Raw genomic sequence first — 135,199 nt, forward strand, 5'->3', positions numbered from 1 at the left:
TTTAATAAGAACTCATTCTTTATATATTGTTTTTAAAAATTTACTAATTACACATAACGTTACTAATATAAATCGATTTCTACAAAATGATACTCATTAATTAAATATATAGTAATAAAATATACTAAACATTTAAAACAAAGTATAAGTATATTATTAAATGGATGTATGATTTATGTTGAGAAATTACAAAATAACATTCTTAGTTTATTGTTAAACATATTTAAATTTATAGTATGAAGTTTAACTTTAAATTTCTTAAAAGAATATTATCAAATCGAGTTAAAATCTTAGTCACCGGATAAATTAAGTTATCAAAAAATTTAATGAAATCGCTCAACTTCTATTGTATTTATATTTTTAATTTAATTTGATTAAGCGCTCGAATCACGGATGGATCGGACCTAATTTCATTATATAATACAATATACAAATTAAAAAGCATTTTGATTGTTTTGTTATTTTTGAAGTTTATAGAAATTTTATTTCTTTTACAACCCATCACTACAAGCACATAACTACTCATACTATGCAAATAAGTTTTTATGTCGAGTAATAAAATATGAAATAAAATTTCTTTTTATACTTGTAAAATAAGATATTCACGGAAAAAATTAAAAAAAAATCAGGGATTACAGTGAGTAAGTAAGGCTAAATTTAGGGAGTGGAGGAGAAATTTAGTTGAAGGAGTTGTTATGTAGCTGCTGCCGACAAGAATGGGGTTGGTTGCGGGGTTACTTAGGCTCGAATGTAATGTAATTGTAACGTTCCTGCTACTTGTTTGGTGGTGGGGTGGAGAGGAAGAGATGACGCTGGGCCGTCACTGTCTTTCTTTCTTTCCTTCCTCTTTCTCTCACGTTTTCTTTTTCTTTTCCTTTTCCTTTTCCAACTGTTGCTTGCTTTTGTTTATTGGGTTTATATTCTAACTAATTTACGAAACGACGGTAGATCGATTTTACCATTTTTTAAAAGAATTTATATTTTAAAAATAATAATATTATTAGAGTAGATACACCAATCACTTTAAATACAAGAAATCCAACAGCAGTGAAAGAAAAAATTATTTAAAAAATATTCATTTAAAAATAAATAAATAAAATATCCGAATGCAATTATTAAATAATATAATAGTGGATTGGACATGGATTCATTATTATTAGGTTAATTCCCCATATGATTGGATGTATGATGATTGTTTTATTTGGAAATTAGTTGGCTGAATTAAATATTTTGCTTATCTGTCTTGTTTGTGCATTATTTTTATTATAAAAAATAAGTAAGTTAGATTGGGTTTGCCTTTGGCCATGTGTGTTTTCTTTAGTTTTCAGTATGCCTACATCAGACGCAACCTAAGGTGTTAGTGGTTCATTTTTGTACTCTTTCTGATGGTAGTATATAAAGAAGATCTATTTCTCATTCATATACTTATTTAATTGGCAAAGAATCAATTACTCCCTCAAACTTGTACCTCTAAGTTATATGAGTCCGATTTTAATTATTTTAGTAAATAAATTCAAATTTTTCTAAAATTTCATTAAATTTGATGAAAATAATGGCAACAGTATTGGTGGTGGTTTGGCAAAATTGATGATGGTAGTGAAATAATAGCAACAGTTTTTAATTTTAATTTTTTCAATAAAACATAAAATGATTCTAATAAATAAATATTAAAAAATTTAATTTTTAATTATGAAAGTCAATATTTGTTCAAATTTTATTTATTTAACTAATTTAAGTAAGAAATATGATATATACGCTTATAATTTGTTTAAAATATAGATTTATTAAAATAATTGAACTTAGACTCATTTTTTATATTTGGCATGATCCATAAGTTAATGGGGCTATTTGACCATTTATCCCTTATTTAATTACCATACTACATAGATCTAAATCCATATTGTCATTTAACATCTACATTTTATGCTTTTCACAAAAATAAATTTGCTTTTTTAATTTAAGTACTGATTGTTTTCTAAAGTTCTCATCAATTAAATAAAAAATAATTATCGATTTATTTCAAAAGGATTGGATTATTCAAGAACCAATCAGATGATCGTATAATATCAAATTTGCACAAGAGAAATTTAACACCTGAGCTTGATGGCTCTCTCAAGCTGTATTCATTCAATGGGAGAAAAAAACAGTAAGACTACACTTAATATATAATATCCAATTATATCCTTACAAAATTATATTTATCCTCCTTATATTTACTTTTTATACTGTATAACAAACATATTTTGCTATTTATGTCCTTAATACTATGTTTGATTGAAATCCATATTTGAAAAGATATATAAGAAAAAAATAAAATAAAAAAATTAAATTAAAAGAGATATTTTAGTATTATAAAATATATTAATAAACTAACGTGAAATTCATTTATAAATTCTATTAGTAAAATTTAGTTTGATTATAATTAATTTCATACAAATTTAAATATATAAAATTGTATATTAACTTTTAATTTATTCAAAACATATAAATTTAAATTTATAAATAAATTTTATAAATTTCAATCAAACTTGGTCTAATTATAAATTTTAATTTCACCCTCGTTATTCCCCAAAAGATAGTAAATATTATGGATTCCTTACCAATATTTCTAACTGTTAACTTTTTTAATAGAATGACAATGGATTCCTCGAGTTGTCTTTGGATCTAAATTCCTCCCTCTCAAATTTAAAAAAAAAAAAAATGGCTATTCTACCACTGTCAGGTCCTCTTTCTCTATTTTCTGGTTTTAAGAAAAAATGATAATAATGGTTATCAATCCCAGAACACTTAATATTATTAATCCATCTTTTTTTCTTCTTAATTTAATGCTAGAGACATTATGGGAAATGTCAGTCTCATTATATACATAGAATTGATTTTTAATAATTCCTGTTAAAATTGGCCATACTCATAATATTATGACATTCTATATAAGATTGTCTCAAATAAAAAAATAAAATTCTATCTATATTTTTCCTTTTTTATGATTTTTTTTTTATGAATTGCCCCTCTGACATGTTCTAATTATTTCAAAAACTCTAAATAATAAAAAGATAAATATAAATAATATTATAATTTTTTTATTAGAAAAGAATTCTTTAAAATATTTAATAAAAATATTACAATTCTTTCACCCATTTGAATGATTCTTATTAAATTAAAATAGTCTCATTTTAATCAGTAAATATTTTATGAATATGTTTTTAAAAAAAATTAATAATGACTATAACAAATAATTTTATAATTAATTAGTTAAAAATTAATAGAAATCAAACATCAATTGAAAAGAAGTATAAGAGAGACTTGAACAATTTTAAAATGCATCGAAGAAGAAAAAAAAATTAAATTACTAATGATAGGTAGTGTTTGGCAAAGAAAAAATTGAGAGAATATTTATGTTTATAGACTATGCATGAAATTTATTTAAGTAAAAGATACGGTGAAATGAGTTATTTTCTAAATCAAAATGAAGAATGATTTTTTATTTTTGAAAAAGAAACAGAAGTATGATTGAAAAAAAATAAAAGAAAACAAATTGAAGAAGAAATTAAAAAAATAGAAAATGGTTGAAGACAAAAAAGTGAGAAAGAATCTTTACTTTTACAGGCATTGCCATGTCTGGCATTTTTAAAGGTTTTTAATATGATACCTTACATGCATGGCATATGTCCTGTTATTATATCATTTGCATTAAATAGTAGAATAATTTAATGTGGCATGCAATATTGCATGTCATATTCATTTTATATTTAATTTTTATTATTTATTTATATTTGATTTATTTTTGCTGCAAATCAACATTTTTATTTTAAAATATATATATTTTAATTTATTTTTTATTATACTATAATTTATCTTTAACTATGTTATTTTTAGTTTATTTATGCAATAAATTAGCATTTTTATTTTATTTTTTTGTCATGCTATGATTTATCTTACTATATATTATTATCTGATTTATGTTTAATTTTTTAGTTTATTTTTAGTTATATGTTATAATCTACGTTCAATTACGTTGGTTTTTTAATTTATTTTTGACAAAATGAAATAACAACTATTAATTAAACAATTTACTCTTATTAGTTCTCCCGGTGTTTCCATCTCCCCCACGGTTCCGCCCCCTCGCCTGCTTATGAAGTGGCTATGGAGATTTCCAAAGGAAAAAAAAAAGAAAAGAAAAAAAGCCATGGTGCTTATATTTTGCTGCTGAGTACCTCTCGATGGGAAAAATATTATTTGGTACGGACAGACTTTCAGGCAGAACTTGGATTAGACTTTTGTTGGACAATGGTAAGCTGATTCGCTTAAATTAATATTTTTATTTATTTTCTGTAATGTTAGATATGTTTTTTTAGTAATGTTAATTTTTAGTTTATTTTTAATTTTTCTCTTATATAATATATTAATATTATTTTTGAATTTACTTTTACTTTTTTCTTTTTTCAAATTTGATAATTTAAAATTAACTTGGATTGATTAATCATCTATGTCAATTTCATCAATAATAATTAAAAATCGATCAAAATAAATAAAAATTATTAAAAAATAATTTTCTAAGAGTTATAATTTTATTTTAAAAATTCAAAAACTGATATTTCCTTTTAATTTTTGATATACAATTATCAATTTTGACTTTAAAATCGATTCTAAAAATAAAATCTTATCAATCTATTTCTTTTTTATTTGAACTAGTAGTTTGTGTTGATTTATTTTTAAGTTTTATGTTTTATTTTAAAAATTCAGCTACTTTTATAATAAGTTTTGAAACAGTAACGTTTGCACCATTTATCGTATCCGTCAATTTTTTCTCAGAAAGTAAGCAACAACTTGCCCCCAAAAAGAAGCATTAATGGACCTAGCCCAAGTCCACCATAAAGTTCTCATACGGAAATGTCGTACGGCCCACCATAGCTGTGCACTTCATCCTTCACGGCCCACCAAGAATCTACTCTGCAATTGCATGTCAGTCACTTCATTCTTTTGCTTTTTGCTGTGGCTGTTGCATTGCATGTACAAAAAACAAACTGAAATTGTAAGTAACAAAATTCTGGTTATTTGACCCCATTTTCTTTTTCACATAATGCTTCAAATAAAAAATTATCCTCAAATTAACTCTAAGATTACCCTTTTACTTAAAAAATAATTTTTAAAGAATTCATGAGAATAACCAAAGGTAAAAAGAAATAGTTTTACCAAGATAATTCAGTAATTTCAGACATTTTAGATCACATTGAGCTATTTGTTTGTTGTAGTAGAATAAGTTTCTTTTGTATGCATCTTTTCTTGAATAATTTTTATTTACATTTACTTAAGTAATAACCACAATATCAATTCAATTAAAAAAAATATTAGTTTTTCATTTTGCAATTTTATTACCGAATAAAAATAAGATATTTAAGAAAAAAGAATTACTGGTTAAATGAAAATAATAAAATTAAAACCGCATAAAAACCGTTATAGAGAGAGAAAGAGAATTTGTAAAGTAAAAAAAATTCAAAAATCTTGAAAGCAGCCCGCCATTTCCAAAAAAAGAAACGCAAGAACAGAGTGAGAATGTTGTCTCCGTCTCGAGAAGAACGAACTGTAGCTTCAGCTCTACTCCTTCTCTCTAAAACCATTCCTCATCAGTCTCCAATGTAAATCACTTATTTCATACCTCATTCAATTCCTTAATTTACTTCAAAAATTTTTTGAATTATTTTGTTTGTTTTGGTTTTGTTTTTGTATGGTCTCGATCAGGTCAATCAAACAGAGAATAAGCAGCAGCTGCAGCAAAAGCGAAGAGGAGAGCTTCAGCTCAAAGTCTCACTCCGTTTCCTCTTCCACGCTTACTAGCCTTCACGGATCCTCGAGTCGAGGGAATCGTCCATCGCACAAGCTCAGGATTGTCGCTGTTGTTTCTCGTTCCCATGATACCAAGTTTAAGGTCAACTTCCTGTTTGCTTCTTTGAACTATTAATCTGTTTGGCTGTTTTCTTATGAGTATCAGTGACTGATTGATGATCTGCTTTCTTGCTTCTAAATCCATAATGTGTGTGTGTGTCTGTGTTTCTTTTTCTTAATTTCGTCTTCTGATTCTGTTTGGCTGAGTTTTGCCTAACAGTTCGATTTGATTCAAATAGAAACTCTGGTGACAGTTTGTTCTCGTCTTTTGCATTTTGATTAGCACTCTGATTTTGTTTAGCTTTCTGTTTGAAATGATGATTATTCTTTCTTATTTTAAACTTTTATTGCTGTTGAACAATTACTAGCTTTTCAAAAGTAGCGATTCTCTTCTCTTATTCGGATTTCCACGCTCTGTTTAGAAAATGAAATCAAATCTCCACTTCTTTATGTGTTTTCTGTTCTGTTTGGCTGAGTCGCTTATAGAGATTCATTATTATTTTCCTTTTTCGCTTTAGATTGGCATTCTTTTAAGCAATCTAATTGCATATATCTTTTTGGAATAACTCTTTCCTATTGATCACTGTCGCATTCGTTGATACTTCTGTTAAGTGTGAATTTGAATCTTGAGTTACAATATAACTTGAATTCCGAAGGTCCTGCTGCCATTGCAGTTTCGACTGTGTTTTTTCTTTTGAGTTATTATCTATTCAAATCACGGCACTATCTGTTTGGCTTACTTACTTACTGTTAATCTTTACAGGTGGTGAGGAAGAAGCGCTCAAAGGTAAGCTGGACCTCCTACGATGATCCTCGTAAAATTGTACTTGCTCTGCCTGCAGCAGCATCGTTTAAATCAGATTCGTCAACAGAGGAGGTTTCTTGCATAACATCAACCATATCCAGCGCGGCTTCAAGCGAGCGAAGCCGGTTTTTATTGAAAACTCGGAATAATAAGCCAAAGAGGAGGAGCTCTGGAATGAGCCGCAAAGCCGAAGCAATTTTGAAAATGCTGTCTTCTCGCGGTAGTTCTTCTGAAATCAAAATTCGTCAAGCTCTTGGTGATAGTCCTGACACCAGCAAAGCTCTCAGAATGTAAAATTCTCCATCATCTCTCTCTCTCTCTCTCTCTCTCTCTGTAACGTGGCATTTCATTTTCTTTATTCATTTTGTGGCTTTTTCACTAGCAGGTTGTTAAAGCAGGAAGAGGTTACAAGATCAGGGACTGGAGGACGCGTTGATCCTTATATTTACAAGGTATGTACTATTTTAATGATTATTTTGTTGCAATTTCTTAATTTCTCTTCAAACATAATTAGGTAGACAAATTGTCATTTCAGTACTATGAAGTTATTTTGTGGAATTGAAATGATTTATTTTTGATTGTGCAGATAGCATGAGAAATTAGGGAGATTGACCCAACTAGCAATAGGAAAATAATGGGTTTAAAGACTTCTAATCATCCCACTTGTTACAAGGAAATTTGGGTATGCTGATATTATATATATATGTAAATGTTGTAGATAGTATTATGTCAAGTAAATAGATATGGAATTATCCGGGCACCATAACATAAACCTGCAAAAGTCCTGTTGCCACTAGTTATGTTTCTTACATGGTATTACTTACAAGTCACAAGATGTAATTAAAGAGAAGGAACTGATATGTGCGCTGTAGGATCATATATACTCTTGCAGATGGGCATGGTAAATGCTATGTCTATCTGAAGTTTATACTGAAATTTTACTAGTAATATACTTCTGTCTAAGGATGAAGCCTTAATGATTTTACTGTGCTTAGAATGGCAGATTGAAGACATATTTTCATTATTATATGTTGAATGCAAATCTCAATTGTCAAGGACTATTGGTGGAAGTCATACACAAGTATTCACTGTCTCTATGCATTGGGGCATTGAAGTCCTTTCTTATCTATTGATCTACATTACTGATGATGCAATTTAAGAAGTGCAAGTCTTGAATTCATTTTAACAATCGTATAGGTGAATTTCCAGGTAGCAATGACATCATGATGTCATTTGCTTTGTACTAGATTGTATATGGTTAAATGCATATTTAGACACCTGAATTTGAATCATATGATAATTTTAACACATTAACTTTCGATATAACTCGATAAATGCCTCAACTTATGTTTATGATATTTAAATATTTTTAACACATGATTTCATTCAACATGTCCACATGTATTATATATAGATATTTTAGAGTTATTATAAAATATTTAAAAATAAAAAATCCATCTGAATGCATTAAGTCAATAAATAAATAATTTAATTTTATAAATATTAAATAATTGAGATATGTATTAATCATTTAATGTTTAAGTATAAAGCATTTAAATTATGTTTAATTCATTTAATTATTGCTTTCTACATATTTGAATGTGGTAAAGTTTACATTAAAAAGAAAATTGTTTTACTTCATAATTTTGAAAGTAAATTTAGGAGTAAAATTTGAGTGTTTATAGCTACAAATTTGTCTCTCTCACTCCATTTTAAAGAAAACATCTAATATAGTTGATGACTGTATTGCTAAATTCACGGGGGGTTAATATTGTAAAATTTCTTACATAATTAATCGTCTCCCAATTTGCCTTTTTTATTTTATTTATTGTTTATTTTACCTACGATGCTGCATCATCGCTTCTGTTGACTAACTTGGACAAATTGGTCCTTTGCCAAATTATAGCCTGTCAGACACTAGTTAGTGAGGGGCATCTGAATTTTATGCAATGGAGATGCAACTATTTGTATCAAAGCATCCAAGTTTCTTTTATGGTTTTTCATTATTTTTGAGACCCATTCTTTCTTTCTTTATTTATTTATTATTATTATTATTATTTTTGCTTGCGTACGACTTTTAACAGCCCAATCAAGTGGTTTTACTTCACGGACGGTGGATAGCTTGTCTACACCATAGTTATCATACACATTGAATAAGTTCCTAATTATTTTTATATGATTTTTTTTTTTGGTAGTTGTGTTTTTCAGCTGCTTCTAGTATGTTTTTGTTCCTGAATTCTTTGAATGGGGCTTCCAGAGGTATTATTTAATTCTTCCAACAAGTTGCTTTGTAGCCAAATGCAAGCAATTGGAGAGGCAGTCTTTGAGATGTATTAGCTGGCCATTTATTAATTTGAAATGCCAGCTAATAAAAATTTTATATCATAATATTATTAGGCTATAAAAAATTTTATGTTAAGAGCCACAAAACCGATAATTGAAGCAACCTTTTGAACGACCTTATTGCTACAAAGAAAGGCCTAAAGTTGTTTTTTTTTTTCTTTTCCTTTTTGCCATATATCTTCATTTACTTTATTCATTTTTCTGACATTTTATGTTGTAGTAGTAAGTTCAGGACTTCAGATAATGGTGATATTAATGACCAAGACAAATTTTTTAGTTGGGTAGAACGGTAGGTTGACTATCATTAGCGTAAGAAGGAGATCATGCATCCAAAAGTCCTTTCTCAACAAAAATTGGAGAATTTGTCCAAGCATAGATAAATCAACACAAAAGGTCATGGAGATAAGAGTCAACTGATAGAGCTTCTTGGGTTTGCCACTAGGACGAGTAAGTTGGCCATGCCAATTGGCATGGTCAAGTTCCTAATTAATTCATTTATTTCTAGAGTTTTGGAGAATTTTTATTACTTTTTCAGCCAATTTTTTTTATCCAGCTTAAAAATATAAATCATTTTAATTGTTAGCTTAATGATTAAATATCTAAATTACTTTTCATTAGTTATTAACATTTATAATTAATTCTCAATTTTTAACTTTATTAGCTTTAATATAAATATCAACAACAATTTATTAAGATTAGATGAAAAAGTAATATTTTATACCAATGATTTTTAGTTATTGATAACTAATAGCAACTAAATGTTAATTAACATAATTATATATTATTTAATAAAAGTTGATAACACTTGTAGTTTTTCTTAGGGTTTGTTAGAAGTCATAGCACAAAGAAGCATGGACAGTCACCCCTAAACAGCGCCGTCAAAGTCATGCGGCGAATAATCAACGCGTGAAGCCAAAACAGGACGCGGTCCAAAGTGGACCTTGAAACGGTTTTTTATATAGGAAAAGGAAAGAGCGGGGAGAGAGAGAGAGAGAGAGAGAGAGACACAAAAGAAACCTGCGCACTTACGTGGAATAATCTTAACTTATTTGCCATTTTAAACTTCTAGTTTTTACAAATTAGACATTTTTACGTTTTCTTTCAAAATTTCCCAAACTAATAATTAACGTAACCAAATCAGCAATTTCTTCCGTCACCCATCACATCTCTTCTCCCTTCTACGCAGAGGTTGGGTCACAAATTGAAGGAGCCAATTAAGCTAACCCAAGTGATCCACCTTTTATAATAATCCCTGCCATCTATTTCTTAAACAACAGAAATGCATATCTATATATAGCTTATATGATGAAATTATGAAATATATAAATTAAATAAAAAATATTAAAATAAAAATCTTATCTCGTTCCAATGCAAATGCCGTTTATATTCAACTAAATACTATAATAATAAAATTATATTAATTATTAAATTACGAGTTATAAAATATTTTCCTTTTTAAGTGACCCTATCTCCACAATAAAAAAAAATTATGTAAATAAATTTGTAACCCGAATAATTTATAGTTTAGAAATAATATTTACCTTCTTGTGTTTTATTTCATTGCAATACCAAAAATTAAAACTATATTAATATTTTAATATATATTTATTTAAAATTATAAAATATTTATTTTATTTAAAAGAGATATGAAAAAATAAAATAAAAATAATAAAATTAAAAGAGATATGTTAATATTATAAAATGTGTTAACTCATTAATTTAGAATATTTAAAAAATTTATATATTTTATTAGATTTAGTTTATTTATAATTAATTCTATATAAATTTAATTATATAAAATATTAAATTATTTTTTACTATATTTAAATTATATAAATTTTAAATTTATAAATAAATTTTATAGATTTTAAGATGATTTACGTAATATTGACAAGTATAGGGGGCTCAATGCAAATGAAATCCACACAAAAGAAAGAAAGTGACACCTAACAGGAATCAGAGAGGAAAGTCAAGAAAAAGGGGCAACCTTCCAAAACAAATTCCGACTGTATATAAAACCCAATCCTTTCCACCGCTTTCTTGCATCATTTCTTCATTCATTCATACCATTTGATATCAATTCCTTTCTTGTTCGGCCGTTTCTTTCTCTCTCTCTCTCTCTCTTTGGTATCTCTTTCTCTCTAAAAACAAAGGAGGAGAGATATTTGATTTGCATAGAGAAAGAGAGATGGGGAAATATGTGGAATTGTTGGATGCATTGAGAATAGCAGGAAGATTTTACTCTCACTGTCCGCAGACTGCTCGTATGTACTACCACCCTCCTGCTGCTAGCTCCGACGACCACCACCAGCATGACTACGCCCATAACGCTGGCGGCGTGTCTCACGCTTCCCTGCAAGACCCCACCCGGATTTCCAGTTGTGGTCTCAAGGCGGCTAAGGGTTTCGATGTCACTGATTTGATTTTTCATTCAGTCATGTGAAAACCCATACAATTATACAATTTTTTTTCAGCATGGTTTATACCATTCTTTCTAGATTGATCTAATATTATTGTTATTGATTTCATTGGGAAAACAAAATTAATGCCAACATTTTCTCAATGTTTACTCCTTTTCTTGTTTATTTATTTTTATTAATTGTTTGTTCTAATTCTTTGGATGTTTGATTTCCTTGCGAAATTAAAGCACTAAATTTTGTACTTTACCACAGATTGATCATTAAATCTCAATTTGGCATCTTAATTATTATTTGTTTTTGGAAAAAGAGCCCTTAGAATTATTTTCTTAATCTCCTCTCTTTCCTAACAGGTCGGGAGAAAAAGAGTATTTTTCTAATGTCCTCTATTGTCTTCTCAGTATGTCAGTGAAAATTTAAGTCTAGTTATCGATTAAATTTTATGTTTTTAATAACTTTATTAATTATTTTAATTTTGAAATATAAGTAATTATATTTTAATTTGTTTTAAAAAGTATATTTAACTATAAACCTACAATAAAAAAATAATGTGGTGAAAAGATTTGAAAGTTAGCAAAGAAAAGCTTAATTTTAGATTTAAAATAATCATTAAGAACTTGTTCATTTATAAAACTGTATTACCTTTCTTAAAAAAATTCTATCTAAAAATCAAATTTTATATATATTTATAATATTTCTCTATATGAAAATAAAAAATTATTTTTAATATTTTGAATATTACAACTAAACTTTTAGTAAATTTTGAAAAACAAGTTAGCATGTTTTTAATGATTTTTTTTTTATATTATATAAATCCATTTATCCTCATTGAGAACAAGGAGTTTTCTGTTTATCTCAAATTTATTATCTAAATTGAAAATATTATTAGATATAAAAATAGCAAGTAAATATATTTTTATAGATTTTATAACATAAAAGAATCACTTTTTCAAAAATTAAAAAATAGAAACAAAACAAATTCTCTACAAATTAAATATGTGTACATCTCGCACTTAAATTTAAATTTTATAAACTTCTTGATATTATATCATTTTTATTAATATAAAATTATAAGTATTTTTTATAATAAATTAAAAATATAACTAAATTTTAAAATTTTAAAATAATTAAATAAAATTATTAAATAGTAAAATTTAACTATAATTAAATCTGATATCTATATTATTATTTAAATATCTATTTGATTCTAGATCGAGAATAAAAATTAAGAGAAATAAAAATGAGAAGTTATATTTTATCTGTTTTTGTTCGGTATGAAATTCGATAATAATAATGATATTTAATTATAATTAAAAATAATATTTAATTTATATTATCATTATATAAAGAATATATAAAAAGTATTTATATAAATAATAAATTATTATTTGATTTGTTTGACGATTTTATAGTTGATTTTATTTTATTTTTAAAGAATTGAAATTTATATTTTCGTTTTTAAAAAAGAAAGAATGACAAAGTAATTTTATTCAACTTTGTTAGAAAGTTCTGTTCTATTATTAGTTATCGTAGTTAGACTGCTAAGAAAATAATCTCCTATTTCTTAGGGAGTTAGTGTTTGAAGTAGTCTAAAATTGGTTAACTTTTCATTGCGTATTTTCTGATGTTTCTGTTTTGTATGGCTATTAAAAGGCCAGTTTTTCACATTCAATAATTGAGACTATTCTCTCTTTCTTATGTTATTAGCTTATCCTTCTCATTTGGTATCAGAGCCTCACACGAGGCCTGATTGAATTAGAAACAACAGTTTTCTACGAGAGTGTTAATTGAAAAATGGCTACAGAAAGTTCATTTGTGCAACCAGCTATACCAAAGTTTGATGGGTATTATGATCATTGGGCAATGCTCATGGAGAACTTCTTGCGATCAAAAGAATACTGGAGTGTGGTGGAAACAGGAATCCCTGCAGCAGTAGAAGGAGGTGCATTGATAGAAGCGCAAAAGAAGAATATCGAAAAGCAGAAGCTGAAAGACTTAAAGGCAAAGAATTACTTGTTTCAGGCTCTAGATTGCTTTGAACAAGAGACAATTCTCAACAAAGAAACATCTAAGAGCATATGGGATTCGATGAGGCAAAAACATCAAGGCGCATCAAGGGTAAAGCAGTCACATTTGCAAGCTCTACGAAAAGAGTTTGAAGTTCTTGAAATGAAGGAAGGAGAATCTGTCAGCGATTATTTTGCTAGAACTCTTACCATCGTCAACAAGATGAAGGCAAATGGGGAGAGCAAGGGAGATGGTGAAGTGGTAGCAAAAATTCTGAGATCAATGACTCCAGATTTTAACTATGTGGTGTGTGCTATTGAGGAGGCTAAGGATACAAGTCTCCTGTCAATTGATGAACTGCAAAGTAGCTTGCTTGTGCATGAGAAGCGTATGAAAAAGAAGTCTTCGCTAGAAGAAATTCAGGCTTTAAAGATTTCTTCTGGATAACAATTTGGAGGCAGAGGTCGTGGTAGAGGAAGCTCTAGAGGAAGAGGAAGGGGAAGGGGAAGAGGCAACCAAACATTTGACAGATCTACCATTGAATGCTTCAAGTGTCACAAGTTGGGGCATTTTCAGTGGGAATGTTCTGCCAAGGAGGTGAATTATGTAGAGTCGCAAGAAGAGATGTTGTTGATGGCTTATGTGGATGTTGATGCACCTAACAAAACAGACACATGGTTTCGATTCGTATGCGGGAAGAAAGACTATTTCAACGATATTGATGAAAATTTCAAAGGCGATAATACTAGTATGGTGGTTGCGGAAAGGGTAATGTGAGATTGAAAGTGAACAATGTGGTGCGAGATCATTATAGGAGTTTTATATGCAGCAGGAGGAATAACTTTGTTGAGAGTGTATGGGGCGCACATGGGGAGGAGAGGGCTTTCCTGTTTGTTATGATGAGGTGCAAAGTGTATCATCCAGGAAAGAGGCCCTGATTTTAGAAATAAAAGTTTGCAAATAGAATGTCACTTTTTACCATCTACTTATTTTAGTGCAATCACGAAGATCTTGTCTCTCGCTCGAGATGCATTTGAACTTTAAAGGCTTGAGGAGACTCTTTATGAAAATGGTGCATGCATGGCTTGACTCATGTCTCTATTAAAGTTGTGCAAGGGCAGGGTGCGATAGGAGGAACAGATCCGCTTTCGAGAAAAGCAACACTTAGAGAGCATCCGCAGAAGTCTCTGGATGATACATCGACATCATCTGACGATAACACACTCTCACAGCAGAAAGAGAAATTTAAAGTTCACGTTGAAAAGGAATCAGGTTTTTTTATTAAAAACTTACGTGCGGATAGAGGTGGAGAATTTACATCACATGAATTCAACAATTTTTGTGATGAAAATGGCATATATAAACGCATGTTGAAATTGAAATGCCTAACTGAAAGCGAGGAGCGCGAGAATAGAACCATTATGAATATGGTTCGTAGCATGTTTTCAGAGAAGAAAATTCCTAAAACTTTATGGCTTGAAGCAGTAAATTGGGCAGTGCATGTCTTAAACCGGAGTCCAACAATGGTGGTAAAGAATCAAGTTCCAGAGGAAGCATGGAGTGGAAATAAGCCTTCAGTTGCACATTTTCGAGTTTTTGGTTGTGTTTCTCATGTGCATGTGCCTGATAGTACGAGAAGCAAGTTAGATGATAAGAGCATCAGTTGTGTTTTGCTTGGAGTTAGTGACGAGTCTAAGGCATACAGACTTTATAATCCAATTTTACAAAGGATTATAATAAGTAGAGATGTGGTGTTTGAAGAAGACAAGTGTTGGGACTGGGATAAAAAGTATGATGATGAAATTGCATGTGATTTAGAATGGAAAAATCGCTTAGATGGAGAGACAACACTAGAGCAGAATGAAGCTGGAATGAATTATGATATTGATGATGAAGAAAATCACGATTCCAATTCATCGGTCAAGAAGTAAGGGTCTACAGGGTCTCTAGTCTAAGTAAAGTGAGAGAGAGTACCACCAATATGGATGCGGGACTATGTTGGGAAGGACTTTACGAAGGTGAGGAAGGAAGCTTTTTCTTACATTGCCATTTTGTGGATCAATTCACTTTGAGATCTTGAAGGCGAGCAATAATAGCATGGTACAATTGGAGCAATTGGGGACAGTACATGGAATTGAAATTGTGGAAGGGTGAGGTCAGGGATTATAAGACTAAATATGATGAAAATGGAGAAGTGAACAAATACAAGGCTAGACTTGTAGTGAAGGGTATGCTCAAGAGCATGGAGTCGGTCTGATGAAGTTTTGCACTAGTGGCGCGCATGGAGACAATCCGTTTGGTCCTTGCACTTGCAGCTCAAAAACATTGGACAGTTTATCAACTAGACGTGAAGTCTGCATTTTTACATGGTGAGCTGAAAGAAAATGTATACGTAGAGCAGCCTTATGGATATGTGAAACGGGGGAAGGAGCAGAAAGTCTACAAGTTAAAAAAGGCACTTTACGGGTTGAAGCAAGCACCGCGTGCATGGTATAGTCGCATATAAGCTTATTTTTTGAAGGAAGGCTTTGAGAAGTGTGATTACGAGCACACCTTATTCATAAAATCTGAGGGAGAAGGCATGATGTTGATTGTAAGTTTGTATGTTGATGATCTCATTTTTACTAGAAATAATGAGTTGATGATTGCAGATTTTAAGAACTCCATGAAGCGTGAATTTGATATGACTGATCTCGAAAAAATGAAGTATTTTCTTGGTCTTGAAGTGTTGCAAAAGCCTAATGGAATTTTTATAAGTCAAAAGAAGTATGCTGCAGAAATATTACGAAGGTTTGGGATGGAGAATAGCAATTTTGTGCATAATCCAATTGTTCCTAGTGTTAAGCTTACAAAGGATGAAGGTGGAGTTAAGGTGGACAAAACCTATTACAAGCAAGTTGTGGGTAGTTTGATGTATCTCACCGCAACACGTCCTGACATGATGTTCGTGATGAATTTAATCAGTAGATATATGGAATACCCCCACAGAAATGCACTTGCAGGTTGCAAAACGAGTGCTAAGATACTTGAAAGGAACGATCGAGTTTGGAATCTTCTACAAGAAGGGAGGAAATGGTGAACTTCATGTTTATTCAGATAGTGAGTATGCTGGTGACTTGGAAGATAGGAAGAGCACCTCAGGTTACGTTTTTCTGCTGAGCTCAGGAGCTATATCGTGGTCATCCAAAAAACAACATGTAGTGAGTTTATCCACTACAGAAGCAGAATTCATTGCGGCAGCTTCATGTGCTTGTCAAGCTGTGTGGTTAAAAAGGGTGTTGGAAAAATTGGGCCAGAATCAAAATAAGTCGACACTCATTCACTGTGACAACAGCTCAGCCATCAAGCTTTCAAAGAATCCAGTGATGCATGGTCGAAGCAAGCACATTGATGTTCGTTTTCATTTTCTAATCTCACTAAGGATGGTACGGTAGACTTGGTGCATTGCAGGACACAAGAATAATTGGCAGATATTATGACTAAACCTCTCAAATTGGATGTTTGCTTGAAGTTATGTGGACTGCTGGGAGTATGTGCAGATAGTGATATAAACTAAATGATTAACATTTGGTTTAAGGGAGGATATGTTAGAAAGTTTTGTTCTATTATTAGTTATCTTAGTTAGACTGTTAAGAAAATAATCTCCTATTTCTTAGGGAGTTAGTGTTTGAAGTAGTCTAAAATTGGTTAGCTTTTCATTGCGTATTTTCTGATGTTTCTGTTTTGTATGGCTATTAAAAGGCCAGTTTTTCACATTCAATAATTGAGACTATTCTCTCTTTCTTATGTTATTAGCTTATCCTTCTCAAACTTTTATGAATAAAAGAACAATCATTTTTATTCTATTTTTAGGAACCAAAAGAACCCTAAATGAAAACAAATAGAGATTACGACCAACCCATTTCGTCCTCTGCACCACATCCACCGCCCAAGAAATTGGGTATGTTCATATTAGTCATGAAGTAGAATCCACGTATAAAAATAGGCTAAAGGGTAGATTTCACCCCTAAACTATGTTTTGAGGTCTAATTTGGTTTAAAATTAATTATTTAGTCAATTAATACTAAAACTTTTTCGCTTTAGCCTAATTTGTCTAATTCGATCACTGATGAATCACCTAGCAGGCTGATCCTCAAAGAAGTATACTTGTAAACAGGTAAATCAATAAAACACCAGAGATGGATCTCCTGAATCCACTCTGATATTTAAGTTAGATATTTGAAAAACAAGATGTAAGTGTAAATTATGGGATGAATGTAATGTACTCCTAATGTAGGTTAAATCTTCCTTATATAGACCAAAGTTGGTCCTCATTCGTATAAGAATAAGATTCTCACTTGTATTAAACTTTTATTCAAACTTCATCTCATATTATTTTAGTTCTATAACTTTGCAATGTCTGTTAGGAATTCATTTCTTAATGAGAAATCCTTATTTGTGTTGAACTAGAATGATGATCTGTCTACATGTCCGAGTTTCTCGAATGCTCGGCTTTCCTCATCCTTGCTGGATATACATATAGTTTGTACGTGGTTATTAATCACAAATGTTGTAAAATCGAATTGAAATTTTACTGAATGAAGTTCAAGAAATAAGGATATTATCATTTAAATCAATTAAGAAATTAAAAGAAATCAAATGCTTTTGAATATTATTTTTTTTAAATTATTATTACTAGTGACAATGAAAAAAGACATCGCTATTTTTTAAAAGTCTGAAATATGAGAAATTAGTAAGAACTAATGCCGATCATCGCCATCACTGAAGGAGAAAGGAACAACTTTTGAAGATCTCAGTTAAATGTTTTAGAGCTAATCTAAACTAAAAATAACTAGAAAATTATTTTGAAGCGAATTGGATCACAAAATAATGTGGGGGCCAAATTGATCCTTAAGTTATAAAAATTATCTCTTTCACATGTGAAAGAGATATAAAGAGAAGGCAAAAATGCATAAGCTCTTGAATTTCTCCGTTTCATTTTATCCAGTTTTTTATTGTTTTTATATTTAATTGAGTTTTTATATTTTTATTTTTACTTTAAATAATGACCTAATAATCCTTAATTAAAGCAAAAATAGAAATATAATGATTCAATAAAATCAATAAAAATCTTACAAAATATATGTAAAAAATTCTTAATCAAACAAAAAATAAAAATAGGAAAATTCAATTAAATAAAATAGAAATTCAAAGCTCAATATAATTTAATAATGAAGTTTGCCTAAAAACAAAAGAGAAAGACAACAAAGAATGAAAGAAGAAAAAAGGAGAAGAAATTCCATTGACAATTTTGTGCTTTTCTTTGAACATTTCCAAACTAATTAAGACAACCAAATCACATTTCTTGAACCTTCAAAAGGTAGAAGAGATGGGGTCATTTATTGAAGGGGCCAAAGTGTTATGTTTTTTTTAGTATCCTTTCGTTCATGTGTTACACGATTCATTTTTATATTTGTCACTTGATATTGTCGGTCTCTCTTGTCGGTGCTGGTATTGAAGATTGTGTTATTACTATAATATAACTATAGAGGAAGCCTAGACAACTTCTCTATATTATTTATTATTTTCTATTGCATTTTCTCTATCATTTTTAAATGAATGTATATTTATTGAATTAAATAAGCTTAAATAACATTATTATTATTATTCAGCTTTTTGGATATTTTAATTTTAATACTTTATCCTTATTTTTTTTGTTCTTATATTTAATTTTATATAATTTTTTAGTTAGCCATTTTTTTATAAATAATAATTTGTTTGGATAGTTAAATTTTGTTCATAATATTATTATCAAAGTAAATGCAACTAGTTCTTTATATATTTTTATTCTGTTAAAAAAATAAATGAGATTGAAAGCACTAAATGTAAGAACTAAAAAGACAATGTTAAAATAGAGTTGAAGTATTAAAATTAAAATATCCCAATTTTTTTTTAATTCAATAGTTCTATATTGATTTAAAAACAATTCCACATGCCTTAATAATAGAAAAAATGTAAAGAAAATATAATATAGAAATGGTTTCTAGCATTCCTAAATTATGTATCATATATTATACTCAAAATATTTTTTTAATTTCTTTAATTATTTATATTTTTGAAATTATAACTGATGTGTCTTTTTTAATACTTGCAAGTGCACAAACTGTTCCTATAATAAGGGTAAGTTCACCACGAGGTTGATCTCTCAAGGAACTATGAGGCCACTTATTATAAAGACTAATTATCAACACAAAACAATAGAAGTAAATCTAAATACTCTAAATCAATATGTTTGAGATGATAATATTCATAAAAGTAAAATAACTAAACAATAAATAAATATGCATTGCAAATGCAAATGCTTATGATTTAAAACTATATGCTAAAAACAGTATTTAGTCTAGTCATTTATTTAGTAATCTCATTGTTTAACTTTAAGCCTAGATCTAATGAATGAGATGGTGATGTGTCTTTTCCCTAAGTCACTCAAGCTAATGATGCAACCTAGGTTTCTTATACCAACATAGATTAAAGTAAAAATGATGTTTCTAATACTTTTAAACCTAGAGAATTTCATAACAATTATTATTGCTAAATTAATATGATGGTTAACTAACAATAGTAATTGAAACTAATAAAGATATGAAGGTAAATAAATCATTCATTAAATAAATAAATAACAAGGTTCATACAAAAGTAAAAGACTAAATTAAACACTTATAGTCTAACATATTTAACCCAATGATCATGGTATTAAATAAAAAGACATAAGAAAGTAAAAACTCCTTTTAGATCAAGAATTTCTTCAAGTAGGAAAAAGATTGTTTCTCACTCTCCACTTTTTGAAAAACTCCTTAAATCCTAAAAAGAGTAATGAAAACTAAAACTATATGTTTATGCAGAATTTTAGAGAATTATGGAGAGAATAATGATGACAGGTATAGAAAGCAGGTAGGAGAAAACTCTCCTCCCTTTTGAATTAAGTTTTGTAGAGATATATATATAGAGAAAAATCATCTTCTATATAAATCTCTCTAGAGATAAATATACTAATACAAGTCTATTTAATAGATAAGACTTAAATTATCTTAATCTCCATCAAATACTATACCATAAGTAACTGTTAATATAAATCCTAATAATGATACAAAATGACTAAAATATTCATTGGGCCTTGAATTAGCAGTCCATGCGTCTTCATCTCGGGTCTTGACACGAACATGTCCATTAAGCTTTTTTTAGCTTCATATTTTCTTTTTTTTTACTAATATTTCTGAAAATAGACAATTAAGCTTAAGTGAGGTAAAAATACGTATTTTCACCATTTTATATATAGAAATATATCAAAAATAAAATCATTAATAAAAAAACAATGTAAAATAATTGAAAAGCTATTCAGCTTCCATTCGCTGATAAAAGCCCCAATTTAATTATGATTTTTCTCTACCTTCAAACTATATGCTTTAGATTATCAAATTCTGCAGGAGCATTTTGGAGAGGCAAAGCCCCACATAGTTGACATAATAGCTTTCTTCAACCACATAATTAGATCAGCAAATAGAAGTTGTCCACTAAATCAACTGGAGTTTCTGTCCAGCCAGCAAACCAAACAGTAGACATAAGATGGACCTTTTAAAATAAACAAATTCATTTAAAAAAGTATAGGATTTTTTAGAATATCTTAGAAGTTAAATATGGATTGTTTTAGAAGTTATTATTCAAATTTGTTTAGAGAATCTTTATTTATGTAAATATAATTCTAATTACTACAAAATTCATAGTTGACATAGTTAATTTGATATTACATTCTCTTTACTATAGTATTCCTTATAATTTTAAATATAATTTAATTATAGTTAAATTAATAAAAATTATTTAATTTATAGTACTTAATTTATTTTTAAATTTTAAATTTTTTATTTTATATATACAGTAATTTAGAGCGCGTCGATGAATACAACTTTTGTAAATAATAAAATATTATTTTAAAAATTTTACTATAATTATATATTAAAATTTAAAATTAAAATTTTAATTAAACTAGAAGAAATATTTATTATCTAATTTATAAACTTTTAAATGATAGGATATAATTAAATAAAACTAGGTAAATTTAATTTTTAAGAAAGAGAGGAAATGAGAGAAAAAGAGAATTCCAAAGTGAAAATGGTTGTTAACGATGGCAGAGCAAGTCTCCCTCCCCTCACCTCTTCTTTCATCTCATTTTTGTTTTATTTTATTTCTTTTTTGGGTTCAACAAGATTTCAGGTGCTGCCCAAAGAAATTTCATGATTACCAGGCACAGCGCATCCCATACTAAGCTATGTATTGCATTAGAATTTAGAAATTAATTGTGAAATGATCAAACCCATGACGGAGGAGAAGAACTGCTGATTGAGTCGGCAGGAAAGGACGCAAAAAAGGGTATTGGAGACGGCAGAGTTGCCAAGAATAAGCTGCTCCTCAAGGACCAAATGGGTGTTATCGCAGGTTACACTTTCCAAGAGGGACACACCAATGGAAGCAAATGGAAATGAGTGCCTTTGTTGCTACCTTATTTTACCGCCCTGTCCGCCAGTCCTTTGGGGCGGTGGCCGACAGAGCTGTCCTACTAAAGGATAGGCGTACAGGGATGATTTTGCCCTATATTTAGATTATCCTTAGACTATCTTAAAAGTGGAATTTTTTTAAGAATTTACTCCAAAACGAAAATTTATTTTTTAAAACTTTAAATACAGAAAAAGTCTTAAACATGAAGAGTAACACTAGAAAAACACAACATGTAAATAGAAAATTTGAGATTAGGAATATAATGTTAGTATTATTATTAATGTCAACTTAATAATCACATAAAATAAATTATAATTTGTTGGGCATTAATGCATTAATCAAGCAACATATTTATGACAAATTAATAATGGATAAATACATAATAAATTTTTTAAAATTGTATGTATCTGATCGGTCCAAATTATGTATAGATATTTAACGGTATTTTAGAGTTTTAATGATATATTTTTATCTATAAAATGGTGAAAATATGAATTTTTACCCCACTTAAGCTTAACTGTCTATTTTCAGGAATATTAGCAAAAAAAGGAAAATATGAAGCTAAAAGAAGTTTAATGAGACATGTTCGTGTCAAGGCTCGAGATTAAGACACATGGACTGCTAATTACAAGGCTCAAGGGATATTTAAATCATTTTATATAATTATTAGGATTTATATTAAGAGTTATTTATGTGATAGTATTTGGTAGAGATTAAGACACTTTTAAGTCTTATCTATTAGATAGACTTATATAAGTATACTTAGCTCTAGGGAGATTTATATGGAGGAGGACTCCTCTCTATATAAATTTTTGTAAAACCTAATAAGAAAAAAAAAAAAGAGGAAGGTACCTGGTCTCTACACCTGTCCACCATTATTCTCCCCATAATTCTTTACAGCTTTCCATAAACATTTAGTTTTAGTTTTCATTACTCTTTTTAAGATCTAAGGAGTTTTTCAAGAAGTGGAGACTGAAGATCAATCTTCTTCCTACTTGAATAAATTCTCGATCTAGAGGGAGTTTTTACTTTTTTATGTCTTTCTATTTAATACCATGATCATTGTGTTAAATATGTTAGGCTACTTTTCATAAATGTTTAGTTTAGTCTTTTCACTTTTTTATGAACCTTGTTATTTATTTATTTAATGAATGATTTCTCTATCTTCATATATTTATTAGTTTCATATATTATTATTGGTTGACCATCATATAAATTTAGTACTAATATTTGTTATGGAAATCTTTAGGTTAAAAGTATTATAAATATCATCTTTACTTTAATCTATGTTGGTATAAGAAACCTATGTTGCATCATTAGCTTGAATGATTTAGGGAAAAAGACACATTATCATCTCATTCATTAGATCTAGGCTTAAATTAAAACAAGAAGATTACTAAGTAAATGGCTAAACTAAATATTATTTTTAGCATATAGTTTTAGATCATAAGCATTTGCATTTGCATTGCATATTTATTTATTTTTTAGTTACTTTATTTTATAAATATTATCCTCTCCAAATACTGATTTAGAGTGTTTAGATTTACTTTTACTGTTTTGTGTTGATAATTAGTCTTTATAATAAGTGGCCTCATAGTTCCTTGAGAGACGACTCGTCGTGGTGAGAATGATACCTTACCCTTATATATAGGAATGGTTCGTTGCAGTAGGTACTAAAAAAACATCATCAAGTTTTAGCCTGAGTCGTACGTCCAAATTTATTTTATTGATTGATTATCAAAAGTGTCTTGTGTTTGTTAGTTTGTTTTGTGTTTTATTTTGTTTATGTGCTTTTGTTTTGTTTGTTTGTTTTATGGTTTATGACTTGTTTTGTTTATGTGTTTTTGTTTTATTTGTAAATTTTTTTTTGAATTTTTTTTAATCTGAAATTTTCTTTTATTTTGTATGCTTAACAGGAAACAACTAGAAGAAGAATCAAAAGAAGAAATTGATATCATGGCTAACCCACCGAGAGAAATAGAAGCTGAAAGGCGAATGGCTATGAAAGATTATGCATTGCCTACAATTGGTAACATTACTTCATACATAGTTCTAGGTGATGCATCTAGAAATTATGAACTTAAGAGCATTCATTTTAATATGCTTCCTTCATTTTATGGTATGCCTAGTGAGGATGCATTAACATTTATTAGAGAGTTTTATGCTATAGTTCATACATTCCCATTATCTGGACTTAATGAGGATCAACTAAGAATGACGTGTTTTCCTTATTCATTGAAAAATAGAGCAAAGACTTGGTTAATAACCTTGCTTCCTAATTCTTTGAGAAATTGAGATGAAATGTATCAAAAGTCTATGAATAGATTTTACTCACAGCAAAAGACCAAAGAATTAAGAGCTGAAATTTTTAAGTTTTATCAAGAGAATGTTGAATCTTTTCATTAAGAATGGGATCGCTTCAAATCACTTTTATTTCAATGCCCACACCATGGATTCCCACTCCCAATAACTAACCAATCATTTTATGATAGGTTGACACACCAATATCAATGTATGATTGATAATGCAGCTGGGGATGCTATGTTAGAAAGGAGATCTGATGAGGTTTATGACATCTTTGAGATGTTAGTAGGTAATTCTCAACAAAAGAGTGTGAGGACAAAGAGAGTAGAAGTAAATGAAGTGGTAGCTAATAGTGAGATGGCCATGCAATTGGCTGAATTGACTAAGCAAGTTAAGATGCTTGCTTCAACAAAAAAACTCACTAAAAAATGAGGTATGTGGAATTTGTGGTATTTATGGTCATGGTACTAATATTTGTTCATCTTTCGATAATTAGAGAGGAAATATGTATGACCAAATAAATTTGATGGATTTTTACTAACTCATGCATCCTATGAATGACTCTTATTCCAACACATATAATACAGGCTGGAGAAACCACCCAGATTTTTTTTGGAAAGACCAAAACCCACCACAATTATTGAGAAATCAAAATCAACCTCATTACCAAGGCCAATATTCTCAATTCCAAAGGGATTCCAATCCTTTCTTTCAAGATCAAGAACAAACTCTTCGATCTAATGAACAAAGGAAGCCAAGTTTGGAAGAAACACTTCAATCATTTATGATGACTTCTCATGATAGGATGGAGAGGAATGAAAAAAGACATATTCAATTGAGGCTACACTGAAATATTTAGAAGCTCAAATGCGATAAATTGTTGAAGAGCTCAATAAAGAGAAACTATCAAGTCAACCTGAACAAGTCATTTCCATTACTACTATTAGAAAAGGTGAGGTTGTTGATGATAATATTGCTATGGAAACTGAAAAGAATTCTTCTTCTTATGCAGGTATACTTAAAAATGATGGATTAGTACAAATCAATAAGGAGAGCATGCAAAAGGAAGAAAAAGTAGAGCCTAATATTAGGCTTGAGAAAAAAGAAAAGGAAGCATTTTGTAGACCTAAATTTCATAAGGCATCTCAGCCTTATATACCCCCTATTCCTTTTCTAAACCAACCCAAAGAGGAAAAAAATGATGAATTTTTTTTTTTTGAAAGTATTGAGATGTTCTCTACAGTTACTACTAATTTACCTTTGTTGGATGTTATCAGGAATAAGTTAGCTTATACAAAATTCTTTGAAGAGTTGAACACCAACAAAAGGCGATATCGATCAAAGAAAAAGGACAAGTAGCAAGTGTAATGCTTCAACATCAATTACCCCTTAAGATGAATGATCCTAGTAGCTTCACCATTGATATTACAATAGGTGACAAAAAGGATAGAAAAACCATGTTAGATTTGGGAGCAAGCATCAACTTGATGCCGTATTCGATGTATGAACGACTTGGCTTAGGAGAGTTGAAGCCTACCACTATGTCTCTACAATTTGCTCGTAGATCAATAAAATATCCTAGAGGTATAGTGGAAGACTTGCTAGTACAAGTAGGTAAGTTAATAATTCATGTTGATTTTGTAGTGCTTGACATGAAAAATACACCAACAAGGGATAAAGAGCAAACCATACTCCTTGGTAGATCTCTCATGGCAACTACTAGAACTGTGATTGATGTGCATGTTGGAAAACTTACCATGACAATTTTAGGAGAAAATGTGGAATTTAAAGTGTTTGATTCTCTAACTTTCTCTCCTAAATCTACTATCGATAAGTGTTCATATAATTATTTAGATTCTCTTGTTTATGAACAATTATATCATGATATTTCATTCTTAATTGACAAGAGCTTTCGTGACACTTTATATGTTCGTATTAAAAGTATGAAGCCATACTTGAAAGGAATGACTTATGACCAAGAGGTGGAGTGCGCGGATGAACGCTCACCATGAGCATAATCAGGAATGTCTAGCTATAGACAATAAACTTAGCAATTGTATTTTTATTTTTATGCATTTAAGTTATTTTTTAAATTTTTTTATTTATTTTTAATTTATTATTTTTCTATTTTTTATTTATTTTTGTAGGCTTATGTTTGATCCCTAAAAGGCAATATGTCTCTATGAGAAGCAATTAAAGCTCCAATTTTTTTTTTTAGCGAGCCACGTTGCGGTAGCGAATTTTCACACGAGCATGTAACGACAATGATACAAGGTATGGCGAAGTGACATTGGGGTTATAATGTGAGTGGCGATGACGTAGTCTGCCGATTTTTTGAGCAAAAATTAAAATAATTAAATCCAAGAAATTTGAGATTGGTTATAATAAAAAATGATGAGTTATTGTTTAGTTAAAATACCCTCTTTTTAAATTAAATATATATCCATCTCCTCCATATAAATAGTCATATCATTGATTTAATCTTTCTAGTATATTTTGGATAGTTTATTATTTTTAATTTTTAATTTTTAATTTTTTTATTTCTTTTATAATTATCAATGATTTGTGTTCAAGTGTGCTTCTATGGTTTGGATGGTGGAGATTGGAATTCAAGTTCATGGCTTACTATGCATTGCAAAATTCCAGGGGAGTATTCTATCTTTTTCCTTTCTTTTTGTTCTTTATTTTTATATATGCAATGACATTGAGGACAATGCCAAATTTAAGTGTGGGGGAGGAAATAGAATATTTATTCGATTAAACTTTATACATCATATGCCATGAGAATTAGCAACTTTGATTAATCTTTTGTAAAATTTTAAAATTTTCCACTCAGCTTTTTTTTTATTATTCTATATAAGAGTCGATGAAAGAATGCTATTATGTTAAGATTCTCGAACCATTGAGTTAGTTTTTAATATGTATAATATGAACTCGTGAGTTATTTGCACTTAAATGATCAAGTGTTCATCTTTTGCATATGAACATGATGAGTAGTTTAGCAACATTTGACATGGGTATAATTAGAAGTGTATGATTTAAGTTATTATTTCATTGTTACTAAATTGGCTTACCTAAGTTTGTGAGATATGATATGGGCAAGTTGAAGCTCTAAGTGATATAATTCTACTCTGCTAATTTTAATTGCTTAGTAATCGGGGATCTTCATGACCAATGTCGATTTTCGCGTAAAAAGGCAATTTAGATTATGAGTATGCAAAGCATCTTGATATATGTTTTGTTGAGTAACCAGGTGCATTCATCACCCATGTTTGTATTTGCGTAAAAAGGCATAACATCTCAAGAAAGAAACAAATACCCCAAGTATCAAAAATTAAAATCGAAGGGGTATAGAGAAAAGAAAAAAAGTATAAGAGCTTCAAAAGCAAGTAATAAATGTCTATTGATCTCTTGTTTTTGAATGAAGGTTTTGCCTTTTTGAATAGGGTTATGATAATTTGGATTATACATCATAATTATATCCTTTGAAGATGCGTTAAGACTATTTATTGTGAAACAGGTGTGAAGGATTGGATGCTTGAGTCTTTTGATTAACAATGATTGAGTTTATATTATTTTTAAAAATTATTATGATTCAAGTGTTCTTGGGTTGACATGATCTTTGCATTAGTGAGATTCTTTTGAATAATATCTTTAAGCTGAGTATAGATGTTCTTCATGATTTTTGCAAAAGTTAATTCTCAATTGCTATTTACTTGAGGACAAGTAAAGGTTTAAGTGTGGGGGTATTTGATCGGTCCAAATTATGTATAGATATTTAAGGGTATTTTAGAATTTTAATGATATATTTCTATCTATAAAATGGTGAAAATATGTGTTTTTACCTTATTTAAGCTTAATTATCTATTTTCAGGATTATTAGCAAAAAGAGGAAAATATGAAGCTAAAAGAAGCTTAATGGGACATGTTCGTGTCAAGGCTCGAGATTAAGACGCATGGACTGCTAATTACAAGGCCCAATGGATATTTTAGTTATATAATTGTTAAGATTTATATTAACAGTTATTTATGAGATAGTATTTGGTGGAGATTAAGACACTTTAAGTCTTATCTATTAGATAGACTGATATAAATATACTTATCTTTAGGGAGATTTATATAGAGGATGACTCTTCTATATATAAATTTCTACAAAACCTAATAAAAAAAAAAAAGGAAGGAGGGGAGTTTTCTACTATATGCTCTCTACACCTGTCCACCATTATTCTCTCCATAATTCGTTACAGTTTTCTATAAACATTTAGTTTTAGTTTTCATTACTCTTTTTAGGATCTAAAGAGCTTTTCAAGAAGTGGAGACTGATGATCAATCTTCTTCCTACTTGAAGAAATTCTCGATCTAGAGGGAGTTTTTACTTTTTTATGTCTTTCTATTTAATACCATGATCATTGGGTTAAATATATTAGGCTAATTTTCATAAGTGTTTAGTTTAATCTTTTCACTTTTTTATGAATCTTGTTATTTATTTATTTAATGAATGATTTCTTTATCTTCATATATTTATTAGTTTCATCTATTATTATTGATTGATCATCATATAAATTTAGTAGTAATATTTGTTATGGAAACCTTTAAGTTAAAAGTATTAGAAATATCATCTTTACTTTAATCTATGTTGGTATAAGAAACCTAGATTGCATCATTAGCTTGAGTGATTTAGGAAAAAAAGTACATCATCATCTCATTTATTAGATCTAGGCTTAAAGTAAAATAAAGATATTACTAAGTAAATGGCTAGACTAAATACTGTTTGTAGCATATAGTTTTAGATCATAAGCATTTGCATTTGCATTGCATATTTATTTATTCTTTAGTTACTTTATTTTATAAATATTATTCTCCAAACACCGAATTTAATGATTTAGATTTAGTGAGTGTTTAGATTGTACTTTTATTGTTTTGTGTTGATAATTAGTCTTTATAATACTGAGAGAGATCGAGAGTGTGAACATATTCTTACTAAGATTCGAACGACTCTACGCAGTACTGAAAAAAGACACATCAGTATTGGACAATTCAATATTTTAATTTTTTAATTTAATCTAATAAATATTTAGATTTTATTTTTTAATAATATTTAAATACATGTGTCAATACGTAACAAAAACTAGTTGAGATGTGTTATTAAGTTATATTGAAAGTTGAGTTTTAAACTAAATACATAATCAATTTTTTTTATCATTCTTATTTTAATATAATTTTTGTCATTGTTTTCAATATATTGCAACATATACAAGATTTCATTTAAATTTATTTGTTATAATTTATTAGATAAAATTATAATAAATAAGTTATCATGCTGATTCATTTAAAAAATGAGTTTTATATATGAATTTAAATTTTTGGATTAATACATATTATGGTACGTCTACATTTCGACATAATATGTGATCTTACCACCAAAATATTTTACAAATTTTATTAATTAGGATTTGAAATGAAAATATTAGATTACCATTAGGAGTGACAATGGACAGAGAAATTCACAGAGAGGAATAAGTGACCTCACGTAACAGAAAGAGACAAGAAAGTCAGAAAACGCCAATTTTTGAAGACATATTCTCTCGCATAAACCAATACTTCCATTCTATCATTCTCTTTTTCTCAACCATCAAAGTTTTTCTTTTCTTTCTCCCTTTCGTTCTTTGTAAGACGAAGAAAAGAGGGGTCTTTGGCATTACGAATAAACAAGAAAAGGATTGCAGCGACAGAGAGAGAGAGATGGTGAGATACGTTGAGTTCTTGGATGCATTGAGAATAGCAGGAAGATTCTACTCTCACTGTCCACAGACTGCTCGTATCTACTACCATCCTCCTCTTCCTTCCTCTTCCTCCGACGACCACCACCACCACCATGAACACGCCCTCAGCGTTAGCAGTATGACTGATGCGCCGGTTCAAGGTTCCACCAGTTGCGGTGCCAAGGCGGCAAAGGGGTTTGATACAACTGACTTGATCTTCTATTCTGTTGTGTGAAGACCCACGCTGATGTTTTGAGTGTGATCGGTTTATTATACCGTTCTTTATTGATTGGTTCTAGATCGTTATTTAATTGGAGGAATCAAGATTCAAAACCAAAATACTTTGGTATATGCTTATTTTATTTAATTTCCTTGATTTTGGCCTGTATCTATATTTATTCTTTCTTTGGATAATGCTGATTCTAATTCTTTATTACTTATGGATACTTTATTTACCCAATGTGTTTGCTTCACGTAAAAACGGGTGTGAAATATGGTTGTTTTCTTTTTTCTTTCTTTAAAGAAGAATAAAAATTGGTCTTTTAGAACACTAAAAATTCTAGCAAACCGAGCTACACCCTCCATGTATATAAACCGCAATTAATCGAATTAATATTTTAGTATTAGATTGTTTACTTATAATTATTTAAAATTAATAAATATATATTAATTTTTTTTCAATTTGACGTATAAGAAACATACATGATAAAACATTTTCTCTAATTATGTGTGAGCATTTCATGTAATCCTTTACTACTCATTTTCTTTAGAAACACTATGTAGGAAAGTCAGGGAGAACTCTATGAGATTTACTTCCTATATATGAATTATGAGTCTAAACTAGCCAACTTTTTAGTCAATTAATTTAATTTTGTAATGCTGATGGTATCTATAAATTTTTTTTAAAAAAAACACTGTTGCAAATTTATTTTAACTAATATATTTAAATAAGCATGTTTATCCAAATTATTGTAAATTTAAATATTAGTTAGCGTACAAGCCTACATAGTCCCATTCACGGACCTAAGCTTTAGTTGTCTATTGAATGAGTCTTTAAGAATAAGCTCCAACTCCACTCATTAATCTTAACAAATAAACATAAGCTCGAACCTCGTTTTATTAACCTTCATGTTAACAAATAAATCTTAAATAAAGCCTCATAATAATAATTTTTCCCCCGCCATCAACTTTTTTATTGCAAGCTGTATCCTATTTTGTCAAATGATACAGAAGAATGTATATTCCGGTGGTTTCCCCAAGGTTCAATTGTGCATAAATGACGATAAAATAAAAATGATGCCACAAGACCATAAATTACAATATAAATGCTGAGGTTGAAAGTGAAAGAGATTTAGGAAACATGATTCATACTTGTGGTGCCATGCAGGGAATAATACTGCTATCCTTGACAATCACTCTTGACAATACTTCCCACCAGACGAAATGGCAAACATTCTGTTCTCATGGCAAAGCTTATCTCCAGGCCTCAAATTTTCTCCACTAAGTTTGTGCATATTGCCAAGGCAAAGCTTCCACCATATTCCAGAAATCTCAACAGCCTCTTTTACGGATTCAAATTCTATAACTTCATATGGCCAAAGCCCCCTCTGCAGGAACCATAAAGTGATTGTGTTCTTCTAAAACTGAAAATATCATCTATTTGGATTGAGTTTGGCAGAAGAGATTCACTCTTATCTGATGTGTACTCCGCTGAATGTGAAGCTCCATAAACTCTAATACTTAATGTCCTCCTCCCAGGTGCACCCACTTTAATATTCTCATTGAAGAAATCTACAAATTCTTGCTGTGTAAGCTGCCTTAGTGCAGCCACCTGTTTTAATGACATTCAAAAACGATAAATCTATATGTTGCTATGCTATGGCTTCAATTATGGGAGTAAAAAGTTTGTTCTAGATGGCTAATGCTACACAGAGATGGTATCAGGTTCTCAATCAAAGTTCAGAGGTTGTTTACAGAAGTTATACGAAGGATATGTTTCCTATCTCCCCTTTACCTCATTTGCATAATATTATGACATAATGACATTTCCCAACATTTGTAGAGGGCTACACTAAATTACTGCAGAAAAATCAGATAGATTTTTATACCTCAGAATCTCTCCTATCAAATTTTAGGGTGCCATCCGCAATCTCTCGCCAGTAAAATCCAGATTCTTCCCCCAAATTCTTGTGCTTCTCAAGTTTCATATCAATCAAAGAATTGACATTATTCTGCACAGCACCCAGTTTAACAGTTATGCTAGTCTAAATGATCAAGCCTTTTGAGATCCAAAACCACGTGAAAACAAATATACAAAATAATAATTTCATATATACTTGCAATCAAGCAATCATGAGATGAAGTGATCCAATAACTTAATCAAAGCAAAGATTATACTAAATTCATTTAAATTTAAATAGCGAATAAATGCCATATTCTGTCATATCCTCACTATGAGCAAAAATGGAGAGTAGAGGCTGATCTTGGCTCATTTTTGGGAAAATCTTTTGCAGTTAGCCTCATAAAACAGGAGAGCAGAGGCTGTCAGGTATCAAAGGTTTATTGTGGTAAGAGTTTTCATATCTGACACGGAGGAAACACCAAAAGGGTAATTTTCTGTTCTTCTGCTATTACACTGATTAAGAAAAAGATCAAATACTGGATTTTGGTGCACTAAGGATTTAGACATATAGTTTTGGTTTTCCTTTGTCTTTCTGGCGTTGGGGAACTAAATTAAATCAATAAGAATGAAGGGAGTAAAGGACTAACTAGCCAAATGAAAAGATTTGTATCACAAGCCGGCAAACCAACATCTAAATATGTAATATTTTGAAGGCAAATACTTAATCTAATTAGAATCAATTGTGAACTTAAGTGACCGACTTAAATTGCATTTCCCAAAAAGTCACAAAAGTTGCTAGCATCTTATTTTTACTTGATAACAAATTTTTTACTAAATTGTTTAAAATAATATTTTATAAGCAAATGAATAATTATAGAAGAATTTAATCATAGAAAACCAATAAGAAAGAAAAAAAAAAAGAAATTAAAAATATCTAGTACTACTGCAAATGAAAACAAAAGAAGAAAGATCTATAAAACCAATAAGTGTGTGCGAGTAAGAAAAGTTGGCTGCATGTAGAATTAGTAGACAACCTAAAAGGAAGAGAAAGGTCTTGTAACCTTATTCAAGTGGTTTCAACAGCCAGCTAAATTATAAAAAGAACTTAGCTTTAAGATACTGAGAATAATGTCAATGCAACTGATGAAAATATCTTTCTCACTCTCATAAGGTTCTCCTCTTGTTTTAGAGACATTATTTGGGGGTACTAATTTAATAAGCTGTGCAAGGTTTCCCATCTACCTTGAGAAAACTTTGTCAGTACATCATATGTACAATAGGGATGTCAAAGTGATAAAGTATTTTGTGGCAGTTTCAATAATACTTTCCAACCTACTATTCCCCCCATCAACCCACCCAAAAGAAGTAGGTTTCTTTTTATGTTGAGCGATGTTTCAACCATTTCAACGAAAATAGTTTATTCCTTACATTTAAAGAAATAACCATGTATGTGAACATATGAGTTTAATGTCAGGTGGATAAGAACAAAAAATGAGCAATATCCATAGTATATTTACTAATCTGTTGCATAACTATATGGGTTACCTTAAATTCATCATTTGTCATCTCATAAAGTTTGGTTTCGAATGACTTGAGGAATGCTTCAACTCTCAAATCAATATGTACAGGGCCCTGTCAAGATTATCAATTCAACAGAGAGCAATGGCAGTATATGGCAGATTAGTTATACAAAGAATTTCTATGTACCTTCACTGTAGATTGGATAATAAAATGTACTCCACGAATACCAGAATCATTCCTACATTCAAAGAACTTTTGTAAAGCCTCGACCTCTCAGTCAATATCCAAGCTTGATACAAAACTTAGAGACAACCAACAGTTAGATACCTTGGCATGAGGACAGTAATATATCCAAGTTGCTCAACCGATCTAAGCTGGTGGAAAGCCGGTTGCTTTGCAATTAAAGCAAAAAGCTGAAGTTTTACATTCAACAGAAAATCATCTTGATGAACCTAAAAATTTCAACTTTACTTTTGTTAGAAATGTGTGAAAAGCATTACAAATGAGTAATCAGCCCACAGAAATGATGAGAAATAGGTCTGCGAGAAATAGAAAATAAAAGGTATTCATTCTTGATCTGATGCTACAAAATAGTATATAACTCACAAATTTTCCTAACAAGTTTATCCTTCCTGATAAAATTTAGTATATTATCTTCTTATGTTCAAGTTCACAAACATAGCTCAAGCAAAGCGCCTGAAGTAAAATTACAAATAATATGGAAAAGAATAAAACGAGAAAGAAAATAAAAACACCTAGCAATCCTTCATCCTAAGCTCTGACCAGACAAGGAGTGCAGGGGCTCTGAATTTCCATCCCTCTCCCCTAAAAGGCAAAAGCTCCTCCAAGTAGCACATTTTAACTAAAATGATAGTCCTTTGATTTATAGGCAGGGGCCAGGTTCAAGGAAGAAAAAAAGACACAGGAATAACACATACCCTCAAATAAGTATAATTCCCAATAGATATCAAAATTTGGCATCTTCAAAAGAATACAAACAAATACAAGGAAAACATCCAGAAAGGATCTCAGACAGAGTTAGGATGCTATGGGACAGTAGTAATGGACATGTTATTATTGAAGAGAAGGACAAAAGAAAGTACCATAAGGAGAGGACTATACATTCAACTAAACAAATGAAAGGTGCCAATTTGGATTTGCAAAACCAAAAGGGAGTGGAAACCCACGACAGTAATCCCTTTCAGAAGAGAATCTTCGACATGTCAAAAGATGTCTGTGCAGACTTCCCTTCTTCTTTAAGAGTCAGCAACTCAGCATGCCTTCTCTAATCAATAGCTATTAGATAGTAGCATGCCTATAGAAAACTACCCAAGAATTTAACTAAACCATTCTCAACTACCTTGAAAATATATGAAATTAGGATAATCAATTTTTATAAGTATTTTTAGATCTCTCTCTCTTTTTCCCCATATGCATATGTGTCTATTCAGAACGAGTACAGAACAACTAATATTCAGTACAAAATTTTGAAACAAAAGGCACAGCAAGGAGGGGCAAAAGTCCTCCTTGCAGAAGGAAACATCAAAAGAGGACGCTTCCCAGTTGCAGTATATAATGGCTGAAGAAATTAAGCCCTCCAGAGAAACCATTGACTCTAACAGAGCGGAATAATGAATCATTTGCATTTTTGGAAGTCTGAATTGCTGAATTGCTTCCCGGCAATCCATTAACAAAATTCTATTTCATTTGGGTAGCTTTATAAATTTGAGAGTAAAATTAAAGCCTGTAATTTGATTGCAGTGATAGATATAAGGAAATATATTAATAACAGAGATTTTTGTAAGTTACAGGTGAAAGCCAAGGATGTCCAAGGACCTTCTTTCAAAGAAAAGTGTGGAAGTATTGTAAAATGTAAAGAAGAAATTTTAAAGAAAAAAAATTGAAGAGCTAAATTTCCTCATAAAATATGCAAGGAAAATGCATAGAGCAAAATTATAGACATGTTTCAATATGGACAATAAAAGTTGCAGAGAAACTATTTCTTCACATGCAGATCTAGTTACCTGAATATAATGCACTAAAGCAGAATTCTCATCGGAGGGATTCAAGCCTTCAATAGCATAAAAGTAACTCTTTCCCCTTCCAAGCTTCATAACTCTATTGGTCAAATGCTGAGATGGAAATAATGGTTGGCAAATTGGGTTTTGACCCTTGAAAAATACATTCTCAATATGCTCAATTATCGATTCTGCTTCAATGCTTTCAATGTTACCTAAATTGAGAAAAGCAATAAACTGAAACTCAAATATTTTATAAGAAACATCATATAACTGCTACAAAGGTAATTAAGAAAAACAACCTGCTATATAGCACTCTAAGAAGGATCTCGAGAGCATTATTGGAACAAACTTAGCAAGATCTTCAGCAACAAGATGAGGAAGAACTTCAAGTTCTTCCATCCAAGGCCATGCTTGATTCTGTAATATTAAAGAGGAATAGTATATAGCCTGCTGATAAGGCTGCTGAAACTTGAAATTTTTATATTTTTTTATCACCATCTCCTGATTGGATATGAGGAAGAGAGTATTAGGAATAATCATTTAAAAAAGCGCACTTACTAAGATGGTCAATTAAATTACATATTGTTGCTTTCATTGATCAAACTGTGAAGCCACCGCGATGGAGATGCATACCATAGAAATAGATTATACGGCAAACTAAATAATGAGCCAGTGGCCTCTAAAAGCATCAAGCTTGACCAAATTTTTGTCGTTCAAAACAGTTCCTATAATTAGGAAGTATCAGGTAAATGTCAAAAAGAAGAAAAATCCAGTGGGCTCTGAAAGTGCCCATTTTCTTGATAAAATTTGATAAGAAATTTTTCAGAAGTTTTTTTGTTAATGTTTATGATTTCATCTATAAGAGCAGAGTCCTAGTTAATTTCTATCCTCTCTGAACTATAGTCATCAATATGGAACTTGGCAATGCAAGTTCAAATTTCTTATGTAGAAAAAGACTGACTTTCTGGCTATATGTATAGAAGAGAAATAGTTCCCTAAAGTATGATGATGTCTCCAACACTATATTGATGATAAAAAACTGCTCCATAATAAGTGAGCTTTTTGCACATTGAACCAGCCAGCTATTATAGATTAGTCCACTGCATAACTACTAAGTAGCAGATAATAGAAAAAAAAATGCAAAGATTCTTGCACAATTTTGGTTCATTGATACAAGGGAAAGAGGGGAATATGTAACTTCCTTAAAATTAGTGGAATAAAAGAATAATTATGCAGTTCCAACATGCATGCAGGAATAGCAGGACAATTAAAAATCAACTGTGGAGATGGAAGAAATGAAAATATAATCTTAGAATCTTCTTACAACAAGAACAAATACATAAAAAAACAAAATTGCAAAATTCATATAGCCTTTGTACCAGTGCAAAGTAAACTTCAACTTGATAATTATTCAAAAGGATGTGGAAAAGTGTATCCATAAGAAAATAAAGCAGATCAACGAGGAGTAACTATCCATGATTAGTACCTTGATCACAGAAAACCTGTCAGGATTAACTTTAAATTTTGCAATCTTTTCAATGACAGTTTCCAACAATATCTTCAGTTTGTGATTGTAACCAACCAGAGTCACCTAAAAAAGGAAAAAGATAAACATAAATATATGCAAGAATCAACAGTGTCCCAGGACTGCCAACTCCAACACCTCTCAACGCCAAATATAGAACATAAAAGAACTGATACACAAAGATTTCATGGATAGATATCATTAAGACTTCATAATGACTAAAATAATATGGAGACCTTGCTAACCTGGCAGACACGTTTTGCCTACAGGTCTAGCATGTACAACATCAGCAAAATAATCAACAAAAGTTAGATGATTACCTGAAAACCACTGTCTGTTTTGGTAATGCCATAATAAAGACCAGCAACTTGAGCATAATAAGCTGGACATACAAATATATTAAGCACTTGAGCACATTATCTTAATTGAGAGATATATTCGAAAAGCATTTGGGAAGAGGGGAAGGAGGAATCATTTGTGTAATATGCATACTGCTTGTAACAAAAACTTGCAAATTAATAAAATGAACTAAAACAATTAAATGAGAGAGAAAACATATACATAGTGAACTCAATTTATTTAACTCACCATACTCATTCAAATAATCCATTAACAACCGTGCAAAAATATCAGTTAGAACATCAGCCTCTGGAGAGCTGCCAGCATGGGGGCAGCTAAAATCTATCTTAACATATGCTTTGGGTGTGTTGAACATTGTGTCAGGCTTGTACCATAAAGAAGAATAGGATGACTTCCTTAAAAGTACTGGAAGTATGACCTGCTCCAGAGGTCCATTGGATCAGAAACTGTTAAAAGAAATATGTTAAAAAGAAAAATAAAGAAAGAGTTGAACCTTCTCTTGAGCACTCTTTAGTGACAAGTCAGTAGGGATGAACACATTGGGTGCTGGTAGATGCAGATTTTCATCTGGAGCAGATAGCATCCACTCCTGAAAATACACAAAAGTTGCACTTTTTCCTACTTAGTGTCTAACGGGAATTTCAAAACAAGAAAAATACTATTCATATCCTAATAGCACTACTTTACACCTGTTTTCACTTATCACTATGTTTTAGCATCACATGTAACAAGCAACCACATACCTGAATCACAAGGCTGTCGATTTTCTCAACACTATATGCAGTTCCATACCATGGTTCTACCTTTTCAGTCTGTCCTTCAAAGTTCTTCGACTCCCAAAAGATTCTGCAGAATAGTGATATTGTCAGAGGATTAACTACGGAACCACAGCAGAGTCCAGAGCTACAAAGACTGGCAATAGCAGAAGGATAAACAATGTGCCAATCAGCAGAGATAGGTGTATGCAACATATCCGGGATAGAAAGATATTCATGATTTAACCTCCGCAAAAATTAGTTAACATGATTTCTCTCATTATGCTTCCAAATATACTAGTTCAAAAAAAATGAAACACAAGGAAATGCCAAATGAAGTTGGTTATACTGTACAAAAATGACACAATAATAGCCACAAACATAGTGACTAGTTTATGATCACAGTATTTCATAACCAAACTACAACTAAAATATATACCACATATATTTGATTTTAATTGCACTTTGAATGATAAGTGAGACAGGCAGATTAGACCATCTTCCTATAACACATTTGTTCAAGGGTTCAGCAAGCACCTTTTAAGAGTAAAAAGCACCAGAATGCTGTGTAGACCTGAATAATTGTCAACTCAGGTATCTTGCTATTGGGTTGTATCATTATATTATTAAAGTGAGATGTTAAGTGGCAGCCACATCAATTGGCAGGGAAGAAGATAACATGCAAGAAACTAATTGATCATTTAATTTTCTGTTTCTTTCTTAGGGAAAAGGAAAAATTAGACTACAGAAACTAAAGTCATTGCAATTGTGTCCCCATTAGGAGAACTGAAGTGTTGAATTCTTATTGTATGATTTATCAAGTACTGCTTTAATAATAATACGTATGTATCTCCAACAGTGTATACCCACATGGGGTGCCTTGGAGGTAAAAGTGGGAGCTTTCCTCCCCACCACCCATGTTCAGTTCCCAGCACCACACCACCCACTCAGTGGGCAGGGGCGGCAGACTTATTCGGCCAAGGTTTGCTCATCAAAGAACTTTAAAATTCCCTACTCTGAAAACTGAAAAGAAAATAAAGTAAAAATTTGGCATCAGAATGTTGATATCTCCAATAGATGCAAGTCAAAGTTACATTCTTCTAGTTTTTGGTTCAGGAATTTTCACATGTTATCTTTCTAAATAAAAAGCCAAACAAACAGAGCATATTAATTACTCATTTTTCACTGGCACAAATTTGTAGCCTCTTTCAGCAATAATACACTTACCGGACACTATTTGGAGAAAGCTGGTGTAGTACCATTTGAATTATGTCTGGACTGAAATTAGAAGGCAATGATGATCCAACTAGCCAATCTTTAGGAGGATAAATCTGGAAACAGAATTTGAAATTTTATTTTAAGATAATTATTCAGTACATGAACTAGCTCCAGTTCCCTGTTTTACAAGGCGAAACATAAAGATCCAGAATAATCCTGAACACACATAGATATAAACCCTCATGTTCTCATGCAGGCGTTTATAAAGGCAGAGAAGGAAAATTCAATTGGATTGAATCAGAAAAGGCTTCCAATATTATGGCTAATTTACTCCAATCTTATCAAATAAATCATAACAGGAAAATTTCCAAGAAAAAAAAAACTTCATCTACTTGTTACTGGTTATTTTCATAGCATTCCTCATTTCTAACCTTAAGATTGTTGGACAAACTCAAAAAGTGGTGGAAATGCCATTAGTATGAAGGGAAAGATACCAATTCAAACTTTAAATTTTTGATAAATCCAACTCTTCTAGGAAAGACCAAATAGGCCATTCTAGAATTCCAAACCCACCACACTATATGAAAACAAGAAAAAAACGAGACTCACACAGCACACCAATCAATAGATAAAGCCATGTAAACCCCTAAGCCTGCCCCACGAACCTCCATCACCAAAACCCAACAGCCTTATGCCTCCTTATTAGTCCTCACCCTGAATAGCATTTTGTTGTGCCAGTATTATTAATATTGGCTGAATGGAAAGTAATGTCAGAAGATGGGATGAATATAGTGGAAAATATAAAAAAAATGTAGAAAAAAAAACCTGAAGATCAAATAAATCTTACAAATATTTTGTATCAATGACAACATTACATCCAAAATTAGAAGCTTGGCTTGATTTGAAATGATTTAGCATAAATGATAATTCATCTACAGTTCATCAACCAGAGAAATGAAACAATATTGCTGCTACGAGTCTTGAAGTAACTTCCAACTACTTGGACAAAGTTTATTGAGATATGATAACAAAATGGACGTGTAAAAAATTGCCTTCTTTTCATGCATGAAAATTTTAAAATAAAATCTCCTCCCAAACAGTGACATCAAAGAAGTTTTACCATCCTTCCTATATTATCAAATTTAGCCACCTCATAATGCATGAAAATTTTTAAAAATAAAATTTCTCCTTTTGAAGAGTGATATCAAATCAGAAATTCTATCTCCCTATATCCTCAAAGTTAGACACCTTACAGTATTAAAATTCTTCCATCTAATAAAGCACAAAAAAGAAAAATGTATAAATTCAATTGCTTTATATCACTTGAAAGTTATAGCAGAAGAACAAAATCATATGCTTCAGCATTAGCACAATATATAGAAGAATAACGTTTTGAGTATCTAACAGCTACAATGTATTGACTTTGACCTGAAGAAACAAAGTTTATAATTTCAAGAGGCAGCATATTCGGGGATACAAAAGAAAGGAAGAAAAGAATGTAGAGCTTACGTTCATATTGCATGCAATTGTAACCACATAATCAATTGGAGGGATTTTGTCCTGATAATGGAATGATGTCTCACAAACAGCAGCAAGCTTCATAAAAATGATAGAACGTTTCAGAATCCTCAAGAAAATTTAAGACGAGTCTCCATAATCTCAAAGATAACAAACAAGCCAGGTAAAAACTTAACAAAGCGACATGCCAAATGCTCTTGAAATTAAATTACGGGTTAGAAAAGAGTAATTGACATTGAGAAATAATAAATATTATGAGAGAAACTTTGAAGTCATGACTTCTGCAATTTTAATATTCAACAACCTTCTTCATATGATGGATTCCGTTCCCATACCTCATTAAATATCCATTCCGAAACACCAGACTGCTGCAAGAGATGAATGTATTTAAATAGCAGCCCTATTATATCCTGCATGTGCTCTGCAATGGAATGAAGCTAAAATTATTTTTGTAGAAAATTGATCCACTTTTATGAGACATGTATGCTAAAACTAAGCTTTTCAGTTTAATCAAAAGGTAAGGCCAATGCTTACAAACAAATCAGATAAAACTAAAGGGGAAAAGACTGCTAAACCAACCATGACCAGCATCTGTAAGATCTATCCCTACTTTGAAGAAAGAAAACTCCATTGTCCAGTCGCCTTCACCAGCACTCAAACTAGTAGCCCATCCTGCAATTTTGTATTACATTGACCAAACCAAATGGTTAATGAAATTAATTGTCATAGGGGGAAGAAAATCAATAGGAAGGGGAAAAGCAAATGAAAGTCAAAAGCATGTGGATGTTTATTGCTTCCTACAAATTCTTACTCTATTGAATTACCATATTACAGATATATAACGTGAATAATTTTTTCTGCAATATGCTTTAGTTTCTGCCTCCTCTGGCTAGATTTAGGTCAACATAAAAGGTGCATGATCTATGGAAAAGTTTTATATCATGATATATAACATCCTTTTATGCCTGTCCATACTATTTTAATTGATACATTCCAATTTTTCAGCTAGTAGGGTTTGCTTCGAGATATTTGGTAACCATAGTCATAAATGTGTTTTGAATTTGGCAAGCTTCATCTCAAAAATAAACATTGTCACACATCTCTTTGGTCTCTATACTATTCAAAGAATCAAGCTGAGGTCCTGAGATTATATTATTAAGATAGTCCATGATCATTTTCATACGTGAGATCAATGATCAAAAGTTGGTCCAATGTCCCATAAATGACATGTGCAAACAAAGAATTACACATGTTATATTCTAGATTTGTTGCGAGAGACTAACCCTATGTTTGGAAGAGTAAAATGGGAGGAAAATGGGATATGGAACCCACATTCAAATTCGTGGATCCCAAGTTCCATTTTTTCCCCACACTTCCCTTTTCCCCTTATTTTCCTCCCTTTCCAAACAGTGTCTAAATTTTCATCATATCATAGTTTAACTGACTGAAGTTGCAGGATTATTAGCTTTGGATCCATACACAAAGACAAGCTCCTTGAAGTATATGATGCTTTGAAAAGAAATTTCGAATGAAGAATTACATTATCTATGAGCATATTTTATGAAAGAGTGGCAGTCTCCAAGATCAGGCATAGAGAAAGGCATGCATGCTAACTACAGATAAAATATACGAGGAAGTGTCATACATGGCTCATGGATTAGAGGCAAAAATAAAAATTAAACAGCAGTTCAACATTCAAGAAAGTAAATTCGATGTATATTGAGAATTATTGCCAGAAACACATAAAAGATGAGTAAAACCCACCCAAAGTTTTCAAGACATAAAATAAAGATCCTTCTCCTTCATGGCCAATAAGATGACCAAGATACCTACATGGCCCTTCCTTGTAGTGAAGAATTTCTGGAGTTATTGGCCAAATGATTTTCAGTCTGTGACCTTGTTTTATTGGGACAGCTTTTACAAGTATCTGAAACAAATAAAACCATGAGTAAAGTAAATATAAAATATTCCTTTACAAGTCTAGATTCTAGAACCTTTACCTACAAGCATTTCTTTATATGAAAATAAAACATTCAGAAAGTTCAAAACATGCAAATTGTAATACCAATGCTATGCATACCTGTAAATGTTCTGATGAGCAAGGCTGCCCAGGAAACGACAAGCAGCTTCTATCTTTGTTTCTTATATGCTGAAACTTGTCCTCAATAAGAATTTGAAGTTTATCAAGGCTTTCTGGAGACTTACATGAGAAAGAATTATACTTCTACAAGTAACGGCATCGAGCTATAATTATAGAAGGCAAGTTTATCACTAACCCTTAGCATATATCACTAGATGCATACGGTTAGCTGAATAGTTCTCTTCATAGAATTTAATAAGCTCATTTCTTGTGTCCAATCCTTTTGCTTTTGGTCGAACTTCCAGAGTATCCCAATTCCCTATACATTGACAGAGACTAGACATTTCAAGAAATAACAAGTGACTTTTACTTTCCCAATATTACAGCACCATTGTTCATTATGAAGATGGCATCCACAATTGCATGGTGTCCATTATAAGATTCCAAGTCGGCAACACTTGTTCCTAAAAATATTGCTTATAAATATTGATCAGTATTTTCCAGAACATAGAGGGCAACCTTGTTTATGAATTCATCATAATAGATAGAAGTCAATTAATCAAACCTTCAGATATCTGATCATCATGATTTAATAAGAAATGAGTAAATCAAGTAAAAGCAAATGGGCTCTCAGCATCCCTGAACATAAGTCATTGACATCCTGGTATAATATATAATATCTTTTTTATTTTTATTTTTTTAAAAGGGAATGTTGCTAAGAGAGAAAGAAGGGAAACTGCATACCAGGCTAAAAACATAATCAACATAAATTTATAGATTCATGTAGCTTACCTGTACCAAACTTGTGATACGGGTGGCCTTCATCACTTAGATGTTTCTGAAGCTGTATAGGGTAGCACATTTCCAGAAAATAATAAGTTTTAACACATTAAAAGGAATTGGTTTTAACACATTAATCACATAAATACTTTTCATGACAAAAGAGAACGCCATACTTAGGAAGTTTAGACTACATATCGACATCCTCAAGAATATGTTTGTTAAAAGTTATATTCGTTCCACATTGCTAAGTTACCAGGCTATTATTGTGTATATATGTAAATTAGGCACCCTCTTCCTTTGAGTTAGCTTTTGAGAATGAGTTATACCCAAGCCAATTTATCATGATATCGCATTCAGACTTTTGTTTGCAATGATGGATTCGGAACCACCCTATTTGCATGTCATGCTAAGTGTGAGGGAGAGTGGATTGGGCACTCCCTTCCTTTGAGCTAGCTTTTGGAAATAAGTTCTATCCAAGCCTATTTATCAACGTTCCAATTTTTATAGTTTAAAAAAAAAAAGGAATTTGACCTAAGGATCCTAATACATATTGCTTTGCCCTTGAACCTACTTGTGAACATGACTATCACCGGCTAAATGCACTACAGGGGTGGTAAACAAGATGACAGTAAAAGAAGTACCCAATCAAAACAGGACACCTCTCATTGTATCTTGATATTAGAGCAAAGGAGATAAAGGATCGCATTTTGCTCATGCAATGGGTTAAAAGGTTTAGTCCTCCTAAATCTATGTGCTTAATCGTATAGTCACATATAAATTGACAAATAGAGGCTCATAATGATTAGAAGAATGAAAAGGGTAGAGTTTAAAAAACAACAAATAAACATGTGAATCACCCACCTATTGCCCAAATCAAATGCCATAATTAAGGCAATTTTCACTTCCATTATTGACACTGTTGCGTCAATATTTCCTGAACAAACTAAAGATAGCCCAGTTCCAATCAATCAAAAACATGATATGCCAATAAGGATCGCATATCCAAAATACTTATTTCTTTCTTACATAAACAACTTAAATAAGAAGCTAAAACACAAACAGACTCTAGTACAAAGAAAGTATACAAATAATCTTCTTGCTCACAAGAAACAAAAGCCTTATAGGATAAAGAATCATTACTATCTGAGATAGCAGTGGATGAAAAACAAACAAAACTCATGAAGAGGGTAGATAGACTCATGATCAAAGATAGAATCCTCAATTTATAAACCATTTCACTAGCTATTCTCTACTTGAAGAAACCTTTTCTTAAAAAAAATAATTTATTTAAGCCTTGCCCTTAACTTCAGTTACAGGTTGTATAGAAAATAACAGTCAGTATAGAAAAGTATATATGGCTTAATTATAGGAGACTAATCAATGCCTAATGAAAATCCCTTTTTGTATAGAATTCCTTCCTAGAATAGGACTTACTGTTATGTCTATATATATGTGCTATTGTAGTGAATAACATACAAGAGTTTATTCTCCCAAAATGTGTTTACATAGTATCAGAGTAGAATAATAGAAATTAAATTCAGCAAAGTTTTTGGTTTGGATTTAAAATCGACAAAAGGAGGGCAGTTTGTTTAGGTTACACCATTAGAGAGTCGACCGTCTGTCACCGCCTGCACAAGGAGTGCCGCTTGCTCATAGCCTGTCTAGAGAGTTCGGTCGCTGGAATCTCACGTTGCTGGTCAAAAAATTTGCCTGACTTCCACACGCCAGCAGCATGAGGGTGCGTGCTTCGCCAGAATCTTTTTCTGGTTTGTTTTCCTAGCTTGCCTGGTTCTGTAGAAATGATTTCTATGGTCTATTGGGTGATTGGGTGTTCGGGTGCTCGAGTTCTTAAAAGAATAAGTTTGAGCTTTCTGTTTTGGTTTCTGAAATTTTTTTTCCTTGTGAGATTTATGCATTTTGTTGGTGTTATGGTAGAGAAAGAGACTGTAGTCATGACTAATACGATTCCCGTAATATCAAAAATAACCGAACATAAACTCGATGGGTCTAATTATTTGGATTGAAATAAAGATGATCATAGACTTTATTTATGTAGTATTAATAAAGATGATCATTTGTCTGATGACCCACTTAAGGATAATGATTGAAAACAAACCTGGCTTAAGGAAGATGCTTGATTGTATTTGCAAATATGTAACTCTATTGATAGTGATGTTATTGGATTGATAAATCACTATGGATTTGTAAGAGACTTGATGGAAAATTTGGACTTTTTGTATTCTAGAAAAGGGAATGTCTGCCATATGTATGAGGTTTACTAGGCTTTCTATTGTGCAGCAAAACAAGACAAGTCTCTCATGAGTTATTTCAAGGAATTTACAAAGACTTATGAAGACTCAATATGTGGTTACCATTTAGCCTGGATGTGAAAGTTCAACAAGCTTAGCAAGAGAAGATGACCGTAATGAGTTTTCTGGCACGTCTTCCACTGGAAATAAGACTGCCAAGTCTCAGAATCTCTTGAGTTTTGAGATTTCTTCTCTGCAAGATGCCTTTAGTATAGTACTTTGCACAGAGCATCCCCAGTCTGTTTAGCCTAGTGCCCTTGCCAATCGTAATAATACCTTTGAATCTAGAAGACAACAATATAATAGTAATAGGAGGGTGGGGTTCCAACAATTTTGATGCTCGAACACGATACTCATGGACAAGATTCAAGAGGAATATGCTATCACTATTGTCACAAACCTAGTCATATGATGCAGGATTGTAGGAAATTGCAAAATAAGAAGGCACAATTAGCTCATATTGCAACTACTAAAGATACCTCCGAGAAATCAGTTATGATATATACGCGAAGTTCTCAATCTACTCATATTATTACTATTGTTGAGTCCAATAAACATAATACATGTCTTATTTCCTCATATTCCAAATGGGTCACTGATTCTGGTACCACAGATCACATGACAAGTAATTCTAGTATGGTTCCTACCTTTCAATCACACACATCACCTTCTATGTTACTTTAGCAAATGGGTCCTCGTCTTCTATTCTTAGGTCTAGCATGATTATTCCTACTCTATCACTTCCATTACCATTTACTCTTAGTTTACCTCAATTATTCTTTGATTTGATTTCTGTAAGCAAATTTACTCGGACTTTATTGGTAAGGGACATGAGTTTAGGGATCTCTACATCCTTGATACCCAAGTACCAAGATCCATAGCTTGTTCTGGAATAGTTACCCCATTTGAAGCACACTGTCAAATCGGTCATCCTTCCCTTTCCGTGTTAAAGAAATTATGTCCTCAATCTCAAAGTCTCTCTCCATTCAAGTATGAGTCGTGCCAGTTTGCTAAACACCAGCATCTAATTTCAAATCCAAGAGTCAATAAAAGAGCTAATTCTCCTTCTGGGTTTAAGTATTTTATTACTTCTGTTGATGACTATTCTCAAATGACATGAATTTACTTAATGAAAAATCGTTTTGAGGTGCTTTCTCATTTTTTAGCATTCTGTGTTGAAATTAACACAATTTAATGTTTGTTCAAACTCTGGGAAATGACAATGCTGAGGAATATTTATCTAAACCTTTTCAAAATTACACAATTCAACATGGCATTCTTCATCAAACTTCTTATGTTGATACACCATCTCAAAATGAAGTTGCTGAGCGGAAAAATAGACATCTTTTAGAAACTGCAACAGGTTTACTGTTTCAAATACAAGTTCCCAAAACCTTTCGAGTTGATGTTTTCTCAGATTGTTTTCTTATCAACCGTATGTCATCTTCCACCCTTCATGGTGAGGCACCGAATCATATTCTTTTTCCAAACAAACCATTATTTCCTATTGAAACTAGGGTATTTGAGTGTACTTGTTTTGTTCGGGATGTTGTTTTGTTCGGGATGTTCGTCGGCATGTCACTAAATAGATCCCAAATCTTTAAAATGCATGTTTCTTGGTAATTTTCTCATGTTCAAAAGGGATATTATTGCCAAAATCTTAAAAGGTACCTTCTGTCTGCTAATGTCACTTTCTTTGAAAGTACTCCATTTTCTCTGTTTAGTTTTTACACAAGTCAGGGAGAGGATGATTATTTGCTTATCCACACTATCACATCCTCAGTCTCTAATCTTGTTTCTCCTAAGTTCAAGCCTCCTATAGTGCTAGTGTATTTTCGACGGATGACTTCTTCCAACTCAAGTCCTGAACCAGCTTCTTCATCGTCAAATCTGGTCTCTCAGGATGATCTTCCTATTGCTCTTTGTAAAGGTAAACGTCGGTGTACTTATTATGTCTTCTTTTCTGTGTCTTACAATCATTTGTCTACTTCATCTTGTTCTTTTATTGCTTCTTCGGATTCTAATTTTGTTCTTAAAACTGTTAAGGAAGCACTTTCTCATCTTGGATGGCGTAGTGCTATGATTGAGGAAATGCCTTTCTTCAAGGAGATTTTTAGGAGAAAGTATATATAGAGCAACCTCATTAGACAGCTTTGGAATAGATTGTGTTACTTGAAAATAGCACCTGGACGTAGTATTTTGTATACAAATCATGGACGCACTTGTAAAATGAATGTTTTTCGTATACGGATTGGGTAGGTTCTAAGGTGGATAGAAGATCCACATCAGGACATCCTGTCTTGTTGGAGGTAACTTGGTTTCATGGAAGAGTAAGAAGCAAACGGTTGTATCACGTTCTAGTGCAGAATCAAAATATCAAGCTATGGCACTATCTATGTGTAAAATAATATGGATTATAATATTAGCTCTTGACTAAAGTATGTCATAAGAATTCAGTTCCAACCAAATTATAGTATGATAACCGAGTTGCTCTTCATATTGCATTCAATCCCGTGTTTCATGAACGAACGAAGCACATCAAAATTGACTGTCATTTTGTCCGTGACAAAATACAGCAAGGATTGATTTCCACAAGGTATGCGAAGACTAAAGAACTGAGAGATATTTTCAGAAAAGCTCTAAATGGGGCTCAGGTTGATTATCTTTGTAACAAGTTGCACATGATCAATATCTATGCTCTAGCTTAAGAGAGAGTGTTACAACTTGTATAGGAAGTTACAGCCTATATAGGAAAGTATATATAGCTTAATTATAAAAGACTAATCAATGCCTAATTAGGAGTCCTTTGTATAGAATTCATTTCTAGAATAAGACTTACTCTTATATATCTATATAGGGTATAGTTCAAAAAACTACAATGTGGTTTGACCCCTTTTTTTTACACTTAAGGGACGGAGATATTTTTTGTATCAAAGGAGTATCGCGTATTTTGTGTTTTTAGCATTCTTTTGATACATGTTTATATTTTTATTCTTTTTTATATAGTTTTACATGTATTTAACTTGAAACATCACTAAATTATGATTTTATAATATGGCATCTACTAATACATTAGAGAATTCATAAATATATTAAAATTTTATTTAAAAAAAGAATGTATTTTAATAATTTGTTATGATCACAAAATATCTAACCGAATGTTAAATTACTTGAAAATACTTATTTTATAAAAAAATTTATGGTTCTATTAATATTTGCAGTTTAAAAAACATTAGAAAAACATGGTATGTACCTAAAAAATGCTAAAAAATAAAATAGATGAATCATTTAATATAAAAAGCTTTTGTTCCTCAAGTGTAAAAGCGCAAAATCACATGGTAGTTTTTTGAACTTTACCCATCTATATACATATGCTATTGTAGTGAATAACATACAAGAAATTCTTCTCTCAAAGTTTGCTTACAACTTCCATTTTCTTGATCACTCCTTTCTACCACAAAGGGAATACTCAAGAGAATTTAGCAAATTCATATGCAGCCCACATCCATCAAGTTTTATCATTTAACTTTTAAAGCAAGAACCTTGCAATGTTAAAAAATGTCAATGCTATAGGATATGCATATTCCAATATTTTTCTTATTGCTAAAACACATTCCAATACTCGCACACACAAGAATAATTATGAAATAATAAATTCATCAGAGGTAAGTTAGCAAGGGCAGCAACTGATACCTGGCCCATTCTCCAAGCATCAGAGAGTAAATTTTTCTGATTCTCTGTATGAGGGGAACAAATGAAAAGATTGACTAATTATTGACAATAACTATAAATCAAGGAATTATACCAGCTTACAAAGACCAGAGAGATAGAGAAGCTACAGAGTAAAAAGGCTAACCAGAATCAACAGCCTTAATTTCTCTCATGGTTGCATCTGCTGACATCAATGGTTTAATAAAGAACTGTGCGAATCTGAACAATAAATCACATGCCAAAGAACCAGGCTCATAAGTTTTATGATAATACTGATGAAAGTAATAAGAAACTATCAGCAGAAGGAAAGCCAGCATACCTGTCCAAAGCATCTTCAAAACAATCAGTGTTGACATCGAAATAATAGTTGGTGAACTCAGAAGATGTAAAAGCATTGGTGCTGCCTCCATGCTAAGCATCAGGTAGACAAATACATGGAAAATACAGTTTATTGAAAATTAATCAGCAATTTTTCTTACACAGATCATCTTACCACAGAAAAAATAGAAGTATATGTGAATCTTTTAAATTTAAGAAAGAACAAGTGCATCAAGAAGAATAATCAAACGTCAAATATTCTCAAAATTGCCAAAAATCTTACACAGCCAGTGTCACCAAGGAACTTGTTACCGGAGTATATGCTGTAAAATTTAATATTAGCCTAATTAGGAATAGCTTGATTATAGGAAATATTCTTGAAGTGGTTGATTTTCTTCCTATTTTAGTGCCTACAAGGCTGTATATATATGTATTCCATTTTCTCATTTGAAATATAAATCAATTGCTTCCAATTCTTGTTCTATCATGTGCTACCAGAACAGGATACACTGATTCCAGTCAGAAAATGATTTTTGGTTTTCTTCCCTTGGTTTCCCAAGTGAGCAACTTTGATTTCTTTATGTTGCCCAAGTGAGCAACAGCTGCCATCTCTAAGTCACCCATCTACACGAGCCACCAGCAGCTTCTGCTCCTTTGACACGCGCCGGCGCGTGTCAAAAACCCACCTTCACCAGTCTCTTTTCCAACAATCGCATACTTGTGGTGTTTGTTTGCCCATCAGGAAAGTCTTTCTTCTTTATTCTTTTAATACAATTCATATTTCAGTGCTGCCAGTTGTGATCTCTTGTTGTCTGGGTGTTACATCTGCTGCTAATTTTGTTCAAGTGTGATTTATTGGTTTTGTTGGTTGTTAAAAGTTTATTTTCTTGTCTTTATAATGACAGTTGAACAGAAGAACTTGGCTATGCCTAGTGATATTCCCATCCTGATTAAAAATAACTGAACAAAAACTAAACAGAGCTAATTATTTAGATTGATATAAGACTTTTCGTTTGTAGTTACAAAGTATCTCTAAGGACAACCATCTAACTAAGGACCCTTCTACTGACGAGACTCGCACCGAATGGCTAAGGGTTGATGCTTAACTGTTTTTGCAAATTCATAATTCTATTGAGAATGAGTACGTTAGTCATGTCTCTCACTATGAGTTTGTAAAAAAACAAATGGAATAGTTTGGCTTTTTTGTTCTCTAGTAAAGAGAATATTTCCCGTATTTTTATGTTTGCAAGGCATTCTATTGAGCTGAACAATAGAATTAGTATCTTCAGACCTACTTCATGAATTTCAAACACAGTTATGAAGAATTAAATTCGTTATTACCTTTCAATATTAAAGTACAGCAGACTCAATGTGAACAGAAGGCTATTATGAGTTTTCTAGTTGGCCTTAATCCTCAATTTGATGGTGCTAAGTCGCAGATTCTGTCTAACCGTGAGATTACTGCTTTAAAAGAAGTCTTTAATAAGGTCTCTCATATAGATACTAGTTCCCATGCATCACCTATAAAACAAACTAGTGCACTTGTCATTCAAAATAGTGGATCAAACCTCATTTTGAGGTGTTTTCTTATTTTTCCACTTCTGAATTATTAATATTTGAGTGTGTAGAACCGCTCATTATATTAAAAAGAAAAATCTGATATAGACAAATCAAACCCTATTACAGTCATAGTAAAAGATAATATTTACATGAAGTAGGGTAAATTTTTCCTTTAAACAAGAAAAATTATAAAGATGGATAAAATATATAAATAAATACTATACATATCATAATAAGAAGTATTATAGTCAAGATTATCATTCTCAATAGTAACTGATGTTGTTTTAGATGTTTGTAGTGATGGGTTGAAGAGAACAAAGTGTTGCACAAGTTCAATTGAGATTTCTTTAGAAAAATTGATAAAAATATAATGACAATAGTGTAATAATGGCAGTAGTGTGAACCTAGTATTACTCTATTAAAAGTAAATACTTTATAAATATTTACTAGGTTCACACAACAAATTGGAACTTTAAAAGTTTAAACATTTAATGTCAAATTTTAAGGCGTTCGTATAACATTTTTGTAATTATTCAACTTCTATCATATAGGTGATCGATTCCATATATTTAAATGTTAATTATTTCTGATTTCACACACTAAATTTAACTTTTAAAAATTTAAACATTCAATTGTCAAAGCTTACCAAGCGTACACATCATTTCTGTAATTGTTCCTTAACAAAATCAAATTTAAGTCAAGTGGCTCTCTTCATGTATCAACAACAACCATACAACAAGTATTTTTAACCGCAAAGATAATCAAGATAGAGCTTCAAAACAAGATGAAAGATAATTTCTTATATGATTGCTTAACTCAGTACATCGAAAAGGAAGTTGCTGCAAAATTTAACACTGAATCAATCATAGATGAGTTTAGCTCCATGAAATAATGTCAAGCTCAATTTATGTTATAGGAAAGCAAATTACCGTTCTGAGATTTCTGCAGTTAACCTTTTCTTTATTATTTAAAAACAACTTTTGTTTGCATGTGTAGTTACATTTTTCTTTTATCTTTACATTTGACATATTAGAGCATCAAGAAATATAATTTGAATGAGTTTTAAGCTGTTATGATGTTTAAGAATGTTAAGGTTGATATTTAGGTTCTTTCGTGTCTTCATTATTAGAAATTTTTATGTGTGATTCATTTAAATAGGTAAAGATAAGTATAAGCTTCATATTGTACAATCCTCCCATCCCCCTAACAATTATGCTAAGCTAAACACAACTAGTATGCATTATGTATAGTGACATGCAATGCTAAGTCAAGGTTCATTATACAATCACTGAAACACATATTAGTTAGCATATATTTTATTTTGAGAAGAAAAAGGAAATAAAACCCAATGCATTTATAACAGATTAATTGCTTTTCCCAATATTCTTATAATGCAAATAGTGTCATCCTTGACATGTATTTTTTACATATATATGGAAAGAATTATTAATTATTTTTAAGGAAATGCGGCATCATCTTTTCTAGTAAAGTTTTACAAGATAATCTAGCCTTAATAGGATTTACTATGAGGAAGAATTTCAAGTCAACGGTTAGGATCAAACTACAATTCTATACCTTTACATCATGCAATTATAAAAATCAGATGCCTATCTCACATTCAAATCTCATGTAACACAGAACTGGCTGTGAAGACTTGAATAAATAAATAACAGCAAGCTGTACACTACTTTTATTACTATTATCTAAGCCAAATGCATGTTTGGACACTTAAATTTTAGTCATTTGGTCACTTAACTCTTAATTTTTCATCTAACCTAATAGACACTTGAACTTGTATTTTATGTGATATTTAAATAATAACCACGTGTATCATGCATAGGTGTTTTAATATTATCATTAAACAGAATTTAAATGTCTATTAGGTTAAATTGAAAATTAAAAATGTTTAATACATTACAAAAACAGAATTTAGATGTTAAAAGTGACTAAATGATCATAGTTCAGGTGTATATTATCTACAAAAAGAACACAGTGAAATCCTCGTTTTACTCGTAAATAAAAACAATGAATTACCTCAGTAATGTACTTGGAGTAACTATCCTCTAATGGATATTTCTCACTGGCATAAAACAACATATGCTCTGCAAAACAGGGAGAGAAAAAATTAGATGAGATCAAACAAATTTATCAAAATTATATTACAAAATCTTAACAAAGATACACAGAGATTAGAGACCGAGAAAATGAGCGAGGCCTTCGAGGCCAGCGGGATCGCTAAAGAAACCAACACTAACATCCATCGAAGCAGCACACTGAAAGTGGCACAAAATTGTAGGATTAGGTCAACTGAATTTTAACAAAACTGTGTCAATTTTCAAAATTATTGGAAAAACAAATAAATTACCTTATCGGTTTCAGGATCACTTATTAAAAGGACTTCAAGTGAGTTTCTAAGAACGATTCTCCTATATTCTCTCTTGTCTGTTCTTGCTTTCACTATCTCCACCTCCTCTTTTCCAACCGCCATTTTTGTTTCTGCTTAGATTAAGGTAAAGAGAAGACGAAGACAAGACTTGCTTCTTTGCTAAATTTTATTGTTGGTTTCTAAATATACAGGGCGCTGTATACTTGTGGACTTTTCTTTTTTTATTTTCCGAATCAAAAAACCAGAATACACGTTTTCACCGGTGTAAATTTTTCTGAAGTACAAATTGTCATTTTGCTCCTCCAACTTGTCAAAAAAGATCAAATAAGGGAGGAATGTGCTTTCAAATCCAAAATTCAAGATTGGCTTTTCAAATCAGAAACCAAAAATTGATTTAACTTTAACTTTATGAGACTTCGAGGTGAAATACATATATTTATACCTCCTAACTTCTATCAATCCGCCAGATTAATATTTTAACCTTCGATTTTACCAAATAAATACCTAAATTTACTTTTTCTAATATCTAAACATTTTTAACTTTTAATTTAATCTAACATACATATGAATTTTATTTTTTAGTGATAATTAAATACATTTACGCACAAATGTAGACATATTAAATAAAAATACATGTTAAAAAGTGTTAAAATATCTTATAAAATATATTCAGACATTTATTAAATTCAATCAAAAATTAAAATATTAAATTGACTAAACGAGTAAAATTTATGAATATAAATACATGTATGTTTCCAAACTTAACTAAACAACAATGGCTTAGGAAAGCATGCTCATGTTATAAGACTGACTCATCCTTACAGTGCTGCGACAATGGCTTAGGCTCTTATGGGCCTTGTATAAAAAGTAGAAGAAATTTCATGGCTATTATCTTTTGCTGAAATATTTTATTTATACGGTTGTATTTTTTTGTTTATATGGTAGTAATTTTTTTATATAGTTATTTTGTTTTTATCTCTTATTTATACGGTTTCTTTTTTCTTTTACTTTTAACTCTCTTTGTCTCACACGTGTTTCTGTTTTTTTTTTCTTCTTTTCCTTTTAGCATATCTATCTTTCAAATTTGAAATTTACTTTGTTTATCTCTTTGTGATTTTGGAAATTGATTTTTGTCAATTTGTTGCTTTAAATTATGAGTAATGTCGAGCTTTTATTGGATGGTAGTTGTTTAAATTCAATTATTGTTTTGAATTCGAATAGTCAGATTCTAAAAAATTTGATTAAACCTTCCTTTTCTAAAAACAAAATGAGTAAGAAGAAAGTTAGTGAGTTAGATCGAAAAAGAAGAGTGATAGTGTCGAAGAAAGAAAAAATCAAGTAAGAAAAGGTTGCATGCAGCAGCTGGAGATTCTCCAAAGTTGTTAAAGAAAATAGCAAGTGTGAGTGAGGATTCTTCACTTAGGCGATCGAAAGGGAGAAAATTTGTTGGTGAAGAAGTTGTTCCTGATTTGAAGAAGCTTCAATCTAAAAAAAAGTTAGAAATCTTCATTGACGAACCTGTTTCTTCTCCTTTAAAGGTATTTTTTTTTAATTTGAATAGGTATTTATGAAAAGATGTTATATACTTCTTTCGTGTTTTATTTTTATTTTTATTTTTTTAACTATCTAAAATATTAAGATACTAGTAAAATATTTGAAATATTTCTTTTATGATTTTTGTATATCAGTATATCTATATTACACTTTTGATATACCTACGTTTTTATTTATAATTTTAAGTTGTTAATGGATAACTTTTTATTAACTTTTGTGTATTTTATATTTTATTGATTATGTAATTGGATTCTTTTAGTTTATTTTTGAACTTGATTTCTTCTTTGAAAAAAGTATATTTAAGATAATAAAAAAATATAACATATCAGTTAAGAGTTTTTTATTCTTATGTTGAATTTGTAGTTCATTTATTTTGTAGTTGATTTGTTTAGTTTTGTTTGAATTTTTTGTTGGTTATGAAAAAGTTAACATTGATATACTAAAATGATGTGATATATTAGTTTATTGTTAGAGCAGTTAATTTTTTTTTTTATTTTTAATTTTTCTAGAGCGGGATATCTAAAGTATACTCTTCAGATACTGAAAAGCTATATATGTTTGGATAGTATTAATGTGTTTTAATTTTTTTTAGCTTTTTATTTTTGTAATATTATATTTAAAGTATACTGTTTTTTTTAGTTTTGTTTTGTTGTTTTGTAAATAGTATACTTTAAAACTAAACTAGAAGACTATTTTCATGCTATACTTGGGGATTTTTTTTAGAAGAATATAATTAGTCACATTAGAAAAAATTTTTGAGGATGTCAGTTAGAAATATTTAGAAAGACATGCTTTGAATATTTTTTAGATATGAATTAAAGCTTCAGCCTCAACTAATTCATTTTTCGTTGTCGAGAGAGGATCAATATGATAGAAATGATGAGCTTTGGATTTACATCAATGGAGTTAGATTAAGATTTCCTCTTTCTGAATTTGCTGTGGTTGGTGGACTGAAATGTGTTAGTGTTCTAAAGAAGTTGGGTTTTTGTAATACTACCAATAGATTTTTAAAAAAATATTTTAAAGGAGTGAAGCAAATCAATAGACAAACTGCTGAAGAATATTTATTTTAGCAAAAAATAAGAGAATGATGATGTTGATGCGGTAAAGATTGTTGTTTTATATTTTGTAGAAATATTTTTGTTGGTTGTCCTAAATGTGAAAGTTGTTGAAATGCATCACCTTAATATTATTGATAGTGATGCTTTCAATGATTATTCTTGGGGAATAAAAGCTTTTTATCTTTTAGTTCATTCTCTAAGTCGAAAAAATGATTCTTTGAAAGAGAAAAATGATGGTTTCTATTATATGATATATGATTGTCCAATTTTTTTTGAAGTGTGATTTTATGAATGTTGTAAATGTTCTTCTGAAAATCTTGCTATTGATTATGGAATTCAAGTACCACGTATATTAAAATGGGAGGCTTCAACATTTTCAACTTACAACTACTTTGAACAATTATTTTTTTAGCATCTCTTAAGACGTTAATTTTTTATTTTATTATAATATTAATTTTTTTATTTTTATTCCTCTTCTGTATTATATTTTTAATTAATTATATTTTATTTATTTTTTAGTTATGTTTTAAAGAAACGTTATTGTTTTGAGTGAAGAGAAAGAAAAATTAAACTTGGAAGGTCTTTTCAATATAAAAAAGGAAAAGTTTGATGAGGCCAATGATAATTTTAATGCTGCTGGTTCTGCTTCATTTATTGGACCTTCTACTTCAACATACTCTTTCATGGTTGAAGTTTTGAGACAGTTGGAAATTTTATTAACTAATTAAGATAAGTTGATAAGAGAGTTTTATTCTCACCAAATTACTATATATTTCAGAAATTTTCAACTCATTATCTAATATTAAGTTGAAGTTGAAAGGTGGTTGTTATGGAACTGGTACTTCAAACTTTGATGGTATTTATTTTTAGGTAAATCAATTGTCTAATTAGATATTTTAAATATATTTCTTGTATATTTTTTTTATCTTTGTTATTTTGAGTTATTAATATATTAAAAATATATCTATCGTATACCAATTTAATTATGTTTGAATTTTTTATATTTTAATTTTATTATATACTCCTAGTATATTAATTATGTTTATCTTTATGTTTTAGACTGATATGGACAGTTTGGAGATAAGAATGTAGGTGATTATGTTGATTAGAATTCAAAGTAAAAAGATAATGACAATACCAATGTACTATTCTTTTAAATAATTTTATATTTTAGTATTGTCATGTTTTGTTGTTGCTCTAATAAGGTCTTTTATTTTTCTTTTAACTTGGTCATAAGGTTTATGAATCAAAAAATGTTGGAGGTCTTGGTGATGTAATGGAGGTAGATGATGAAAAAGTTGATAAGATATGTAGTAATTCTTTTTTTACATTAAATGATACCTCTGAGATATTTATAATATACTTTTCATATTTTTTTTATTTACATATAATTTACTTTTTGGTGGTATTATAGAGTTATTACTTTTGTTTGCATATCTTATGAAATATTTTCTTAAACATATTTTTAAGGAGTACAAAAGTAAAAACAAGATGATATTGATGATTTGAATCAAAATGATGATGATGATAATCATGAAGAGGCAAAAGAAGATGATGCTGATAGTGATGAAGATGAGATAAAAGATTATGAACAATCATAAGATAATGATGGCAATGAAAATGAGAAAAATGATGATGACGATAATGAAGGAGATAAAGATGTTACAGATAATGAAAAAAAAATGGATAATGATAAAAAAAAAAAATATATTCTGATGATGATTCAGATTCTGATGATGGTAAAAGACATGATCAAGATAATATTATCTTAAATGAAAGTAATTTTTGGTGTTGAAAATGTCGATAAGAGTAGCGGTAGTGATGATAAGAGATATAGAAAGAAAGTTGGAGGAAAATGTGTTGTTCAATATATTAGAAAATCTAAAGCAGATAATGATGATGTTGATGATAACTCTTATTTTTGTTCTGAGGTATTTTTATTTTTTTGTTGATGTAATGATATTTTATTTTATTTTAATTTTCAGAATATTAATCAAAATTTTAATAGTCAAAATTCTGAAAGGGAGGAGCTCAGTTTAGTTCATCTTCATTTTTTGATAATATTAATTCTAAATTTCTTTTAGAAGTTGACAATGCTATTAATGCTATACTTTTGTTATTTGCAGATTTATAAAACTCATATTTCTCGTATTCAAATATATTGAACTTCAATTGAAAATTTCTTTTTCTGTTTACCTCGATTTTGATATAATTTGATGTAATTTCTTGTCAATTTACTGTTTTAACTCGAAAACACCTGCATTATTATTCAGTTATGAATTGAAGCTTGATTTGAATTCTGCAAACTGATTTTCAGTTGCATCACGAACATGATTTCTTCTTTATTGTTGTCGTAATATTATTTTTAATTGATTAATTTGCCTTTTCTAGTTCTTTTCTCACTTTGTATGTCGGATTGAAGTTGCAGATTTACTACTTTTATGGAAGATTTTTTGATTTTTTTTTAAGAGTTTTAGTTTTGGAAGAAGACTATATTTGATAGAGAAAAAACTGAAATTTTAAAAACTGTATAAACAATAGAACTTGAGTTTATTTTAAGTAGAAATAAAGTCTTATGTTTGTACCATAAAAATAAAAATTTGTAATTTCTTTCCCATATTTATATGCTTTTTTCTAAAAAGTACATGGTGTGCCTTACACTATTGCCAATGACGGGGACTATTATTGTCGGTATATTTTGGAGGAATTGTTCAAAACCCAAGATACCTCCTTTAGCCCATTCCAACAAAACGATGGCCAAACTGAGTAGATGTCTGAAAATGTATCTTAGGTGCATGTGTCATACTGTTTTATTCTCGGTACAAATGGCTTTTCTTGGCTGAATTTTGGTATGATACCAACTTCCACTCTTGGCTTTTCAAATCACAATTTGGCCTCTATTGTTCCGAAATTACCAATTTTAATCCTTAAACTGCCATCAACATAAAAGAAAAAAAAGAAGAGATAAATTGTTCTATAAATGATATAATTGTAAGAGACAAAAATATCAAAAAGATTGTAGAAGTACTTGAACAGTTTGGAGACCTTTTGTTAAAAAAATAAACTGCAACTAAAATGTATAATTTCTCCAAAGTTGGCACTCATTATTTTCCCATTTACATTTAGGAAACGTCACTCAGGTCCATAATGCTTGCTGTTCTGATATTACACTTCTTGCCACAATTTTTTACATGACATGGAAAAGTATTATTTGATTCATCAATGGTTTTGGTAAAAGGAATTACAAGGTTTAACCCTTACAAGTTACAACTTCGTACGAGCAAAACTTCCTCTGAATGAACTGTAAAGAGCCTGTGATCTTCTGAAACTGAAAATATCATCTATTCGGGATGAGTTGGGTTGAGTTGGCTCACTGATATCTGTTGTGTACTCAAGTTGATGTAGGCTTCCATAAACATGTATGCTTAATGTCCTCCTTTGAGGCGCACCGATGCTTATATATTCATCAAAGAAATCTATAAATTCCTGTTTTGTAAGCTGCCTAAGTGCTGCAACCTGTTTTAAAGCCATTCGTAAGGGAAAAAAAGCCATTTGTATGAATCTGAAGTACTAATTGTCCAACTTTAGTGCTAACTTCTCAATCTTTGTCAATATTTCGAAAAGCAATTGTCCTACTTGTGTCTTCATATCCTTATTCGAGGCGAATGATCAAAGTAATTACAATATTAATAAGGATATTCATACCTCAGATTCTCTGCGGTCAAACTTCAGAGTCCCAGAAAAGATCTCGTGCCAGTAAAATCCAGATTCTTCCCATAAATTCTTGTGCTTCTCAAGTTTCACATCAATCAATGCCTTAACATTGCTCTGCAAAACAGCCAGTTCATCAGTCATTTTACAGTAGAAGGAAGCAATGAGCAACATCTTCCAAAATCTAGATTGGGAATTATTTAGTAAACATATGGAATAGCAATCATTAAAACGCTGTTTGGCAATTGCTAATATATACGGAAATTGCTATAATATGTCAAAACTTTGTTACACATGCTAGCCCCCTTAGAACTCACTAATTCTATGAACAAACTAGATTAATACATTTTTACTCCGTATGAACGGTCTTTCATTGGTCATAAGTGTACTGTTACGAGCATTAACGATTTTCAAATGGCTAGCAAGAATTAAAAAGCCAGTACCTTAACCGCTAAACTTTTACAAGTATAATGTAGGTTACCACTTAGAGAATAATGATGGATACTATAATTGGTTGCGATACTATCACTTAATTGATCTCTAAAACATTTTGCAGATCAGCACAGCCCCTAAGATGAAACTTTAGAGTTATCTTCATACTTGGAACACATTAATATTTTTGACTATTCAGGTCAGAATCATGCTCATGTTAATAGTCATGTTTATTTGGGTTAATATCTAATAGATTCAAGTTAAAATCTAGAAGTCCAAACTGATACGCAGAGAAAGCTGCTACTCTGTTATTTGGCTAAGTATCTCTAATCTCACCTTGAACTCGTCATCAGTCATCTCATGAACTTTATTTTCGAACATCTTGAGGAATGCTTCGACTCTCAAATCAACATTTGCAGGACCCTGTCCAGTTTACCTAGATCAATAAATATTACAGCCAAACTTCAGACGAAAGAAGTGCTGCATACCTTGACGGAAGATTGGATGGTAAACTGTAATCCATGAATGCCATAGTCATTTCTGCATAGTTTAATTAGTTAGAAAATATTGCAGGTATTCCAAGTTTAATGAAATGTTTTAGAACAGTGAATTTTTGCATACCTTTTCCCAAGGATAGTAATGTACCCAAGTTGTTCAACTGTTCTTAGCTGGTGGAAGGCTGCTTGCTTTGCAATAAGAGTAAAAAGCTGAAGCTTCACATTCAGCACAAATTCATCTTGATGAACCTAGATAATTGAGTTAAAGGATTCAGAAACTGCATCAAAATCTCCACCAAAAATAATATTATTTTTAGTGAAATCAGATAACCTGATAAAAGGACATCTATGAACGGTTTCAGAAACTACGAATTTAATAAAAACAAGCAGCCATATTTTGGGTTTTTCCTCATTTACAGGTGTTCTCCACATGTCCAAAATCAAGCAGGGTATACAACCATGTAAACAATGTTTTCAAATAAAATCATCATATGGTAATAAGAGAATGAAATTTCCCTTCTTCTAGGATCCGGCCAGACAAAAAAGTCCTTGTTAGTGCTGAACATCTATACCAGAAACAGTGAAGTTTCATAAAGTACCATTGATCTTGTCATCCTCTACAAGTTTACATAATTCTAATTATTTAACTAGGTTTTACTGTCAATATAACGTTGGAAAATAATTGTGAAAGCACACGTTTGCACACCGTCAATGTGCTTATGTGCTGCATAGACTTTGGATTTTAGTTTGTGTTGGACCCGCATAACCTCTACACAACATTTAATATGTGCATGAATATGATAACAAAGACAGCAGCACCTATGAATTTACATATTTACCCTTTTCATGTTTAGTACTTCAGACAACTCAAGCGACCATAGCCACATTATCATCTTGATTAAACATAATTAAGATGAAGAAAGAGAAACTTCACTGCACTCCCTTTTTTCTACCCCAAGTACCACCTAATACATGCAGCTATGAAGAGCGCATCAAAGTTTTTTAACTTGAAATATGAACAAGACCAACAAGGGCATTCAAGATGCAGTGGTGAAAGAAACGAAAAAGAAACTGTTTAACCAATAATCTTCAACTAGCAAAAATCCCATACATAAAAAATATGAAACAGAAAAATTATGCCATTAGTTTTCCTTTTATAATTGCTCTTCTTGAAATAAGTTGCTAAGATATTAGTTCAAGTTCTCTACAACATGAGAAATGAGGAAAACTATAGGGGTTGTTTTGTTGTGGAGAATTTTTTTCATTTTTAATTTTCAGTCTTCTTTTCTATTTCTAACTTCTCCCAATTTTTTATTCTATTGGAAATAAAAGAAAAATCAAAATTTAAGATAAGGGCTACTAAAAGAAAAGGAGATATGTGTTAGTTTGGATAAACATAATAGAAAGTAATAGTGGTATAAGGCTCCCGTAAATAGAAAACATCAAGATAATGTTTTCTAGATTCAAGTATAAATATGGAGATTTGGAAAATGTTTTCTATTTCTCAGTTTTGGAAAATTATGTTAAATTAAACATGAAACTCTACTTTCCTGTTTTCTTAGAAGAACTTTCTAGAAAATAGCTTCAGTTTCCCACAACTAAACAGGCCCATACATTGCCTGGAAAATTAACAAAAGACAGAAGTAGCAACTGGAGTATTAACGTAGAACAACATTCTGTTATTGATTAAATATTATGTTTGCAGGATGCAAATGAAGTGTCAAGAATAAACTTTTGAGACACACATGCATACACACACACACACCTAGGGAGTACTGACTAAAAATCACATGAGATACCGATGGAGACGTCTCCTTGTGCCAAAGTAATTAAGAAAAGAAAAAGAGAAAGAAAAGGGGAGAGAGAATAGAAAAAAGATATAGGTGAAAACTGTGCCGTGTCTCCTTAGATCCTTGGCATAAAGTTTCTGCAGAACAAAATCCCTAGTGGCTAATAAGAAAAGATGATTTCTTGAGAGGATAACAAATAAAAATCCAACATAACCAGAAGAGACTCTTCATTAATTAGTGTAGTTACCTGAATATAGTGCACTAAAGCAGAGTTCTCATTGCATGGATTTAAGCCTTTGATAGGGTAGAAATAACTTTTACCCTTTTCAAGCTTGACAACCCTATTAGTCAAATGCTGGGATGGGAATAAAGGTTGGGATATAGGGTCTGGACCCTTGAAGAAAACATCTTCAACGTATTGAATTATAGATTCTGCCTTGCTGCATTCAACATTACCTGAGAATTAAATAACACTAATTGATTAATAAGTTAAAGATAATTGCATATTAAATGCTAGAACTTTCAAGAAAGAGTCAAGACTAAAGACCTGCTATGTAGCATTCTAGAAAGGCCCTTGAGAGCATCATTGGAGTAAACTTTGCAAGATCTTCAGCCTCAAGATGAGGAAGAATTTCTAGTTTTTCCATCCAGGGCCATTTTTGGTCCCGTAGGACTAATGAGCAATAGTATGCAGCTTGCTGATTGGGTTGTTCAAACTTGTGATTTTCATACGTCTTTGTTAACATTTCCTAATATTAATTATAAATAGACAGTCAATAACAAATTTATACACTCTCTGAGATGCTCGTTAAATTTCTATTTTATTTGCATTATTGAATATGCTTCCTGGGCAGAAAGCACTACACCCCATGGAATTTATGGTTGCAAATGATGGGGACATGCAAGACTAAGGCTTTGCACATCATATATGTTTGCCTAAATGCTATATTTATTTCCAGCCTCAAAAGCACAGAAGCATACTATTAAGAACTTTCATAACAAAATACATAAATTTTAGTGCACGGAAAGTTGATAGCACTTAAGAATACATATTCCTAATTGTTACCTTAACCACAGCAAACCTGTCAGGATTTACAGTAAATTTTGAAATTTTATCGATGACAGTTTCCAGCAGCATCTTCAATTTGTGATTATAACCAGTCACAGTCACCTACAAGGGAAAATGAAAAAGTTAAAAATCAACTGAAACATTCAACTGTATTACATTCCACATAGAAAAAGTAACCTGGTAGAAAACTATAAAATAATAACATGTCAATTTTGTTTTAGACAAAGAATAAACTTGCGGTTCAGGAACTTCTACATTTAGCCAACAAAAACCAACATAGGATCAATCAAAAAGCTGGACCGAAAGTACCTGAAAACCACTATCTGCCATGTTTATGTGATAATGTAGACCAGCAACACGTGCGTAGTAAGCTGAAATGTGTAGAATATGTTAAGTTTTTTCCAGGAAGAAAACTAAGCACCAAAGCAGAAGTATCATAGGAGTACAAAGTAGTCGATGTTAAGAAAGGAAAAGAGAAATCATTTAAATCCAATGTTCTGCTGCTCTCTGTCAAAAATGACCAGTGTAATTGGAGAAGAGAAAAGCCAATATAAGAATGTAAGTAACTCTTCTGTTCAAGTGAATTGAATTAACTTGCCATAATCATTCAAGTAATCCTTTAACAATCGAGTAAAGAGGTTGGTGAGAATGTCAGCCTCAGGAGAGCTCTTAGCATGGGGGCAATTGAAATCTATCTTGACATATGCCTTAGGTGTAGAGAACATTGTATCAGGCTTGTACCATAAGGATGAATATGATGAATTTCTTAAGAGCACTGGGAATTGAACCTGCATCATAGGTCAATCATATTAGAATACAGAGAAAACAATGGTCACATAATTAGATGAAAAAATCGCATCAAACCTTCTCTTGCACATCATTTATTGATAAGTCAGTAGGGATGAACAGATTTGGTGTTGGTACATGTAGGTTTACATTAGGGGCAGAAGATATCCATCCCTGAAATTAATCAAAAACTTTAACAAAATCATCAAGTTCTTCTTACAGAATACTCTATTTAGGAAAAATGATCTATTTATTTTGGTAAGAGGAACCGAAAGAAAACAAATTTAAATGTGCATCAACCTTAGATCTCGCATTTATGATAAAATTTGAGAGAATAATATTGATAAGTTAGAATAACTAATTAGTTTTTGTTTGTTAGAGATATGGATAAACATTCTAAGGTTTAGGGATAAGATAAATTAGTTCCTATTTAAGATTTTTTCTATCCTTTAGCTAGTCTATATAAGTTATGTTTTTCCTATGTTTAATATATGAAAAAAGTAAGAGAATATTTCTCTTTTTTCCTTTCTCTATAAAATTCTACATGGTATCAGAGCTTAGGGCTTGATTTGGACAACCATTCGCAGTTATTTCAGAAGCTAGCAGTGGCGTGACACCATCAGGGGGAGTTTCTCAGTTACTTCCACCCGTTCCTCCTGAAAATTCTCTTCAAATCACCATTCACAAGCAGAATGGCAAGAATTATCTTGAATGGTCTCAGTCCATGAGGTTGGTGATTGATGGAAAAGGGAAACTTGGATACTTGAATGGTGAGATAAAACCACCAGGAACCAATGATTCGAAATACAGGCAGTGGCGCTCAAAAAATTCAATCGTTACTGCCTGGTTGATTAACTCAATGGATCCAGTTATTGGAAAACCATTCATGTTTTTGCAGACTACTCGGGATGTTTGGGAAGCAGTTCGAGAAACCTATTCAGATTTGGACAACCATTCGCAGTTATTTGAAATTAACACCCATATGTGGAAAATGCAACAAGGTATCAAGAGGTAACAGCTTACTATAATGATATGATGGCTGTTTGGCAGGAATTGGACATGTTTGAAGATGAACAATGGGAGAATCCTAATGACAGTGCTCGGTACAAAAAGAAAATTGAAAGAGGACGAGTATTTGTTTTCTTGGCTGGTTTAAACAAAGATCTTGATGAGGTTCATTGACGTATATTAGGAAAAAATCCTTTACCAACTATTAGAGAAGTTTTTTCAAAAGTGCGTAGAGAAGAAGCACGACGAAAAATGATGCTGAAAAATGATAAACCAAAAATAGATGCTGACGAATCTGCTCTTGTAACTCGAGGTACAGACTCAGGGGGAAAGCAGAAACCCTGGTGTGATCATTGTCGAAAACCATGGCATACTCGAGATACTTGTTGGAAATTGCATGGGAAACCGAAGAAGAAAACAGGCAGCGATAACACCAAGTTAGGGGGAGATATACACGCTTTTCAAGCTAGCAATACTAATCCGGGGCAGCATTCTTCTTCTGAATCTTTTCCTTTTACCAAGGAACAGATAGAGCACATGTATAAAATGTTTAAGTCCCAAACTTTAGAAAAATCTAACCTGTCTTGTTCTTTTGCACAATCAGGTAATTCTTTCATTGCAGCCATAGCTTGTTCCAAATCCCATAGCACTTGGATATTAGATTCAGGTGCTACTGATCACATGTCTGGCAATTCGCAAATTTTTTCCTCTTATATACCTTGTGCAGGATATCAAAGGTTAAAATTGCATATGGTTCCTTAGCCACTGTTGCTGGGAAAGGAACAATTCCTATTTCGTCTTCTCTAGTTCTTAAGAATGTCTTACATGTTCCACATTTGTCATATAATCTTCTGTCTGTCAGTAAGTTAACCTCTGATCATAATTGTCAAGTGATTTTTAAGTCTTCCTATTGTAAATTTCAGGATTTAACCTCGGGAAAGATGATTGGGGGTGCTAAATTGGATGGTGGACTCTACTTCTTCAATGATGAGTCAACCTTTGGAAGGCAAGACCTGCAAACTTGTTTCAATTCTATTTTTGTTTCAAGTGACACTAAGATTATGTTATGGCATTATCGGCTAGGGCATCCAAATTTTCAATATTTAAAGTATTTGTTCCCAAAGTCATTCATGAATAAAAATATTTTGTTTTTCCGATGTGAATTTTGTGAATTACCTAAACATCACCGAACTGTTTACCAATCGCAACCTTATAAACAGTCCAACCATGATTCACAGTGATGGTTGGGGTCCTTCTAGAGCGCCAACATTTTCTGAAAAACGTTGGTTTATCCTTTTTATTGATGATCATACTAGAGTTACTTGGGTCTTTCTTATAAAAGAGAAATCTCATGCTGAAAGTGTGTTCAAAATTTTTTATAATATGGTTCAAACACAATTTCAGACTCAAATTAAAATTTTTTGAAATGATAATGGAAAGGAGTTCTTTAACAATGTGTTGGGACAATTTTTTGCTGAAAAAGGGATTATTCACCAAAGTTCTTGTAGTAACACGCCTCAGCAAAACGGGGTGGCTGCGAGAAACAATAAACATATCCTAGAGGTTGTTAAAGCTCTTAGTTTTACAACTAAAATTCCAAAGTATCTTTGGAGAGAAGCAGTTTTAACAGCCATTTATTTGATTAATAGATTGCCTACAAGAATTTTGAACTTTAAAGCACCAATTAAAGTTTTTAGTGAATGTTTTCTCATAACTCGGCTAACTAGCAACATTCCTTTAAAAAATTTTGGCAGTGTGGCTTTTGTCCATAATCATGATCCCAAACGTTCAAAACTTAATCCAAAAGCACATAAATATATTTTTGTAGGCTATCCTGCAAATCAAAAGAGTTATAAATGTTTTGATCCAGTTTTGAAAAAAATGTTTATTTCTATGGATGTCAATTTTTTTTAAGGATAATCATACTTTGACAAATTTCATCTTCAGGGGGAGAACACTAGTGAAGATGTCTCAACTGATTCTGGTTCTGATTTAAATTCTAATTATGATTTAACTTTTGAGTTTTTTTCAAATAATGGTATTTCTTGGGGGTCTGATAATGTTTCAAAAGAAAATGGGTCGAAAAATAAAGAAAGTGTGGAAACAAATGATTTAAATATTGAAAATACTGAACATCCTTTGATAAGGTCATCTCAAAATCAAAATATTGAAACAACTGATTTTTATGCGAAAAAGTTTAAAGGTCTTGTATATTCAAACATCAAGCACAAAAAAGAGCCACCATCCCACAGCACCATCAAGAATCTAATCAGATGTTGGATTATGAAATTTATGGTAAGTCTACAAAACATCCTACAAATAATTCATCTAGTCAACTTGGTCTTCCCATTGCTCTTAGGAAAGGTGTCAGGTCATGTACTAAACATCCTTTGTCAAATTTTGTATCTTACAAAAATATTTCATCACCATATTGTGCTTTTATCTCACAAATGTCTAGTATGATTATTCCAAATAGTGTTCAGGAGGCTCTAAATGTGCCTAAGTGGAAAGAAGCTATTTTGGAGGAGATGAGAGCCTTGGAGAAGAATGCTATTTGGGAAGAAGTGGATCTGCCAGATGGGAAGATAGTTGTCGGATGTAAATGGGTGTTTACTGTGAAGTACAATTCAGATGGATCCTTGGAAAGATATAAAGCTCATCTAGTAGCCAAAGGATTTACTCAAACATATGGAGTGGACTACTATGAAACTTTTTCTCCTGTGGCGAAACTCAATACTATTCGAGTGCTCTTGTGTGTTGCAGCTAATCTAGATTGGTCTTTGAATCATCTAGATGTGAAGAATGCCTTTTTGAATGGTGACTTAGAGGAGGAAGTATACATGGAACCTCCACCTGGTTTTGCTCAGAAATTTGGAACCAAGGTATGTAAGCTAAAGCGATCTTTATATGGCCTTAAACAATCTCCTAGAGAATGGTTCGAGAGGTTCACAAAGTTTGTTAAAGGTCAAGGTTATAATCAAAGTCAATCTGATCATACTCTTTTCATAAAGAGTTCTATTGAAGACAAAATTTCTGTTTTAATTGTCTATGTAGATGATATAATTTTGACTGGAGATGATATAATTGAAATAAGCAGATTGAAACAAAACCTAGCCAAGGAGTTTGAAATGAAAGATTTAGGCCAGCTAAGATACTTTCTTGGAATGAAAGTGGCAAGGTCAAAGAAAGGCATTGTTGTCTCACAACGGAAGTATATTCTAGATCTCCTGAAAGAAACTGGAATGAGTGGTTGTAAACCTTCTGAAACTCCAATTGAAGCTAATTCTAGACTTAGGGAGGTAAAGAATGGTGTTCGAGTAGACACAGAAAGATATCAGATGTTGGTTGGAAAACTGATTTACTTATCACATACTCGTCCGGACATTGCTTTCGCTGTAAGCTTGGTAAGTCAGTTTATGCATTCTCCATATGAAGAACATCTTGAAGCTGTATATCGAATTCTTCGTTATTTGAAAAGTACACTAGGAAAAAGACTTTTTTTCAAGAAAAATGAAAAAAGAGAGTTGAGGTGTATACGGATGCTGATTGGGCAGGTTCAATCACTGATAAAAGGTCAACTTCTGGATACTGCACATTTGTTTGGGGTAATTTAGTCACATGGAGAAGTAAAAAGCAGAATGTAGTTGCTAGAAGTAGTGCTGAGGCAGAATTCAAATCAATGGCACAAGGAGTGTGAGATTCTTTGACTGAAAAGGGTTCTACAAGAGCTTAAAAGATCTGTGAGTTTACCTATGAAGCTGTATTGTGACAACAAGGCAGCTATCAGTATTGCTCATAATCCTGTTTTACATGACAGGACAAAACATGTTGAAATTGACAGACACTTCATAAAAGAAAAACTTGAAGAAGGAATTATCTGTATTCCATCTGTACCAACTACACAGCAGGTAGCAGATATTTTAACTAAAGGGTTGTTTAGACAGCAATTTGAATTTCAAGTTAGCAAGTTGGACATGACAGATATATTTGCTCCAACTTGAAGGGGAGTGTTGATAAGTTAGAATAACTAATTAGTTTTTTGTTTGTTAGAGATATGAATAAACATTCTAAGTTTTAGGGATAAGATAAATTAGTTCCTATCTAAGATTTTTTCTATCCTTTAGCTAGTCTATATAAGTTGTGTTTTTTCTATGTTTGATATATGAAAAAAATAAGAGAATATTTCTCTTTTTCCTTTCTCTATAAAATTCTACAAATAACATAAAAAACAACCACAAACAAACCTGGATAATGGAGCCAGTAATCTTTTCAATGCTATATCTGGTTTTGTACCATGGCTCTGCCTTGTTAGTTTGCCCTTCAAATTTATTCGACTCCCAAAAGATTCTATAGGACGGACATGTTATTAGCAGAGATATGCCTTAGAGAAAAAAAAAAAATCAAGCCCTTAAAATACATTATTCAATTTGAAAACATAGCAATATGCATATATCTTAGAAGGCAAGATCCAATCTTAATGTGAACTATTGATCATATTAGTTTTCTCATTTTATCAAATGTAGTAACCACACAATAAAGAGGCCACTAAAATGAAGTATCAAGCTAGGGAAAGCACCCAATAAAAGTTAGAAAAACTACAGAAGACTTCAATGAATAGTCTATCACCACAGAAAGCCAGAGTTTACCATGACAATAACAAGCAAGTGAATTGATCTTACTGCTAATTCCCACTACACTGCTCTAGGAGACAATTGAATAAACTTCCTTTATATATCATCATGAAATGTAAAGCAAGAGAAGAAATGAAATATTTGATACAGATACCAAGTGATAATGTCAGCCAATAGAGCAATATAAGAAACAAAATAAATGCATATAGATTAATCTATGAGGTTGTTGTCTTTGGGTCCCTTTGAAGTTTACTACTCCAACTTAATTACTAAAAGAAAATGATTATTTTGGTTTTGCAGTATTTTTATTGATCTTTTCTTTTTCCGGCATTAGCTAAACAACAATTATGTAAGCAATTGTACTAGCATGGTATATAAATTATAAGCAGGTATCAACCAAAGGCTCTGACCTCTTCAAAACAAGCTAAAACAACAACAAATTCACGATGAAATGTAGTCTTTCACAACAATATGCCAAGAACAAAGCAAAGGATTTACTTGTCAATCATTATTTAAATAAATTATAACTTTGATAGTCACTAATAAACTTACCGCATGTTGTTTGGAGAAAGCTGATCCAATACTAACTGGATTGTGCTTGGACTGAATTTAGAAGGCATGGATGATTGCACTAGCCAGTCGTTTGGAGGATATAACTGGATCCAACAAAAACAGGCATCAACATATAAGTATTACTAGCATTTCACAACATGAGAACATGAATTAGCTCATTTTCCTTTTGCAATTACATGCTGAAGTACATATATAGGCATAATTGTACGCGGAGGTTGGATCCATTTGGGTGTTACATTCATCAATAACCTATTAGGGAATGCTCATTTTACTAATCAAACTATTGAATCGATAGTCCTCTTTCAACCTTATATTGTCCCATTGTAAATCAACCGAATATCTATTTTCAGCTTTTCTTCTCATTTTTGTGTTAAATTAAACATTGGGTCAAATGGACAGACCTGCCTAATTGATGCATGTATACATGAGCAAAGTTGTATGTGTAAGATATTCTTCCTTTGCAATTCATGAAATCTCATAATGAGGAAGCAAAATCCAATGCTTCTTTTGGTTGCAAGTCCATCTTTCCTATAATCCTTTTACTAAAGCAAAATAAGGCAGTCTTTCAACCAAAACTGGAAATTTTATATGTATACCTTCATATTTGACGCAATTTGAATTGCATAATAGAGAGGACTGATTTTGTCTTGATAATGAAACTTTGTTTCACAAATACCGGTAAGCTTCATAAAAAAAAAAAACAATCAAAATACACTACTATCACCAAATATGCAAAATAAACAACATTTCATATGAGTTTAAACAAAATTAACATATTGTGATAAATTGTGCAAAAAGTCAATCCAATGTTCTCATTTTCCATTCTACTACCAAGTTCTAATGTTTGCTAGTATTTTTTACTATGCATTGTGAGAGTATTGAGCAATTACAGGCATGCCACATGTGTGAGATATCTAAACTATTGCTGAAATTTGCGCCTTTTTTATTTTTAATCAGGAGACTGTGCGGAATGACCGAAGGGACCTAAGGTTTACTAGATTCTTAACTTTACTCCTAAAAGTTGTTAAATTGAAATGAAAATGCATGATTTATAAGCTAAAAGAATTTCCTAAATGATTAAGCTAAGAAAAACAATGATTGATGGTAGTTAACATGCTAAAGAATTGAAAATAATAATTGAGGAGTTGAAATTAACATAGGGGTAGTTATGATTTGCCCTTTGAGGTTTTCCATATTATACTAATCAAGACCTCACTTTAAATATAATACTAAATCCTCCTAATAACTTATAATATTAAATTAAAATGAAAGGATAAAATACTCTCCAATTGGCTGAACAAAAAAATATGAGAAATTACTATTCCTCTTGAATTTTGTCATATTATACTACTTAGTCTCTTACAATTTAGTATTATACTAAATTCTCTACAGTTTGTAATAATATATTTTTCCCCTTCTATTAATTACTCCATTCTTGAACACTACTTTTGCTGAAACATCTCAATCGAAATGTTTTTTTTTTTATATTTTAATATTTATATTTTCATTTTTTATGTAAATTCTAATGAATATTTTTCAATAAATTATTAGCTAAGTATACATACTCATTAAATATAAATTTATAAAAATATTTGAAACGCTATAAATTAGTAATTATTATATCTATATGTTTAAGAATCTAAATTTTTAAAATAATTGCTAAGATTATCAATAATTACTAACACTTTTAAAATAGTTACTGCCTCTTACTGAATTATGAATTTTAATTAAAAAATATTCATTGTAAATTATTGAATTTGAGAATCAGAAGGATGTATTAATATATTATGACGGATTATATAGAAATTCAGTGTAATAATATAAATTAAGGGACTAACTAGTATAATATGGCAAGCTTCAAGGGGGGGAAATATAACACTTTACTTTTATTTTGGTCAATTAGAAAGGATTTCTTTTCCTTTAAATTTAACTTAACAACAACTTGACTAATATAATAAGGGATATTTAGTAGAGTATTAAGAAGTGAGGTCCTTACTAATATAATATGGCAAACCTCAATGGATAAATTATAATTACCCCATTAATAAATGGCCGAGCAAAAAAATTGAGTTTAACAAAAGTAAGAAAAATTACAAGCTAAGGAAATTGGTATTTATAATCTAATGTAACTATGAATAAGCTAAGAAATAATCTAAGGTTTAATTAATAAAGGAAGATTTATATTTGAGATTTTTATGATATAAGCACTGGTGTATTGAATGTTGGTGAGCTCCTCAGATTATAGACCCCTCAAACTTGATGAATACCTAGTTGTAAAGAGTGGTGCATTTATTTTGTCCACCTCCTCAACCTTCCCAACCTCCGAAACATGTGTAACTCCCTCATCACTCTTTAAGTAACAATATCCTAAAAAATTCCCCACTACTCAATTACCTCAACTGTTAAAATATGTTCTTGACTTCCTTAGTACTCCCTACTACTTTGTCAACAAAATAATCACTACTACAACCACCTTAGGTCTATGCTACAATGAACCAACAAATTTATCACATATCTAACTTCAACTGAAAATATTCAAATTGGTCCTTGGGTTATGGGTGATGTTAGAAGTTCTAATAAATACAATCATGATTTATAAATTCAATTCAAGTCAAGGTAATGAGCTTTTAATATTCGGCCACAAAATTTAGTTAGGTTGGGCCAAATTTCAGTTTTGGGTATAAACATCTACTAATTCCAAGCACAAGGCATATGCACTTTTTAGTGATAACTACATAAATACAATGCTTAGGCAATAACAGACCGTACGTACAAATGCTGTAAAAAATTTCCCAATTATGCAACGAAACTAGAGTGTTAATCATTGGATTTACACTTATAATGCCTTCCAACAATTCAACTCCATACCTCGTCAAATATCCATTTAAAAACACCAGACTGTTGTAATAGGTATATGTATTTGAATAGCAGCCCTACTATATCTTGCATGTGTTCTGTACAAAAGCAAAAGTAACTTTGTTCCATAAACATATCACCCTCAGTATTTGTTAGGATTCCACCCAACAAAAACTAGATAAATGTAAGTAATTCGTTAGTACTAAATACATTTATGTGTTGCAATATAAGCATATCAAACAAAAAAGAAGCAGAAAATAAAACAAACTAACCATGACCATCATCAGTAAGATCGATTATCACTTTAAAGAAAGAAAACTCTTGGTTCCATTCCTCTTCACCTGCAAACAAACTTGTAGCCCATCCTGCAATGAATTCTTAGGCTCATTATTCCCCAACACAAAACAAAAACTAAAATTAACAAGTAATCATAATACTATATTTGTCACGGTTATCTTGGTAAACATATTGACAAGAACTTACTATCCTTTGCAAAGTATTTATTACTATATTTTGCCTCATTTAACTAAAGTGTCCTTCCACATACTAGTGCATCTTAACATGCACATAATGTTTTGTCAGCCAATAATGGCCATCCAAAAACTTTTTTAGTTTTCTACTATCATAATGGTAACAAGAACATCTTCTTTACGGTCTGGATGAAATTATAGCCACATTGATTTATCTTGTCTTTAGCTTAATGTTCTTTAGCATGATATGATTTCCTTATAAATCACTCTCCAAAATATGATACTTTAATTTATAAGTTTGGTTTCTTTCCAAAATGAACTTCCACTTCATATTCTTTACCATTATAAAATAGAATGAAGGCGCTAAATATAAGGCAGCTCACCTTGATTAATCAACTCTTTTCAATTTTCCAAAGAAAAGGAAAAATTGAAACAATTATGGTGGACAATAATCACAGCCAATATTTCCAATACCCATGTGACCAATGATATCAAAAGCATGATACATAGTACTATTACAAAAATAGAACACTTATGTTATGCCTTAGTGCATACATATGCTTACTTTGAAATGAAGCATATCAAAAGAGAAATGGGCAATTAATGCATGTGCACATCTAAGCCTAAAACCATAACAAATTCAACTTTTAAAGAATGTGCATAAAGTGTGCATAAAAAAAATTTGATTTTCTAAATATGCACAATATGAACGCACCCAATGTTTTCAAGGCGTAAAACAAAGATCCTTCTCCTTCATGGCCAATAAGATAACCCAAATACCTGCATGGCCCTTCCTTGTAATGAAGAATACTCGGAGTTACTGGCCATACAATTCTCAATTTGTGGCCTTTTTCTATTGGGACAGCTCTCACCAATATCTGACACAAACACAATCTCAAATGAATAAATAAACTAACTCTTAATAGTCTAGTCTCTTTTGCCACATATATTTTCTTTTCTACTAAATAAATATTTGTTTGCATGGGATAGAAACATACAACTGCTGGGCTTACCTGTAAGTGATCGGATGTGCAAGGCTGACCAGGAAAAGAAATACAGCTTCCATTGTTGCTTCGGATTTCTTGGAACTTGTCCTCAACGAGACTTTGAATTGCATCAAGACTTTCTGATGTTATCCATTACAAAGAAATTATACATGTTATGAATATAAGTAACCTATAATTATATGCTGTGCAGTGATTTACTAACCTTTTGCATATATCACCAGAGACATGAGGTTGGCAGAATAATTCTGTTCATAGAATTTAAGAAGTTCTTGTCTTGTATCCACCCCTTGTGCTTTGGGTTGAACTTCCAAAGATTCCCAGTTCCCTGTGCATTGACAAAGGCTAGAAACTTTTCAGCATATTCTTGAGATCAGGCTTTGTCTTGAATCTTTAAATCAATGTACATATCATTTCATCTCATTCCATGGAATAAATTTGGGGATGTTATTATAGGAGTAAATAATTCTTTTTAGTGATAATCAAATTAGTATTTTCTCAAGAGTCCAATGGGACCTAGAGAAGTTCTTTGTTGATGTGCCACAATATTATAGACTAACACATTTTGCACACCAAAACAATCCCCAAGTGTTTCGACAATTTTGTTTTGCAATTAAACTGTGAGATACTCCATTTCTCTGCTACCTGCAATTCAGCAGAATTAAGCTTTAAGCTCAACCTAGCTGAAGTCAGCTATATATATTTTGCAAGACCAACTGCAAAACACCATTCACAAAATTAGGCAAGTTATCAAAATGTTCTACAGCAGACTATATATGCTATTTCCTGACCTGTACTGAATTTATGATATGGGTGGTATTCATCACTAAGATGTTTCTGAAGCTGCATGTGGTAAAACAGTTACAAGGAGAAATAAGACCAAGTTAGTCGTATAATTACCAAAGAAACATATCTATTGAAAAGTAACATGACTCTTGAGACAAGAAAATTAACATACTTAGGGAAGAAGAAAGTTTATATTCAATATTCTTCTCAAGTTATTACAACAAGGTTTAACAATTTAAGTTGCAAACGTCAAACTCTTGTACCACCTTATAATATAACTGACAAGCATAGTGGAGACGGTTGTCCTCTGAGTAGACTCCTAGATGGTTTTCCTCTAAATAGACACCTAAGTGATACCAATGATAAAAGAATTTGACCACCTCCCTTGCAATGCTAGAGTAATGTGGAACAATTTTGCATGGAACAGAACTTCCAAATTTTAGATCTAGAACTCTTAAGTGTGTTGAGGAAGCAATATAGGGTTGGCAGCTTGAATAGCTTAGGTCACAAAGAGCTTCCCAAAATAAAAATCAGGTTGAAATTAAAGCTTTCAAGTGATATGAATGGCATTAGAGTTAAAGGGTATACACAAATTGGTGAAATAAGTTTTGTAGGACAACCAGATAGATGAGTCCAAGACAAAGAAGAAACTTATGATCAGAGAATAACACATTCACACAAACAGGAACAAGAACAAGAAAAAGAAAAACCATGACTTGGCATAGTCAATGCATTCTAATTATAATATACAATGGCACAGAAACCCTTATGTCATAAATAGAGTAAAGTGATGACCAGCAGCTCAGTAGAGCCCTATTAATAAATGGAGTGTATTCAAGAAGCAACAGTAACGAGTTTATAATCCAGCTTAATGAAACGTATGAAGTGGCCAAATTTAGCCCACAGGATAAAGGATTTATCAAATGAAAATATAAAAAAAAAAGCACTAGACAAGCAATGAAACAAGTATACAACTACACACAGAAGGACTCTTTGAAATCCATGGTAGAATCTCGAGTTCTAGAGCTTAATGGATATAAGATTATCTTTCGTTTTCATTTCATTCCTATATGGAGCATAATTAAGTTGAGAATGCTAAAATGATGCAAACAATCACAATAATGGACTGGCCAAGAACTGTTCACTTCTACAGGAAAGTGGAGTAAGCAGCTTTTAGTATGAGATTAGAGATGATAAGCTAAAATGGCTAACCAACCAATATAATCTCATGAATGAACTGGTGTAGAAAGTCAATGACTTCAAAAAGTAGCGTAGCAGCAGGAACAAGTTATATAAAAATAACTATGTTGACAAAAGTAGATAAAAATGATCCATAGAGCCAACCCCAGCTAGTTTGGGACTGAGTCTTAATTGGGTTAAACAGACCTAAATGAAGAAAAAGGGTCGTTGTGCTAGAAACCGACGAGTTTGGGAGTAGGATTGAATTCAAGTGAATCCTCTTTGTTATATCCTTTTGTCCATTGCATCTAGCCTATAGGCCTATATATTACATGATGGGGGCATCTTAATCCTCTTCAATATGAAACTTTTGATGTTCAGCTGACAAGGAGAGAAGCTTATACCTGGTGCATTCTCCAATGATCTGACAATAAATTTTTCTGATTCTCTGTATGATAGAAGGAGAGATTAACTATTGGTTAAAACTTTAGTAAAAGAAGAGAAAGACAAGGAGACTCTGAAAAGAAGCTAACCAGAATCAACAGCTTTTATTTCCCTCATGGTTGCATCATCTGACAACAATGGTCCAACAAAGAACTGCGCAAACCTGGAAAGTAACTCTACATGATCAATATATAATTATAAAACTAGCAGCAATAAGGAAATAGAAATTACAGATTTATGATTAACCTGTCCAAAGCCTCTTCAAAAGAATCTGTGTTCACATCAAAATGGTAGTTGGTGTGCTCGAAAGATGTATAAGCATTGCATCGGCCTCCATGCTATGTCACAAGAAACCAAAGTCATGGAGGACATAGTTTAGTTAGCATGATTGAGAATTCTTACACTGGCATCATTTCAAGGAAACAAATTTTCATGTCTATATCTAGATGGTCCTCAAAATTCACCAATCACGAGAAAGTTACATGATTTCTCTTCTACTCTTATTTTCACACTAACATTTTCTAATATGACAGCAATTTTCAATTACAATCTCACAAAAAGGTGTTGTTATTTTTTAATTTGTGAAAATTATTTGTCAAACTATGAATTATTACATATATAAGATTATTATACTAATTTGTTTGGAGGTGCAAACTTCAGTATAATTTGCTTGGATCCTTTGTACTTATTCTATCTCTACGTAAATAAAGACAATATCATAGCTTCAATAGGCTGATTGAATATTAAAAATTCATGTTCTATGCATAATTAGTAACTAGATTAACAAAAAAGTGCAGAAAGTGAAATCCAGAATAGGGAAAAGAAAAAATCATGTACCTCTGTAATGTACTTCATATAACTACCCTCTAGTGGATATTTCTTACTAGCATAAAACAACATATGTTCTGCAAAACAAAATATTGAATGGGACAATCAAAAGACAATTATAAAAATGTAGAAATCGAACTAAAATAACAATTACTTGTTTATCAGAAGGTTCCTATATATTTATCAATTGGGTGACACGATTGGATTTTGTTTGATTCACATAAAAAGATAGGCTACGATGAAATATCTATTCTCTAAATATAGAATTTATACTTTACAAATTTATCAAATAGCTATAGTATGAAGCCAGCAGTCCATGTTTAAAGTCTTGGCCCAAAATTGTCGACCAATTTCTTATGAAACAAATTTTCCAAATTAAAAAAAAAAAAGTGAAAAAAACACCGAACCAAAGTTTAGAACAATTATTCAACATCCTGCCGACCAAATAAAGCTTTAATATCATAGGTTCAACGCATAAATAGTCATAAGTAATCAAACAATCAAGTTTTCAACCACCAATTAACATGTCTATATCTTTTATGGATTCACAAGTTATTCAATGAAAGGAGTTGAGTATTCTCCCTCACTTCCTCTATCATATGGACCACACTAGAATCACAATCCACATGAGCTGTATTAATTTCTCCTCAAAACTACCAAGACATACCTTGTAATCATGCACATTGTAAATATTGAACATAAAATTACCTATATATAGTCAAAAACTGTTTACAATTTTATTTGAACATATTTTATATGCTTACCATAATTTAGTTTCGTAAGGATCATTAAATAATTTGAAATTCTTTATTATTTATGTTGTGAACAATAACTGCATTAGTATTAAATAAGCATAAATATTATCAACATTCTGATTCTAATAATATATGCACAACTTTGCTATCTCTTTATTAGTAAAAAAATATTAATAAATTTCATATTCTTTTATATACTTATATGAAGTATTTATTTCATCTGGACTGTCATATAACAAAATATCCATTAAAGCTTTAATGTATACTAGTATATATTGCATATATATATATATATATATATATATAGTTTAGCATACAAAGATTTGTACAACTTAATTTCTCATAAAGAAAATAAGTTTATATAATTGAAAATACAAATTTTAACCAACTAAAAGAAAATATCTTTTTCCATATGAATATGTTAAAAGAAAATAAAACATAAAACTCACTGACATTTTTACTCTTATTGTATTTCCTAACAGACATCCAAAAGTGTGGTAAATTTGATTTTACTTTCTATAGGCATCTTTGAAAATCTTTGTTCATGATGTAAATATTTCTTTTTCTCAATAAGCTTGTACAAATATTTTTAAATAACAGAATTAATAATTTTCCACTTTGTAGATACATACTAAATATGATCAAAAAATAAAATGTACCGTTTTAAATTAATTTTGAGAAACAAGATAAATAAATATATAGCGTTAATTAAAAATACCGAGAAAGTGAGCGAGTCCTTCGAGGCCAGCAGGGTCGCTGAAGTAGCCAACGCCAACATCCATTGAAGCAGCGCACTTTTACCAGCAAGAAAGAGAGCGAGCGAGAGAGAACGAACAACAAGTGTTAGGAAGAAGAAAAAGAAAAAGCAAATAAATCAGCCAGTTAAATAGCGAAAATGAAAAACAAAAAGAAAAAAAGAAATATAGAATATTGAAAATTTACCTTATCAGTATCAGGATCGGAGATCAAAAGGACTTGAAGATTGTTGTTGAGGACGATCCTTCTGTACTCTCTCTTGTCAGAACGCGGCTTTACTATCTCCACCTCCATTCTTCTTGTGTTTTTCCACGGTGCAAATGAGAGAAATAGAAGTAAACGCGAGAGTCGTTGCTGTGGCTGCGCTGGTCTAATATGCATTGATGTTTACAATAAGACACACAAAGGTTGACAAACATTTAAAATTAAAAAATAAGAACTTAAAATTAAAACGAAGAATTATTCGGGACGTTTTACCAACACGGCTTGCATGGAAATTGCCGACCAACCTCAACGGTTTAAAATAAAATAATATAAAAGGCAAACTTGGCCTTTCCGGAGGCTCGAATATTAGTTGGTTAACCCGAAGAGGCGTGCGTATTCGTCAAGGCCAAGGTTTTTGTTCTTCTCCTCTCAATAGAGTTACGTTAACCCAACCATAGGTCATCTATTTTTAAATTTATTAGCTTCTAATTTAAATGTACCAATTATTCGATGGCATTTACAGTATAATCAACTGAATCTTTTAATTTTAGTTATATTAAATTTTAAGATCTTTTCTGATAAAATTTTAGTATTTTAAATATTTTTCCTTTTTAAATTAGTTAATAAATTAATAATAATAATAATAATAATATAATTAATATAATATTTTTAAACTAGAGTTATTTTTAATTACAAAATTAATTTATTAACTATATCTATATAATTTAATACAAAATGATTTATTAATTATATTCATATAAATTAAAATTAAATATATAATGAATATAGAAATTACACATAATTAATAATTATTATAAATATAATAATTATATATAAATGCTATATGTGTTAAGAATTATATATATTTATACATATACAGACAGATAATTAAAATATCAATTTTTTATATAAAAGTTAAAATCAAAATTAACATTAAAAATTAAAAAAAATTAAAATTATGGTTCGGTTAATTTATTTTTCAGTTTAATTTTTGGCATTGGACAATTTTAATCTCATCAATCTTAAGAAATAAAAAAAAAAAAAGATACGAAGATAATATTTTAGATTCTTTATTTCCCATATTTTCAATCAAAAACATGGTTTTATGTAAAAAGTCAATGCATCTTCTTTTGTTTTATTATTTTGTTTTGTTTAGCAAAGGGTACAACTTCATTAAATTAAATAGGTGCATGAGATAAGACAAATATCATTACAAAAATCATAGCCAAATGTAAGATTGTATTATTACACGAAAAAGCGACACAAAATGGAATTAGAGCAACATGCCCTAGACTTGAGAGTAAAGAATAAAACACTCCCACTATTACTAAAAAGACAACCAGCTAAGACTTGGGTGTTGACTGAGAGATAGAGCGTTAGCAGCGGGACATTCAAAGATAGTGAAATGAAGTGGTCACGCTTTTTGATACCACTTATTACACTGTTTAATAAGATTTTATAAATTATTAATATTAAAATACCATTAAATATATAATTTATTTTTATATGATTTATTTTAACATGTTATTTTCAATGCTATAAACTGTTTCAATTAATTTTATTTAACTCAATTGTTAAGAAAGCTAATTCAAAATAAAAGTTAAGATTTTTTTTAATTTTAAATGATATAGTAATTATTTAATTTTTAAGTATAATTTTAAAATAATTATTATTTTACACCAACTATAAAAAAAACTAATTATATGATATCACTTTTAAATAAGTTATTGTTATAAAAATAATATTGTTTAAAAAAATAAATTCAACTATTAACTGATAAAAAAAAAATTTAAAATAAAGTTAATAAAATCATCAGCAGATTGAAAGTAAATCAGCTATCAGTTATTAATTTTTAAATTTACTAACTACCAGCTGTATAAAATTTTAAAATCAAAGACCCTCTAAATTTATTGTTTGACAAGAAAAAATTGGTCTAAATCCATAAATTTTATAAAAAGTTACACCCTTTAAAGCTCTTCATTTTTTAGGTTTTGCTTCCCCATCTAGGAGATTAGAAATTCCAAAAAAAAAATGATAGATTGTTATAGCACCTTTTATTTTAATATTATCTATAATAAGTTATATTATCTCAAAATTATTCTTACTTTTGAATGATTAAAAAAATTAAACTATCAATCCATTATTTTTATGTTTAATCTAAATAATTATTTTTAGATCAGTAGTGGTCTTTTTATATTTTTATTTTATATTAATTAATTTTAATAAGTACATATAATTTTTTAGAAGCTTTATGGTTATCCGTTATAGAACTATCGAGTTCTTTTTTTACAAGAGTTTTATGATCCTCTATTACGGGTGTCACGACTTGATCCATGAGCCCGTAACCGATGCTAGGGAATAGGTAGACTTAAGGTCACTGAATCCCATAGTAAACCTAACTAATCAAGAACTCAGATAAACACACTTATATATACATATATTACTCAAATAGGCTAACAACTCATTCACATAATCCCAACAAAATTAATTAAATCCATCAGCAAAATTACTTAATAAATTTACCATAGCTTTTAACAGACCAAGGTAAAATATAAAGTTTTAAATCCACTACTGCGGAGAGTCTAGATTTTTAAATAATTCAAAATACAAAATTAGAATTTAATTTCAATAAACCCGAAGGGGAAACGGAGTCGGACTACCAAAAGAAAGTCGGTGGAGAACCTAAATATCACCTGAAAATTTGATATTAAGACTGTCAGTCTCGAGAATGAGTTAAAATCATATACTCTGAATTAAAGCAAACGTAAATATAAAATAATATTTAATAGTTTAGAATGTCACGAATTATCAAATGCGTATCATATCGTAATTTCAAAAGGACATGTAATTTTAACACACACAGGATGAGTGCTTCAGTAGAACCCCAAATCTCCAATTCTAGCAGCTTTTCGGCTTTCTTAATTCAATAAGACTGGTGCCCGGAGAGCAAAGCTCGACCAAGGTCCTTAAGTCCAGTTTGGTTACTTAAATACCAATATAGCCGGGCCAAAGAGCAACGCTCGACCAGCGACCTTTCTTCGACAAATCAGACTCTCATAGCTGTAGAGAGCTGTGCTCGACTAGGGCACATCATCAAATATTTCTTTATTACCTGATTCTGATTTCTATCAATGCACATGTGGTCATGATGTAGCCTATCAAGTGACATGTTCTACTATTGCATCATCCTGAGCCACATAACATTATACTTAACAATCACGGAAGTAATAGCAATATAGTAAAATAATGTAATTTTATAAAGTTAATAATATTTCAAAAACAGCAATAGTAACAATAATAATAATAACAATAATTGAAATGATAATAATTATAATGGCACAAATAGTAATAATAATAAGAATAATAATAATAACAACAACAATATCAATAATTAATAATATTACTAGTAATGAAAATAAATATAAATTTAATAATACTTATGCTACTAAAATAACCATAATAATTATTCGTTTGAGAATTTCATTGAAATGCAGATATGACACAGGTGGTAGAATATATAATTATAATTCATAGTTATGCCAAGTTCCGTTGTCCGCTCTTACACCTCGGGTGGAGCTAGAAGGATTGACGGATTATCTATTCAGCAAAATTATTGAATTAATAAAATATTCATAATATTTTCTTGGTCTAGACTCCTAAATTAAACTGCTTAATGAAATTTTGACTCGAAAATTCTATCAAAAAATTGGCAGAACCTTCCCTAAAATATGGACGTTTACCCCCAGTATAATGGGTACAGAATCTGCTAAAAATACTTCAAATATTCCACAATTATTTAATGAAAATCGGGCTGCCAAAACTGTATTATTTTTTTCGACTCCGCAACACAATCCAGATTACAGTATAATAATTAACAGTAACACCCCGAAAGTAAGTGGTGGGGAGAGGAGGTGACGTGAGAGAGAGAGAAAGGAGAAGGGGGATCGGGGATGGGGGCGGAGGGGTTTGTAATTTATTTTTGTTGTGAAAAGATGAAAAAAAATGCACATAAGTCCCCCCTTACTAAATAGCTATAGTAACACCCCCACTAAAGAAAATAAACATATCTATGTGTATTTATACACTTAGGGTTATATTAATAATTCAACATTGTCTAAAACTTAATAAAATTATAAATGTCATTAGTAACAAAGTTTAAAATAAAATAAAATAATAGAAGTGAAAATATGATGAATAAATAAATAAATAAAATAAACATTCGTATTAAAGCCGAATAAAATAAAATAAAATTTGGCTTGCTAAATATTACAAAGCAATATTCTAATTCATCAAAATTTCAATATACTATAGTATTGAATACTATTCATGAAATAATACTCAATTTATCTCGAAATTTTAATTTTTTAAAAAGCTCCCAACAATAATGAAATTAAAATTTTGAAATTCACGAGTATTAAAACAGCAGTGTTAATTCAAAAAACATCTATAAAGTCAACATATGGTTTAATGCCACCGGATGAAGTATTCTTACTGTAAAATTATAATCTACTGCTCTGTCAACATGATGAATAATTATTAGCAATAAATTTCTTTATATATATTTATTGATATTTTATATTTACTTCTATCTTTTATATCAAAATTCATCTCTTAATCTTTATAGATGTAATATCTTCATTTTGCTTCTAAGAAAAGAAAAACATAAGAAAATATCCTCATTTGTATTTCTAAAATTAATCAACAGAAAAAAAATAAGAAAAACGGCCGCTACCATATAAAATAGCCAAAAAAGAAAGTCCATCAATTCCTCTCGCAATGCATATTTAGTCTATATTTCTTTTTTTGAAATTCTAATGCATGAGATAAAGCATATAAACTCACATGCTAACTAAATTAAGGAGGATATTCAATTAAAACTCTTAAAGACTTTGATGGAGTTTAAAAGTCAGAGTATATTCAATAACGACTTTGAAAAATTTTGTATAAGTAATGATGTATTCAATATAGACTATTAAAACTTTTAAAAAGCCTTTAGAAGTTAGAAGGTATTCAATTATAATTTTTATAAAATTTTTAAAACTAAGCTAGTATTTAATAAGTCATTAACTTTTATAAACATGAACTTTCATATACTTGTAGTGACTTTTTATGCATTGTTATGAATAAAAATTCTCAAAATTTCTCTTTCATTTTTCATCAAGATTTCAATAGACTTTTTTTTTTAACTCATCTTTTTTCTTTTCAAATTTTCATGCATTATTGTTTTCATTTCTTTTTACTGTATTCTTCATTTTAAGAAATTATAAGAAATAATAAAACTTTAGAAGTTAAAAATTATTTATTAATAATATTTTCTTGTACTCACATATATAAAAATTTAATTAAAAATTTTTAATTTAATTTTAAAAGGCCCTCATAAAAATATGAATTTAAAATGAAATATTTAATGAATTGTTTTGAGCAAACAATGCACCATATATAGACTTCTATATTTTATTAGAAAGATTATTTGGATAATATTTTATGTTGGTAAACATAATTGTAGGTTTAAGTATTTGTCAAATAATTAAGTAAGTGTGATTGTTATTGGTTTAAATATTTATCAAATAAGTAATAAATAAAATATAACAAGTATGATATGAATTTGGTGGTTTAATTGAAGAAAAATTGTAATATATGATAATTTTATTTTTAAAAAAATTATTCACTTGATAAAAAAAAATTCATAATATCAGATAAAAAAATTTAAAATTGGTATGAATCTAATACAGTAATGAAATGAAATTTATTATTTTGCATATAACATTATAAGGAATAATGTTTAAAATAAATAAAAAAGAATTTATTTTTAAATAATTAAATAATAGATAAATAATACTGTGTGAAAATCAATAAAAATCTATCAATATTTATAAAAGTATTTTTAAATAAAATTTCTGAAAATCATTCATTAAATCATAAACTCTGTAAAAATTATTAAAAATTTAAAAACTCTTTAAAAGTAATTTATTTAAAAAAAAATATAAAAATTCTAATTAAACACACTCCTAAAGTTATAAATTCATTAAAGAATTGCCTCAAGAAATCTTTTAAAACACTCCCCATAATTACACTTTTATTCTTTTTTTCTTTTAAAATTCAATTAAAGTACACAACAGATTTTAACTCTTTTTGTTCCACAAACTGTATCTATATGAATGACTTGATCCTTAATCTTCTTCTTCTTCTTCCTTTTTTCTATCCTTTTTAATCATAATAACGACAGTCTGTTTTATGATTATGGTAAGTTTGCAAAGATCTATATACCAAGGATTCTAATATATTTTCAGGATATTCCAAAGACAAAGTCACCACAATTAGCTTCCAATAAAAAAGTCGAACTCCGATTGAGATATTTTCAATTCTCCAGGTGAGAAAATATATTAATCGGGCCACTTCAATTCTGATTGGTAATATCGTTTAAGCTTTCCTACAATTTAAAGAGGCTTCCGAGCCAAAAAGAAGTACATTGGTGTAAATATTCCTCTCCTGCAAAAAGCAAAGAACACATATCAAGAAAATCAGAGTTATTAATACATGCACACAATATTTATCGAGGGAAAAAAGAAAAGTATATCCAAATTCTAGGCAAAAATAATATTCTGATACAGATTGAATAATTCTTATTTATATTTATATTTTAAGATTATATGATTGACACGTTCTCAATTATTTAAAACTGATAAATATATTGTTACAAAAAAAAAAACTAATAAATATATGTCAATCATTTATTGGTTCGATGTACAGGTAGAGACATGCCTAGACTGGACAAAACAATTTTCCAATTCTAATTTGTTTTTCAGTGTATATAATCAGCTGAGAGGTTTATTATTTGTGTTCTTTTCTCCTCTTGTCATGTTTGGTCATAACATTGGTAAGTTTATGCCAGTGCAAAACCAAGACATTGTTAGCTTCTGATTCATCACATACACACAGGATTAAGAATAAGCTGAACCAAAATTAAGCTGAAGTCCTTGCTTTCTCTCTCTCTCTGCAAGTTGCTCTAGGCTGCCACTGTTACACCAGACTACTAAATGACACAATTGACAAACACAAAATTACAGCAATATTCTTTTTGATTTCAGAATATATTTCCTAACACTTCATGCATGTGCTCAGGATTTTTCCGCAAAAATTGCTTCTCCAAGTATTTTGCATACCACGAAGGAAAAGAGGAGAAAAGAAAAAAAGACGCAAGGCATCAGTTTTCATGGTTTCAATGGGAACCTTAATGAAGAGAAACCACTAGGTTTCTTTATACTTTTCAATTTTGTCTTTCCTAAGAATATCATCAGCTTATGAATGTGAGGAGAGGAAAAGGAAACAAATTAAAAAATTTGGCAGCAATGACAAAAGAGAAGCAAAAGGGTGAATGAACCGACCCCTCATCGAAGTTTACCTTCCTGATGCTAAATTACTGCCATAGAGTGAGGTTCACCATGTCGGAGTTTCAGCTCAATGGATTACCTTCCTATGTATTTTCTTTTATTGTTATTATTTTATTCTCTCCACAGAGTGGGAATTCTTTTCATCATCCAATTTTGATCATTAAGAAACTAAGGTTTATATGTTAAAAATTCCTATAGAAAATGCCATTGGAAATGAAAAGCCAGAACTTACTTTCCACCTGCAACAAGTGCATCTGCCGCTTGTTCCAGAAAAGCTTGAACCCTTTGACTACCCTCTGGTGCAAGGCCTAGAAACTCCAAGGTTTTGACCTGCAGAGAAAGTAATCTATCACTTTAAGAACATGAGTGCATCCGACCAAAATTAATGCAAAGTCTCCTACTCATATTCACAGTTACATGCTTCATATTATTCTCTTATTTCATTATCAATAAAACAGAGGCAGGAGGCCAAATAAACCATACCAACTTTAAGATTAACTGGCAAAAGAAGGTTTATATTTTTACCATATTCCTAGTGAAAAATCGTCCCAAAGCAGTCACCCGGAAGTTGCTAAGTGAGATCTGACTTTTATCAAGTGGCAAATACCAAGGTAGAGGTGAAACCACAGCAATATCCTTCTCCCATATAACCTTATAGATAAGACAAATGATATGGTAAATATGAGGGAGTATATTTTCGAAGTTTGAATTATCTCAATTATTCAACTTTAAATTATTGACCCAGTGACTACTTGAATGTGTGTGCCACTCACCTCAAATCCTGCAAGTTGTAGTGCTTCAAGACATTCTTCCATTGACCTGATGTCAGGAAGTCCATTACCAAGCTCAACATCCCTCTGTCTCCACAATATAAATTCATCAAACCCCAAATGAGAAACATTTATAGAAGGATATGGAAGGAGTTTACTGTTGCGAGATACCTTAATTGTTTGATGTTCTAGGTTTCTGGGGTCAAAGGAGTCAGTTATGCACCACTCATAAGCAGCAAAGCACTGACCAGGTTTCAACACTCTGAATATCTCCTTATAGCAATCCCGCTGTTTCATCAACAAAACAGAGAGTAAACATACTTGACAAAAAATATGGAAATTGAAAGCTATATAAGGTTGACTTGTCAATGATAAGTGCATCAAGCTTGAGCTATGATATACCACATCTGGTGCATGGCAGGTGGCTTCTATTGCAAATATTGCATCGAAAGTGTTGTCAGAAAATGGCATCTTCATGAAGTCAGTCTGCATCATCAGAAACATTTATCAGGAATTCTGAAATATTCAGATGCATACATGAGGAATCTGAGGTGATTGGCTTTGTCTTTGGCTGAAAAATAATTGAAGTGACGATTGGTAGGATCAACATTTTATCCAACCTTCACAAAGTTGCAGGTCTTCTCCACTCCTGCAATGCAGTTTAGCTCCTGCAAAGAAAGCAAAAGTTAGGATATTGTTGGGAAACATACCTTGAACCATCTATATGTTGGCACGCAAGCAACAAATTTTGAAAGGAAAAGGAAAAACTTCTAAACATGAGTGCTTCTAAAATACAATGCAATGTAAGAACCATGTGTGCTTAGTATTATTTATATGTATACTATCACATAGCAAAGTCACAAACCTCTCCTCTTGTTATTTGATATTCATTGTTGTTTACCCCTGTTACCAATGTATCACTGTAATATGCCACCAAAATCAGGACTGTTGCAAAAAGTAAATCAAAGATGAAGAACAAGCAAAGCAAAGTATTGTAGTCAGTCACTCAAGAGAGTTTAACCAATATCCTTAAATTACCATCAAATATCAAGAAAATGATAAATTCATAGATATCATGTTATTCATAGACTTAACCATAAACACTTAACTAAAACATACTTAAAATCAATTATCTTAGGTGGTTTAGCATCATTAATTTATATGGTTCATTTTTATTCAGTGTGTCTACAAATGACATGGTAAAAAAAGTCTATCTAAAAATTTATAGAAAAGTACATATTCAAACATATAAATTTAAATGATAAGCTATATAAATAAGAATTTGTCAAAAGTAAAATATTTAAACAAATAAAATTAAATGATGAGCTATATAAAAAAGTTATAGAGTTGCATTATAGTGCTAAAGGCCAGGTATGAGAAGGAGTTCCTTTATCTATTTAAGGCAAATTCTTTAGTAACCAAAAAAAACCATAGAGCAAAATTTTTATGAAGTGCAAGTAATTACAGAAGCATGGTCAGGAAAGTGAAGATAACAATTCAGAAAATGAAAAAGTTCACAAAAGATCATCATCAGTTACCTAAATCTAGCAATTTCTCTTAGGGGCCCTCCTATTCCACAGCCAACATCTAGCACCTGTGCTTTAAAAAATAAAAGTTTGATTAGCAACTCTGGTCAGGAAAGGTAAAAGGCGTCAGGTGGTAGTTCATATTGAGGAAACGAAATGATAAAAGAACCTTCTGTCCTTTCTTCAGACCTAGCTGCAAAGCAAGAAAGTGCTCATGTCGCTTGATGCTTTCACGAAGAGACTCCGCCTTCCATCTATTAGTATAGTGATAATATTGTTAAATTAATCATCCATGGAAAAGGCAAAACAATGCTATTCTTACACTCCTTATGTGAGATTCAAACTGTTAATGATTGTGCCAATCATTCCTTACCTAGGTGCAAAATGGAAAGACTCACCCCAACCGTACTCATAGAAGCTTGTTGCAAGATCATAGTACTTGTTAACCTGAAATAGGAAAGACCTTCACTAGTAAGGAAACAACTCTTATCAACAGAAACTATTCTCCTTTACCTGGTCATTTACAAAAATTCCTCAGAGAACTGCATTTTCACCTACAAGCACTAAATAGTTTATACCAAAATGTAATTACAAGGAGTAGTATATTCTAATGACTAGAGCCAATGGTTCTATATGTACAAATAAGGGATTGAGGAAGAGAATGATAATAGTATTATCAACTAGCAAATAGCATTACAGTTGAGAATGTATCTAATAGAGGAGTGTTAGTCCTTTATATATCAAAGCATAAATTTTAAAGATTAGCCCATGTGGAAAACCAAGTTAAACAAATCTTATAGAAGCTAAGCTGTCTATATATATTCAGAATTCAAAATTCTCTACCCAGTAAAATACTTCAATGTTCACCCCCTTCAAGAAGATTTAGGTTCCTATTTGTCCATTTGGTACATTTTACTTGCTTCAAATAGCTTTAAATCATCACTTACTAGCTACAAATACCAAAAGGACTAAATCAATGCACGACATTGAACATTCAGAGCAAAGAACATCAAAACATCCATCTGGATTTACGTATTTATCTTAAAACCAAGTGAAACTTATAATCAATTATCACAATTTATTCAATATCATCACAGTTATACTCAAACATAATAACATTAAAATCCAAAAGTGGGTTAGATGGGGAAATGACATACCATGTCAGTATAGTTAGCTTTTCTCTCCTCATCATCCACACCAGCATGATACGTTTCATACCTGCAAACCACCATAGTCCAATTCAAATAAGCCTAGCAATCTTTCTTCAAGTTCTTTAGAACTCTTGGACCTTTTACTACAAGTTTGAAAATAGTAGCCATTTTCTTTATTATGCTTCTTCCAAACAAGAAAACAAAACCAAGATAAAAAAGAAAGCACAACAGAGACATTCTTGGAAACAAGAAGCCAGAATCAAGAAACCAAAGAAAGCACAACGGAGAGAATGTAGAAAAAACTTGCTTCTGAACAGCAGATTTAACTTCCTTTTTCTCAATCTTCCCGCCAACTCTGGCAGCCAGATCCAAAGCACCAGATTTTGACATCTGGAAATTAACAAACTAATAGTCTTTGATTTATTGCATTACAAGTTACAAAATGCAACAAAAAGGAAATAAATGGATTGGTACAAAGACTCACATTTGACTTTTGGAAGCAACTGAAAGAGGAAGTTTAAAGGAGAGAGAACAATGGATATTGGATTTGGAGGCATCCTCTCTCTGCATGACACGCAGTGCTTTCTTTCTTTACCTCCCTCTGGAACAAAACGCACCGTCTTGAACTTGTAGCATTAGGCGTTGCTTCGTGTGGTATGCCTCATTGAGAGTCTGATTAGTTTAGCGGGTGAATGGAGTTGACAGTTGGTAACTAATAAATTAAATTAGTTAATAAAATTTTATTAGTGATTGATGTTAGTATGTTAAATGACTATAGAATGTATAATTTATTATTAAATATATTATATTTAATAATATAAATAATTAAAAAATTATAATTAATTTTCTTCAACTCAATTATATATAGTATTAACAATATTTATAAATGTTATTCTAAAATTAAAAATTTAAATTTAATTCTATTAATAAAAATTTCTAATTTTAAATACTATAATTTTAAAATAATAATTATTTATTTTAAAATATAAAAATTTAATTATATGAGATCAATTTAAAATAAGTTATTGTTAATAAGTTTAAATGAGGATAATAGTGTTCAAATAAATAAAAAAATTAAATCAGTTATTAGCTAATAAGAAAAAACTCTAAAATAGAACTAATACAATTAGCAGCTGATTGATATTAAATCAACTATCAGCTGTTATTTCTTAAGTCTTTACTAAATGCTTTAATATAGCTGTTCGGTGAGAAACAACTATCAGCTGCATCAAACCTCTGAATTAAACAATCTCTTAGTCAATTTCACAAATTGGAATGAAATTGCCAAATTAGGTTAAAATGCCAAATTTTGTAAATTTTAGTCAAATTCCAAAAGGTTAAAAAGAGTCATGAAAAATCACTTCATTAGTGATTTATTATTGGGTAAAAATTTTATATTAATGCAACATTACAATTTTCTAAATAAAAAAAGTAATAATATTCATTGGTAAACTGTTAAAGTTGATAAAAACTAAATATCCAAAAATAATATGAGAAAAAATTCCAGATTATAAAACAAATAATATAGGAAAGAATTACAGATAATAAAATATAAAAATGTATAATCACATAGTATTCTTTTCTATGCTATGGCAATTTTGAAAAGATTTCTATTTTTCTAAAATCTTAAAGTTAGGAATGTCATAGTTGGGTATACATAGAGAAGCAGTCCCCTAAGGCGGAAGGTGATCAATGAAGCAAGGAGTGGCTTTAGGACAGTATTCCTCTGGGATATAAAGGGTGTAGAAATAAATAGGATCTCATATTAAAAAGAAAAATAGAAGATTATCTGATTTGGATTATATTTGTGAAAAGATTAATGAAAGATAATTTTAGTCAGGAATGTTATTTTTATTTTATTTTCAAATGCAACATAATATTGGTAAATTTATGATTTTGAGAATTTACTGTATAAAAGTTAGCGGGCCAATGACAGTTATGCTTAAAAAATGGTTCGAAGAAAATAGAGCAATTATCTGGATTAAGATGTCCGGACAACAGGGCTTTAAGATGATCTAAAATCTATGTTTTACAAAAGGCAACAAAATGGGACCCCTTGAATGGTTATGTAGTTTGGGAATGAGTTAATCAGAAGTTGGTAGCTTTGTGACAATTTAGTACTGAAAAGCAGTCTAATGAGGATTACGAGTGTCAATGCGGCAAAATGTTCGAATAAAGAGCTGCTCAAGGCAAGCTTCTAAGACGATAGACCTTCAGATTGCAAGAATCCAGTAAATAAATCTAATTTCATTTCAAAATGACTAGACTTGACATGTAAATAATTGAATATAATCATTTAAAATGCTTTTTAGTTGATTGATTTTACATGTGTTAAGTTCAAGAAGATCCATGCATGATAAATCACTTTTGTAAAAGTTTCTAATTCACTAAAAAGCTTATAGAGTTAAAAGTGGATATATAATTTGATCTAGAACTGGGTTCTGCATAGAAATTATTTATTGTTAAAATCAACTAAACGATTTTAAAAAATACAGAATTTCAGTAAAATTAACAGATATGAATAAATTTAGAAAGAGTAGTATAAGGAAAGTATTGGATTTTAGATTTTAGAGTAATAATAATAGTTTCATTAAAAAGAAAATCAGCAGGAGAATACCATTTATCTGATGAGTATAATTTGTTCTTGAATGTTGATTAATGTCTTATAAACAGAAATTTTAACATGTAATTATGGATTAAAAAGATTCTCCAATGACCCATTTTCACAGTTCCACAATCAATCCTCAAGACTAAAAACAAACCCTCTTGACTCAAGAAAAAAAAAAAGAAAAAACATTTCAGAGATTATCAAAACTAGTGAGTAAGAGGAAATACTATAACATCATCCAAAACAGGACCGCACATGTGACCAAAATCATTTAACTTGGTATGATAATAAGCACTATAGAACGTAATTCTTGTTTTTGCAGCAATTGCTTGGAACTTGAAACTTGCGGTTTTTGATCCACCTTTCCCTTGTGATTCAAAAGGAACTTTCAGTGTTTCTTTAGCAGCAAATGCTTCCACCATCATTGATCCATGGCATCCATTCTTTGCGTCCCCAATGGTAAACCTAAGGTTGTAGGATTTCCCAGGAATTGTTCTGATTTCTTGTGCGATTGCGCTTTCTCTTCCTGCTACCAATTCGATCGCGGCGAATCCTGACGGGACAAAGAAATGTTTACTGTCAATGTATTTTACTGGTTTCAAAGATTCGATTATCCAGCCAGGAAGCGGTGAAACGAGGTCCAGCTGCTTTGGTGGGAGGAGCACTCCTGTCGAGAAGTTCTTGAACACGTGAGGTCCAGCTTCAAACCCGCCATTCTTCACTAGGTCACCTGCACGGAAAACAGGAGTAGTAAATAATAAATAATAATTTGCTAGATTCAAATATTTTTTGACATAAAATATACAAGATAATTGGATGAGAGCCAGTAAAAGTAATCGGGAAAAACAGGGTTGGATCTCTAATTACCTTCAGTGTAACTGGGAGGTCGCATTTCCTTGATTGCAATAGCATCCAGAAGTGGTCCACAAGAAGGGTCCTCTTGGATACCAGGATTATGAAACGTAACCTGAACAGCTTTAGAGATCGCTCCGAAGGCCAAGGCATAAGTGTCGCCACCGTCACTGCTATAAAGGGTCTGAAGAGGAACGTCACTTGACTGCCCAGGTACCGAGACCCTAAGCACCTCGTCTTGGGCACAGGTCCTTGTTGCACCAAATGTTAAGGCATAGAATGACCCTGGCTTGAGATTCAAAATCTGAGAGATGGAGGCTTCATTGCCTAGCCTCACTGCATGAGCCCCGCGAGGAATGGCTAAGTAGAACCCACCTGGTTGTGGCCCACCTGAGACATATTCCACCAGGCCATTGATTTCCCACTTTGGCAGTGAGTATTTTCCTACGATTACTGTTTTCTTTAGATTTGCTTCTGCTGGTGCTTGTTCAAAGTTTCCATTCTCCACAAGCCCTGAACAAAATTTGATAAAGTAAGAATTCTACCAACCTTATCATATATCATTTCAAAAGTTTTCAACTCCGTCAAATTTATCCTTTGAATGAAGTGAAAGCTAATTTAGAATTCTCATCTTTTAGACAATATTGTTTACCGTCAAGAGGCCGAGGCTGAGGAGGAACAGCAGCAGAAGTAGTTGGAGCATGGCTGAAACTGAGAATGAGTGCTAAAGAAATAGAGAGAAACAAAGCCATTTTATATCTTACCAAGAGCAACTAGAAGAAGAATATAGAGGCAGCTCCTTCCTAAATAAGGGAAACCAAAGTATCTGAAACTAAATGCTAGAGATGCTAATTAGCTTGGTATTTATACAATAAAAAAAGTTGGACATTTTCATCAAAAATCGAAAATCAAATAATTAAGGGAGAATAATGAAAATAATAATGAGAAATAAATAAATAAAACCATGTTAAAGCAACAACAGATTAGCCGTGAGATGTGTTGGTCTGTCCCTAACTTCTCAGAATAATGAAGCAGCTGAACGTGCATGGTTTATCAAATTGTAATCATATTTTAATAAATTTTTAATTGTAAATTAATTTAATCTTATGGGTGAAAAATAAGATAAGAATAGATTGATCGTTAGTGTTTGATTAATTAAAAATTACTTTAAAATTGGTATAGAATTCTCCATCAATAAAAATTGCTTTTTTCTCTTTTAAATAATAATTTTTTTAAAAAAATCAAGTGAAGATTAATTATATATTTATCTGTATACTATAATAATAAATTAAATATTATTTTTTATGATATTTAAATATGACTATTTGTGTCAAGTATAAATAGAATTTGATTTTTGTATTTTCATATATAAAAAATATAATCATTTTATTCTCATTTTTTTCATTTTTATTATTATTCTTCATCTTTAACCAAACCAGTAATGCATTGATATATTTTATTATTTTTATATGATTTTTATTTTTAACCTGATTAGAATTTGTAATATTATTAGTGATTTTCTTAGATTAATTAAACATAAATATTGAAAGGAGGTTCTTAGAAATGGGAAGATTTATTATCCTCTGTTATTGTCTTATCTCTTTTTGCAATTCTTTATATATTCTTTTATAAATTTAAATCTAAAGCTTGATTCCATTCTTTAGGTTTACATAATTTCTTGAATCTTGATTTTGAAAATAAGTTCGACTTTCCAAATTGAATTAAAAAAAAAAAGAATGATGTTAACCAATAATGGCCAAGTGCTTTCTTACATTATTGACTTGCATTAATGGCGCATGTGCTCTGATTAATCCTGATAGAACTTTCCTAATCTAACTAATTTGATAATTTGGTTCGACCAAATTTTGAGGCATACTTAAAATATTTATGGGACAAATGATGAATTTATTTTCTAAATTTATATTTAATAGTTAGAATACATTCAATTTAATTTTTTAATAAATAATTAAATAATTTATATTTAAAAATTGAATATATTCAATTTAATTTCTTTTACGGAATAACTTTTTAAATTTGTATACAAATGTCAAATATACTCAATTTATTAGAAAAATGTTGAAATTTAATGTCATTATCTGATACACATTGTGCTCAGTTGAAATTCATAAATTTTATAAAATTTATTTGCGAATCTAAAATTTATAAATGCTTTGAAAATAGTAAAAATTAATTTAGAATTTTACATATTTAAATTTATATGAAATTAATTATCGCTAAACTAAATTCTAACAAAATAAATGCAATTTACAAATGAATTTTATATTAATTTATCAATATATTCTATTACACCAAAATATCTCATTTAACTTTATCATTTTTTTATTTTTTTCTTTCATATATTTTTCTAAAATGAAATGAATTCCTTAATAGACTTTAACCAAACGTAGCATTAATGTATTAAAAATAAATTTTTAAAATAAAATGTACAATGGATTTTTTTGTATATAATAATTATAAGTTTTAAAAAAATCAAACTCGTCTCATATCAAATAATTAAGACTTCTATTAGTCAACAATCAATAAATTTTGATAATAATTCTTTATAATCATTAATTATTAGATGAAATATTTCAAAAGCAAGTAAAAGTAATTCTATTATTATTACTGATATTTTTATATATTTCTTAATCAAATATAAAAATATCCATTTTTTATATATACCACCCAAAACCAGAAAAATGAAGTGAATATTATACTATTGTGATCATCATGAAGTTATTTTAGAATATGATTTTTTGTATTCTTAGCAATTAATTTTGAATTAAAAATTAATTTATATTTTCATAATAAATATTTCTCTTTTATATAGTAGTTTATTAATTTTAAGTTTACATAAATGATTTATTTTGATTACATTATTCTTGTACTTTTTATAATTTCATTTCTTGTAAAATTAATAAATTTATATTTCTAATATTTAATAGTTGTTTAATTTACAAAATATATCAGTTCTAAGAGAATTTACTACAATTGAAAATATATATCGAATACAATGTGGAAAATCTAATTTAAATTAGTGAGAATGCGAAAACTTTTTAACGCCAAATGTGAAATTTGACTTAAAAATCTTATTATTGATTAAAATATTTATAAAATAATAAATTTAAAGTAACTTTAATTTTATTGTTTATTTTTTTAATACTTTTCCTTAGTTTTTTCACTCTACCAAAGAATTAAGAATACCTTAACTAACTCAGCTATACTTGAATTAGTAATATGGGAACACTAAAAAGCTTATAAATGGTAAGGTTAAACAAAGAAGCTAGTTAGTTAAAAAAAAAAAAACAAAATGCTAATTATATATATATATATATATATATATATATATATATATATATATATATATATATATATATATGTATATTTATATTAATTTTGAAATTTAAATTTTTTTTATATGTATGTTTAATTTTTGACATATAAAATTTTTATTTTGATAATGTGTTGACACATGTGATTTAAGTTTATGTGTAATTTTATAGTTTTTCCATTAATTTATTGATTCATAGTTACATTACTAATTAAGCACTCGCTCTAATTCTAAAAAAATAACTATTAGTTATATTTTAATATTATATTAACTAATAAATAGTTTATTTATTCTATAACAATACTAATTTTATCTTAAGGAATAGCATATCAATTATATCTTAATATTATATTAACAAATAAATTAGTTTTGTAGTTCGATTATAATTTTAATTCTAATAAATAACATCTTAAATTATATTTTTAATATTATATTCAATAATAAATTAATTTTTTAATTATGTAATAAATTTTTAATTCCAAAAATAATAATATGAACTATATTGATATATTAACTTATATAATATTAAAATTAAGTAATAGATAATTTTTATATTATTGTATTAATAAAATTTTAAAATTTTAAAAAAAATTAAAGACATTTAAAAACAGTTAGTTTACTATTATTTTTAAAATTTTAAAAATTAATATTAATGTTAATGATTTAATTAAATTGTATCTATCAACTTGATTTATAATTAAAATAATAATAATAGTTATGCAATATACAAGTAAGCGACTAGTTTTAATAATGATTAAATTTATATATTTTTTTATGAATTATACCTTTTCTTAAGTTACTACCAAGTTAAGCCTAAGGTGCAATTTATACCCATTTCATTAATTAGCTCTATAATCTATTTATCTTATAATATAATTACCACCTTCATCAATTATTAATTTAAGCAATAAAAGATTATTAATTAATTCAAGCAATAAAAATAGTGATGAAAAAATTTAGTAGAGAATACCATTATACTAAATGAGTACCTTGTTTTTGAATGCTATAATTAATATCTTAAGTAGAAATTTAACATATCATTTTGGGTTGAAAAGAATCTCCAAAATGACTCATTTTCACAGTTACAAATGCTCCCTCAAAAAGAAACAACCCTCCGGACTGACTGAAAAAGAAAATAGAGAGAGAAAAATCATAACCACACTTCTGAAATTACCATAAACTATTAAGTCTGACTAATAAGGAAGAGGAAAAACTCTAACATCATCCAGAACAGGACCACACATGTGACCAAAATCATGTAATTTTGTATGATAATAAGCACTGTAAAATGTAATCCTTGTCCTAGCAGCAATGGCTTGGAACTTGAAACTTGAAGTTTTGAATCCACCTTTCCCGAGTGATTCAAAAGGAAGTTTCAATGTTTCTTTACCAGCAAATGCTTCAACCATCATTGATCCATGGCATCCATTCTTTGCATCTCCAATGGTAAATGTAAGGTTGTATGATTTCCCAGGAACTGTCCTGATTACTTGTGCTATTGCACTCTCTCTTCCTGCTACCAATTCGATTGCGGCAAATCCTGACGGGACACAGAAGTGCTTCCTGTCAATGTACTTTACAGGTTTCAAGGACTCAATTATCCAGCCAGGGAGTGGTGAAATTAGGTCCTGCTGCTTTGATGGGAGGAGTACTCCGGTTGAGAAGTTCTTGAACAGATGTGGTCCAGTTTCAAATCCACCGTTCTTCACTAGGTTACCTGCTTGGAAAGGCATTACTATGGTTATGATATAAAACGATCTACGAAAGAATTGATGTTAAAACTCTAGTTTTTGTCTTCCAAAATATTATTATGGTTGTATTTTATTTCAATTTTAATGCACCATATTAAATCTATTATATTTTTATGTTTGATAGTGTTAGCAGGAAATTAATATTTCTATTAAAATAATCATTAGACGCGTTTCGAAAAATTTATAAAAATAAATAAAATTTTCTTATATTAAAAGTTTGCAAGACATGGATTACTAGACTAATGACCCAATTACACTAATAAAATAAAATGCTATTTCAATTATTGTTTAATAACATTGAATGTGTAAAAAAAAAAAAGCCAAAAATAAAAATTACTGAATCAAGAACAGAAGAAATGTTTTAAAAGCAAGCTGTTACCTTTGGAATACTTGAGAGGCAGCATTTCTTTGATTGCAACAGCATCCAAAAGAGGGCCACATGTAGGGTCCTCTTGGATACCTGGATTATGAAATGTGAGCTTAACAACTTTGGAAGCTGCTTTAAAGGCCAAGGCATAAGTGTCACCACCATTACTGCTGTAAAGGGTTTGAAGAGGAAGGTCACTGGATTGGCCAGGGACTGATACCCTTAGCACCTCATCTTGGGCACAAGTTCTAGTTGCCCCAAATGTTAAGGTATAGAAAGAGCCTGGCTTCAGACTCAAATTCTGAGAGATGGTTGCCTCATTGCCTAACCTCACTGCATGGACCCCACGAGGAATGGCCAAGTAGAACCCACCTGGTTGTGGCCCGCCTGAGACATACTCCACTAAGCCATTGATTTCCCACTTTGGAAGTGAGTATTTTCCTATGATTACTGTTTTCTTTAGGTTTGCTTTTGCTGGTCCCTCCTCAAAGTTTCCATTCGGCACAAGCCCTGAATAAATAAAATAAATATATAATTGATTGATTAATTAATAAGAAACTAAACTCATATTGCATATCATATCAGGAAGCATATCATAGATAATGGTTTTCTTTTTAATAGTGTGTTTGGAATTACTATTCGGCGTTAAAAATAAATAAATTTAGAATTTTTTGATTTGATACATTATTTTTTTAATTTATTATAAACTGTTTTTAAATCTATTTTAAGAAAATTACCAATTCATCCAATTGTTAAAGCAATTTTTATAATTTAAAAAGTAAAACAAAATAAAAAATTAAATTGAAAAATTAAGTTTCCAATCTTAATATCAAACAAATCCTAAATATTAATCACAATAAAAAAACATTGAAACGATACTTGAACCAATTAAAAGTTTGGTCACTAGTTTAGTTGATCGGATTGACTGAACCACTAATCCACTAAATAAAACTTTTGATTTTTTTTTAATTTTTAAATAATATAAAATAAAGTTTGTCCAATATTATAGTGGTTTAATCATTGAATCTATCTAATCATTCAAACTCTAATTTAATTATTTAAGTTTTAGCTTTAACAAAAAGTTTTAAAATTTTTTAAAAAATTCTTAACAAGATTTATTATATATCATAATAAATATATATATATATATATATATATAATTATTTTAGATTTTGATATTAAATAACTGATATATTTAATTATTTAAAATTAATATATATATGTCGATCATCTATCAATTTAATATATAATTGAGAAATCTATTTAAAACCTTTTCTAATTTTTAAAATTTAATCGGAAAAAATTACTACTGATTCCGGCTCAACCACTAAAATTGGCTGATCCAACTTTGTAAATTTATTAAATGATAATCTTTTAGTTAGCAAATGCTCATAGTCATAAAGACCTAAACATTCTAACTTATTTTTCTGTTGATTATTATAACTGAAATAGTCACTAGCCTGCTAGGACTCTTATTAAGATTGTAACTCTAAAAATATACATGCAAACTATGCATTAATAAACCCATTATTTTCCTTAATCAGTACTATTCTTTATTTTTCTTCCCAAACCCTACTTTTAAACCAAATATCCCATCAAGAACAGGAGGAACAGAAGGAAAGAACAGTACTTATAGAGAGCAAGGTCATGTTGACCAATAACACTGCCCCCAAACATTATATACTATGAAAACATAAAGACATATGAAAGGATAGTCATAAAAGAAGTGAAAAAGAGGTGATTATTTACCATCAAGAGGCTTAGGCTGAAGAGGAACAGCAGCATTAGTTGAACCATGGCACAAACAGAGAATGAGTGCTAAAGAAAGAGAGAGAAACAAACCCATTATACTCTTTACCAAGAAGGAACTAGAAGAAAGAAGAGCTCTCTAAATAGTGAAAAGAAAAAGGTGTACCAGGTGGGTCTAAAAGTAAATGCAATAGAGACTATTTATATAACAAAAAGTTAGAAAAGAAACATCAATAGAAATTATAACAATGGATAGATGAGAAAAAGAAAAGATTGAAAAGAAAAAACCATGTTAAAGTAGCACCAAATTAGCCGTGAGATGTGTCGGTTTGTCCCAAATATTTTCAAAGCCAAAGTCACAAATTTCCACATAGTTTCTTGATTCATACGTTGGACTCCAAATGACACTTCCATTGGTTGCCGTGATTAGCTCTCTTTTTGGAATTCTTTATAAGCTATTACTTATACATCCAAAGGGGATTAAGCTCAAATATGTCCCCAATTTTATCTTATTGTTCAAATTGAATTCTTATACTTTTTTTTTTAATGATAAATATGACCCTATGTTTTTATAAAAGAGATTCTAAATCCTTCCTCAAATAGTAATATTTTTGAACGTTAATTTCAGTCTTCTATTATTCTCAGCGCATAATTCATCATATATTTTCCAAGCAATGATCCATCATTTACTATAGGTGACACAATCATAAGTGACTTTAGATTAATTGTATTTAAAAATGTGTCTCGATTTAACTTTCTCCATGAGATTGTATTCCTCAAATGTGTAATTCGTTCTAAGATTATGGTTTTCCAAGAGCGTTTGAAGGCCAGCATATGCTCTAAAGAAGCAAATCAAGGCACAACTTTGGTAATTAAATTTGGTATAAAACAAGAACATGTGTTGAATATCCAACTAGGTTCACAACCAACCGATGAATTGACGAGGGCTACAGGTGGAGGAATGAATTATAATCGTTGATGATGAACGTTGTTTGTTGTTGGATTTGATTCTTAATTTAGGTATCTAGATGAGAGAAAGGAAAGTAAAAAGAAAAGTTGGAGAGAAAAGAAGAGAAATTTTTCACTCTTTTGAAAACTATAGGCTTATATTGGTCTCGAACAAAATATAAGGGTCAAATATGAGAAATTAATAAACTTGAGGGAGATATATGAGCCTCAACCCAAAATCTAAATCTTGATTCCTTTCTTTTTCTAACTAATTAAAATATTTATGTTTTTGTATTTATGAAAATTGATTCCATTCTTTATGTCTACTCAAATGCTTATGGAAATTAATTGACTTTATGAATCCAAACTAAAAAGAACATTAGATGCATGATTGTGATTACTGAATGATTTAACCAAAGATGTACAAGTTTCGTACATTGTTTGACTTGCATTTATGTGCATGTGCGCCCTTTATATCTGATACCCACATGGAAGTTATATAGAGAGAGATGTGAATTCTGTTATTTTTTGAGTTGATAATTTGGACCAAACCAAATGGCCTTCTGTGAATGTAAATCTCAATTAATTCTTGTAGCTATTTGAAATTGTTTGTTTTTCATTACTTTTCTGAACTAATTTCTTATATTGTTATTGTTATTATTATTATTATTATTATTATATACAACTATATTTTCTTATAATATTTAAATTTTTTTGAAAGTTGATATTTGCAATGAGAAGGATAAGAAACCTTATATAAATGCATGAAATTCCCTATAGAACAGTGATAAGTCTTTGTAATCATCTTTGATAATATGAAATATTAATATTTTTATTTTTAAGGAGTCAGAAAAGGAAAATAAATTGTGCACAACATGAAACTTGATATTAACATTAAATTTTAAAATCTTAATATATATATATAAAAAAAAAAAAGAGTCTCAGGAATCATACATAGGAAAGAAAAATCATTGCTTTTTGAAGATGGAGAGATTTAAATTTGGAATCTTCTAAAACTCTTCAGAAACATCAGAAATTTTTTATTTATTTATTTATATGTATTTTACAAAGATTGAAATTCAATTTTAAATCTAATATAGTCAAACTGTTAAAGTAGGATAAAGATTAAAAAAATTTATTAGGGTCAGTTATGCGTCTTTAATATTTTTAAAATATTAAGTGGGATCACTTGTAAAGGCTCTGCTATTACTTGATGAGTTCTTCTCGAGCTCGGGAGTGAATGTCAAAAACAACATTGCTAATCATTAAAATAAGGTCAATTTAAATGGCTCAAATTAAATATAAAAAATGAATTAGTCAAAGTGACGGTAAAATGAACAATTTATCTATATAACAGATAAATAGTTATAGCTAACTACCGGCAATGATGAGTCAAAGAGAGAAAGATTTCTTTTATTCAAAAAATTTATTACAACAGTCTCGTAGCTAAAAACACCTAACTAGTTTATATTTTTGTGTCGTCGCTAAAAGGGTTGTACATTATTTTTAGGGTTTTTTGACTTATTTAAAATTCAAGTGGCCTTTGAATAATACATCTTGGGTATAACAACTAAAATATATTCTTAATTCTTAATCCTAATCAATAATTTTTAGTCAAAAATCATCCTATCTTATCATTACTTTTTCCTTTTATATAAAATATAAAATTTAATCAATTAAACTTTTAGCTTCCTCTAGAGTTAAAGAATGGCAATAAAGACAAATTCTAAAGTTTCCACCCTCGTCCTATAGAAGATTAGATTAAAAATTACATTTACTTATAAAATATGATGAATAATTTATTTTTTCCATCTAACTAATTTAGAGTACAATTAAATATAAATTTTTCAGATAATTAAAAATCACCTCAATATTTTTAATATAGTAACATGCCTAAAACTTCTTCAAATCTTAATTAAACTAAAAAAAAACCCTTACGATTTCATATTTATTATTTATTCTATATTAATGCGTCAAAATATATATTATTCTTTATAATAAAAAAAATTTCTTTCTAGACAAATTATTTTCTTTTTAATGTACTAAGAACATTCCAAACAAACTCTTCAGTCATAATCATTTTTTATTATAGGGAGTATATACAAAAATTAAATTTCTATGTTACTCTTTAATTCATCATCCTTTTTTAAAATAACTTAAAGAGTCATATTTTTTTTTCTTAAATTTAAAAAAGGAGAAAATAGCTCTTATATATATTATATTATTTTTTTCTTTTATTCTTTTATATTTTTTTATTTATTTTTTTACTTTATTACTAAAAAGTTTATTAGAGAATAAAATAGAAAATATTATTGAAATATATACATTTAAAATAAATTAAAATAAAAAATTATTTATTTATAATTTAATTGGTGGGATGCTCTAACTCATAGTAAGCAACTATATGACATATTTGAGAAAACTTACAAGTAACACACTTAAAAATGAAAAGTGAAGCTGCTCTGCATGTCTTTCATGGAAAGGAAAGAAGAAGTTTCCTGTTCCTTTTTTCCTTTCCTTTTTATCCTTTTTTATTATTTTCTTTTTCCCTTCTGTTGGCAACCTGCCAGGATTTTTCTGGACTCCGAATCTGGAAGATGTATAGAGTTGAGATCATTTACTGAATGCTGGGAAACAGGAACTAACAGAAATAAAACAATTTCTTTTCTTTTTCCTGTCAAAACTTGTAGTTGTAAGCCATGTGCAGATTACACTGTGAGCCATGTCCACAAGTTGTCACGTTATAAGTAACTAAAACCTAGAAGTTCTCGACAAAAGAATAAATAAATGTAATAATGAATTTTCATAGCTTGGAAAAAGAAGCTTCCATGTCTGCAAGTCCTCCACTCCTTTATCCCTAAAATTTTCCCAAAAATTTCAATTTAAAAATATTAGATAAAATATTAAAATTCTTTTCTAAGTTTAACTAAAATTTTTAATTTAATTTTTATTATATAAATACATTAATCCGTAAAGATCTTATCTAATGATTTAAAAAAATATGGTAGGGTAATATAAGAAAACTCCAAGTTGATATCTTATTTAATAATGAATTTTTCGACAAGTATTAATTTTTTTCTGTCTTAAAAAGATTAGTAATCTTTCTACTAAAAAAAAAATCAATCTAAATTCTGTATGTAGCAAATTTTTCATTTGTATTGTTTAATTAATATTTAATAGAAAAAATCATTTAAAATTACGTAATTGAAAATAATATCATTGTTAAATTTCACCTCGAGTTAATATTTATTTTTTAAAAAAATAAATCCTATAAATATAGTTAGTTGAAAAGATTTAAGATATTATATAGTTACTTTGAATGTGTTTGTAGAAAAAAGAAAGTCAAAATATTGAGCCTGTCACACGTGTGAGGTAGATGAAATCATTTGTGAATAAATGCACGTTAACTAACTTCTTTATCATAGCGAAATACGGGTGCCTAAGCTCCACTGACAGTTTACTTAGATCCTAAAATGCTAAATAGTTAATGGATTTGCAAATATAAAGAGAAGATAGATTAAAAGATATAAGTAAAGCTTGACATTAAGGAATTAAGTTGAGATATAAAAGCTAAAGATTTAAAAGAAACTGAAATTGCATGATAATCAGATAAGTTGTAAACATTGCTCGAAAGATACGAAAATGATCCACTTGAATCTGAAATAAAAGGAAATGCTTGAAATGATAAAGTCTGGTGTGTTTTGCTGTAGAAGCTTGAATGTGTTATTTGTTGATTGTCGTTGTTTTTTTTTTTATGATTGTTGGTGCCTTTTTTTTGTATGTATAGTAGTACTCTCCAACTTTCTGCTTTTCATAGGGATATGCTCATCTTTTTTGGCACTAGAGCTCCATTATCTCTGTTACTAGGTGTAATATCTATGATTTTTAAATTTTAATTTCTTTATTTTTTAGGACAATTTGGTAAATTAATAATTTTCGTGAGTAAGCGACCATCATTAATTTAAATTAATTTAATATTTATCCAATAATTGAATCATATTAATTTTAATAAATTTTAATAAATTTATATATATATATATATATATATATATATATATATATGTGTGTAGAAAAACTAAAATAAATTATTTGAGGGTTTTACTGTAGCAAAATATTTTAAAGAGGGGGCTATATACATATTTTTCCACCTCTCACTTTCTAGAAAATTTCCTTCAAGCCCCTCATTTTTCTTCCTCTCTTCCTGACGCCACATCCTTCTCCCCCCTGAACATTCCATTTTCGACTACAATCCTGCCGCCTAGCCACCAAACTTCGTTCTTTTCCTCTTCCCTCTCGTTGTTTCCTCGTCGCAACAAGGAGAAGAAGTCGCCTCCCATGCTACCATTACTGGTTTGACCTTATACTGCCCCTTTCTCGCAAATCCGATGACGAGTTCATCCTCCCCATCGTTGAAAACCCCCAGGTCAAGCTTCCCCGATGTTTTTTTCCTCCACCGGCAGTGGTGTGCACGTCTCGCCAAAGCCGAAATTTTCTGGCCTCGATCTGGTGGCTTCCTATAAGTTTCTAGCAGAAGCAATTGCATATTCGAACTCCTTGCAACTCAAGCTTCACTAGGCGTCTTCAGATTCGAAATTCAACACCATTGGCGATACCGGCTTTCGAACCCCAGTGTTTTCCAGACACGCAGATTTTATATTTTTAGGCTCGGTAAATTTTATTTGGACCTTAAAAATTATTTTAGAATTTTTGAAAATATTATTACTATTAATTGTCAATTATAAATAATTAAATTAGGATTTGATTAATTAATAACTTAATTATAAATATTATAAATTAATTAGTATGATTAGTTGTTATTCGGTTTTGTATTAATTATGGTTGTGAATAATTAAATTAGATTCCAGGAATCAATTTTGAACTGATTGAGAAATAAATGTTAATATCATACTATTTGTTATTAATTGGGATTTGTATTGTGTTGCGAAGTCGGAAGAATAATACAGTTATGGGTGACCCGATTCCTTATAATTATATAATGAATATTTGAAGTGTTTTTAGCAGGTTTTGGACCTGTTTTGTGGGGGGTAAATATTCGTATTTTAGAAAAGATTCTACTGAATTTTCGATAGAATTTTCAAGTCGGGATCAGTTAGAATATCTTTAGGCAGTTTAATCTAGGAGTCTAGGCCTAGAAAAATTTATAAAATATTTTATTAATCTAATTATTTTTATGAATAGATAATCCGTCAGTCCAACCTGCTCCACCCGAGGCATAGGAGCAAATGACGGAATTCGATAGAATTGTGAGTTAGAGTCATATATTATACCGCCTGTGTCATATCTGCATTTAAATGTAATTCTTAAATGAATAGTTATTGTGGTTATTTTAGTAGTATAAGTATTATTAAATTTAGCTACTACTACTACTACTATTATTATTATTATTATTATTATTATTATTATTATTATTATTATTGTTGTTGTTGTTTTTTTTGTTATTTAATTATTTTTAATTTTATAAAAATTACATTATTTTACTATACCGTTATAACTATTATGGTAAAGGAACAGAAGGAAGGATCACCCCTCAAATCTTTTTTGAAATTTTTCATAAATATCCTAAAATTAATAAAAAAATCATTTTTACTATATAAATATATTTTAAAAATACTGTTATTTTTTATTTTTTTAATACGGTATAGTTGTTTTTTAATTTTTCTTTAGTTATTTTTTAGTTATTTTATTAAAAAATAATCAAAGAAAAACTGAAAAATAATTAATACCGTATTTAAAATAAAGTTAAAAAACTGTATTTTTTGATATTTTCACACAGTAAAAATTAAAAAAGAAATTTACATTGTATTTTTATAAAAAAATAAAAAAATATATTGATATTTTTGTAATTTTTCCCTTTTTCTTCCTCCCTGTTCTTTCTCCCAACTAAACATACGGTATTCTTTGATTAAGCTAATGAGTTTAGAGAAGATCCCTTCCTCTGCCCAACTTAGCCTCAAATGAGCTCCAATAGTGTCCTTAAAACAAACTATTAATCAACCAAAAATAGTTGCCAGGCTTAGTTTTGGGCTTCGGTCCAATTTCTTCTTTTAGAAAAATAAAAATTTAAAGCCTTCTTTTTTAGATTTTCTTCTTTTCTGAGGTTCTACGTAAAATAAAAATAAAACAAATTCATGCAACTTTTACAATTTTCGAATTTCAATTCTTTTTTATAAATCTTTCTTCAAATTTTTGCTCAATGATCAAACACAGCAAACAATAACGCTTATTTTTCATTGATGAATCTTGTGAGATTTAAATGAATATCTATCTTGAAACAACTGCATTTAGAGAAAAAACTTCTTCATAATTATTAAATTTGTCCTCAATTACAGTTTTTATTCACTTTTTTTCTATAATTTTTGTCGCCATAATAAATTTTTGTTGCATACTTCCACTTTTCTTTAATTTCAGCAAAAAAGTAGAGCAAAATTCACATTTTGAAGATTTGGTTCGGAATAAGCGGATAGCACTTATAGGTAATAAGTTAAAGACTAATATAGATGTGTTATTTGTCTCGCAATCTAAGCTAACCGAACTTAGCTTAGTGATTCGAAATGCACAATCAAATTAAGACTATGGCTGCAAAATACTTATATAAATATGTGGATGTTATATTTTTTGAAGTTTTGACAATTTTGTATCGTCTTTGTGTGTTGCTTGATACTATAATCATTAACATTAACTTTAAAAAAAAATTCTAAATTTTGTATTTAGTTGAGAGTCTTAATAAAAATAGTGCAGTCCAAGTGCTTGATAATATAAACAATTGTTAACTTTGCTAAACAGAGAGTTGTTAAATGTAGTTTTAGTGAGCAAAAAAGACATTAGCACATGTGTATCCGACAATCAAATGCATATATAATTGATTTAAGTCATAGTTACAAAATATATTTAAAGATAACAAAAGTATGCTCTTAATACTAAAAGGTAAAAGTACTTTTTGTTGGACTTTTGTCTACTAATCTTATTGATGAAAAAAAATTAAAATATAAATAGAAGTGATTAAATAATGAATGAGCCAATTGAGCTAAAGAATTTTCTTTTGTTATTATACCAAATTAAGCTAATAGAATAAAGAAACAAGGAAAATGAAGAAGTTCTTTGCTTTTTCATTAGTCTTATCATTTATGTACAATGGATAAGGAATTTCACCGGTTTTTTTTTATTCTAGTTATATCTATTATAAGATATTTTTAAGATACCAAAACGATATTTTTTTTAATATATTTTTTCCTCTATTTATTAATACTATGTCATATTAAAGTAAATTCATATTTTATTTTTTGTAATAAGATATCTAAAAGATAATTTTGGTATATCCGAAAAATATCACATAATATAACAGTATATAGGCAATTTTAAAATGATTTTTAAAAGATTAAAAATATCAACAACAGTGTACCAATAAGATATTATTAATATACTTTTAGTTGTCTATTTTTAAATGTTTTAATTAAAGTTATAATTTATAAATCATTACTCAATTGTATGAAAAAATACTAAGAATATATTAAATATTTACTGAATTACAATATATATTTAAAGATAATAAAAGTATGCTCGTAATATAGCTAAAGTATTTTTGGTCCGACTTTATCTAGTTACAAGTCTAACTCTAGTCTTAAATTTACTGATGATGAAAATTAAAAGATAAATGGAAGTGATTAAATGAGAAATGAGTCAATTGAGCCGAATAGTATTTTTTTAATTATAATATCAAGTTAAGTTAATGGAATAAATAAATATGAAAAATGAAGAAGTCCTCAGCTTTTTCATTAGTTTGATCATTTTATATATAATAAATAAATAATTCTAGTGGTTCTTTTTTATTACAGTTATATCTATTATAAGATACTCCTAAGATACTAGAACTATAGTTTTAATATACATTTTTTCTCTGTTTATCAATACTATATCATATTTAAGTAAATTTATTTTTTTGATTATTTTGTAACTAGATATCTAAAAGATAATTTTGGTATACCTGAAAAATATCACATAATATAATGATATATATGTGATTTTAAAAAATAATTTAAAAGAATCAACAACAGTTACCAATAAGATATTGATAATATCTTTTAGTTGTATATTTATGAATATTTTATTTAAAGTTGTAATATAAATCATTACTGAGTGGTATAAAAAGATACTATAATCATATTTAAAATATATTTTTTACTGCATATTTTAAATATTTTTATGTTATAGTTTAATATATAAGAATAATTTATTAATACATATTTTAGTGTAAGAAGGTTACTCTTAATATACTTTTGTGCTCCTTATTAACAATAATAGGCTTCATATTTTATTTTTTGAGTTTTTTAAATTATTTTAATTACATATGAAAATTCTAAAAGATACTTGCAATATATAGATTAAAATCATTTTTCTTGTAATATATTTATGATACATATTTAAGTTTTTGTTTTCTAAAAAAGATCTTTTAAATCAATATTTTTATTAAAAATACTAACAAAATATTTAAAATATATTTTTTGTTATGTATTTATTTTTTTATTAAAGTTGTTTTATTTAAATTTAATAATTGAATTGACTAAACGATACTAAAAAGATACTAGAAAGATATTATTAATATATCTTATAATATTATATTATGAAAACATACACTGATTCATCAGTTTTTCAAAATTAAATAAAAGATCAAACTAAAATGGTATGACATGAAATTTCTTTAATATTTTATTATAATATCATACTTATAATAGTTTTTGTGTTCTTTTGGCAGGAATATAAAGCATATATTTATTTTTTTTAAATATAATAAACTGTAATTATAATTTTTTGTGTTTATCTCAAATTTGATATATTCTATTATAGTTTATTTTGATCTATTATACGAGCTTCATACATCGTTACTGAATTATGAGTATTAGTTTGATTTGAATATTTAAAACTAAATTTCAGCTGCAATATTATTTGAAATTTAATTAAAAATAATTTTAAGATTAATTGTTTTAAATAAACCTGTTTTAAATTTATATATATATATCCGTTGCGGTATATACACTATAAGAATTATCCATAGTCTATGATATCTTTTAACCATGGTCTTGATAAAAATTTCTCTGCGGCGCTGACTTTCTTGATGTACTCAAAACTCTGCATTGAATATGACGTAGCACTAATACTAAAAGATCTCAATAGTAATAGTAAGAGGAAACTTGCTGGAAAATTGATGCTTTAATGTGTTTGATTCTCATAATTATTAGTATGAATGAATTTATTTATTTTACACATATTTATTCGATGTTGGCAGGAAGTATTCTCTTGATATTTATTTTTTTTTTTTGACAAGAATATGGATTATATTAAAGAGGAGCAGAAATACAGTTAGCAGCATCCGGATCAATGTGGACCGCCAAAAAACTCAGTACAAAAATAAACAAATTACAAGGAATGTCAGAGGCCTTAGCCACCTAATCCGCAGCTTGGTTGGTTGTTTCAGCATCCTTAACCAGTGAAATAATGTTTAATATAGCAAACAAGATTTTTCAAGAGGGGGAGATCAGATCATTCATAACACTACTGGCTAACTTAGAATTTGACGCAATAATAACTCGAGAAAGACCAAGCTCGACACAAATAAAAACAGCTTCATCCACTGCAAGAATCTCAGCAGCCAAAAGGGGAACCACCAAAGGAACACCCAGATCACCCAAAAGACCACCTTACTCAGTCTATTACTCACCATCATTCTTAACCCAACAGTTGGACTATTATTTAGCTTCGTACAATCTGCTGGAGGAGGACATGATTTTCTCGATTATTCCTCATTCACAAGATCCTGATGATTGGAAGAATTATCAAGAGAGTTACTGTCATGCTTGAGGATATTAACATAAAGGAATTCATGTATAGCTTAGGAGGCTTTCTAAATAATGACCAACAAAGCAGTAACTAGACCTTTTAAGTAGCAAGCTGTTTCTGCCTTCCAAACAAATCTCAGCAATCTCTTCTCTTTAAAAGTCTCAAGATTCAATCAATTTTTCCCTACCACAAAATGAAAGAGGCAAGACCTTCGTAATTAGGATAGTAGCCTACATTGTTTTCTGACCAAACTCTTCTAGCAAAATCACAAAACAAAAATAAGTGCTCTATAAACTCAAGGCCAATTGAACACATCGGGCATAAGGAAACTCTCTGATTCTCTCCTTTGAAAAATGGCCAAGTTTACATTGCTTACAGCCTTCCATAGAAACTGTTGAATCTTAGGGAGCATTTTGACCTTTTAGAAACTTCGGCACACCACCACCTTAGAGACCTCTGTTGATGTGCCTCGTCTTCCACTGTTAACCAAAAGGGAGACAAGTTGAGATAGCTCTAGTAATAAGACTTAACTGTAAATTTATCATTCTTAAAACAGTATCATATTACCATATCTTCACCCCTTTTGGTACTCACATAAATTTTCAAGATAGCTGCTATTTCTTGTTGGTTAAAGAGAGACCTCAGTAAGTTAATATGCCACCTTTAGGAATATTGGCCTGCACGAAGGAAGAGCTATGGAAGTATAAACTTGTAAGCATTTGAGCCCAAGTTGTTTGGCCAATAAAGCATATATGAATACATTCAGTCTCTAAAACTCTTTTAACTTTTTCCATAGCCAAGCTTCTCTAACTTTTCCAATCAATCCTTTTCTTTTGCTCCACCAAAACTTGCGGAATATTCCTTCCACATCAATTAGGAATTTCTCTGATAAATTTAAGAATCATCGTAACAAATCAGGGGATTGATTATGATCAGGGTCTCTTTTCCCGCTTGGATTAATAAAGTTCCTTTCCAATTTTAGAGTTTCTTGTAAACTCGCTGCTTGATGAAATTAAGGGCCTTAACTCGTGATTTGCCCCCAAGAAACAGGGAGCCAGAGATAAATATATTATTAGGAGGTTTATTTTAATCCCAAAAGCAATTGAAAACACAATTGGGCAGATAATGAAAATCCGAGAATTTTAAATCAAATTATTGATTTTTTAAATACAGAATGCATATTTAAACATTTGAAATTTGATCAGTTAGTCATTCCAACACTTTAACTTTTAATTTAACCTAACAGACATCTGAATTTTACTTTTATAATATTTTAAACGCCTTTAATTTTACATTTAACCTAATAAATACTATTTGAAATTTATTTTTTGATAATATATTAGTATTGTGAACCTATTAAATAAATTTTTTAATATAGCTAGATATTATAAAAAAATAAATTAAAATATCTATAAAATATATTAAGAATTAAAGTGTTAAAATGATTTCCTTGAATTTCACTTTTTCAATGCACGCTTTGCCGAATATCAGTCCTCTTGATTGGATAGTTTCACATTCTATTTTTTATGTTTATTTCTAATGTGTTTCTTTTTTTGGCTTTTTCAATAAAGTTCTTTTTTCTTAACAAAGAAAATAAAAGTAAAGGGATACAAATTGAAGCTTTACCCTTTCTGGTTGAACTTTGAAGTCAAAAAGTTATATGTGTGTTACACCCTTTTCCTCTTTCGTTTATATTTTCCTTTTTGCTTTTATTATTATTATTTTTTTAATTTAGGTGCCAGTGCTCGAGTTGCCCTTTACTTGAAAGCATGCACAAATTAGATGTTTGTGAATACTTTAAGAATCAGTCTCTTCAATTAAATATAAAATTCTGAAACATTTATTTAATTTGGGGTTTTATTTCTAAAATCAAATTAAGAGTGTTTCATATACAATTTTAAAAATTTATTTAAATTTTTTAGAGAGATAGACAATTCCATTGAAGATTAAAATAATTACAATTTTAATCGTCGATTGCCTCCGTTAAAAATTTATAGGTGTTTTGTTAATGAAAGAATAATATGATAGAATTTTATTATTTTTTATATAATTTAAAGATTAAAATTTAAATTCACAAACATTTAAATTTATGAAAGATAAATTTAGGTATATAAAAAGATAACTCCTAAAAATTTCTTAGGCTCAGACTTTCTAAATATAACTCTAAATTTAAAAGATAAAATTAAAATTAAAATTCTTAGTTGATTAAGTTTCTTAATAATAAAATATTATTATTTATATTCAATTTTTAAATTTTATTTCAATTGTGATTTTAATATAAATATCTTAATATCTCTGAAAAGAAATTAATAATTAAAAAATAAAATCATATATAATGTCTCATAAAATTAAAATAAATAAACCATTTTAATTTATTATGAAACTTTTATATAATTTCTAATATAAAAAGAACAATAAAATTTCAAATATAAAAAATAGAATTTTAAAATTTATTTATCAACGGAACAAACCTTTAAAATTAAAATTAAAAAAATAAAAATAAAAAGAAGAAAGAAAGAGAATGCAATCAAACTGGAAAGACCAATAAAAGTATGAATCAAACAACTAAAAACAATATGAATAAATAAGGTTATGAAAGAATAGCAAGATTTAATTATAAACAAATTTTGCTAAAATTATATATAAATTTCACATAAAATTTAAACAGAATAAATATAAATATTAGCACAAATGCATTCAATTTAAAAACTTTATTATGTACATATATGCTCCAAGTTTAGAGGCGGCAACATGGTCGGTCTTCATTGATCTCTCTCATGTTCTAGTTTGACACCGCCCTCAGAATATCATTGTCATTATTATTATTATTATTAAAATTGTATTTAATTATTTTAAAATGTTTGAGCCATCTAAATTGACATGTGTAAAGTGACATTACTGTGCAAAAACGTTTTGGGTATTATCGTAATTTAGTTTTTGGGATATAGTTACTAAATATAATAAGGGACAATCTTTTGCTTACAATCTCATCATACTAAATAAAAACAAACCAAAAGACTCGACGTTGAATATTATATGGGTTTTAATTAGACTCAACCATTTATTACAATTAATAAAAGTGATATATAATAAATATTTTATGTTTTTAATATTTAATCATTAATTTTATTTAATTATTTAATTTAATAAATATATTATTAATAATCTAACTGATTTATCGTATAAATACTATGATATATCTAAATTAAGGAAGGTTTCTTTTTAAGAATGTATTTAAGGGCAAGGTAAAACCGTTTTAAACTATGGCGGCTAAATGCTTTCAAGAAAATTATAGAGGTTGTTTTGCTAAAGAAATAGGTAGATTTAATTTAGAGAAAGGAACTTACAAATATAGTATTTAATTAAATCAATTTCTTTGAATTGGACAAACTTTTTTCTCAATAAATCCAAATGTCTTTCAAATAACAATTTCTATTCTTTTGTTGGAGAAAATATAAAATTTAAATTTATGGTTTAATTTTTTCACATAAAAATTTATATGGATTTTTTTTTTTGTGACATTTTAATACTTTAAGAATTAAAATATTAATAATTTATATTCAAATTTATTAGCATCGCTAATCAATAATTTTAGTTGATTTATTTTGTGTTAATTGATTGTGAATTTATCACTATTTTACTTTTTAACAATTTAATTTTTATTTATTTCAATTCTTATAGATTTTAAGAAGAAAAATTAAAGAGAAAAAAGGTAATCTCATAATTATATTTTTGTCTTAATTCTAATAAATTCTGTCAAATTTTAAATAATCTAAAAAAACTAAAAAAGATTATACTATAATTTATAGCGATAGAATTTTATCTGAAATTTAATTTTTAGATTTTTAATAATATAAATAAATTTAGATATAAATTATTAATAATATAATTTTAAAAATATTAAAATATTACCAAAATATCACAACTTTCATATTAAAATAATATAAAAGTTGAACCACAATTTTTGTATGGTTTAAAGGTCAATTTACCCTCTCAACTTGGAGCCAACGGCCAATTTATTCAGATTTTAAGTTTTTGGCTAATTTCACCCACCAACTTGAAAAGAATAGCCAATTCAGTTCAAAGTCTCCTAAAATTAAGAGATTATATTCATTCACTTGCTTTGCATGAGGCATGGAATTTAATCCTTTTAATTTTATGAAAATTTAAACTGAATTAGCTGTTTTTATCAAGTTGATCGATGAAATTGATCAAAAATTTAAAATTTAAATAAATTGACTATTAACTCTAAGTGAGGAAGCAAATTGACCTTTTAAATCATTTCTGTACATTCTTTTGTTTATTTATTTATTTATTTATAGAATTGACGAGGAGAGGATAATGTGGGAAGGACCCATTGATGTGAAAAATTATAAAAGCATAGTCTATCTATCTGCGAAATGGCACATGCGATATGGTAACGCTTGTTTATTGCTTTTATGGCAGCCAATAGATTTTTTTATTTCTTTTTTAATTAGAGTTCAAGTGTGAAATTTTTATTCATATTATTTTCTACAGTTACTTGAAAAATATTGGTTGACTATGTTCTAAAATTATGACTTTTTTTATGTGTGATATTATCTCTTATACAAATCTTGGTAGAGTAAAAGTATTCACATTAATCATCATACATATGTTACATTGCATTGTTTTTTCTAAACTTTTTTTGTTATTATTATTACTTAAAGTATTTTATGTATAGAGGTGACTAAAATTTTATAAAAATATCGAAAAAAACTAGACCGAATGATCAATTCGATTAATATGTAACTTTTTTGATTTAATGCATATCTATATCTATGTATATTAATTTTTAAGACTTAAAATTATTTTGATATTTATGTTTAATTTTTTACATAATTTTTTTTTTAACATGCGTATTTATATTTGACACATGATATTTAAATTTATGTGTAATTGTGTAGTATTTTCTATTAATTTATTGATTCATAAGTTATATTCCTAATTAAACATTGACTCTAATATTAAGAAATAATATATTAATTGTATTTTAATATTATATTAACTAATAAATAGTTTATTAATAAGATGATAGTACTAATTATATATTAATATTATAATAAATTAGTTTTACAATTAGATAACAATTCTAATTCTAGAAATTAACGTTTTAAATTATGTTTCTAATATTATATTCAATAATAAATTAATATTTTAATTATATGATAAATTATTAATTTTAAGAAATAGTAATATCAATTATATTAATATGTTAATTTGTATAATATTAAAATTAATTAATAAATAATTTTTAAAATAATTTTATATTATTGCATTATTAAAATTTTTGAAAAGATTAAAAATATTTAAGAATAGTTAGTTTGCTATTTTTAAAAATTTTTAAATTAATATTAAATATTAAGTATTTTATCAAATTATATCTATCAACTTGAATACGTTTAGCAGACAAGTAAATTACTAGTTTCTTTCTAATTTTTTTCCGCTCAATTTATGTTTAGAAATCAAAATTTTATTCTATCTAGTTTTAAGATAAAAACTTGATTTAATCAAGTTGACTGAAATCTTCATATTTTATTAATTATAGTTAAATTATTTAAATAAAATATATACAATTCGGTTATCCAATTCTATTGTTATAAATTATTTTTTTATTCAGTTTGATTCGGTTTATATTTATAAAAAAATGATTTATTCAATATAGTTGATCCAATCTTAATCTTGGATTCAATTTATTTTTATAAAATTCAATTTATTTAGTTTGGTTTAAAAAGAAACGACAGAATATTCATCCTCAGTTATGTGCATCATGATTTAAAAAGTTTATGTCTTTGAAATATTTGTTATCTACATCATTTTTAGCAAATTGTTGAAGAGTTTGGCTAGTTTTATAGGAAAATAATCAAAATACAATATAAAAGAAATCAGATTAACTATTAATTTTCAGGGGAAGAAAAAGGAAAAAGAAGTGAATTTTGTCGTGTTTATTATTGTAATTTAATTAAAATTCGAACCTGTTCTTATCAAAATATGGTATTCCTTTTTTGAAACCAAAATTTGGTATATATTTTAGTTGTGTTAAAACTCTATTCAACTAAATATAAAGGCTTAATATCAAAAAAAATCCTCAAATTTGTACTTGTTATCAATTATAATACGTAGTTTTAAAATTTTCAATTTTAACACCGTAATTTTAATATTAAATTTAATTTTAGTATATAATACAATTATTTATCAAATATGCTAAATTGGTGTGAACTCCAATAATAACAAAAAGGAATCGAGTCAACATTAGAATTGTTGATTCGTTTCATTACTAAAATATTATCATTTAAGTATATAAATTATTTTTTAAAAAATTTTAAAGTTTCATTAATTTTATGTACTTAAACGATAATATTTTTTATAGTGAAGGTATTGACTCAATTCTTTCTTTTTTATTGTTATTGTTGAGATTTACGCCACGTCAATAAATTTTGTTAATAATTTCACTAGAGATTAAAATTAAAATTAATATTAAAATTTGATACTAAAATTAAAAATTTGAACGGTACATGCGAGATTTGATAATAAATGCAACATATAAGTTTTTTTTAGAAATTAAGCCAAATATAAAATAGATGTTAAATCCCCATTTTAAAATTAAGGAGGTGCAAGACATTTTTTTTTAAAATATTTGATTTTTTGAATTTAAAATTATTTTAAGAACATATAAATTAATATTTTTGAAATTTTAAAATTATACAAATTTAGAAAAATCTAAATATTAATCTAGTAAATAAAAAATTATCTACCCAATAGCAATTCAAATAGATCCCAAGTACAGTAATAAAAATAGAATGCTATGTATATAAAAGTTGGCTGGTTAGGCTTCAAGCAGTTCTTGTTCAGAATATACAACAATATCGGTGTAATTAGGATTGTTGTTGTCAAGCTTAAAATTTTTAAGTTAATATTAAATTTTATTTCTTATAAATTGTTCTTTAATATACTTTTGAGAGAAACATCAATTTATCTAATTCTTCTAATTCTTGTAAAATATAATTTTTAAAATTTAAAAATAAAATGAAACAAAAATTAAGATTAAAAAAATGTCAATGCCAAACACACCCTGAATCGATAACTATTATAGTTTATAATTCTAAAAGAACAACAATTGTCATAAGTTATCTTTCAACTTCAAAAATATAAAACAACTATAATTATAAAATTAATTAGAAATTTGCTCATGTTACTGTATAATTAGTTTATTTATTTTATATTTAAATATTTAATTCTATGTATAATTTAAACTCTAATTATGTTGGTATAAAAATAAATTTTATTTTATTTTTATGGTATTTTTACGAAAATTATACAATATATTGTGAAATTTATGCAATTTATTATGTGCTAAGATAGATAAATATGAGAAGTATATATTTATTGATTTTAATTTTTTATATATTTCATTATACTAATAAGTTTTCATAAGTTCATATAATAATCAATTTTAATAAATTAGGTGGTCAGCATTTTTACTATTTATTTTATTATTATTATATTTTGATATCTACATATATATATATAGATTGAATCTTTTATTTATTCTATTGGACTAATAAGATCTCCAATATATCATTTTTAATTATTTTATAATCTAAATTTAAATTTATCATATTTTCACTATTTCATTATTATATTTTATCTTTTATAAAAGATGAATATGAATATATTTTATTAGAAATAAAGTAAGATTTATCATTAATTTATAGTAACTATAATAACTATTATACTTATTATAATCATTTCTTAAAAATATAAGAGTCTTATATTTAAATAAATTATAAATTTTTATTATATTTATTACTAGTATTTAAAATTATATTTAGTTATTTTATATTATATATCATTTTTTTATTGAAAAGTTTCATAAAATTTTATCATATAAAAGTCTCATAAAAAAATTTAGCCTTCTCAATTAAAGATCAAGTTGTGCTGTTTCTACAACAAAAGAAAGTTAAAGAATTTTTTATTTTATTTTCCAAGAGGTATATAGTTTTCTTAATTAAAGATCAAATTGTGTTTCTAAATCAGTTCAACGTGTGTTTTAATTTTAAATTTAAGAGTATACATATATATTTTTATATATTTAAAAGTTCAAACATCCTTTTTAATATGTATATTCAATGATTTTATATAATTTTATTGATGTGTACTTTTTATATTTATTGGAATCATTATAATAATAATATCATGACATAATTAGTATATTCACTAATTTATTATTTCCTATAAAGTAATAATTCAATTCTACAAAATAATATGTAATTTAATATGTTAATTAGTTATCTAATTTTTAAATTAAATAATAATTTTAAATTCTAAAGTTAATATTATCGTCTAATAAAATATAAAATAAATAAAAATGTTCATTAATCAAAAAATATGAGATAACTTTTTTATTTTAGTTTTTTTCTAAAATTATCCAATTATTTTAAGAAATCTAATCATGCTAATAAGTGATTTTAAAAATCCTAAAATAATTTTAGCTTAACAGCAACGTGAATTATTATTTTTAGGATCTGGATCTATTTAATTAATTGCAACTTTGGAAAAAAGAATCCAGTCAATTTTTTATTACATACGATAAAAGATGACAGTAATAATATAAATAGAGTCTCCTCGAAGACATAAATAAGAGCAAAATAAAAGATCGGATAATTTTTAAAAAATATATATCATATATTTATTTTTTATGAATGAAAATATTTATATATTTATTATTTTATAATCTGACTTTAACGAAAATAGATGTAGGTTTAACCTCACCCTTCCACAATATATTATATATATTGTGGATCACATCTTTTATAAATTATTATTTTATATATACAATTTAATGTTAGTCAAATTTTATACTTACAAATATTCTGAAATAAAATATATACTATATAAATAAAAATATTTATAATTAAAATAGTTACAATATATGTACAACATATTATGCAAACAGTTAATTAGTTATAAAAACTATTTCCCATATTCTAAGACTGTAGATCTAACGATATAGGGTCAAATTATTAAAGATATAAATTTGGATTTTTTCTTAACTCAAAGAGAATTAATTCAGTTGGTAAAAAAAAATAGTACTCTCTTCTTTTGTCAACCAGAGAGAATTGCACCTTTAAGATCGCACAGTAAAAAAAATAGTAAGGAAAAATGAGGTATTAATAATTATTAAAAAAAAACCCATTTTTTAATTGAAATTTATTGAGGTTGTTGTGGGTTTCCTGGCGCCTAATTGAAGTTGCCATATATAAACTTGGCCAATTGACATGACCAGTTGAGTTGTTGAAATGTATTAAGGCCATTTATTTCATGCCATTAAGAGTCCTTTCTTCCTCTATAAAATAAATTGAGCACAACTGAAACTTGGGTCATCTCAGGTGCCCATGTCACCGTGTCATATTCAATTATAATCACTTTAAATCTTAGCTGTCTACTTTCATTTCATTTATAAGAATAACAGAGTGACGATATGTAATTTTTTTATGTGCTTACAATCTTATAAATTAGTATTTTAACTATATTTCTAATATAATATTAACTAATAATTTAGCTTCTTTATGCAGAAACTTTTAATCTTAAAAGAAAGCATATTAATTATGTCTTTAATGTTAGTTATAAATAATAAAAAATTAATTAATTAATATTTTTGATATAATTTTTATATTCATTACAGTAATAGAATCTAAAGATATTAGAAATTTTATGAGAAAAACACTTAAAAATATTTCAAATTATTATTATTTTTAAAAAATATCATAAATAATTCTAAAATAGCAAACAAATTGTAAATTTATTATATTAACATATTTTCTATTTTTTTTATAATAACATATGCCCATTATTAACAAGTATAATAATTATTTAATATGCACTCATTTAAGACCTCTGAATTTAATGGCATGTCAATTATATTTTTCGTCCAAAATTTTAGAATATTCTAGATGCCGATATTACTCAAACTTGTTTGGAGGTTCTTAATGAAGATAAGGATACCAGTTTTTTGAATTTTATTCTTATTATATTAATTCCTAGGATCTCTAATCCTGAGGGAGTTAAGGATTTCACTTTAGGCCTATTAGTATGCAACTAAATGGGATTTGGTTGATTTGACTCACCAAACAATGTAGTGGAGGATGAACCTCACTTAGGAAGTGTTGCTTTCTTTAATTTATGAAAATATATAAAAGATGATATGAATATTATAAATTTTGGGTAATGGGGAAAAAGAGAAATGATGAGATAAAAATGGGTTTTCCATTTAGAAATAGTAGACAAAGCAGAGGTATTGCATCATGTGACAATGACCAAACATATATAATTTTTTCTTTTGGTTATGGGTTGTCCTTCTTGCTACAATGCCTTCCATTGCATTGCATGAGCTGGCTTCTTGTTTCTTAATCCCACTTTCCCAAAAGCTTTTGTTTTCCTTAATTATTTTTCTTTTCTCTTTTTAATTTTATATATATATTAAAAATATTCATTTGCGTTCTTATAAGAATATTGGGTACTTTTTGTAATCATGTATCAAGAAATATCAAAGAATTATATTAAAAATTATCTGTGCTGTGAAAATTTGGATTCGAGATTCATAGTGTACCAATTCTAGAGTCCGATTATATTAAATTATCACGGTACTTAATGATTTATGTTTGAAAAATCTAGAGTCCGATTTTTCATCATTTTTATTTTTAATTAAATCTTTTAACACAAAATAGAACAAAATTATACTTATTCATACTTTAAGTTTAATAAATATGTAGATGCAAGATTATATCAGTGATATTGATCCTATTGATAGAGTTTTATCTAAATTTGTTGACAAAATGTCTCTTTCAGAAGACTACTAAGATTATAATTTTACCTAAAAAAATAATATATGAAATATGTTTTTTCTAAGATATATATCTCTTTTACTATTGTTTTGTCTTTATAACCTATTTCTGTAAATGGGTCATATAATTATAATTTTTATATTTTAATAGCCAAAAACTGTAATTAACAATAAAAAAAGATAAAGGGTGAAATAACTCCATGAATTTGTAATTAGGGCCAAAAATTTAAATTCAATTACTTTAATAATAAGTTTAAAATTTTTATTTAAAATCCAAATAGATCTAAATTTAAAAAATAAAAAACGTGTCATACTTTTTATTTAAATTAAATTATAAATTTATTTATTAAAATAATTAAAATTAAATTTTGGGCTGCGATATACGGATTTAATGGAGTATTTAATTTTTTGTCGTTGAAAAATAATGTGCCTTGTCAGAGAATTAGCATTAAATAATCCTGAAGCATTTTGAAAAAGAAAAGAAAAAAGTATTTTGAACGCCCTAGTGGCCCACACTCTACTTGTTGACCATGATGTATGTCATGCATGTTTCTAATGAAATTTTGTAAAGGCCTTACATTTTTGCCTTTTCTCCACTTACACCTTCAACTTAAAAGAAAAAAAAAGAGTAAAAAATTGTGTTTCAGCTTTTTGACAGAAAAAATCCAATATATTCCTTAATAATATTTTAGTATTCTAAAAATTACATTATTGATAATTTATTTTTAAATTATTAAAAGTTTTAACTATAGAATCTGAAATGAATTCTGATAGCTACAAAATTAATCTTATTAGATAGATAATAAATAATAGAGTTTTCTAGTTTTTATAATTTGACTAAAGTCAACGAAAAAATTAAATTGTACGACTATTTTTTCTATTTTATATTTTTTTCTCTAAACTTAATAAAAATTGATATGACTGATGTTAGACAAAGCTAAATTGATAAGGAATTATGGCGGTCAAATGACAAACAATTGACAATGAGCTAATGAATTTAAATGTGAATTATTAATGATTTCACTCTCAAAATACTAGAATGTTACAAAAAGAATGCAAAACTCTTCATGTACTACATTTTTTGGAAAAGAAATGAAAATTCTTATGCCTAATTTAACCACCGCATGATCTCGGGATGGAAGAAATTGAAAAAACTATTAAACTAAATAATCTAAAAATCAAGCACCCAAATCTTTCTCTCATTTTGTCGTATCAAGTTTTTTATCATCACTAATGGAAAATTGAGCTTCAGACATTCATAATTTACATAATTGAAAGCCTTGTAACTTAAGCTTCTTCATATTGGTATCATATTTAAATCTCCAAGCAGACGGTGTTTTTACTTTAGGAATTTTTAGTTTATATAAACTATCAAATTGGTTGTTCACAGTTTCTAAGAGGTTATGGAGGGGCTACCAATCAAGCGTTTTGGAGATACAAACCCTATGCTTCTCTAAATTGATTCACTACTGTTGATATTGCATATCTTATTCTGGTCTTGAAACTAATGTGGTAACATTAAATAATTGGCTGAGTACAATTTGGGATAATATAGTTTTTGATTATCAAGAAACTAGATTGAGGACTTCAGATCTTATCCGTCATAAAAAAGAAAGCCTAACGAGTTATAATTGCATAATAAAAGATAATCATCTCTTACCACTTATCATAAAAGAGAAAATTTCTTAATACAGAAAAGAGAATTTGAACCCAAGATCTTGAATTTGAAAATTTAACTTATTTATTTCATACATGTCAACTACATAATTCATATTATAAAAAAATAGTAAAATAAGCTATATTGGATTAAATTTGCAGTCTTTACAGTAGATATGATTAGTATGTTAGAGTATTAAGTTAGAGGGAAAGAAAAAACTCTTCTTATAACATAGGTGTTATGATAATAATGAAACATTTTGGATAATATTGGATGTCTATCATTATCTCCATAGATAGATTTTTTTAATAAATAGAACTTTATTTTTGTAACTATTTATATCTATAAACAAGTGTTACAATCAATAAAATAATACAAATAATTATTCTCTTTTTTTCTTCTCTCTTTATTTTTTCTTATTATTATTTTTTATTTTATAATATATTATCAGCACGATTGTTTAAAACGAGATTCAAAACTCAAGATATTATAGATCCTACTCGATTATTAATAGAATTAAGAACAAATGATGCATATTTATATTTTGGAGACAATGTAACCAAGCACACTATTAAAAGATAAGAAATATTTTTTTTACTTAATACTAAGAGAAACTTATGTTAATAAAATAACTAGTACTAAAAGAATAATTGAAGGTTTCAGAAGAGCAAATATATTACTACATGGGGGTACATATTTCTTAATTAAAAATAAATTATTCTTTCCAAAATCTCATAGAAATTTATTGAGCTTTAAAAATATTTATCGAAATGGATATCATATTGAGACTATAAATGTGAAAAATATTGAATATCTCTATGTTACAACCTCACAGTAGGCAAGAAAATGTGTATTGAGAAATTACATATTTTTTTCTGGCTTATATTACACATATATGTGTACTATTTAAACAAATGTGTAGTTAGCCAAAAGTTTACTTGCTCAGATAATTAGATTAAAATCACAGTTTCCATAATATACTATTAAGACAATTCGTCTTGATAATGCTAGTGAATTTATATCTAAGGCATTTAATGCTTATTTGCATGTCAATTAAAATAAATATTGAACATCAAATATCTCATGTTCATACTCAAAATGGTTAGTAGAATCTTTTATTAAACGTCTCTAATTAATAGCTAGACTATTACTTATGAAAGCAAACATCCCAATAATTGTTTGGGAACATGCAAATTTACATGTAACAACTATATTTCGTATTAGGCTAACTAATTATCATAAATTTCACCATTGCAGTTGGTTTTTGGTTAGAAGCCAAATATTTCTCATTTGAGAACTTTTGAATGTGTTGTTTATGTCCTAATTGGCCCCCTACATCACACAAAAATAGGACATCAGAGGTGAGAATATACATTGGATATGAATCTCCATCTATAATTAAATAACTTGAGCCATTAATGAGGGATATCTTTAATGTGAAATTTAATGATTGTCATTTTAAGGAGGCTTTATTTCTTAAATTGGGAAGAGAGAACAAGCAATTAGAAAAATAAAATTATTTAAAATGAGCCATTATTAAATAATCTTGATCCTTATTTAAAACAATGTGAATTAGAAATTCAAAGGATCATTCATTTGCAAAGTATATCAAACTAATACATTTTATGATCCAAAAAGAGTTACTAAATCACATATACCAGCTGAAAATGCTCCAATTATAATTGATGTCATAGTAGGACAACATATTAATATCATAGCAAATGAGTCCATGACATGCTGGAAGCATGGTAGGCCACATAGTTCCGAAAATAAAAATCCAAGAAAGAAATGGAAACAAAATAAACAAAATGATAATTCCAAAATTGATGTTCCTGAAGAGCCTATAACATCGGACATAGATGAACAAATAATCCTAAAAGAGATTCAAGTGCCTGAAGATGATGAAAACAACGAGATATCAATTAATTATGTCACTTCAAGTAAAAGATGGAACCTAAGTAAAAATATTGTCGATAATATATTTGCATATATATTAGCAATTGATATTGCAAAATAAAGTGAGACATTAAATCTAAGTCCGTCATTAAATACCATAAAGAAATTATTGGCCTAAATGGAAAGATGCAATCCAAATAGAATTAAACTCATTAGAAAAATGTCAAATGTTTGGAGCCATTATTTTAACATCTTGAGATATTAAGCCAGTAGACTATAAAGAAAATAAAATTGTAAGATACAAAGCACGACTTATAGCACAAGGGTTCTCACAAAAATCTAGCATTGATTATGAAAAACTTATTCTTTAGTTGTAAATGCAATTATATTTAGATGTTTCATTAGCCTGACAAGTTTAGAAGAACTTCATATGCATCTTATAGATGTCGTTACAACTTATTTATATGGATCACTTGATAATGACATTTATTTAAAAATTCTTGAAAGATTAAATAATTGAAGCATGTAGCTCAAAACCTCGAGAAATGTATTCAATTAATCTACAAAAGTTCTTGTATGGATTAAAACAATTCGGATAAATGTGGTATAACTGCCTAAGTGAATACTTTTTGAAGGAAAATATACTAATAATTCAATTTATCCATGTGTTTTCATTAAGAAAACAAATTCTGGTTTTGCTATAATTGCAATTTATGTTGATGATTTAAATATCATTGGAACTCTTAAAGAGTTGAGAGAAACAGTAACTTATTTAAAAAATAAATTTGAAATATAAGCTTTTGGACGAACAAAATTTTGTTTCGGCCTGCAGATCAAACATTTATTTAGAGAGATATTTATTCTTAGTCAACTTATATTAAAAAAATAAAAATATATATTTTAATATAGATAAATCTCATCCAATGAGTTCTCATATAATTATTAGATACCTAGATGTAAAAAAGGACCATTTTCGTCATCAGGAAGATAGTAAAGAAATATTTGGTCCAAAAGTATCATATCTTAGTGCTATTGGAGCATTAATGTATTTTGCTAATACAAGACCTGATATAGCCATTTGTTGTGAGTTTTTTAAACAAGATATAGTTCCTCACCGATTTGAAGACATTGGAATAGTGTGAAACAAGTATTCCGTTATTTATGTGGTACATCAGATATAGGTTTATATTATCCACAAGACTTGAAGTCAGAATTAATTAGATATACAAATGTTGGATATTCATCTAATCCACATAAAACTCAATCATAAACGGTTACTTATTTACAAACTTTAACTTCCATATTATCTAATTTTGTTGAAATATTGGCAATGCACGAGGCTAGTAGAGAATGCAAATGATTGAAATTTATGATCCAACATATCAAAAATATATATAATCTTCTATTTGATAAAGGAAGTCTAACAGTGCTATATGAAAATAATGTTGCTTGTATTGCACAACTCAAAGGATGATACAATAAAGCAGATAAAACCAAGCACATTTTGCCAAAGTTCTTTTTCACACATGAGCTTCAGAAGCAAGGAATCTTAGATATTCATCAAATTCGATCTATTGATAGTTTGACTAATGTTCATCAATAACATTTGAGGAGTTGGTGAACAAAATAGGCATGCGCCAACTAAGAGATATTTATTAGAAGCTATATTCTTATGAGGAGGAGATTTTATATACTGTACTTTTTTTCCTTAGCTTAAGTTTTGTCCCATTGGATTTTCCTAGCAAGGTTCTTAATAAAGTGGTATTATGGCGTAAGTCTATACATGAATAGACCTATTTATGGGCTTAGTTACCCACCCAAGCTCGCCCGAAAATTCCCGAGTTTGGACACCTCTTTTTTATGTTAAACCCACCCAAGTCCGAACCTATAAAAATCCGCTTATTTTTTGAAATATCATTTCTTTGAAGTCGGTCCAATAAGCTCGGTCTGCCCCAAAAATTATAAAGAAAAATATAGTATTTTTTATTGATGGGCCGGGCTTGGTAAAAAATTTAGGCTTGCATAGCCGGACCAGCCCGAGCTAGGGCTTAGACTTGAAAACTTCATGCCCGGCTGGAACTCGGACCCGTCCCGACTCGAAATTTGAATAGGTCTATATATGAATAATGTACTTTTTTTCCTTAATTAAGATTTTTTCCTACGTGATTTTTTTAGTATGGTGATAACAAGACAATATTGATTCTAATAGACATCCAGAGGAGAGCGTGATGATAATAATAAAGTGTTTAGGTAGTATTGGATATCTATCATTATTTTTATGGATAGGTTTTCTTAGTAAATAGAACTCTATATTTGTAACTCTTTGCAACTATAAATAGGTGTTACAATCAATGGAATGGTATGCACATAGATTCTCTTTTTTACTCTCTTTTTATTCTACATCAGTGGAAGATTTTAGAAAAAAAATATTTTAAACTTGAGATCTCAACCTTCAACATTAAATGTTTGGCCATCAGACTAAAGCATAGTAATTTTTAAATTTTTATTTTATTTACATTAGTAGAAGTGAAAGTCATGTTGTGGCCTTATGGGTAAGGGAAGTCGGCTTAACATTAATAATATTTAATTATAAATACATTATAGAAGTTTCTTTTTTTGCTTTTTAAGATTTGAGATATAAATTCATTGATTAAATTTGTATTCAAGTTAGGAAAGTAAATATTTTTTAATTGATAATATAGCTAAATTATTTAGTCTTTCTTGTGATATGGTTAAGCACAAATAATATTTACGATTTTTATTTTTAAAATATTTTTTTTAAAGCTACTGTGACGAGAATGGTGAATAGTATTTTATAAGCTATAAAAGAATTTATCTTTCTTATAAAGTTTAATATTTCAACTGATTTTTTATTTTTTATTTATAATTTTTTTTATCATATTTAATTTTAAAAATCAATATAAATTAAAATATATGATGTTATAGAAAGTTTTTCAAATTGAAATAACTTGTTTTCAAATCATCATCATTAAATAATTTTAACTTAGATATATAATATAGCTAAAGTCTTTTTTTTTTAATTTAAAATACTTTAACAAGTTACTAACTATATTATTAATACTAATTATTACTTCATAAATTAAAATTTTATAAAATTATATATATATATATATATATATATATATATATATATATATTAAAATTTAACATCCTTAATTCTTTTGGAGCCTAATTTTCTTGGGACCCTACGCATAGAATTTAATAGACTATGCCTTCAGACATAAAAAAATAAATTATCTAATAATACCAATATATAATATAGAATTTTTTATTTTACCTCTTTTTGGTTTTAACTCCTAACTTTGCCCGCATGTGTGCAAGAAAACGACTTCACCATCATATTTATATGTAAAAAAAAAAAAAAGACAATTACTTGCTTATGTTTCTATATTATAAAATAAATTATAGTTTTTCTTTTTGAAACTTGCGGTGCATGAATTTAACAATCAATATTTATAATTTGAACTTAGAAATTGAGGTTAGCCACTAAAAAAAACAGAAGAAGAAAGGATTGAAAACTTTCCAATTTACAATTATAGCCTAAATTTTAAATAATGACATACTCAATCTAGTTAGATATAACTTTATTAACTATAACAACTTTTCCTTTTTTCTTATTTTTCTTATTTCTTTTATTAATTTTTATCTTTTGGTCTATTGTTGATTACTTTTTAAATCAATATTTGTCTCTTTTTTTATTTTATATTAATTAATTTTAGTAAAGAAATACTAATATTTTTTGAGAGCTGTAAATGACTGATAATATGGATGTTGATCTCTTTTTCGATGAGAGTTGTGAATAGAACATTGAGATTGAATTATAAATTACATAATCAAACTCATTGAAAGACACTTATAAAGTCGATATGCGACTTGATTCTATCCAGTAGAGCGTATGTTTCTTAAAATTGTAATCTACGGATTCATGAACGCGACTAGTGATGATTAGAAATCAATCTCTTTATATCTATTTATTAATATTTAATATTTATTTATAATTTTTATATCAAAATATATTTGTTAATATTCAAATACTCATATTTCTTCTAAAAAATCTCTATTAACAATACGTAGAAGTTAACAAATAAATTAAAAATTTTAAACACATTTTTTTTATAATGACCAATTCGCAAGTATAGCCAAAAGTTTAAAAATAGATATACTTGTTGGTTGCAATTGTATAGTAAATTTTTAAAAATATCATTTAATATTTTCTTATTACTTTTTTTATTATTTCTTACTAAATCAACTATGATGCCTTAAAAATAAATTTAAAATAATAGTTTTAGTAAACTAATAATAAGCTACACATATATATTATAATAGTGTATAAAACTCTTTAAAAATAATAATAATGTTACTTTTTATATTTTTATTTACATTTAAAAAAAACTTTATGCTAAAAAAAAGAAAATCGAGAGCTGTAATAAAAAGAGGAGACATGATTTTTTCCAAATTTTTTAGTTTTTGGTTTTGAAAATAAAAAAATTATATTTTATTATTGCATTAAATTAATCGAACTCTTCACAAAAAATTCCAATACAGAGTTGATATTCATTGTAATAATTAAAAGTTAAAAGTTTTCAACAACCATCCAAAACATTTTTTTACCATATTAATATAATTGTCTAAATTAAACAACTAATAGCTCGTCTCGAACAATTATATTAAACACTTAAAGCTATTGTTTAACTATTTTAATTTTTAATTTTAAGAAAGATGTTGAAATTTATCTTGAAAATAATTTTTTTTTATTGATGTCTAATCAACATATTTAAGATATTCTTTTATGAACAAACTTAAACATTGATACCAAACAGGCTCAGAATGCAAATTAGAAGCAATGAGTTTTGTTTGCATTTAACTTTAACTGGAAAAGAGGAATGGGGGGGACCATTTAGAAAATTTGTCTTGGTTTTTCCAATTTCCAAAGCGGTAATAATACTCATTATGATGGAAACATCCATTTGCAACTTAAAAAGTTAATGTATAAACCCTAGCCTCTGTAAATTCATGCTTAGCCCAGAGACTTATTCTTCTGTAGTTGTCACTATGAATAATAAATAATAATAATAATAATTTTAATTATTATTATTATTTATTTTTAACATTTCCAATATTGAGTCAATTTACTTGAACCACTAACCAAGGCCCACTTGTTTCTTTATCCTCAAACTCAGAAAACCAAATTTCTGAATATACACAGACACATACTTATCCTATCATTAGCACTGTTCAAGTCTTGCAAGTGAAATTTATATCTCTAACTTCTACAAAGAAAACCTTAAAAAATAGCTTTGTTTAGGACTGAGGAACAAAATCAACTGAATCACTGAAAATCAAACTACAACTAACTTGGTATAAAAATGAAACTGAACCGAACTCAAATTAGGATTTAATTGAGCCGAACTGAATCAAACTCCAGTTTAGGATTTTTAATTCTTAAGTTCAATTGTTTAAAATTTATTTATTATTTAAAATGCTTCTTTAGCAAAAAAAAAATACTTTTTTGTTTTATAAATGGATTAAATATATTTTTTAAAAAATATTAAAATTCATAGCATATTAAACTTACTTTATTAATAAATATAAGACCACAATTCAGTTATATCAAATATATTACTCTAAATAAAATCAAACAAACTTTATAGTAACCAAATTTATCGATTCAATTCGGCATTTTTGTTAATTTAGTTCGGTTTTTGCTCACCCTTAACATTTAATTTACTTGCACCTATCAATTAGTTTCACACTAGTTCGGTTTTCTTTTCTCGGTTCGGTTTTACTCATCCCTAATCTTGTTCTTCATTAACAAGTTGATTTAGGTACACCTGCCAGTTAGTTTCATACTTTTAGTACAAACCACATTGGACCCCTTAAAACCCACAAACTGTGCTGAATAGCACAATAGAGGTGCTGTTTGAAGTGGTTCAGCCTGGCATGGACCAGCTTTACAGTCATAACATTAGGTGATTAATTATTGCTAACATTTATTTCTACAATCTTTCCTTATTTCCACATTAATACTTTCTATAAAGGACAATTTCTTTTTAAAATGAAAATCCTAGCCTAGGTTAATTGAAAAACTAAAGTCATGTAATTTGATTATTATAATTTGAAGTTCTATTTAAGTTTAGTTTGGTTAGTATTTCAAATATTTTTAAGAAATTAAAATTATTACTTTTAAAGAGTATCCAAGATAATTTAGTAAATTATTAAGGGTATATAAGTTAATTTTTAATGTAAATCTAATAGTATATAACTTAATTGTTTAATTATATTCATATTGGTAAATTCTGGTTACTGAATTTTCTTTTTCTTTCATGAAATATTAAAACTATAGTTTTTAATTTCAATAATATTAAAGATTGATGAGAGTAAAAATTTGTACTATCCTTTTCTAAAAACACAATGACCAAATATATTTGTGAATGATATTTAATTATGTGTATTTCACGATAAAATATTTTGCTATAAAGCTAAATGTATTATTATAATTTTCTTATTTTTAGAATTAATGAGTATGAACGTAAATAAATTAAACTTATCGTGAATTACTCCAAGCTTCATTCAATAAAAATTTGTTTGAGCTTGTTAACAGAGATTTGTCAGTGTTAGCAGATTAATTATTACTAATAGGATCATATTTTTATTATTAATTATTTTATTATATATATATAATATAATATAATATTCATAGTTTATATAAATTAGTCTGTAAGAATATCTTTATTTTTATTTTATTTTATATAATTAACTTATATTAAAAATACGTCTACTTCTACTATTTTTATTATATGTATATCTGTTTCTTTTATTATAATAAAAATAATTCAATATATAATTTAAATTCGTCCCCCGAAGCTAAACAACTTGAGCAATCAGTTTCCTTAAGCATGTTATTGCATGCAAACCTCGCTATTAACATGAAAGTATATATAATTAAATCATAATTAGCAATAATTTACTGCTACATAAGGAAGGTAAATAAATAAAAAATAATTCGATAGACTAAAATAATAATACAACTGCATATCAATAGAATTAAATAAAATTTGAAATTTTAAAAAAAATATTTAATTTTTGAGTTGTTTATAATAAACTAAATCCCTTTTTTTTTTATAAATATTTCAAGCATAAAATTACAAGTGACTGAAAATAATATATTCTTTTAAACAATAAAGAAAGAATCAATGTCGCTGAAATTTGATTTTAATATAAATTTTATTTTTAAATTAATGCACACATTGAATGAAATTTATGTTATACAATTGCATAAGAGATTTGTTTTAATCTATTAAATAGCCATCGATTATATAATAAGATAGTCATTTTTGTATTTATTATAAAATTGATAAAAATATAATAATATGAATAGATATATTAATAACAAAATTCAAAACTTGAGACTTCGTAATCCTCATCGTGAAATCAATGCATACCAAAGTTAAATTACAAATATGTGTCTATAAATAAATATTTTTTAACAATATATGATTCGACAATAAATTAAGGTTTTGGCATAATTCTATGGTTTTTGTCCACGTGATGTTAGGTATAGATTTTACATATAAAACTTAAATTCTTGCAACTGATGCATTAAATATTATTTGTATTATTATTTTAAAAAATTAAATACATAATTATATTTCTAAATTTATATAAATTAATTAGTTTAATATTTTAATTTTTAATTTAATCTAATAACAACTAAATTTTACTCTTTTTTTAATATCTAAACACCTTTAACTTTCAATTTAATTTAACATGTACCTGAATTTTATTTTTTTGATAATATTTATATTTTCTTATAATACATGTGGACGTATTCAATAAA

The 135,199-nt window shown here is 28.9% G+C and overlaps 7 protein-coding genes and 1 non-coding gene across 10 annotated transcripts; 2 read left to right on the forward strand and 6 right to left on the reverse strand.

Annotated features, from left to right (window-relative positions):
* The first annotated feature begins 5,313 nt into the window (after positions 1 to 5,313).
* LOC8286303 lies at positions 5,314 to 7,552 on the forward strand. The gene is made up of 5 exons (XM_048370064.1): positions 5,314 to 5,636; positions 5,740 to 5,926; positions 6,647 to 6,978; positions 7,074 to 7,140; positions 7,275 to 7,552. Exons 1-5 carry the CDS (start codon positions 5,554 to 5,556, stop codon positions 7,281 to 7,283), a joined length of 678 nt encoding a protein of 225 aa, XP_048226021.1. The 5' UTR covers positions 5,314 to 5,553; the 3' UTR covers positions 7,284 to 7,552.
* Positions 7,553 to 24,332: 16,780 nt separating this feature from the next.
* Positions 24,333 to 24,440, reverse strand: LOC112536750. The gene has a single exon (XR_003080710.1). It is a non-coding gene; the product is annotated as a small nucleolar RNA R71 (small nucleolar RNA).
* A 5,590-nt stretch (positions 24,441 to 30,030) lies between these two features.
* LOC125371391 lies at positions 30,031 to 30,285 on the forward strand. The gene has a single exon (XM_048380375.1). It carries the CDS (start codon positions 30,031 to 30,033, stop codon positions 30,283 to 30,285), a length of 255 nt encoding a protein of 84 aa, XP_048236332.1.
* Positions 30,286 to 31,210: 925 nt separating this feature from the next.
* On the reverse strand, positions 31,211 to 54,442 carry LOC8286300 (insulin-degrading enzyme-like 1, peroxisomal). The gene is made up of 26 exons (XM_002532027.4): positions 54,217 to 54,442; positions 54,049 to 54,124; positions 53,886 to 53,953; positions 50,293 to 50,384; positions 50,119 to 50,192; positions 49,956 to 49,999; positions 43,963 to 44,014; positions 43,367 to 43,489; positions 43,171 to 43,283; positions 42,855 to 43,017; positions 41,670 to 41,762; positions 41,426 to 41,511; positions 41,082 to 41,168; positions 39,582 to 39,685; positions 38,343 to 38,445; positions 38,093 to 38,188; positions 37,828 to 38,017; positions 37,560 to 37,621; positions 37,201 to 37,305; positions 36,014 to 36,215; positions 35,718 to 35,926; positions 34,021 to 34,145; positions 33,880 to 33,931; positions 33,718 to 33,804; positions 32,159 to 32,281; positions 31,211 to 31,881 (listed from the first exon to the last, which is right to left on the reverse strand). The coding sequence occupies exons 1-26, from the start codon at positions 54,337 to 54,339 to the stop codon at positions 31,630 to 31,632; spliced, it is 2,904 nt and encodes a 967-aa protein (XP_002532073.1). The 5' UTR covers positions 54,340 to 54,442; the 3' UTR covers positions 31,211 to 31,629.
* Positions 54,443 to 59,877: 5,435 nt separating this feature from the next.
* Positions 59,878 to 81,019, reverse strand: LOC8286299 (insulin-degrading enzyme-like 1, peroxisomal). 2 transcript variants are annotated; one of them, XM_048380180.1, is made up of 27 exons: positions 80,905 to 81,019; positions 80,614 to 80,797; positions 80,390 to 80,465; positions 78,926 to 78,993; positions 78,335 to 78,426; positions 78,178 to 78,251; positions 78,049 to 78,092; positions 76,471 to 76,522; positions 75,885 to 76,007; positions 75,689 to 75,801; positions 75,391 to 75,553; positions 74,478 to 74,570; positions 74,218 to 74,303; positions 71,946 to 72,032; positions 71,329 to 71,432; positions 70,390 to 70,492; positions 65,216 to 65,311; positions 64,950 to 65,139; positions 64,661 to 64,722; positions 64,349 to 64,453; positions 63,830 to 64,031; positions 63,530 to 63,738; positions 61,617 to 61,741; positions 61,484 to 61,535; positions 61,332 to 61,418; positions 60,558 to 60,680; positions 59,878 to 60,368 (listed from the first exon to the last, which is right to left on the reverse strand). In XM_048380180.1, exons 2-27 carry the CDS (start codon positions 80,719 to 80,721, stop codon positions 60,117 to 60,119), a joined length of 2,889 nt encoding a protein of 962 aa, XP_048236137.1. In that variant the 5' UTR covers positions 80,722 to 80,797; positions 80,905 to 81,019; the 3' UTR covers positions 59,878 to 60,116. The 2 variants fall into 2 exon arrangements, with proteins under 2 accessions (XP_048236137.1, XP_048236136.1); XM_048380179.1 differs by lacking the exon at positions 80,905 to 81,019 and having other exon boundaries at positions 80,614 to 80,818.
* Positions 81,020 to 86,875: 5,856 nt separating this feature from the next.
* On the reverse strand, positions 86,876 to 92,077 carry LOC8286298 (cycloartenol-C-24-methyltransferase). Of its 2 annotated transcripts, none has more exons than XM_015727159.3 (14): positions 91,954 to 92,077; positions 91,777 to 91,859; positions 91,476 to 91,536; positions 90,692 to 90,765; positions 90,488 to 90,572; positions 90,331 to 90,386; positions 89,658 to 89,712; positions 89,413 to 89,460; positions 89,195 to 89,278; positions 88,964 to 89,080; positions 88,796 to 88,879; positions 88,548 to 88,673; positions 88,255 to 88,352; positions 86,876 to 87,120 (listed from the first exon to the last, which is right to left on the reverse strand). In XM_015727159.3, exons 2-14 carry the CDS (start codon positions 91,857 to 91,859, stop codon positions 87,069 to 87,071), a joined length of 1,023 nt encoding a protein of 340 aa, XP_015582645.1. In that variant the 5' UTR covers positions 91,954 to 92,077; the 3' UTR covers positions 86,876 to 87,068. The 2 variants fall into 2 exon arrangements, with proteins under 2 accessions (XP_015582645.1, XP_048236138.1); XM_048380181.1 differs by having other exon boundaries at positions 91,777 to 91,874; positions 91,954 to 92,031.
* Positions 92,078 to 94,097: 2,020 nt separating this feature from the next.
* Positions 94,098 to 95,746, reverse strand: LOC8286307. The gene is made up of 3 exons (XM_002532024.3): positions 95,582 to 95,746; positions 94,945 to 95,442; positions 94,098 to 94,807 (listed from the first exon to the last, which is right to left on the reverse strand). Exons 1-3 carry the CDS (start codon positions 95,679 to 95,681, stop codon positions 94,284 to 94,286), a joined length of 1,122 nt encoding a protein of 373 aa, XP_002532070.2. The 5' UTR covers positions 95,682 to 95,746; the 3' UTR covers positions 94,098 to 94,283.
* A 3,650-nt stretch (positions 95,747 to 99,396) lies between these two features.
* LOC107262674 lies at positions 99,397 to 102,441 on the reverse strand. Its single transcript, XM_048379990.1, has 3 exons — positions 102,128 to 102,441; positions 100,391 to 100,888; positions 99,397 to 99,977 (listed from the first exon to the last, which is right to left on the reverse strand). Exons 1-3 carry the CDS (start codon positions 102,222 to 102,224, stop codon positions 99,454 to 99,456), a joined length of 1,119 nt encoding a protein of 372 aa, XP_048235947.1. The 5' UTR covers positions 102,225 to 102,441; the 3' UTR covers positions 99,397 to 99,453.
* Between the last annotated feature and the right edge of the window lie 32,758 nt (positions 102,442 to 135,199).

This window comes from Ricinus communis, chromosome 10 (genome assembly GCF_019578655.1).
Source record: "Ricinus communis isolate WT05 ecotype wild-type chromosome 10, ASM1957865v1, whole genome shotgun sequence".
Taxonomy (NCBI): domain Eukaryota; kingdom Viridiplantae; phylum Streptophyta; class Magnoliopsida; order Malpighiales; family Euphorbiaceae; genus Ricinus; species Ricinus communis.

Coding starts and splice junctions, on each gene's coding strand:
- LOC125371391 (XM_048380375.1), top strand. CDS start 30,031: ATGGTGAGATACGTTGAGTTCTTGGATGCATTGAGAATAGCAGGAAGA.
- LOC8286307 (XM_002532024.3), bottom strand. CDS start 95,681: ATGGCTTTGTTTCTCTCTATTTCTTTAGCACTCATTCTCAGTTTCAGC. Junction 95,443..95,581: donor TCAGCCTCGGCCTCTTGACG/GTAAACAATATT, acceptor AATTTTGTTCAG/GGCTTGTGGAGAATGGAAAC. Junction 94,808..94,944: donor ACCTCCCAGTTACACTGAAG/GTAATTAGAGAT, acceptor TTTTCCGTGCAG/GTGACCTAGTGAAGAATGGC.
- LOC8286299 (XM_048380179.1), bottom strand. CDS start 80,808: ATGCATATTAGACCAGCGCAGCCACAGCAACGACTCTCGCGTTTACTT. Junction 75,554..75,688: donor GCACATCCGATCACTTACAG/GTAAGCCCAGCA, acceptor TGTTTGTGTCAG/ATATTGGTGAGAGCTGTCCC. Junction 74,304..74,477: donor TCTTACTGATGATGGTCATG/GTTAGTTTGTTT, acceptor GCTTTTGTACAG/AACACATGCAAGATATAGTA.
- LOC107262674 (XM_048379990.1), bottom strand. CDS start 102,224: ATGGGTTTGTTTCTCTCTCTTTCTTTAGCACTCATTCTCTGTTTGTGC. Junction 100,889..102,127: donor TCAGCCTAAGCCTCTTGATG/GTAAATAATCAC, acceptor TTATTTATTCAG/GGCTTGTGCCGAATGGAAAC. Junction 99,978..100,390: donor GCCTCTCAAGTATTCCAAAG/GTAACAGCTTGC, acceptor CTTTCCAAGCAG/GTAACCTAGTGAAGAACGGT.
- LOC8286298 (XM_015727159.3), bottom strand. CDS start 91,859: ATGTCAAAATCTGGTGCTTTGGATCTGGCTGCCAGAGTTGGCGGGAAG. Junction 90,387..90,487: donor GTCTGAAGAAAGGACAGAAG/GTTCTTTTATCA, acceptor TTTAAAGCACAG/GTGCTAGATGTTGGCTGTGG. Junction 88,674..88,795: donor TACAACTTGCAGGATTTGAG/GTGAGTGGCACA, acceptor CTTATCTATAAG/GTTATATGGGAGAAGGATAT.
- LOC8286300 (XM_002532027.4), bottom strand. CDS start 54,339: ATGGCGGTTGGAAAAGAGGAGGTGGAGATAGTGAAAGCAAGAACAGAC. Junction 41,512..41,669: donor TCTTACAGATGCTGGTCATG/GTTGGTTTAGCA, acceptor ATTCCATTGCAG/AGCACATGCAGGATATAATA. Junction 38,189..38,342: donor TCGACAGCCTTGTGATTCAG/GTATGTGGTTGC, acceptor GTGTATTTTCAG/GAGTGGATGCTATCTGCTCC.
- LOC8286303 (XM_048370064.1), top strand. CDS start 5,554: ATGTTGTCTCCGTCTCGAGAAGAACGAACTGTAGCTTCAGCTCTACTC. Junction 5,927..6,646: donor CCCATGATACCAAGTTTAAG/GTCAACTTCCTG, acceptor TAATCTTTACAG/GTGGTGAGGAAGAAGCGCTC. Junction 6,979..7,073: donor ACCAGCAAAGCTCTCAGAAT/GTAAAATTCTCC, acceptor TTTCACTAGCAG/GTTGTTAAAGCAGGAAGAGG.